This window comes from Perna viridis, chromosome 11 (genome assembly GCF_037379345.1).
Source record: "Perna viridis isolate PV_CMFRI_1.1 ecotype Kerala chromosome 11, ASM3737934v1, whole genome shotgun sequence".
NCBI lineage: Eukaryota > Metazoa > Mollusca > Bivalvia > Mytilida > Mytilidae > Perna > Perna viridis.
In genome coordinates this window covers 37,256,766-37,400,944 of record NC_142455.1, presented here as the reverse complement: position 1 = coordinate 37,400,944, position 144,179 = coordinate 37,256,766, and the positions used below count along the sequence as shown (strand labels likewise).

Below are 144,179 nucleotides of genomic sequence, written 5' to 3'. Positions count from 1 at the left end.
TTATTGGAATAATATCCCTTTAAATATCATCAGCTTCTCAACTATTTCGCACTAGTTTAGCTCATGGACGATGAAAAGTCTGTAGCTTCTATCACAACGTATTCTTGTTTATTGTTTATACATTTAACATGTTAGATAATATTGATGAGAAAATCGCCCAATATTTCGACATTTGTTATACAATGGGTTGGTTCAACATGTAATGCAATTACGAATAATTCTGTATATTCCAACATTAAGAACGCCACTGCAAATTCTAAATTTTATGCTTCTGTTAGTAAGTGATTTGAATCTGGGTAGCCCATTTAATTTGATTCTCCAATCCAATTCGATAATCGTATGAACCATGGTTTCATGAAAGAGTAAACAAGGGCATCAAAATTCTAGCGGAAATCAAGAGAATGTTATTCAGGGAATGAGACCAGGAAGGGAAAACCCACACACACACAAAAAAGAAAATGAATAAACCAAAATAATGCATACGAAGGAACAAAAGTATATGAGCAACTCCACAAAAAAATGGAAGCATGTGACCCAGGTACACCGGTAAGCGTCCTCTGCATTCTTGAAAAATCTCCATTTATTTTGCTCTATTATTACAGAATTTAATCAGAATACCATCGGATGAGAGCGCAAAAATTACACAGAGACACCTTTCATTTTTGGCATGTTTTTATTTATTACCATGACCAAATTCATGCGTTTTCATACATATCGCTTATTATACTCTACGTTTTATTGTGTATGTTTTATTATCTAAATCTAATACTTTCCTTTCATGAGCGTTTGTGGTTGTATTATCAACTTGGTTTTGTATACTTATGGCAAGACAAAGTATCAATATCCGGTTTTTGCCTTCCTTTTCAGCAGCTGAAAAACAGCATAATGGCAGCTTCATTTGCGAAGACTTATATATGTGCGATTGAGAGCCAAACAAGTCTCGGAAAATATTCCTTAGCTTCGATAATTAAACACAAATTGAATCATAGCTTTTCCAAGATAGTGTTGGTCGTAATAGTCTGCAAAATGGCGCCCAGATATTTACGAACATAAAGTGATCAATATTACCAATAATTCTCGAGTCATAAAAATTGCAAAACGAAAACGAAACAAAACGAATCGGAAATGACTGATAAAAGAAAGAATTAAATCAAAACAATTCGATAAAATAAATCAAATTGTAATAAAAACATTATAAAAACGGTACCAAGCGAAACAGAATGAAGCAAAATTAAATTGGATAAACGAAATATTTTCAGACGTTTTGCTAATTATAAGAACCATAATGTGTACCACTGCCAGATAATTCGAACCAAAGACATTTCAGACCATGACAACCAATAATTCCTTATGAATGCCGGACATTTCGGCCAATAGACATATCAGATCGTGACAATTAGCATAATGCTTTTGGACATACATATAATTACAAAATGTACCGTATATGAAGGTTACATGAATAATATATCAACTCAGAGCTGACAAAAATGATCAAAGTTATTTTAATTAATATTTCATCGAGACCGTTAAAAGGTTTCACCTTCATCGTATTATGTTAATTATGAATATCTCTCCATTCAGACATCATTTACTTTAAATCATGATGTTTTGTTAAATTGAATAATATCGCCCAAGTAAGTATTTGACTGCACCACTCTATAACTCGTGTCGGGAGCTTCATTACTGTTGTTAGGTTATTTTCTAGATTATTCTCACTTGCAATATGACGGTTGCTACCGATGGAGTAGAACAAACTTATTTAAATTGCTCCAAATTGGACGCTTCTTTTTTTGCCTATATTTGTTTTTAATCATAGACTATCTATGGCGCCAATTATAATCCATTAATGAATATATGGACTTGCTGTCGGATACTAGATAACACCCACTTTCAATATGAAAGAATCCACTGGTATGCTTACACTTTCGAAGCACTTGAGCCGACTCCCGATATTATTGCAGGAGTTCATTTGTTACCTCTTTATTTTGTGTAAGGCAGTACGGTTATACAGTAAGGTCAATCCTGAAGCTTTGGTCTCATTTTGTTGAAATAAAGCTGTTTTGAAGCAGTCCTCATAGCAATTTAAAGTGTTTTATTATAAAACAAAGCACATAGGTGAACAAATGGTAAAAACACCATTTTCGATTCATATTCTAACGTATTTTGTTCCAAAAGTTCGTGCGAAAAATGGATGTTATAAACATAAGCAACCTGATGTTTCGGAGAGAATCTAATACGACAAGGGACTGAAACCTTCTGGATACCATTCTTCCTTCAAATTACACCGGTTTACCATTAATGCAAATATGTATAAATGCTTAGCTACATTTAAACAGTACATCCACCAAATTTTAATTATAAGTGTTAGACAATCTTACCCGATCAACTTACTGTGCGAATTAGTGCGCCTAAATATAAGTTTGTAGTGCACACTAAAGGAGAAGTAGACTTTTTAAGTTGTGTATGTCTTTCATATGGAATTAACTACTACCATATTTATTAAAATTGAGGAAAGGATATGGATTCTGGAGCCGATATAATAATTGGTCTGCTTCCCCAGATTGGGAATAATTCTGCCTTGTGTTCAGCTCCATACATTCATATAATGAAAAAGGCCGTATATATGGAAAAAAATAGAAAACACATTCAGGGACAGGTTTTCTCACACTTTGGGGACTTCAAACAGTACTGATTAGATTTTTGTATCACATCATTGGCCTCCATACCAAAAACAAACTAGCATGTGAGGCTGAAATTAAAGAAAATCATGGATGTTTCCCAGAACTTATGACCAGGTATAAGAAGGTTTCTTTTGACTTTCTTTTCTGCATAACAATACTTATTTACACAGAAAGAGTTTGTTGGTTTATCCATTTTATTCATTATAAGCCAAAGAAGTAGCATTTTGTAAATAAATTGAACAAACTTGTTTGCTAAGGACTTTCAGGTTGTTATACACAAATAGGTCTTCCAAATATACAGAAGACGTTTACAAAATGCTGGAATTTTTACTCCACAATATATTTTTCCAATGTTGAGGACGCGTTTTTCAGCAAACGGTCGGCATTCAAATGGGAAGTAATTGTGCTCCTTTACTTGCTGACCTACTTCTTCACTCTTATGAGGCTGACTTTATAGCTGATCTGATCCAAAAGAAAGAAAATCGTTTAGATAGACCGTTTAATGTCAGTTTCCGCTATATAGATGAAGTATTATCTTTAAACAATCCTAATTTCGGGGATCGCATCTACCCCAAAGAACTTGAGATAAAGGACACTACAGAAACTGTGAAGTCAGCCTCATATCTTGACCTACACTTAGAAATCGATGGTAAAGAAAAACTATTGACCAAACTTTACGACAAACGTGATGACTTTTCATTCAAAATAGTCAACTTTATTTTCATTTGTCGCAACATCCCTTCAGCACCTGCATATGGAATGTTCATATTACAACTCATACGTTATGCCAGAGCTTGCCGAAACTACTTTTTGTATCGCGCTAGCACTCTAACAAATATGCTTCTTCTGGAACAGGGTTATGTTGCTACAAGATTGAAATCATCACTACAGAAGTTTTATGGTCGTCATCATGATCTAGTGGATCGTTATGGTGTAGCCATCTGCACCATGAAAACTGATTTATTCAACGGGTCATAGTTTTCCTTTCCTTTTTTCGTTTGTCTGCCCCGGATCTGACTTTTTATTAGCAACTCGGTGGGTGTTTCTAGAAAAACATAGGACGACTTTCCTATCGGTGCACCTGATCCATGTTCCCAATTTTTAGTGGAGTCCGAGTTGCTCATTTACTTTTCTTACTTTGTATGTATGATTTTATTTACTTTAAGTTCTTTGTTGTGTATGTCTGTTTTCCATGTCTGGTCTTTGTCCCTGGATTACATTCTTTTGATTACCGCTATAACCTTGGTTCCCTTGATTACTCTTTCAATAGCAGCGCTGCATGTGGCACTCCATTTACACTGTTATCTTTTTATTTTTATGGAGATGCCATCTTCTATATATCATTGATGTTGGTCAATTAAAAAAACAAGAAACATTAAACTCGGATGAATTAATTGAAAATCAAATATGCACGACAAATAAAGAAGACTAGTATTACATGTACATGTATAATGCATGTGTAAAATACATGTATCCTTGTTAAGTAATTTTTTGTTATCTTTTTTATATAATGAAGTAATTATTGACTTATAGTGCCATATTATCAGAATTTAAATAACATGGCCTATTTATCTTTTATTCTACATTCGATATCTGATAATATTTTTGATATGTTATTTAAAATAGTTTATCAGAACATATTTTTCGTAACATATAACATTTTGTTCGAAGTAATATTCAAAAACATAGATCCAAAATCATTACAGTGGTATGTTATTTAAACATTTCAAAAACATTTTAATAAACAGTTTTGAAAACCTTTGTCAAACTTAAACGGTAAAATGTTTCAAAAACGTTATCAAAACATTTTGAAAAAAAAAATCAAAATGTTTTAAAAAGATTTTAAAATGTTCTGCTAATAATGTTTTAGCAAACTACCACTCAACTCGAAATAAAATATTTCGAAAAAGATTCGTGCTACCTAGGTATCCGCAAATCTATGTTGGGTTTCCGAATCTTCCTTCGCCAGTTTGTTTATCACGAACTGGCTCTTAACTGTACATCTAGTGCTTGCGATTTCAATATCAATTTTTCTGTAATATAACTGTACATGGCACATGCATGTGCGTTGCATCTGTTGGGCGGGTAAACCATTTAAAGGTTAGATTTTACTACCAAGCAGCATCATTATAGGTGAGAACAAAGTAGTCGATGTTTGACTGAAATTTAAGAAAAAAAAACGAACAATTTATCATAAAAAATGTACACTATAATATATGACTTTTGTATGAACAACTCGACGGGTGTTTGTGGAAAAGCAGAGGACGCTCCCCATACCGGTGCACCTGGTCCATGCTCCCGTTTTTAATGGAGTCCGCGTTCCTCATGTTATTTCATTACTTCGTATTCATGATTTTAGTTACTTTATATTTTTTGTTGTGTATGTCTGTTTTCTATGTCTGGTCTTATTTGTAATATCCATTTTTTCAAGTACATTATTTCAAACAAGCTTTTGCATATTCAAACAAATCTATGCATCATCTAAGCTTTCTGAGCAAGGCAATGCATATTTTAACGTATTCCGGGCCATTAAGGCGAAATAATGGTACCCATACCCACTAAAATACCCATGGTCACTTTTCAAATGGTGCTGGATACATGTATGCCAATCATTCATTGTAGTTGATTCTTCGAAACATCATATGTAAAAATGATGCTAAATAACACAAAATCAAATCATGTTAAAAATTTAATATTTTAAACACAAAAATATGCAAATTTATTTCAAAAATGCGTGATACGCTGTTTTATTCTTAAATTTCCCTTTTTTAATATTTTGTCGTCTTCGGGACAATAAAAGCATATTTGTCAATATGGTTGATACAAAAAGATCTCAATAATAAATGCCAGATAGACATTGTGTACAGCTCGTGTATGCAATAATCGCTCATTTTCTTTCATATTTGGGCAGAGTTTAGTGGGTAGGGAGTACCATTTGCCCAAATGGTCTAGAATAAGTTCAATTGTGCATTGCGTTGACTCAATAGAATGGTAAGATGCTACACAAATGTGATTGAATATACACAAGCTTGTTTGAAGTAAGGTAGTTGACAAAAAAATGTCCTTTACAGTTTAAATGAAAGAAAATATAAAATAAAAAAAAATATCAATTTTATGAAAAACTTATTATTGTCACCTATTTGGTTTTGGAAATATTACTTGGGTTCATTAGAAAGCTAAGACACTATATAACATTTTGTTTTAATATAAAAAGCTTGTTTGAAATACGATATTTTTATTAATTGCCAATTAAAGGTGTAATTGACGAAAATATGTAACTCCGGATATTCCCCTTTTTTATGAAAAAACTTGTCACATTGAAACTGAAAAATCCGTACCTGAAATGAGAAGGTGTAATATATACATCGATAATCAAATACTAGTACCATTTTTTTTTTTTTTTTATCGATTATAAGCCAAAAAATAACATTTTAGGTCATGTTGAAGTATTTTTTTTCATTCGTAGGGGAGGCAATTTTCCATCTAACTAGGCATGGAAAAGTATATATATTACTTGGGCTCATTATGAAGCTAAGATAATATTTAAACAATTGAGCTACACAAATCTTGGCTTTCTGACCCAGTGGGGTACAAATAAAGACTTATACTTGAAAAAGAATCTGAGAGTATTCTTTGGCGACACTTTGATTCGGTAATGGGAGGTATAAATAAATGTACCTAATATCAACATGAGGTTAATGAGTAGGGGGGTGCACGTTTTACCCTCCCAGCCCATGGACTAATAGGTATGATTTTTTTTTTCTGAATAAGAAAATATTGGCTACACACCTTTTAGATTTTTCATCGGCAAATAACATTATGACGAAAATACCGATCGGAAGTCGAGAAAAAGTCAAAGTGACGACCTGGCTATAGAGCGAGGTCATCTCTTCGGAATTCCGTATCAACAGCTATTCGCATGCTGACATTTTTATAACGATCAAAGCTGCTGTTAGTCAGAGTTCCACTTGAAACGTCTTTAAAAGAAAGAACGAAAACAATACTTTGGAAAATAGCTTGACCGAGGATACTTTATTATAGATTTTTTTTTTAAATCTAAAAAACTCTCGACATTTTATCAGAAATATTGCATGTTTATCTTAAAAAATGAACCAATGAACATTACAGAACTAAGGCAATTACTAATGCGAAATTATGATAAGGATATTATTGAATCCTAAATGAAGCAACATAGAGAGATATATGAAAATATGTATCACATAAAAAAGGAAAACCAATTTGTTCTCGTTCAATGATGTTTCGTTTATATCTTCTTGGTAGAGATTCCTCATACTTTGTAAGAAATAATTCCAAATCATCGTTCAAATATACAGAGGAAGATGTTTACAAAATGCTGGAATTTTTAATCGACAACATATTTGACCAGTGTGGTGGATGTGTTTTTCAACAAACCGTCGGCATTCCAATGAGAACAAATTGTGCTCCTTTACTTGCTGACCTATTTCTTCACTCTTATGAGGCTGACTATATAGCTGATTTGATCAGAAAGAAAGAATATTGTTTGGCTAGATCCTTCAATCTCAGTTTCTGCTATATAGATGACGTATTATCTTTAAACAATTCTAATTTCGGGGATTTGATACATCGCATCTACCCAAAAGAACGTGAGATAAAAGATATTACAGACAGTGTTAAGTCAGCCTCATATTTTGACCTACACTTAGAAATCGATGGTAAAGGAAAACTATTGACCAAACTTTACGACAAACGTGATGACTTTTCAATCAGAATTGTCAACGTTCCTTCGGCACCTGCATATGGATTGTTTATATCACAACTCATACGTTATGCCAGAGCTTGCCAAAACTACGCAGACTTTTTGTATCGCGCTAGAAATCTAATAAATAGGCTTCTGGAACAGGGTTATGTTGTTAAAAGATTGAAGTCATCACTACAGAGGTTTCATGGTCGTCATCATGAACTCGTGGATCGTTATGTTGTGTCCATCAGCACCATGAAAACTGATTTATTCAACGTGTCATAGTTTGCCTTTCCTCGTTTGTCTACTCCGGACTTGACTTTTATGAGCAACTCGGCGGGTGTTTCTAGAAAAGCAGAGGACGCTTACCCTACCGGCGCACCTGGTCCATGCTCCCGGTTTTTAGTGGAGTCCGAGTTGCTCATTTACTTTTGTTACTTTGTATGTATGATTTTAGTTACTTTATGTTCTTTGTTGTGGGTATCTGTTTTCCATGTCTGGTCTTTGTCCCTGGATTACATTCTTATGATTACCGCTATAACCTTGGTTCCCTTGATTACTGTTGTTATTGGTTTCCAGTGATTTAATTAAAAAAAAACACCTGAAATTGTTTTACTGCAGTGGAACAGGAATTTCCAGGTTGTACATGTGTACGTTTTTGTACAGCAATAACTTGTAGAGTCGAATTTTTATGACTTTTGACAGAAAAATCAAAAATCCAATTTTTCGCGTTTTTTTTTTATAAAATTCTGACTAGGAAAGTTGTCAAAATCCATGAAAAGATCATAGAAATATAAGTTCTGATAATAATAAACAGAAAATATCAAATAAGCCATTTTTTATTGAAACATTAACACTCTAGGGGTTTGACATTGAAAAATATATCAATTAAAGCATTTTTTTTTTCAATTTACCGCAAAACTCGACGTGTTACCACAGCTTTATTGGTATTGTTGTAACGCTGAGATATTGGGCTACATGATGATATATACATATGTTAGTTTAGTTAGCGAAATATAAAAAGTAGCCACAAAATACAAAACTACTTTAGTTTATTTTTTGCGACAAAAAGATTCGTGAATGGAAGGCATAAGGGTACTTGAAAGATGAGATGAGGGAGGGTTGAGTGTACGGGGGTTATCTCAAACCTGTACTTTTCTTGCACCTCTTTGCATCTGCTAAATTAAGTGTCCGCAAAATTTGTGACTTGTTTTCTTTGGTTTAATATCGTTAAATGTAAAACCCCGCCAAAATATGGTATCTTTCTGGAATAAAGACTTAGCCCCAAATAAAAGGAAAAGGACATTTCAACGAGTAATCCAAACTTCCAAATTGTTGTCGCTCACATAATCGTCCTCATGTGATATTCGAAACGTTTCCGACAAAGTTGATTTGTTTAAACAGCTATACTACTTTTCCCTACCGTTACACCTGGTCCATGATCCCAGTAAACAGACAGGATTAAACAAGATAAAGCAAAATAAATGAATATGAATGAATTTTTGGTAGGGTTATCATAAGATTTCAATAGCCGTTTTACTTCAATATTTTGAGATGGTATAACATGGTGACCATTTACATACTCTGATAACACAGATAATTACAGTGACTACAGCAAATTTCTTGTGTCACCAAGAGTATTTTAATTCTTTGTTTTGATAATTTTGTACTCCGGTAATTGAAGATCATTGAACATCTCAAAAAGCTATAATAAGTTTCGGATTGCGGGAGAGAGACATAATTGGAGTGCTTGGTAAAACAATCAAAGGATTAAAACGACAATAAGAATCCGTTAAAGTGATCATTGATTAAAAGATATACCTATTTTTTATCATGTGGAAAACGATATAATCTCTTATTGCTCCTGTCACAGAGTGTATCCGTTGTTTGATTACAAAATACCCCTATAACGTTACCTCAAGTGGTATCTGTAGATCTGAACACTGACACTTTGAGTTTTATCTGATATGTTCCACCCTTAATTATTTGAAATATGATAGTTCTTCTTTGTTGTTGTCATCGTGTGTTTCTTTTATCCGTTTGTCCAAAGTCTGATTATATCATGTCCCTTTAAATTCATTTTGGTCTTCAAATATCTGGTTTAGAATTGTGAATTGAATCCGAAATATTCTTTATAAGTATTGAGGTGAATTGAAATGTATCCAATGCACTCAAGTACAACCCCGGTTGTCATGTTGGTGGCATATGTATAATAATATCATATGAAACACATTTAAAAGAACAAATTTACATCCAATTTTCTTTATACGATATATGTCACTAATGCATCCGTTGCTATTTTATTTCTGTATGGATGAATTTAAAACAAAACCTTAATTGTTTATATATTCCTGTAGAGTCAATGAAAATATCGATATAACCGCAAGTATATCGTTCCTTGTTACCATAAAGCGGGTAGTTATCGATAGGTTATTAATTTGGCGCTTTTTAGCGGTCTGCTTAAACTCGCCATATATTTACTCTTAGCTTAAGCACTTAGTGCACCACTTTGTATATGCCAAATTAAGAATCCGCAAAATTTGTGGCATACTTTTTCGGTTAAATATCGTTGAAAGTTACACCACGCCAAAATATGGTATCTTTTTACAGTAAGAACTTACCCCCCAAATAAAAAGAAAGAACAATTCAACTAGTAAAACAAACTTCCAAATTATAATAGTCACTCACATAATCGTAAGTCATCATTTGGTATTCGAAATGTTTGCCGACTGAGTTATGCCCTGATATTAGCCTAGTGGTATGATTTTTAAGTCCAAAGTTATCGTTTTAATTGTGTTATTCAAATTGTATTCTCGTTTACCGTGTTCTATAATTTGTTAATAAGAGATGATTAATTTGTATTTTAAAGTGCTTGTATTTAAGAGAATGAGAAAAAAAAACCTTTTAACCTTTTTCGGAGTGGATACAGGTCGTGAGGTCTTTAATTTTGAAATGTAGGTCAATGACTGTCAATGTTAGTTTTCAATGTGCCCGATGTAGAAAAAAATACTTTGTCCACTAAACAGGACAAACATATTATCGTACCAGCTTACAAAGCCCAATACAACATTGTCTTTGTTTGCAAAACGTATTTCATCCAATGTTTATTACTAAATGTAGACGTGGGAATTTATAGCGGTTATAAGACATATATTGCTGCTACCACACTCTTTATCATCCTTAACCCCGCAGGAATCCACCCAAACAACTGTACGTGACTGAATCTCCAAAATGTACCATCAAACCTCTTTCAAAACATCTAACTTCTATATTTACATCTGTAAAAGAAGGTATACTTCTTACCACGACACTAGTGGTATTAGAGGACGCATACCCTACCGGTGCACCTGGTGCATGCTCTCAGTTTTTAGTGGAGTCTGAGTTGCTCATTTGCTTTTATTACTTTGTATGTATGCTTTTAGTTACTTTATGTTCTTTGTGTATGTCTGTTTTCTTTTGGTATTTGTCCCTGGATTAATTCTTTTGATTACCGCTATAACCTTGGTCCACTTGGTCCACTTGATTACTCCTTGACTCAAGTTATGTTTTTTTTTACTCTGATTTTCATACCCGTGTCATCTTTTTAACATGGCATGTCCATCCGTTGGGAATAACTTTTGTTTGGATCTGTTTCACTTGATGAAGATTGATGATACAATTGTGTTTACTTGTGTGCATGTAGTTAAAATTGATTCAACAATATCAATATCGCAGAGCGTTCAATGGAACGGTTGAGAACAAAAATGTCATATTAACGGGATTTTTTATTCAAAAGTAAAATTAAAAAAAAAAAAAACAAAACAAAACAAAAAACAAAAACAAAAAAAAAAACATATGGTTAATTATAAAACTGATACAAAAATACGGAAACTGGGGTGCGTCTAGGAAACAATAACTACACCAACAAGTGAAAAGAACCAATATGTCCATGTGATATATATAAAAAAAAAGAATCATTGGGAGATACAAAAGACTGCCAGTTTAAACTCCAATTCCTTAAATAAAGTTTGGTCAATGACGATTTTATTTCGTCTGCCGAGTTCAGTAGATAGTAGCGATATCATTAATGGTGTAAGACTGTTGAACCACAACTATAAAACCTGAAACTCATCAAGGTTTTTGAAGAAAAAACAAAAACAAAAACAAAACAGACAAAAAACAAAACAAAACAAAACAAAAAACAAAAACTAAAACATAAAAAAAGCATACAGTTCTGAATGTATGTAGGGTTATCATTAGAATTCAAAAATATTTTTACTTTAATATTTGGTGATGGAAAAATATAACGATCATTTAAATACTCTAATACTATAAATAATTACAGAGTATACAGTAACTTTGTTGTGTCACCTAGAGTATTTTATTTAAACATTATTTGGTTTGTTTGATAAAGGAAATCAAGAGATTAAAGAGACAATTAGCATCCGATATAGCTAAAATCGATCAAACGATATACCAAAATAACAGCCTTTATTATGTGGAAAACGATATAATGTCTGAATCTTCCTGTTACAGAGTGTATTCGTTGTTTGATTATAAAATACCCCTATAACGTTACCTTTGGTGGTATCTGTATATTTGAACACTGACACTCTGAGTTGTATCTGATATGTTCCACCCTTTATTATTTGAAATATGCATGTTCCTCTTCGTTGTTATCATCGTATGTTTCTTTTATCCGTTTGTCCAATGTCTCATTATATCATGTCTCTTTAACTTTATTATGATATGTTAAATATCTGATTTAGAATATTACCTGACTGACTTTATATTGCGTTAAACATAAATTATCTAATGGACCACCGCGATTTTAACGTCGGTGGCATAAATCTAATACACGTAATGTCATAGAAATCATATTTAGAAGAACAAATTCACATTTCTTTATACAAGATATACTACTAATACTCTCATTACTATTGTATTTCTTTATAGATGAATTTGAAACAAACACTTAATCTTTTATACATCTCTGTAGAGTCAATGAAAATAATGATTTAACAGCAAGTATTTCTTCCCTTAAACCAGATTTTACATAATGACATATATTTTTCGCTTGGTCTTATTTTTGGCGTGTTTTAGTGGTTCTGTCTCTGAGCTGAAGCATTTTCGCACCACTAAGCATCCGCAAAATTATGTATCCGCAGAATTGATATTGCATTTGTTTCGGCTTAATATCATTAAATATTACACCCGCCAAATACTGGTTTTAACAAATAAAAGGGAAAGGACAATGAAACGAGTAACCCCAATCTTCCAAATTTCAATTGTCGGTCATATAAACGTGAGTAATCATTATGGCATGCAAAATTAACCAAACCCCGTTATCTATTGGATAACACTGTTATCTATGGGTTCACGGTCCGTTATCTGTGGGTTAAAGGACCGTAACTCATAATATCACCTATGATCGATAATTAAATTCCGCTATCTATGGGTAAGCAATCCGTTACCCCACAAATAACTTTCGCTAACCCATAGATAACGGGAAATTAATTATCATTACCGTTTACTATTGATAAATAATTCTAGTTAATTCATTAAAAAGACCGTTATATACCAATTCCTTAACGAAATTTTCGTTATCTATGGGTTAGCATGTGCTAACTATAGGATACGGAAGTTACATCATGGATAACGGAATTAATTTATTGATAACAATTTGACCAATCAAATGACGTGTTACGTACATTTAGGTAGGACTAAAAGTGCTATTAGTTTTATGTTTGCTGTACGTGTCTGTTGGCGACGCTGTATATAATTTGTTAACACAAATATCGATCTTTCTATATAATATTTTTTTGAATGATTAAACCATTAAATTTACTGTTGGGAAGGAAGGAAGTTAGAAGTATAGCCAGTGTAAATGTATAAAAAACCATCTCGTGCTTTCCATGGCAATTAGCTACAAGCCAGCACCATTCTCTCTGTCTCTATTGTAAATATTCCTTATCTAAATTTATTTTTTTAGCGACAAAAAAGTCATGATTTTTCCCCAAGCCAATTACTTAATTGTCTTTATTTCCATTGCCCCTCGGCTATCTCCATTATGTAAAATGTTCATCATTTCAGATGTGATGCATTCATATTGACCAGGCCAGTTGTAAAAAAGATGTACAGAAGTGTGTTTCGACTACTTTAAAAATTATTGTCCTTTAGTATAAATTTAGGGGGTGCAACCCATTCCACCCCCGAGTCTAGCGTACGGCATAAATTTTGGACTGAGTCCAGCGTGCAATTCTACATCTGAGAAAGTTTTTTTTGCATCTGGTGCTCTCATGTACTGTACTATGTGAGCGCTACAAAAACTGGCAGAATCCTGAAGAAGGGGTGGTACCCTTATTTAGTTAATTATGAGAGTAATAAATAGGCTTGTTGGTCGCCGCCCCCCCCCCCCGGAAAAAAAAGATAATATAGACTGAAGAATTACTGAGACCAACCGGTCTATATATTCTATATAAGTTGCCATTTAACTTGAAGTATCACAAACTAGTGTAGTTTACTAATCATCATCTGTGTGGAAAAGACAGGGAAAAAAAACATATGTTAAGAGTATTCAAGGGAACCAAGGTTATAGCGGTAGTCAAAAGAACGTAATCCAGGGACAAAGACAGCACAGGTACAACGAAATATCTGCCCTTATATACTCCAGCGACATTGTAGTAAACTGAAAGTGATAAGAGACAATTTATACAGATGCCTAGAATTCCTGACTTGTGACAGACGCAATAAATGCAACCGGTTTAAAGTAATTTAAAGTAACCACAATCTTCTCCAATTTAAATCTGGCTACTATGGAAAAAAGTTACAGAAGTAAACACAACACAAATACAGTTGAAGGGGTACTTTGTTAAAACAGAAATAGAAGAAACTGATTATACGTTACACAAATGTATAAACAAAGGACTACTAGCAGTTAACTGACATACCAGTTCTAGACCAGGTTAAACCTACAAAATGTTATGTCGTCATCGTATGAAATATAAATCCCAATTCTTCCCATGCGGATTGAAAACACGGTACATCATTAATCATACCAGAAGGACACAGATATTGTGTACTTGTTTCTATGTAAAAACCCTAAGAGGGAGTCCAGTTAAGACGAAATATGTTTTCTTTAAGAGTAATCAAGGGAACCAAGGTTATAGCGGTAATCAAAAGAATGTAATCCAGGGACAAAGACTAGACATGGAAAACAGACATACACAAAGTATATAAAGTAAATAAAATCATACCTACAAAGTAACAAATGCATATGAGCAACTCGGACACCACTAAAAACTGGGAGCATGGACCAGGTGCGCCGGTAGAGTAAGCGTCCTCTGCTTTTCTAGAACACCCGCCGAGTTGCTCATCAAAAGTCAAATCCGGGGTAGACAAAATAGTAAAGGAAAACGGTCACAATTTTATTCTTTTCGAATAAGCCTTAGTTATATTGTCTAAATTATTTTCTATTCAAAAGAAGTATGATCGTGTGTTATTTTCCGTTGATTTATTTTCTATATTTTTTTTCAAAATACATGGAATCGTTGAAATTTTTGACATAAATATATTCGGAAATCACGAGTTGATGTATCATTCTGTTAAAATTTTCATAAGAACTTTTCGAATAAACTTGTGGATACTTTGCAATCACTCTAGCATACATATACATTTTTGTTATCCGGCAAACAAATGTTCAAAAACCTGTATATTCCGACCTTAAGTGATTGTCAAATTTTTAGGAGGCTTCTTACATTTAGGCTTCTGTAACAAGGTTATATTACTACAAGTTTGAAATAATCACTATAGAAAAAAATATGGTGAACTCACGGAGCGTTACGGTGTATCCATAAGCACCATGCAAACGGGTGTGTTCAACGTGCCATTGTTTTCCTTTCGTCTTCCGTCTGTAATGGGCATGACTTTTTATGAGCAACACTGCGTTTTAAAGAAACGGCAAAAATGCTCTGAATATACACTAATTTTAATAACAAAAATATGTTCAGTGTTATCTACTGATTCAGTGCAAACTAAGTGCGTTTTACTCAAATGTTGTTCATTTTTTATCAGTAAAGCGTTAAGTATGGTCAGTTTTCCACTCTAAAGTCAATTCAGTGCGTTCAGTGGCTGTAAAGTAATTTCCAGTGATTGAAAATTACGTTTGTGCAATAGAAAAATAGAGTTTGTTCAGTATGATAGTTTACAGTTGAAAATGAAATGATTTATATGACCAAGGTATCCCCTATGGTGACCTCATGACTGAGGTAATTGTTCATTCTGTGGGTGACCAATAAGACTGTTAGACAAGTTACAATTTATCTCCATCACGTGGAAGTCTGATTTTATCACTCATGAATATTTAACAATTTTTTGTGTTGCTTATCATTTTGTTTCTATGTATGAGAATTGTATCTGATAATGTGGATCAAGAAATACTTTTTAGCGTACATGTGGCTTTATTTTTGTGCCGGATTCTTCAGACTTTAATTGTCTTTCGTTTGTCTTCATCGTGACCTTTGGACTTTGATGCCGCTGTTTGTAAGCGAAACATATATCAAATTTATATGTACTTTTTTGTGAAATTTTACGATACATGTGTGGCTTCGGTATATAGTGCCATTGTTTTCATAATTTTATTTGTATTAGTGATGTTGTAGCACGAGACATACTCTATGACTGTTATCTAATATGTGCTTTGTTTCATGTGAAGTTATATTTAGACTGCATGTGTGCGAAATACATTTCTTCCGGAAAAAACTTGTGGTCGTTTTACCACATAACATTCTAATTTAAGACTTTATCATTCTGCATTCGATATTCACTTTGGTTCCCAAGCAGGCCTTACTGTGCCACAGTTAATTCATAAGCGACCAGACCTGTACAATTATTCATCTCCACCATACACCGTGTTCATTCAACTTGGTGAACTTTTTTTCTCGAGTAGATACATCTCTCTCGGTAATATCTATTTTGATATAATTTTTGTATCATATTTATATATATATTCGCATTTCATTTATTTTGATGTCTTTTTTTTTTCTTGTGGCACATGATATCTCATATGTACATGGTACTTTATATCATATTTGACAGACATCCTGGTACATGGTACCTTTTTTTAATTGGTACATGGTGCCAATTGTGTAGTGCCTTTGTAAACATGTGCATATTCGATTTTTTTTTTATCTTTCAGCTGCATCTAGTTTTTAGTGTCGTTTTTACAATTGTTTGTAGCAATTTGTTTATATGTCAAGAACAACATGTTTAGAAGAAAAAGTTCAAATATATTGGTACATGTACATGTGTAGTTTAAATTTTACCCTGGTTTTTCAGGTACATTTTACATATAGAATTTTTTATCTTTATAGTTTAAGCAAGTTATTGACGATTATTGTAAGTTGGATATAATAAAATTTGCATACATTAAATCTGTATGCAGTTTTTTTATGAGTAACATGGGATTTTAGTTTACAGGTATTTATCATTGTTATAACATCTTGTATTTTAATGATAAACAGCAGTTTTCAAATACGGTTCATGTAATTGTATTAATGCCAAGGCTACATCAGTCTTCAAAGACCCCGATGTAGCAAAAACATTGTCTACTATACATGACAAATATGTTGTCGTACCAGCAGACAAAGCCCAAAACAACATTGTTTTTGTCTGCAAAACGTTTTATGTCCAATGTTTATTATCAGAGGTAGACGTAGAAAATACATGTAATAGCAGTGATAAGACCTATACTGCTACCACTCTCTCAAAAGAAGAGCTTGTAGAAAACCATAAATCTGTGCTATCCTCTTTTGGTCTCTCTACCAAGGACGATGATTGTGATTTACCGTCTATGTACTGGATTCCTAAACTTCACAAGAATCCATACAAACAACGTTTCATATCTGGATCTGCAATATGTACCACCAATCCTCTTTCAAATCTTTTAACTTCTATACTCACAACTGTCAAAGAGGGTCTACAGACCTATCTCAACACTTGTTACTCCCGTAGTGGTATAAATCCTGAACAATTCGAAAGATCTTTTGGAGACAATTAGTTCAAGACTATTATCTGAATATAATAGCATTCAAACCTATGATTTTTTCAACACTGTATACAGTCAAACCTGTCTTATGTGACCCTTCAAGGGAGTAGGTAAAAAAAAGTCACATAAGACAGGTGGTCACTTAATACAGGTTTGACATCTAGGATTTTTTAAAAACACTTTAAAGACAAACGTTTGTCACTTAAATTAAAAACAAATAAAAACATTTTAAATAAAAAATAAACAAAAAAAAAAAACAATTTTAGGAAGTTCTAAGTAAAAAGTCAATCTAATCTAAAAAATTTTAAAAACTAAAAAACATTATTAACATGATAAAGTTTTTTTTTAGTTTCTCTCAGCTGCAAAAAAAATATGTTATGTTAGTTTGTTTACATTGATTTGCACAAAGTATATTTAGTTCATCTTCAGCTTTACAGATGCTCTCTAAAAACATTGAAGAGCCTAAGTGTTTTCCAAAGAGCTAAAGCTTGGTTAACAAGTCACTGGCCTCGATTTTAGATATTGGGGCCGCTGCATCACTCGTATTGTCGTCGTTGTCATCACTACCACTGTCGCTGTCCTGTGATTTGAAGTGGTCTAGCAGATCATTTCCTGACATTTCCCTTTTTTTTTTTCATTTGTATCACAAGTACATACGGTCCTGTCAATACCTAAAAGTTCGTTAAATTCACGACCGAATATCTCACGTGACATCTTTAGTGCTGCTAACGGAATATTATCATCCTGTTCATCATCGCTTAAGCTTTCTTCAGTTTCAGTTTCAGAGAAAAACCAACATTTCTGAAAACACTTAAGAATGGTGTTTTTGTCTACCTCATTTCGTCGTCATTTTCGTATCTAATGTAAACTGTTTTCAACTGATTATTATTCATACGTCAGTATTTATTTCCGCGGGTTTCCGGATATTTTCGTAAATTTGACCGAATATTTTGTTTTAAAATTACTTTACTTCCGGTTTTCGAACACTTCTATTCCCCATACGGAGTTAAAATCCCGACTTAAAAGCATTATACATCGTTGTTTTTTCCAAAAAAGATGGTATACCTAGATACAATTACATAGTTCTTGGTAGAGATTCCTCATACTTTGTAAGAAATAATTCCAAATCATCTTCCAAATATACAGAGGAAGATGCTTACAAAATGCTGGAATTTTTAATTGACAACATATTTGTCCAGTGTGGTGGACGTGTTTTTCAACAAACGGTCGGCATTCCAATGGGAACAAAATGTGCTCCTTTACTTGCTGACCTATTCCTTCAATCTTATGAGGCTGACTTTATAGCTGATCTGATCAGAAAGAAAGAATATCATTTGGCTAGATCCTTCAATCTCAGTTTCCGCTATATAGATGACGTATTATCTTTAAACAATCCTAATTTCGGGGATTTGATACATCGCATCTACCCAAAAGAAATTGAGATAAAGGATACTACAGACACTGTTAAGTCAGCCTCATATCTTGACCTACACTTAGAAATCGATGGTAAAGGAAAACTATTAACCAAACTTTACGGCAAACGTGATGACTTTTCATTCAGAATTGTCAACTTTTCATTCATCAGTGGCAACATTCCTTCGGCTCCCGCGTTTGTTCATATCACAACTCATACGTTATGCCAGAGCTTGCCAAAACTACGCAGACTTTTTGCATCGCGATAGAACTCTTACAAATAGGCATCTGGAACAGATTTATGTTGCTACAAGATTGAAGTAATCACTACAGAAGTTTTATGGCCGTTATCATTAACCCGTGGATCATTATGGTGTATCCATCAGCACCATGAAAACTGATTTATTCAACTGGTCATATTTTTCCTTCCCTCGTTTGTCTACCACGGACTTGACTTTTTATGAGCAACTCGGCGGGTTATTCTAGAAAAGCAGAGGACGCTTACCCTACCAGTGCACCTGGTCCATGCTCCCAGTTTTTAGTGGAGTCCGAATTGCTCATTTACTGTTGTTACTATGTGTGTATGATTTTAGTTACTTTATGTTCTTTGTTGTGTATGTCTGTTTTCCATGTCTGATCTTTGTCCCTAAATTGCATTATTTTGATTACCGCTATAACCTTGGTTCCCTTGATTCCTCTTTAACGATGACAACCCACACACCAACAAAAAAAACTTTAGATACCGCCATATTCTTTGTTTCTGTCAGACTCCGAGGGTAAAAAAATGATTTAAAAAGTTAGTATCAAGTGAAAAATTAGATTAAACATTACACAAACGCAAAACAAAAACAAACAAAATATAATTGGTCTTTGATTACATTCCATGTGCTTTGAATTTAATACTTGAAAAAGCATCTACACTGCAATTCAAAAGTATTCAAAATAAAGGTTTGACAGATGTTTAACTATTTTAGCCATGAAGAATGGCATTTTAAGACTGTACTAACTAAAACATATGAATGATTTTGAATTCAATTCAATCAGTTAACAAATGTATCAGTCTTCAAATGAAGGTATTAGGGGAAGCAAGTATGAACTTTATCACTGTGTTAAAATTTTCTCAATGCATTTAATAGAAATTTTACCAAGCAAATAATTTAAATTTATCCTCCCTTGATGAACTTTGCATTTTTGTTTCTACTAGAGTATATTTGTATGTATTCTGAATAATTATGTCGTCTTTTGAGGCTAATTTTTATTTTGGTTATCGCCACTAGGGATACAAACGCCAGATTAAAAACGCCTCAGCGAACATCATAATTATCTAACCTAATTTGTGGGATGTATACTACACGTGTAATCTTAATTTAAAATAGGCCTATGAAAGTGCAAATTGGCTGATGTATTGATGGGAAGTGGGTTACAAAACAGAAATAGTTAAATTATTTGCATTGCTATGATCGAGCTATTTTGCTCCATGAGCTGGATGCTGACATTCAATGACAAAATGACAAAACTGATGGGAAGTTGTAAAACCTAGATTAAAGTCATCATTTCGTTTGAAATGCCTGTACCAAGTCAAGATCAATGCAGTATCAGCTTCTCTGGTTTTGTAATATCTACTAGATTTTTTTTGGGACTTGACTTGATCATGAATCGGATTGGTGTTTGGTAACTTTGTTGTTACCATTTTTTTTAATGAGTTTTCAAATTAGGAATAAAAAAATGTTCCCTCGCGGATTAAAGAGAATTTGGGCTCATTAGAAACTTTAGAATCTCATAATTTGGAATAGACACTCTTTATATGAATAACGAATTTCTGTCGCTTCGTTTATTGCCTAATAACAAAAGAAAATACAAATTTCGGGCAAGGAAATTTCGCCAGAAATTGGAAGATTATTCATATACTGCAAAGTTCATACTAACCTTATTGCAGTTCTCTGATTTCTTACGTTGTGACCTCATTCGTTGTCTCAGCAGTATCAGAATTGGAATTCGCAAAACATTGTTGAAAAAAAAAAAAAAAAAAACGCCGTCATATTGGCTTCCTCAGCAGCCACCTGTGATTAGATATGTCCTTACCCCTGCGCTTCCTGCTGTCCTACTGACTCCAAGCTGATGTGAGTAGCTGCTGAGAAAAGTGAGAAATAAATGTTACCAACACATGGACACACGGGAATAAGTACAAGTAAAACAGTATTCTCCTTTCTTTTGGAGAGGGAGTATGAATATGCCAACTTATATTTAAAATTGTACAAATGAACGGAATTACAGTTTAAAGTGATAACAAGCAGCTTATCTAAATACTCCTTTGCTAAGTATTGAATAATCGGCTATACGCGTGATGTTTTTTTTAAGTCAATGAAACATAACTTTGAACTATTCAAATAGGTCACGGCCTCAATTAAGTGGACTTTCCATGATCACTGTATATATAATTTATTAAAGATATGAAATAACAGAAGCATATGGAATATTTCATTTTTTTTTTTGTTTCATGAGCGATGAACGTGTAAACGAAAGCGTCGGTTGGACGCACATTTTGTACACGAAGCACTTGCGCGCTTCATTGAAAATGTTTTACGCTTTTACAGGCTGATGAAACATGAAACATTTGATTCTTAGCACATTTCAACCAAATTAAACGCATTTTTATATAATGGATTATTCTTGTCTTATTAGGGACTTGGTAACTCATTACATTGTATGTGATAGAAACATATTCTCATCTTATTTGACTACATTTTGTGATTTAATTAGCAGTCTGTCTTAAGTCAGATACGAAGTGATTCGTGCATGTCAAAAACTCAACGAATTTAGTATTATTCCTTGTTCAGAAACAGGTACTAATCACATAACCAGTCTTAGTTCTTCATTTTGTCGTTGCACTTTTGAGATAAAAAATGAAGTTCATTTTATTTTATTATTTTTTATTTTATATATTTATATATTTATATATGTTTTTATTGATATATTTATATATTTTTTATTTATTTATTTATTTTTTCTTTGTATTTCTTTTTATTTTGAAAGGGGAAACATGTAAGACAAACACAACACACAAACTTGTACAACAAGAAAGAAGTTCAGTTCATGAAATGACAATCATCATAATTATGAATTATACACAACAGAATTTAAAGTTCGGGTAGTGATTTGAACTGGGAATTGTGTAAAAAAGGATTTTGTTGTGACTAAAAAGGCCATGGAATTCAGAATTCAAATCATGTTCCCATTTTTTGCTGGGAATTAATTGTATCGTCCTGTTTTCTATCTGAATATATCTTATAAATATATCTACATATTTTGGCATTTGTCTTGATGAAATCTATCACTTTATCTTCAATGTTAGGTACTTTATTACAATTACCAATTAATGTTATCCATCTGCCTGGTATGGCATCGATAATTCCATAATATTCTAAAAAGCTAACATTTACATTGTATTCCCTTTTAAATTCACCATCATAATAAAAAAACTATTCGGTTTAGATATAAGATCATTTATGAAAATTATGCCATGCTGTGAGAACTTAGGTTTAATGCACAGTTTTTCCCCTATTTTCATAAATGGGTTAAGTCATAAGGATTGTTTCAGAATGGAATCAACTTCCATATCATTTCGATCTGTTGTGTCTTTCAAAATAGAATAAAAAAATGATAAATACATATCTCCAAAACAAATTATTATTTTTTTATGCCACAAGATACAGACCCTCAGAGCTGACATACAATATCTTATCACCCCCCATCTGTGTATATAATCTATCAAGAGAAATTTCCAAGGGGATTGATTTTGAGGATTTAATTGTTTATAAAGCCAACTTTACTGAAGGCTGTAACAGAATGATACAATATCTGGAATTTTAAGACTTCCTTCCTCAAAATCATTAATAATGACAGATCTCTTTATCTTGTCTCGGTTTTCATTCCAAAGAAAATTAAAGAAAATATTTTGAATCTCCCTTAGGATTGTATCAGGGGGATTTGGAAGCACTGTTAACACCTGAACTAATATAGGAAGAGCTTAGATCTTGATAACAGTTATCCTTCTGATATATGTCAGTTTTCTAAAGGTCCATGTGTTAGGTAGAGACTTGATGCTCTGAATTTTATCATAAAAATGGTTTTGTCAACCTTTGAAAATTCAAACCATATACCCAGTAATTTAAACCTTCCCGCGTTATTCCATTTTAAATCTTTGTGAGGAAAAATTTCCTCCCCACACCCCTTTCTTTAACCAATCCATATTGCTTCTGTCTTGTCAATATCAGACAAGATATTGTCAAACCAGCACACTCTGAGAATTTGTCAAAGAAATATAAAGAATTTTCTAATGAAATTTCACTGTCATCCAGAATTAACGAGGAGTTGTCCGCATTTTGACTTAGTAAGATCTCAGAGTCCTCTATCGGACACATTTTGATCATTTTAATCATTGCCCTCAGCAACTCTAAAACCATAATAAACAGGTAAGGTGACAACTGGTCACCCTGGCGCACACACTTTCTAAAGTAAAGAAATCTGACATGTGTCCATTATTCAGAAATGTACTATAAATGTCTAAATAACATGTTTTGATACACTTATTGAAAGTCTGACCAAAACCATAGCATTCCAAAGTCTTTTCAATAAAAGACCGTTCAACAGTATCAAAAACCTACTCAAAATCCACCAGCAGTAATAACCCAGGAATGTCATCCTTGTACATGAAGTTGGCATTCTGCAAAAGTTATCGTTCTTGCTTTAGTTTCATATGGCTGATTATAGAGTGGAACAAATATATAATTTTCTAAAACGTGCATATCTGAATGCAGAAATGATTACCGTTGTGTAAAACTATAGGATATGTAGACTGAAAAAAAAACATCGTTTGTTTCTTTTGGTTTTTTTTTACACCATGCATCACTTTACCATTTACAGAGTCAAAGTTGTATATGGACTGGTACTTAAATCGTAAATTGAATTGAAGAGATCATATGAGGAAGGTGAAATCTTTTAACCCCCCCCCCCCCTTAAGAAACATTACTTCAAAGAACCTTTCTGGCCTTTCTAATACTAGTTTGTTTACATTTTCAGAGCTCATATTCCTGGTTGATTTCTTGTTTGGGTCAGTGATGTTATGAGAAATGTGCAAAGAGGAAGGAGGATTCTCTATATTTCAATCTTGGTGAAAAGTATAAGGAGATATTATAGGTTCTGAAGTATATTGACCATAGTCAAATTTTGACAATGTACTTTCATTTACAACCTGGGAGATTGACACTGGGGAATTCTATATCACAATGAATGTAATCATGGTCAACTAGAAATGTATTGGCAGTAATATTTAAATTTCGACCATTTTCTTTAGGATTTCTTGAAAAAATAAGTATGATCAGCCAAATTTCTTACTATATCAGCATCAGATTTTGGCTTTAACGGGATCTCCATGTTTTTAGAGGGTGAATTAAAGCTCGACGGAACTTCTGATGACACACAAAAGCTAATTTCAAACTTAACAAATTGCTCTTACCAAAATATACAGCCACATATTTCAAACAGTTTTAGCGAGGGCAGACGACTTAAACAATTGAAAATGCGCATTGGCTTTTGTAGAGCTCGTACACATTCCCCGATGTTTAAACCATAAGCAGGTGTTTTAATTTTATTTCTTTAATGATTTTATTTGTTTGTATTATTTTTGTAGGTAACCTCGCAGTTATTCCTTAAGCACAAACACCATGTCATTAAACGAACTCAAAAACGAATATACTTTATTGCGTAAGTCACGGTTATTCGTTCGAAATGTCTTAATGTCGTTTTGGCAATAGTACGAAATTATGGGTAATGGTATTTCCGTAAACGTTGGAGCGCCTTCTGTTGACTGTTTTGACAATCCATATCTTTGAAATAATATGATATGTTTTGAACTTAATCAAAAACGCTACTGAGACTGGTTCTGTTCTCAGTCACATTTTTCGAAGTGTACGAAAATGAAGCTGCTATTCATTATACAGTTTTTAAGTTCCTGAATTTACATGCACAAACCGGATATTGATGCATTTTCTGCCCATAAGTATACATGACCCAGTTGATAATACAGTCATTTACGCTCCCTTCTGGAGCGTATTAAAATCATCATGTGCAATATTTTGTTTTTATTTTGTACTGCATTCGTTTTAAACTTAGTATTTATGTGTGGATATGGATATTTTATTTGGTAACCTAATTTCAATATTTAAGGTATAACCCTCCAGGTAATATAACGCATCATTGAAAAATATTAGCATAAAAAAATATAGACAAAAAGAATGTCAACAGTGTGATGATTCAATTACGTAAAAATTCAAAAACATAGCCTGAACGTGAACACCTAAAACAGAGAAGATCTACATTCACGATGTAGCAACCGAATAAAAAGATGACATATAAAAACCGACAAACTGAAGCACTAGCAATAAGAACTCCCATAAAAGGGGGCATCCAGAATGATTTGCATGTCCTGCACCGCCAGCGGCAACCACTAATTGCTAGTGAGTATAATCCGGTACTAATCAAGCAACAATAATGCAGTTCCGCGACACATGGCAAATGCTTAAAGGAATAAACATATTAGTTTGTCGAGCATAAGTTATTATAATAAGAATCACGTCGAAATAAAGTATATGTCATAAATGCTGCTCCCATCATTTAAAAAACACATAATTTCACCTGAAACATCTTTTGATATACCAGCACATTAAGCATTATTTTACCCTTACTATGCAAAGGGACGACTTATCAGCTTTGGGGATTTGTTTTGTTTTTCATAAGGTGACAATGCTAACTGCGCGATGAGCCAAAGACGAGGGAATCGAGCGGGGGATTCTTGTAAAATGAAGAAACGCTCTATATTAATTAGCATGCACTATATATCCACTATATATCCAGTAGTTGTTTGATCATTATCCACAACTTGATTCGTACTTGTTACATCATGCACAAATAGGTGGGTTTTGTATTATTACTGACATAGCACACTAGTGTACAATTAAGTGCCTCTTCAATTGAAAGAGTAATCAAGTGAACCAAGGTCATATCGGTATAATATCCTATAATATAATGAACAGCATAATCGCATGTATAACTAAGGGTTTATACCTCAATGCTGGGTCATTGGATCTGTTATTTGTTTTCGGTGCTGCATTATTGTTTTCATCATGTAATCAGTTTCTTGGCACGTCTATAAATACATGTATACGAGAATGTTATATTGAATATTTTACCAGCGGTTGTGCGTTATATGTTTAGAAACTTTAATCTGCATGGATATATATATTCATAATTTTATTTTAGACTTAAATACTAGTATTCTAACGGAAATTAGCGTGCTAAAATTACGCGCATTTTGTTTATTTAGTTACTTGTATGCAGACCCTTAGCATCAAGAAATATAGAGGTGTGAAAACAAATATTTTATCTTGTATTATTTACGAACAAACATGTGATATAGGCAGCTGGGAATTTAGACTAATAAACGTGTGCATGTGGTATGTATATGTGGTATGTATAGGAAAGAATTTTGCGTTATCATGCAAAATCATTCATCTACAACATTAACGCAGAACATCCGCTACAGACTTTGAATACATATCTCTCAATACTTATACAAGTTACATCTTAACAACAGACACATTGTTTTCGGTGAAAAAGAGAGTGGAATTTCTTTTATTTGGCAGTACGACTAGTTTAAAGGAGGGTCTATACGACTGGTAAAGTCGTTCCCGTCCTTTCTGCAAAAAGACGAAAAACCATATAATTAAATGGTCAGGCATCTGGATATCGTTATACCTAAACTTGCAAAATGAGGATATGTAAAGGTGTAGGGTGTCCTTACTTCCGTCAGTCCACACAAACTTCCTTTCTTATGCTATATACGGGATGCATCTCGCATCTCTCATATATTCAATTATTTTTAAAATGCTAAAAACATATCTGTGTTTCTCTTCCGACTATATATAGATATACTTAAGATATAGATTGCAAATTAATCTAAAAAGATAATACTATTATTGACTGGCATGATTTAAACTCATTTTCTTCTCTATATACATAAACTCTTTTTATAAACTATAATTTTTATTTCATAAAAAAAACCGCACACACAACATACAAAAAACAAAAAAAAAAGAAAAGAAAAGAAAAGTTCTTTTATTATTTTTTTTTTCTATTTTTTTTTTTTTTTTTTTTAATTTTTTTTAATTAATCTATCACACGAATATTATATAACAACATAAGTCCGTAAAATAATGATACAAGATTATCATTTTATACGGTACCATGTTTATCGTTTATGTAATTCAAGTAGTTCATGTAGGTATTGTGATTTCGAGGATCGTAATGAATGCCACGTGCCGGCCGATTGTACGGTATATTGTATATTATCTGAATAGCGTAAATACTCGTATACAATTTTCTCTGGTATAATGATGAACGTCCCATATATGTATCTAGTGTTTTCATCTGGTCCTGTGTGTACCAAGGACTCCTGAGCGGTGTTAAGATGCACCGAATAGTGATTGAGATTCTTTTTAAAAATATCTTCGGGCTGAACAGGAGTGTTTAAAATAGGCTGGCTTCAGAGGTCACTACGAACATGTTTTCAAGCTATAATCTGCACATTTTATTCAAAATTTATGAAAGTAATATGTGTATTGTGATTTCGAGGATCGTAATAAATGCCACTCGCCAGGACCGGTTGCATGGTATATTGTATATTTGCTGAATAGCATAAATACTAGTATACAATTTTCTCTAGTATAATGATGAACGTCACATACAGGTATTTAGAATTTCTATCTGGTACTGTGTGTACCCAGGACACCTGAGCGGTGTTAATATACACCCAAAAGTGATTCATATTCTTTTTAAAAATAACTTCGGAGCTGAACAGGAGTATTTAAAAAAAGACGTGCTTCAGAGGTTACCACGAACGGGTTTTCCAATTATAATCTGCACAAATTTTGCATAAAAGAGATACAGTGATTTTATCTTTGAATTTTTATATTAGGACTGTTTTCAGTCCTAAATTGTTAAATGTATGTTATCGACACAGTTTGAGATTCATTTAAGACAGTTCAAGATTTCTTTCAGACTATTCAAGTCTTGTAAGACTGTTCAAGACTCTTCTAGACAGGTTGAGATTTGTGAAAACTTGGTCGAGACTGGCCAAGACAAGATAAGACAAGTCGAGACTGAGTCAAAACAAGTCGAGACAAAGTCAAGACTTTTTGAGATTTGATTGGATATGGTGAGATTCAGTCGAGAAAATCCAAGTATTTTTCAGACATATTTAGAAAAATTAAGATGGAGTTAGAACAATTTAGAACAAAAATGTACCCTGTTCAAACTTATATAACTTAGTAGTGTATCTGTTCAACCTAGACCAGTTCCTGACAGGAGGGTGTTAGGACCCATTAAGATTATGACAAGCTTGTCCAAAGCCCTGACAGAGAAGGTGTGTCGCGGTTCAGAACAGTTTCAGGCAGTTTAGAACTGTTTTATGGCAGCGAATCCTGACAGGATCGCAGGGAAGTTAGAACTGATCGCAACTGTGGAGGAGCGTAATATTATCCCATTGAAATTCCACCATTATGAAAACATCTTCGGTTTATACGGAAGATGATTTGATTTTTTTTCTACAAACTATGAGGAATCTCTGACAAGAACATGTACCTAGGTGTACTGCATACCGATAACAATCTTGTATTGGGGGTTCCCACATTGAATTAATACCACTACGGGAGCAACACGTGGCTGGATAGGAATGTATACCTTCTTTTACAGATGTGAATATAAAGTTAGAACTTTTGAAAGAGGTTTGGTGGTACATTTTGCAGATCCAGCCATGTAGCGTTGTTTGTGTGGATTCCTGTGGAGTTAAGGAATACGGAGAATGTGGTAGCAGCAGTATATGTCTTATAGCCGCTATTGATTTCCACGTCTATCTCTAATAATAAACATTGGATGAAATACGTTTTCCAAACAAAGACAATGTTGTATTGGACTTTGTATGCTGGTACGGTAATATGTTTGTCCTGTTTAGTGGACAAAGTTTTTTTCTACATCGAGCACATTGAAAACTGACATTGACAGTCATTGACCTACATTTCAAAACTAAAGCTCTCAAGGCCTGTATCCACTCACTTAAAAGGTTAAAATGTTTTTTTTTTTTTTTTTGTCCCCATTCTCTTGAAGACAAACACTTTGATGTACAAATTATTCATACCTTATTGACAAATAAAGAATAAGGTATACGGTAATACAATAATGTGAATCGATAACTTTGTTCCTAAAATTCATACCACTAGGCTAATATCAGTGTATAACTCAATCGGAAACGTTTCGAATACCAATTGGTGACTTACGATTATAAGAGCGATTATTAAATTAATTATTAAAATTTATTTCTTTATATTTGGGGCTAAGTTCTTATTGCAAAAAATATATCATATTTTGGCGTGGTGTAAATTTCAACGATATTAAACCGAAAAAAGTATGCAACAAATTTTGCGGATATTTAATTTTGCAGATGTAAAGTGGTGCACTCAGTGTTTAGGCTCTGAGTAAATATAGTTTAAACAGTCTGCTAAAAAGCGCCAAATTAAGAACCCATCGAAAACTACCCGTTTATGGTAACAAGGAAATACATACTTGCGGTTATATCAATATTTTCATTGACTGTAGAAAGATATATAAACACTTTTGTTGTAAATTCAGCCATTAAGAAATAAAATAACAATGGATTCATTAGTGACGTATATTGTATACAGAAAATTGGATGTAAATTTGTTCTTTTAAATATGTTTCATATAATATTTATATGTATATGCCACCAACATGACAAACGAGGTGGTACTTAAGTGCATTGGATACATTTCAATTCACCCCATCAACTTATAAAGAATACTTCAAATAAAATCCACAATTCTAAACCAGATATTTAACAGATCGTAATAAAGTTAAAGGAACATGATATAATCAGACTTTGGACAAACGAATAAAAGAAACACACGATGACAACAACAAAGAAGAACTATCATATTTTAAAGGGTGGAACATATCAGATAAAATTCAGTGTCAGTGTTCAGAACTACAGATATCTCCTGAGGTAGCGTTATAGGGGTATTTTATAATCAAACAACGGATACACTCTGTGACAGGAGCTTTTAGAGATTATATCGTTTTCCACATGATATAAACTTGGTATATCTTTTAATCAATGTTCACTTTTACGGATCAGTATTGTCTTTTTTATCTTTTGATTTCTTTAACCAAGCAATCAAATTATGTCTCTCTCCTGGAGGTTATCAAAGCAATCTGAAACTTATTACAGCTTTTTTAAGATGTTTAAGGATCTTCAATTACCTGAGTTCCAAATTATTAATACAAAGAATTAAAATACTCTTGGTGACAGAAGACATTTCCTATAGCCTCTGTAATTATCTGTGTTATTTGACTATGTAAATAGTCATCATATTATACCATCTTCAAATAATGAAAGAAAAATATTGAAATCCTATGATAATCCTACTAAAACCGTTTTGAACATTTTTTTTCAAACACCTTGATGAACTTCAATTATTATAGTTTTGATTCATTTGGTTTGAGTCTTAAGGCAGTAATTATGAAATCCTTATGCTATCAAACAATTTCACCCGTTAGTTCAATTATATTTATTTATTTTGCTTTCTTTTGTTTATTCCTGTCTGTCTGGGAAAAGTAGTATAGCATTTTAAGCACATCGATCTCGAAATACTTTGAAACAATTGATTAAATAGACCTCGAACGACAAGTATAAGGATTAGCCTTACAAATGACGTTACTTCAGCATTTTTAGGAAAATAAAGAAAATAATGCGAATACGTATCATGAAGTATGCATGTACTTAAGGTGAGCTAGAGAAAATAGTCTATTGAATATAATGAACTTTGATTTGTGTCAGACAACATACAAAAAAGTAGTACTGGCCACACACTAAATTCGTGCAAATATATCTGTTAAATTAATTTCTCAGAGTGAAGTGCATTAGAGACTTCAAAATCCTTGAAATGGTTGACATAAAGATGAATAAAATAAAACATTCTCATTTACCCAAAATAATTATTTTAGGTTCAAAACAAGTGCCAGTTTCAAGCATTATTTTGGTGTTCCGAAGGACATTTAGGCATTACCTCCACAAGTACTTTGGTTAAAGTCTTAAAAGGCCATTTCGGTCTGGGCAAAATTTGTTTTATGTTTTATATTAATTCAGTCGTTCAGTATCTACATGTAAGATACATGCTGTGCGTGACCATTTAAGCTTTGTTCAGTCTAATTTAGGCGGTTCAGTCTTTCATGTAGTACGTTGGCTTTAATAACCCACCTTGCGACCTCGACCTATCCCCAACCCTCACTCATCGACTAAAATATGATTTTTTGCTGTCCTTATGTCACCCATTTACGAAACTTTTTGTTGCCAAAAAATAAATAAAGCATTCTTTTTTTTTTCAAATCGTAAGCGTTACTGCATCTTTCTGGATACAATTGTAAAGATGAGACTTCGAGTTGCATAATGTTATTTATGTTAATTATGGTTCTTCACATATGCTGTACCAGGAAAACTTAGACCGTCGAGCAATTGAGTCAAAAACACGAAAAAAAAACATGTGATTGACATAAAAGCCTTTCATATAGGCTATCATAATATAAGAGGACGATTACTTCATCTTTTTAGACACAAATATACATATTCTACAAATGTTAGAAAGATTACACATGAATTGAAAATATGTGTATGCCTTTACACTTTATAGTTTTACGTTATGAAATCATTTCGTACGGTATAATTTTGTATAATACCGATATCTTTGTAATAAGTTTCAGTATATTGTTAGTAAACGTACATTCATTTGTGGGGGGCCTTTAATGAACTGTCTTAAATAAGCAAATGAGATCGTAACTATACTTAGGGCAATATTCTGAATAGCATGATATAGTAATAAGCATTGATAAAAGCAAAATTAATATTTTTAGTGGACTCCGAACGGTTCTCAATGTTTTCCATGTCCGGTCTTTGCCCCTATATTTTATTCTTTTGATTTCCTCTAGAATCTTGGTTCCCCTGACTACTCTTCTAGTAAACACGTGTAACTTGTGATGTACCTTTTTTTTCAGTTTGGATTAATACATGGTTTTAATAGGACTAGTGATTGAATGTTCAATAATTTATATTCTGCATAGAAAATAGGCATGAATAAAAATTTATTCAATGGAGAGGACTAAATGAAACCCTTTGCAACAACATATGGATCATCCTGTCCTACTAAAAGATAAAAAAAAACAAATTTATTAAAGTAAGCGAGTGGTTTCTTAGGCGACTGGTTAGACGTGAGCGAAGTATTGAGATTGGTTGGCATACCGACGGATAGAACATTCTTAATGAAGAAAAAATCAAAATACCTATCAAATGATTGTACAGTTATTTGATGCCAGAACTGCACAGATTTTGCCAATGCTCCAAAAAAAATCTCATAGGCGTTAGAATGGAATGGATGTAAGATCAAATTCAAGCCAAGACAAAATTAAGGTTTGAAAGTAAAGGGAAAATATTGAGCCAAAAATTGAGACAGTAAGATCAAAGAATAAACTGAAACGTGACGCAAGCACACTACAAGTAAAGGATCGACCCGGCTCAAATTCAAAACATATAAGTATGGACCAGGAGCAAAGGAAGTGCATCTTCCCTATTTCAGGTTTTCTTTACAATCACAAAAATGTTTCTATGACAAAAAAAAAAATACGAATTAGAATGATGTCTGACAAAACATTTTGTCAGCAGAAAATATTTGGAGTGATTAACTGGCTGTCTATCCATATATAAAGAAACATTTAATTAAGTGAGTTTTTCTGTTAGATTATTTTTTTGAATAATGATGAGTGACGGGAGTAACCGTTTACCTTATTCCTGTTGACTCCTTTTACGACATCCCATAGATAAATAAAGATAGAATAATGATACAGAATCTTTATACACTTTTTAAAGTTGAACCAGGAACGAATTTTCCCATATCCAGGTGTCAACAGGCTAAGATGTTGGTTTTACGAATCTTAACAAATCTCATCTGAATTTGTGGTGATCACAAAAACTGTGTTCTGTACACAACCTATTACCGATCGATTTCATAGCATTTTTTTTTTTTTTTTTTTTTTTTTTTTTGATTGATCATGTTTCTGTAATATACTTGTGTGTACAATGAATTAAAAAAAGTTCTTACTTTGAAAGAATACTCAAGGAAACCAATGTTATAGCGGTAATCAAAAGAATGTAATCCAGAGACATGGAAAACAGACATACACAACAAAGAACATGAAGTGACTAAAATTATACATACAAAGTAACAAAAGCAAATGAGCAACTCAGACGCCAATAAAAATTAGCAGCATGGACCAGGTCCACCAAAAGGGTAAGCGTCCTCTACTTTTCTAGAAACACCCGCGGAGTTGCTCGAAAGAGGAGAGGAAAACTATGACACGTTGAGTAAATCAGTTTCATGGCGCAGATGGATACGAAAAAAAACAAATGATGAAGCAAAATGCCAGTAGGACTTGAGAAATTTTTGAAACCTAGTTCTTTTATTTCTTTTTCTTTGATTTTTCTATCTGGGCAAAAGAATGGTAACCACACTTAACCACTAAAATCTGCCCCATTATGAAAGAAAATATTTGTTTATTACATATACTAACATCACACAATGTCTATCTGGAATGTCCTATTCAGAAACTTTAAATCGGTTATCAAAATTTCATGGCGACTGTAAAACTTCGGCCATAATGATATTTACTAATTACTAATTAGGAGTTATGTCAGTAGGTTTGTAATGAAGTGATTTCTCGTTTGCCACTCAGAGTTTTTGTTGTTGTTGTTGTTGTTCGTCCGTCTGTTTGAAATCATACGCAATATGGACAATTTATATATATTTAAATGATTGTATTTGTATTATTGTATAAGGGATGTTTTTTGGAATGTCTTTATAACGGTTAAGACACATTTTGTTTTCATTGTTTTTAACTTGTAATGATTAGTCCAAAGCATTTCTCAAATTTACAGATTTATTTACTCGTACTCAACATTTTTCTTTATTGTCGGAAGTAATTATTAAGGAAAATATAGACTTCCGTGCAAATGCAAAGATTTCTTAAGCAATCACCGTTAGGAGGCCCTCAACTTCGATACAGTAATGTTTACAGATTACAGGACATACCTAAAAAGGGATATAAAATTCTAACAAGTTGGGCAGTTACATGTTAACCGAAAGCTTCTGTCTTCAAATTGATCTTTTTTTGTTTTAATTGTTCCAGTTGTTGTCATTAGACCACTGTGCGCCACCAGCTCCAAGGTAGACAGAAACACCTGTGGCCCTCACTTGTATTTTCAGAGGTAAAAATTCTACTACTGTCTAGCGTGGCGTAACCAATATGAAGTAAGACCCCAATTTTATGTTGAAAGACCTTCTTTATACTTTTGCACGTAGTGGTATTTTTTGTTTACATTATCAACATTTAATGTTGTATATTATATAGTGGCTGCTTGAAACCTTCCGGTTAACGGGGGAAAAAGTCGCTAAATATACAGGTCTGATGTGAAAACCGATAATTTTGGAGCTCTGTGGATCGATATCCGAGTATTGATCTGTAATCTTTTAGATTTTTTTTTTATTTTGAATATAAAAATACAAATTATATCTAAATTGGAAATTGATGAAAATGAAATTAATGTCAATCGAATGTGAAATAAAAATCAAATGAATATCAAACGAATGCAAATTGAATATCAAACGAATGTCGAATAAGTAACCAACTTCACACTGCTGAAAATAAGCACTTTGATATACAAATCAATCGTCTCTATCTATGTGATAACACTGTTATCTATGGGTCCACGGGCCGTTTTCTATGTGTTAACTGTGATGGATAATTATATTCTGCTATCTATGGGTTAGCAATGTTTGGCCGACTTGTCTCATAGCCGATTCATCTTTTTCCTATATGGATGCTGTAGCCGATCTAATAATTGGTCTACTTCTCCAGATTGGGGATAATTCTGCCTTGTGTTCAGCTCCATACATTCATATAATGAAAAAATGATGTATAAATGGAAAAAAAAAATGAGAAAACACATTCAGAGACAGTTTTTCTCACACTCTGGGGACTTAAAACAGTATTTATTGGATTTTTTACGGTAGGACGCTTACCCTACTGGTGCACCTGGTCCATGCTTCCAGTTTTAGTGGAATCCGAGTTGCTTATTTACTTTTGTTACATTGTATGTATGATTTTAATTACTTACTTTATGTTCTTTGTTGTGTATGTCTGTTTTCCATGTCGGGTCTTTGTCCCTGTATTACATTCTTTTGATTACCGCTATAACCTTGGTTCCCTTGATTACTCTTTCCTAAACCGGCTGATCAATGGAAGTGTTTTGACACACGCTTATAAGTTCTAGATTGGCATAGATCATGTATGTTTGAGATGACGAGTTCAGAATCGAAAAATATAGGTTTAACATTCTTTTCTTTATATTTTATCTTTAAATGAAATTTTCTGATATAGACAAATTTAACATACATTCGATTCTATGAATAAACCCGATATGCATTCTTTAAAGGGCAACTAGTTATTTTTATAGTTGTAACGAATGGTATCGATAGTTTTGGTGATTGGACGAAACCTAACTATTGTGAAAAAGGTCAATATGCACTGGAGTATAATATTTTGGTAAGATTTAACTAATAGTTGAAAAACAGCAGGACGTTTTCGGTTTAATAATATTAAATTTATAGCAAATATGTTCATACTAATATATCGTTATCTGGTTATTTATTGTGATTGTATAACAATTTAAAAAAAAGTACATCATTGAAGAGCATCATTCAAGTACTAATCACATTGATACTACCGGGTGTTCAGCAATATGACTTTTTAATCATAAAACAGTACATTACATGTACGAAAACTTATATTTTATGCATAATTGATATTCAATAGTCAATTATTTAACAATTACGTTTTTTTCTTTTTTTTTTTTTTTTTTTTTTTTGGTAAATAGACCTCTTCGTTCATTGAAGACCCATAAGTGGCCTTGAACTGACATTTTTCATCTCAGTTGGGTAGTTTTGATATATTTTTTCTACGTATTCAGTGCACGGGTGGGTTTTGCTGACACACTATGATCTTATCAACTGTAGATATGATATATACTGATTTGTTTTTAACATTGATGTAGATATTTTTAAGAGTTTTTTTTTTTGAAAAGTTTGAAACATTTTTACCCCAAATATCATTTAGAAAACTCCCGTAATTAATTAATTACACTAAGTATTGAAGAATTAACCACACATGTAGCAATATAGGTTGTTAATTAAGTAATATCAATAATACAGTCCCGTTAAACTATCTTCTTGTAGTACATTTTTTTGTTTTCGGATTAGCTCTAATTAAAGAAGAAATATCAACATTGAACAACAGCAAAACAGTAAGACCTGCAATTTTCTTTAATTTGTTCACTTATTCATAAAAAAGTAATAAATTCATATATTATTTAGTAAGATTCGTTGTGTATTCGCTATGAAATCGTTCAATTTGTTTCCTATCAGTTGTCAATACGGCTAGATCGTTAGCGGTTCGTATACATAACGTTTTGGTTCGGCCTGCAAACACCTTTGTACTTGTTCTTCGTGCGTTAAAATATTTTTCTGAATGCGATTTACTCTTAGCACATTCTTTTTAATTCGTTCAAACCATCAACTTTATATCTGACAGGTGATTGACATATATCTTGTCTGTTTTTTGTTTATTCATTTGCAGACCGTTATAGAGTAAGGGACACTTTATCAAAATCGATACGAAAAATACACGTAACTTCTATGATGATTTGACCTATTCCTTCAGTCTAATGGAGCTGACTTTATAGCTGATCTGATTTGAAGAAACAATATAGTTTAACTAGATCCTTGAACATGAGTTTGCGTTATATAGGTGAAGTATTATCGTTAAACAATCCTAAATTCGGGGATTTAATATATTGCATCTACCCCAAAGAGCTTGATATATAAGATACTACAGCCTTATATCTTGACGTACACTTTACGACAATCGTGACTTTCAATTCAGAATTGTCAACTTTCCTTTCATATGTGGCAACATCCCGTCAGCACCTGCGTATGGAGCATATCAAAACTTTTAGGTTATCTCAGAGCTTGCCGTAACCATGCAGATTTTTTTAATCGCGTTAAAATTCTAATACATAGGCTTCATGACAGGGCTTTATTGCTACAAGATTGAACTCATTACAACGGACGTTTTATGGTCGTCATCGTGAACTCGTTGACCGTTAGGTGTATTTATCTGCGCCTTGAAAACTGATTTGTTCAACGTGTCATGGTTTCCCTTTTCTCTTTCGACTACCCAGGACTTGACTTTTTATGAGCAACTGGGTAGGTGTTTCTAGAAAATCAGAAGACGCTTACCCACACCGTTGCACCTGATCCATGCTCTCAGGTTTGAGTCCGAGTTGCTCATTTGCTTTTGTTACTTTGTATATATGATTTTAGTTACTTTGTGTATGTCTGTTTCCCATGTCTGGTCTTTGTCCCTGGGTTGCATTCTTTTGATTACCGGATTACCGCTATAACCTTGGTTCCCTATATTATTCTTTGATACCGAGTTTGACCAATATGTCTAGTAGACAACTACAAATAAAAACATTGGTTGTGGTTTTCCGTGAAAGAAAATGCAATCAAAAGCATTGATTCCCCATTCACCGATAGTTATTTTCAATCTGATCCCGAGCATGGAGATTCCATTTTGTTAATATCACACTAATGTTTGTGCTGCATTTAACTTAATTGGGAGAATATCAATACTTTACAAATTCTTTACAAACAATGACATTTGAACAAATGCATGTGATTTGTCATGGCCTTCTTTGACATTAATAACTCCTAAAGATAAATAAGGTTTATATCCTACAAAGCTTTAGGCCCAAATGCATATTCATTAATGGAATAGAGGTTACTCATTCATTTTACTTTCCAGTTTGTTGTTAGTTATGTATTTCGCCATGTTTTTTATTTCATTTTAGTATCTTGACTTTCAAATTGATCCCGTTTTGATTAAAGTTACATTTGATCCTTTATCCGTAGCATTTCATTGCTTACATTTCGGATATTCTTCATTGTATTTCAACTGAAGATTTGGAAATACGTGAGTCTCTAACCAAGCGTGTTTAAGGAGACAGTGTTTTTTTTTTTATCTTAATATAATAACAATTCAGAAGGAATAATTTTTCATCAATGCAAATATTTAAATTTATTGAAAAGATAATATTTCGTTGGTCAAAGTGCAAATAACACTTTATAGATTATCCACGTCTTTTCAATTCAATTCAATTGTTTCAGTTCAACTTATATATGAAAACGTTCGGTCTGCACATTGTATTTGTTAATGGTTCATAATGCCCTTAACATTGATTGAATGTTCATTTATTCATCTTTTTTTTTATGTGTAATGTAAGTCATTTAAGTACTAATCACATTGATACACCCGGACGTTCATCTATATGACATTTTAACCAACACAAAAACGGTACATTACATGTACAATAACTCTCGCACTAAACGCTTTAGATCAGAGCCTCAAAGATTTTTAAATCGTCAGTTTATCGCCATAAATGTAGGTAAACGATTGGTAAGCATAAAAGGTCTATCTTAACAGTCCAAAGCAGAACAAATGATTTAAAAGTCAAGAGACAAATAATGAAAAATAAATATAGGAAGTAATATACTGCAACGTGCAGACATCACTCTAAATTGAATGAGGATTTTCTGTCCCGTTTACAATAATATTGGAACACAATGGGAGCGTTTTTAAAGAGTAGTTCATGTTCAGGGCGACCTTGACACATTACTTTAATTTGTTCCTGTAGTGGAAAAAGCCACACTTCAAATGTCGTAAAATTATTGGGTCGGCTATAAATGTTGTAAAGAAGTGATATTCACGAGATTCGGTAAGCCTGATTTTTAGATGTTTAGTGTAGCCCATCACATTCGTGTACCATCAGACAGATGAAAATTCCTGGCAAAAGGAAAAACTGGATGTAATCATTAGAGAATGGCAAATCGATTGTATCAACCGTCTTTCTACATATACACAATAACCTATGGCGATACTCCTTCAATTTCAGTATTTGTTTGTGAAACTTGATACAATAAATACATTGAAGGACACACAAAACTTCATTGTGATCAAACTCTTTATATAAAATTATTATGGAACTATTGTGTCGGTTTTAAAGACTGTTCCATACCTCCGTATAACTGACCAAATCTGAGGATTGCCCCCACTTTTTTATACGGTCTAGGTTGTTTTATGTTGTTTGGTTTTGCCGGTTTTATTTTTTGTTATTGATAATTTGTTTGTTATTTCTGTGTTTTTTTATTTGTTAGTTTAAGGTTTATTTTTTGTTCTGTAATGGTTTTGTTGAGTTTGTTTAACTTAAGATATTCTGTGTATATTATTTTCAGTTTTTAGTCTGAAAACGCAGGATGCAGTGAATGCATAACAGAGAGAACAACTCTAAGGGGAGGGATACATATCAGTTCAAAGCCACCTATTCGTCTTTAGTGAATGAGGAGCAAACTTTCAAACCATGGGTTATATTGCAGCTAGCCCAAAACAACAATATACATGGGTAGAGCAAACGGTTGCCCCTATCGACTCCAGCAACATAAAAGTAAACTGACAGTGAAAACGAAGCAATATGTACAGTGGCCCTGAAATTCCTGACTTGGGGCAGGGTCAATAAATGCGGCGGGGTTAAAGTACTTTAGCATGATCACAATCCTCCCTATTTCACGCATTAATGACTTTAACGTGATATTCTACAATTACATTTAGCTCTTTGCAACTGGAAAAATAAATATCCAGAAAAAAATAAGTATTAACTAAAATAAGCCTAACTGAGAGGAAGAACCAATAGTAAAACCATGGGAACAATGAAGTTAGTAATCGTGGTTTCCCCGATTTCTGCTTAGAAAAAAAAACATTGTTTGACTTTATTCATAAAAAGATGCATTATTCCGATGACTGCTAAACATCTAGAAATGTCGTCTTTATATCTGCAAATAAAAAAAAAACACTTAAGATATGAAATCCATTTAATAATTGGTTCAAACATATACAGGTAATTGCAATTAGTAAAAATATGCATGCATTTAAAAATTGCTTGTATTATCAGTACTTTTATTTAAACAAATAAGGTGGAAAATAATCAAAGTTACAATACCAACTTCTTAACACTTGTATCTTCTACGCAATGTACTCATATCGTAATATATTTGAGACAACTTTCAAGACGGTTGTGGGAATATTTAGATTTTTTTTTTGGTATGATACATATAAACTCGATAAAAAATATACAACAAAATTTCGTTTCAACGTTTATTATATCTTAAAGAAATATTTAGACGATTTACTGGAAAGAATAACGCAAAGTTTACAAATAACGAACAACGACAATGAACAAACAAAAAAATTCAAAGGAAATATGGCGATGTAATGTATGTATACCATCTAAACAGACATCAAACATGATGTTCGTGTTGTCTTGGTCTTAAAATACTACGAATGATAAAATATAATTATCTTATTATTTAAAAAGAATTAAGTCTCTTCTTAAATGTAAAAATGTCCATGAGATATTAATCAAGAGTCTGGCGTAAATAAAATGAATGTAATCTAGGGACAAAGACCAGACATGGAAAACAGAGAGACACAACGAAAACATTATATAACGAAAATAATACATACAAAGTAACAAAAATAAATGGGCAACTCGGACTTCATACATTAAAACTGGAAGCATGCACCAGGTCCACCGGTATTGTAAGCGTCCTCTGCTTTTTAGTAACACCCACCGAATTGCTCATAAAAAGTCAAGTCTACAGTAGACAAAAGAAGAAGGAAAACTGTAACAAGTTGAATAATTCATTGTTCGTGGTGTAGATGGATACACTTATTAAATGTCAACATATTTACAAAATGATGATCATGGTGTCATCCAGATCTAAAATTATATTTTAAGATATGAAATTCATAAAAAAAAGTGCAAATTAGACAAAGCCCATGTGGTTGATATATCCGCAAAAAGTTGAAAAGGTAAAAGGTCAAACTTAAACCGAGTTGTTATACAGAAAGTTACCATGTAATTACATCCAGGTCCTAAATTTTACGCCATACAAAGTTTTAAACGTAAATTAGATAGTGATAGGGTTTTCTGTGCTTTTTTTACAATCTTACAATCCAATATAAAGCAAATTGCTTAATATTACATCAAATCAAATAAATATCTCCCGAAACAAAACAAGTTGATATCGACAAAGGATAAGTTAAAGAAAAGGCTTATGAAATTGCGAACTTTTAACTGTAAGCTCTTAGTTTAAATAGAAATTTGTCTCCAACCTTGTCTTAAATTGTTGCCAAGAATTAAATAAATATTCAGAAATATATGTTGCAATAATAGCCGCATGATGTTAGTACAAAAATAAAGAACAAATATGATTATTTTTTGTAAGGCTTACCTTAGCATTGTTAAGATGGTAAACATTTATATTTCTCTATCATCTTCATTGTGATATTGATCGAGTAACAACACTTGACACATGCAAAACAAAAATGCAATATACGATAGTTTCTGCTGGACAGCTTCGAGGCACGCACATTAAATCTTTCCCAATTGATGAATTACTAAATTAAATTTCTTGTCCAGACATTCATTATTGCGATTTCTGCCTTCACCTCCGTAAGGAATTTCATGAATGCGTATTCATTTAGGCCGATCACGATGTAGAAGGAATTACTAAACCCGATTTGAACACAATAACATTTTTTTTTTCATTTTTGTGGATTTTGTTTTAATCTACACTTTTACTATTAACAGCGCTGTCGTTATTTTTGGTCGCGTGTCTTCTTGTCATCTTTTTTTCCCTAATAAATGACAAATCTGCAATAAAGATAAATTTATGACATATTCGAAATCGAATAAGAGCAAAGAACTCCATAACATAGACTAATTTCGTACATACTATATACAGTTGGCACATTTCTCACCACTCTTCGATTCTGTGAGAGTTTGCTCTCATTGAAGAGTTCTAAACAGTCAGAAACTGTTCTAAATCGCGACACACCTTGCCAGAATCTGTCGGGGGTTTAAATAAACTATGTCGTAATCTATCATGGGTCTTGAAACTCTCTTATTAGAAACTGTTATGTTTGACATCAATCTGTCAATCTGTATAACATCACCTAGCCAGAAATATTCAACTTCTAAATTGTGTTGATTAGAATAGTTTCTGACAAATTTTCAAAGGGTATGGTGAGAAGGAAGCTTTGTTATATTTTAACTTATTCTATCAAGCTGATACCCTATTTTTCAATTAATGTACAACATCCAGTACCAACAGACAATATTGGTACGACCCTTGCCATATCTACCGTACCAGGCGCTACGTCACTTGAAAGTGTTCGCACTCATATATTTGCAAAAACATGTCAAATTAAAATAATTCTGACTGAAATATATTTGTCACAGTCATCCAAATGATAGTAAGATTTAAAACAAATACATTGTATACAACAATTTAAGATCCTTATCGAAATCATAAGTGCTCGCACTCAAAGATTCTGCAAACACATATCCAATGAGCTTCGACTTATCGAAATTACAAATGCTTTGCATGAAAATGTCGAATGTATAGCAATTTGGACTGAAGTAAATGTGTCACACGCAACCTAATGAAAATTAGATTGACATTTCATACAATAATTGTATACTCTTATTAAAATTTAAAGTGGTTAGCCTCATATATTTTATATATGTAAGAGCTTTATCGGGAATAAAAGTGTTCATACTCGTACAATTTGCAAGAAACAAACTGTAATTTGTAAAGAATTATGACTGAAATGTATGTGTCGCAGTCATGAGCACCCACATGATAGTGAAATAAAAAAAAATAAACCATTATATTCAATTCTTTTAGACGTAATGGAAATTATAAGTGCTTGCATTCATGCATTTTACAAGAAATATCATTCTTATAGAGTTGTGACTGAAATATGTGTGTTGTAGTCACCCACATATTAGTTAAACTTAAAACAAAGTAACACTTTATTAAATAATTGTAGACCCTTATGAAAATTAAAAGTGCTCATACACATACATTTTGCAAACATATGTATTTTTAGAATTTTGACTGTCACAAATATGTCCCAATTACCAGCATGATACTTACATTGAACACTTTTACAATGAGATAATAACCTTTTGGAAATTGAAAAGTGCTCACACCCATACATTTTGCAAGAAAATGTCATATCTAAAGTATTTTGACTAGAATATATATGTCATAGTCACCCACATGATAGCTATATCAAACCATCAGACAACAGGTCGAATTAATTCAATATCAATTTTAATGATTTATTGCTTTTAAGTATTAAAATAGTCCAAATTACATCAGACAGAAAAATTCAACCATTTAGTACTGTGTCCACTATTTTTTAACCAGACTTCCTGTTCTAACATAGACTGAACTAGTATCAATACCTGTCCAGTGGTATGACAGTTTAGAACAGCTTTTTGTTTTTCTTTGTCGTGAGCCAGGACAGTTTCTGTCAGGATAAGTCAGACTCTGTAAGGAATTTTGTTCTATTTTCTGTCATGGACCTCTTTTTTTGTCTGACAGATTCTGACGGATTTCAAGAGTAGGTAGAAGGGATCGCTACTGTATATTTGTCAATCACGGTTTACCTTTAACAGCCGAATAAGCTTATAATTATTAATAATATGTTTATATATGACTCTGAACTTATCAGCGAAACAATTTCTCTTGTTAATGGATGATATTGACTGATCTGTGATAGATCAAAAACTAGTGCCAGATTTCGTTTGCAGAATGCCGCCGCTATTTATTTACAGAAACTGTTTGACAGTTGAACAAATGATCTGAAACTATTAACTTATTAATAAATGATCGTAAACTTAGTTGCATAGATCGGTCTTGGTACTATATATGACGATTGGGTATGAGTGCATTAACAACTGTAATAAAACTGTTTAATAAGCAATAACTTAGCTTTAATAAGTTCCAAATTTCCTGTTCCTCAACCAACCAATCTAAAAATAAAAGTTATTCATAGTGTAAATACGTTTTTTATTTCTTGTTATTAAATTTACATTGCAAACAATCCAAAAATATTTCACTCCACATCGGTATTGATTAAGTACATTAACTACTTCGATAGATAACCGATCATTTATATATTTTTCCTTTAAAAGGCACCTAATTGAACAGTGTTCACACGATTTGCTTCATATGTTTTCAATATGAAACATGTAAAACAAAATATTTGGAAGTCTATACTTCAGCATTCACATTTACATTTCTAAATTAACTATCAAATATACTGCATTCTCTTAATAATAATTATAAAAAAAAACAAAACAAAAAAAAACACAGGACGAAAAAGATTAATAGTTATTTTAAATACTTCTATTTTCTTAACAATATGCAATATCTTCATTTTCTTTTGAAACATACTGTTTACAATCGATACCGTTTACAGTTTACAGTATTGGTACATTAAATATACTTCAAATGACTAATTCTTTAATGTTTTTGATAGGATTATCTTTGATCTCCTTGCAAGAATTTAATTATTAACAGCTCTACACTTTTCAAAAAGTATTGCAACAGTTTTGTTTAAAATATTTTTGATTCTTTAATAACCACAATATGATCAGGAATGCCGAAGAACGCCTAGATGTAACGGATGTGTGGAAATTTTTCTGTGCACTAGTTAAATCTTAATTCGTTGTTGGCACGAATGATCATATTCTGGTCATTAACGATAACCAATTATTATCATATTAATCGTTGCTATTTTCAACAGGAATTTAAAATTGTGTGAGCGGCGGATTGATATTTGTGACATGTTGACGTGAGAAAGTGCGAGTGTAAAATTAACGAATTAATTACACAGTGTGAATTTTAGATTTTGTTTTTCACTGGGAACATTCTGCAAATCACTGCAACCTATATAATAAAACAGATAATTTCAACATCCAGTCGTGTAATAAAATATGTTAATCAAATAGTATACTTACTACATCAGTGTGGAAGTTATGATGGTAAGTGTAGGTCTAGTAATATTTTCTAGTTATCCGCATAATTGAATATGGTCCTTTTAAGATTGAACCTCTGTTAGTTAGGTGTATTGGATTTTTCCTTGACCAATCATACTGTTGCCACGCCTACATAACCTCTACCAAGTAACGACCGATTAAAGTTCATTTCTTTGATCTAAAAGTAAAAAAAAATGAAATGAGCATTTTGTCGTTAAATGGTCCTGTATTTTGTTTCAAACACAGGACCTAACTATACTACACATTTAAATATGTTTGTAATGTGTATTATCAGCCATGCATGTAATACAAATCACACTGATATTATAAAGTTTCCCGTAAAAAGTTAATAATTGTTTCCTCAGACAAAGCTTACAAAGTGCTACTTTACGTCTGCGTTTTATTTTCTGTTTGCATGGAATTCCATTGTTCATCTATTGATTATTCAACAGTTAATCTAAATAACGTGTTGTTTGAAATGTTAATAATACAGACTAAATTGCAATACTGTGAACATGATTTTGTTTATACATGTTTTTTTGTCGATTTATAGCTAGACTTTATATCACAATAGTTGTGTAAAACGTTCATGATGATAAATATACTTATAGATTATATTTGATAAATAAATTACTATTCTTTTCAATAAAAAGTGTTTTTCATTGGAAATAACCACTAATCATCTCTTGATAACTAATTATTACATACAAGGTAAGAAATTTAAACATATCGCAAGATATTGGTTGTTTTTAAACCATGACTCAAAGCCAAGGTGCAGTGCAGTCTAAAACCTTTCAAAAACAATGTAAAAACTTACCATATTGAAGGCAGTATTCTTAAAGTTGAACTTTGTTGTGTCACGTAATTCGTTTTAAGAAGAATTACATTACATACTGTAGTTGTTAATTACATTATTGATAGTTAATATATATGTAAACAAGTTATAGTTTGTGACACTCATTTGAAATAATATAACCAGAACATTACTAATAACATATTTTATACCAAATAGACATAAATATGTTGAGTACGTTTTAAATGAAATGATGAAATTTGTGCCACCCACGTTACAATTCGGTATATGTTGTGTGCATTAGATATATTTCAGACTGTTAGATTAAATAATACAGAAACAAGCTTAAGACACGCTAGAGAGATAATGTATAAGCAGACGCTAAACGACAGTTTAGAACACATCCACCATCAGATAGACTCAAAAGTAATGATAAAGAGATACGTTATAAAAAACGTTTTATAGCCAATGTTTATTATCAGAGGTAGACGTAGAAAATAATAGCAGTGATAAGACCTATACTGCTACCACTCTCTCCAAAGAAGAGATTGTGGAAAACCATAAATATGTGCTATCCTCTTTTGGTGTCTCTACCAAGGACGATGATTGTGATTTACCGTCTATGTACTGGATTCCTAAACTTCACAAGAATCCATACACACAACGTTTCATAGCTGGATCTGCAAAATGTACCACCAAAGCTCTTTCAAAACTTTTAACTTCTATACTCACAACTGTCTAAGAGGGTCTACAGTCCTACCACAACACTTGTTACTCCCGTAGTGGTATTAATTCAATGTGGATCCTGAAAAATTCAAAAGATCTTTTGGAGACAATCAGTTTAAGACTATTATCTGAATAAAATAGCATTAAAACCTATGATTTTTCAAAACTGTATACTTCTATTTCCAATACTCAGTTAAAATCTCGACTTAAAACATTATACACTGTTGATTTTTTTCGAAAAAAATGGTACACGTAGATACAAACATATAGTTCTTGGTAGAGATTCGTCATACTTTGTAAGAAATAATTCAAAATCATCTTCCAAATATAAAGAGGAAGATGTTTCCATATGTTGGAAGTGTTAATCGACAATGTGGTTGACATGCTTTTCAACAAACGGTCGGCATTCCAATGGGAACAAATTGTGCTCCTTTACTTGCTGACCTATTCCTTTACTTTTATGAGGCTGACTTTATAGCTGATTTGATCTGAAAGAAAGAATATCGTTTGGCTAGATCCTTTAATCTCAGTTTCCGCTACAAAGATGAAGTATTATCTTTAAAAGAGTAATCAAGGGATCCAAGGTTATAGCGGTAATCAAAAGAATGTAATCCAGGGACAAAGACCAGACATGGAAAACAGACATACACAACAAAGAACATAAAGTAACTAAAATCATACGTACAAAGTATCAAAAGTAAATGAGCATCTCGGACTCCACTAAAAACTGGGAGCATGGACCAGGTGCACCGGTAGGGTAAGCGTCCTCTGCTTTTCTAGAAACATCCGCCGAGCGGCTTATAAAAAGTCAAGTCCGGGGTAGACAAACGAGGAAAGGAAAACTAAGACCCGTTTAATAAATCAGTTTTCATGGTGCTGATGGATACACCATGACGATCCACGAGTTCATGATGACGACCATAAAACGTATGTAGTGATGACTTCAATATTGTAGCAACATAACCCTGTTGTAAGAGTTCTAGCGCGAGACAAAAAGTCTGCGTAGTTTGGCAAGCTCTAGCATAACCTATGAGTTGTGATATGAACACTTCATACGCAGGAGCCGAAGGGATGTTGCCACAGATGAAAGGAAAGTTGACCATTCTGAATTAAAAGTCATCACGATTTTGGTAAAGTTTGGTCAATGGTTTTCCTTTACCATCGATTTCGATGTGTAGGTCAAGATATGAGGCTGACTTCGTAGTGTCTGTAGTATCCGGTTTCTGGTTTGTCTACCCAGACTTGATTTTTTGTGAACAACTCGGCGGGTGTTTCTAGAAAAGAAAAGGACCTTGCCCTACCGGTGCACCTGGTCCATGCTCCCAGTTTTTAGTGGAGGCCGATTTGGTCATTTGCTTATGTTACTTTGTATGTACGATTTTAGTTACTTTATTGTATTTGTTGTGTATGTCTGTTTTCCATGCCTGGTCTTTGTCCCTGGATTGCATTCTTTTGATTACCGCCATAACCTTGGTTCCCCTTACTACTCTTTCAGAATATTGACTGAAAACAGAAAAAAAAAAACAAGAACCTTAATAAATAAAGTTATTGTTCACCTTACAGGGCATTAACTATAATAAGAAGTCATCGGTCAGCTTTGATCCAATGTAGAGATCTTCAAATTGAAAAACGAAAGCCCAAATAATTTTCCAATAGTTTTTTGAGATTTAAGTAGAAATTGGTGACTCTACCATAGTGGTATAGAAAGAATATTAATTTAACAAAACAAGGTAAGCAAAGACAGCACCAACTATCGAGTGCATTGAAATATATAAATAGAGATTAATGTCTTCTACATGTATATCTTGAGTCCATCAGTATTAGTTTATCATTTTGGAAAATGTAGTATATGAAATTAAAGAGGGGTAATTTTCCCTAAAATGTATCATCGTACCTTATGTCATAAAGTTTGTCTTAAAACATTCATAGATAGTGAAAAAAAATCTTGTAATACCATCTTAAACCAAATTGTATTATGCCAATATTTGTGAGACATTCATATGGTAATTTCTAAATAAATAACTTACTTAGAATGTAAAAAAGTTCAAATTACTTGGTTTCAAATTAATCATAATAAATATAAATTCATATTTTATAATTTCTATGAAAATAATGGCAGGATTTCTTTTTCATAATTTTATCATTGTCCAAGTTGAAGACTGTCCTCTCTTTTTGAAGATTGATTGCATGGCCGTTACTAAGGGCTTAAGTTAGAGGAGGCGCCAATTTCGGCCCCTAGAAATTGGAGGGGGGGGCAAAACCCTCATCCGATGTTTTATTATTGCTATGGCATAAAATTCTTGAATTGATGTAAGAGTAATCAAGGGATCCAAGGTTACAGCGGTAATCAAACAATGTAATCCAAGAATGTAAATATCTTGAAAGATAAATTACAAAACTGTATTAGTTTTTTTTTAAATGTAATATATGTATGACACTATTCCACATTTTCTTTCTCTATTCTAAATTTTTGCATTATTGACCAGAGTTTCCTTCACAAAATACACGCAATTTTAATAATCTGATATATTTGAAAAATAACAAAAATATTCACACTTTACTTTAATTGTTATATTTTGCTCCGAATGAAAGGTGGTTGTCCTACTACCACCCTTATGGCTATTGAGCTTTATTGATTCCACAGGGTTCCACACATGTTTGCACTGATGTGGTTGGCTGTAGCTTGGACCACATCATACATTTGGATATAAAAGACCACTCAATTCGACCAGTACAGACCTAGAAACTCCAATTGAAATATCGGGGGATGATATTTTTCCACTTATCCCCAAAGCCCGATGTAATGCCTAAATGTCCTCCGGAACACCAATATAAGCCTTAAAACTGGCCCTTGGTTTGCATCTAAAAAATTTTTTGTCTATATTTTTTATTTTATCCAATGTATTGTCAAGCAATCCAAAGATTTTAAAGTCTCTACGGCACTTTCCAGTGAGTAATTAATGTAACCGATGTTCTTGCACGAAATCCAACCATCGATTGGAATTTAGTGTTATCCAGTACTACTCAGGTCTAAGAGGTATTTACAATGGAATATACATTACATATAAACAAAACTCATGACCATGGTGACAATCTTGTCAAAATATATTAATCTATAGTTTAAACTTTGAAGTTATAGACCCTTCTATACTTATATGATCTTTCCTGTATCACTGTATCACTTTGATTGGCGAACAGAGAGACGTTGTATAATATTGATTTGCTGTGTCAAATTTCATCCTCTATCCTACATAATAACACCTGAATAGACTGTCCCGTACTACCATATATCGGTACAAAGTTACAACCCTAGATTAATCATACGAGGAGGAATGACCCGGTCCGCGAAAGCTGTATTTTTATATAGCCTGGCTGGCCGAGTGGTCTAGGGTGCTGGACTTAGTGCAGACGGTGTTGCCAAAGATGTCACAGCGGTTCAAGTTCGAGTCTCGCGGAGGGAACGACCAACAATTTGCTTCGCAAATTTGACAGTTCTAAGATCGTTGGAAATTTTACAGACCATTATATAAGTTTCTATTATCTTTTTCTGTATCAATGTGATCATTCCTTCCGCGGGACTTGAACTCGTACCACTGTGACATCTATGGCAACACCGCCTCGAAAACCAGCTCATGTACCTTACTGTACAGTCCTTGAACCGATCCGCCCAAAAATTTAACGGATCGATGACCGTTGACTGATTGATCGTTGACGGATCAATGACCTGTGACCGATCTGATCGCAGTTTTGTTGAAATTAATGTAAAATAAAAATATAAATTGATGTTTAAATCTATTACATTATGTAAATATGCGTAAAATTGACGAAGAAAACAATACAAACCGTAAAATACAGTGACTGCTCCATGGTCACGTGATGAGATCAGCGGTTTAATGGATCGGTTTGACGGATCGATGACTAACCGTAAACTAATCCATGACCGATTGAAATTTTTCTTGCACGGATCGGTTCAGGTACTGTAATTCCTTTGATTATTATTATTATTTCTTTCGTAACTTCTTAAAGTGGATTTGGCAGAAAGAGTATGCGACACATTATTACGACACTTTAGACTAGAACTATGCGTAACGGAGTTGCTGGGAAATATAAATTTAGGTCTCACTGAACACTTCTAGCGTTTACATTACTTTACATGTTGAGAAAGTAATTTTCATTGTTGATTCCCAGGACAAATTACATCTAAATTTGCATACCATTGCGAAGCTTGGAAAATAAGGTTTCCAAAATTAGTATGCTAATGGTACAATGACTGTACAAATTCTTCACAAAATGTATTTGAATAAATAAAACTGAAAATACACAATGTTACCTTTTCTGCTAGCTGACAGCATGGAGGCAAATTACTCACACACGTAAACAATATTCATACAATATTGTAGTTAATTAAATATATATATATGATTTTAAAGTACTTATTCTAAGCTTCATTTTGACTACTTTTAACCATAATACACACAGTGAGTTTTTGGTACTATATAGTGGGGGGGGGGGGTGGCCGTTCAACCCGGAAGTGGTTAGTGGGACCTTAACGCGCCTTGAGTTATCTCCCTTAACACCGATTTATTTTTTGTTCGTTTTTTTTTTTTTTTTTTTTTTTTTTTTTTTTTTTTTGTTTATAGGAAAAAAACGATATAGATAAAGAAAAACTGAAAAATGCCTAATGTTTGTGTGGTACTTGGCCAACAAAATTGTCCTGTTGGACAAAGCTTTTCAAACTATTCCTTGTATGAGTTATTTAATTCTAACCGAAATCATTTTCCGTCATTTTTGTTTTATTTTGAAAACCGTAAGGCTTAGAAACATAAGACTTCCACCATTCATCCTAGTTCACATATGGAGTTTCCAAAAATGTATCACTCGATGACATACGGCGACCTTGAGTCTAGTTATGGATTCTCCTTAAAAACCGTAATAGATAGAAGCAAACATGATATGGGAAAAATACTCGTCTTGTCAAGTTCTACATAAATTCTATGATCACAAAACCCTCCGACCAACTATAAGTGATTTATCGCCCATAAATTGATTTTTGAGTAAAACTTTTAAAAATACAGAGCCAAAACCATAAGAGATAGAGGGGTAATGTAAAGTTGTTTAGGACAAGGAACTCTACAAGAAAAGTAAGGGCTTCATTCAGTATGCTCAACGCTGTATGAGTTATTGGCCAAAATGTTTAACATTTCATTACTCATTAATAATAAGAAATGCTCCTTTATTTATTTAATTATCAGTTTCTTTATTTTTTTTCTCTTAATATAAAGGCAAGAAAAATAATTGTTTAAGCCCACACAACTGGACTGGCCGTACGATACATGAAAGTGATAGTCAAGCTTGTTAAAAAATCTTAGTAACTACACTTTAAATTTGCACTTAAAAATAAATCTAATTGACAGGAGGTAACTTGTTTACCTAACAATACTAGATATGCACGTGTTTTCCCTTGACAGGAAATACTGAACACTCTTAGCGTACTCTTAACACTACTAAATTGATTTGATTGACGCTAATGGATTTACTGAAATTACTCTTGAAAACTCTTAACGACAGATATTTAATGTGCACTGAATCGCTACTGAAAATATAGAAACTTTTAAATTAAATTTGTTAAGAGTTTTCAGTAGATGTTAAGTAGGACATGACCGATTCAGTAAACAAATATGCTACTAGTGATGAAATGTGACACTCCAGCAGCATAATATTTTGTCTCCACAGCCAACTGTTACGCACATGAATAATATTAATATTTTGGCAGTTACTTTTTGCCCCATTGGCAAGCATTTATTGAAATTATTCCAAGTAAATGATAATTGGCTGGGATTATGCGAAAAACATCTTCTATATCACATTTTGCGAGTTTACTCAAAGCGGCCATGATGTTGTACAAGATTGACAACTATATCAACACTGTCATATTGAACTGTACAGTTCTCTCTGGGAATTAAGACGTATACTGAACTATCTCTGGGAAAGGAAAGATCACGAATAAGCTGAAATTGTCCAGGAACACTACATGTGTGTGGGAAGGGGTTTAAGAAAGGGCCCACAATACTCTGTTTTAAAGATTTTTAGCTATTTTTCATAAACAATGTCTGAGTTGGTTATGGCTGGGTATTTTTTTTTTTTTTTTTGCTTTTCTTGATCATCCACAATTCCTAATCTTGTTATCAATACAGCATATTCTTGCAAATCAATACTTGAGAAGGGTTGTCAATCTTTGTCCTTGATCTCTGATCCAGCAACTCTGCTGCATTTTGAGGCAAGACGTGGTCCTCTATGGGCGTAATTTCAGTTTTTTTGGAGGTTTTTTTTGACACAAATCCCATATGTGTTGTAAACATGGCATGTCCCATGTCTTGAGATATCAAGGAAGGGCTGATTTTTCTGGGATATGGATGGGTTTCCCTGTTTTGAAGGGGCTTCGGAAGACTTCATATACATAGCCTTCTTGTATATTTCATTTACCACTTTTTGCCATGGTTGTTGATGCTCATTTCGCAAGTCTCGGAAGGACTCATCATAATAATGGAAAGCGTCGTTTTAGCGTGACTCAACTATTTTCCGAATGATACTTGAGTTAATTTTAGGCTTCCATTGGAAATGTTTTTTTTTTAAATATATGCCATAAAGATAAAAAAAATAAATGTAAAAGGCCTCAGTCCAATCCAAGAAGGACAGTGATTCTTTTGACTTAAATTAATTCAAACGATTTTGTACAGAAAATTGACCTAGTGTCACTGTTACTGCCCAAGGGTCATAGATAAATAATTAAAATCATCACACCACATTCTATAGGTCTAGGTTCTCGGTAACAATGATAGCTTTAAGGCAAATATTTGTTTACAGACGCGGATCCAAGGACTGGCGAGTCGGGCGTACGCCTCCTACATTTGTAGAAAAGTTTCACCCTTTAATATTGTTTGTCTTGCTTTGCACGGCATTTGATTCAATTAACGCCTCCATCCCCCCACCCCCGCCACAAGCTTGAATCCTGGATCCGATCCTGGCTTATATTATACTCTGGTTATAATAAACTACAACACGAGGTCCATCAACTCGAGGGAAAAGTTCACCAATAATTACTATGTTAAACCCAATCAGAAGTGTGAATAGTTAGAAAAAGCAAAAGCAATGAAACTGTTGACCACCTCATTTACTGGATTAAACCAGAGATCGTTGTCACCAATTTGAATGAACAGTCGCTTGTGAATTAACAAGTAAGGCCTCCTTGGCAATCAAAGTGAATATCGATGCAGTATGATAAAGTCTTAAATTAGAATGATAAGTGGAGTAACGACCAAAATTTCCCAATCTACGTATGTTGTTATGTCCTATAATTGCAACTTGATAAACCAAGTTCCTAATGCATATTTCCGGAAGAGATATATTTCGCACACATGCAGTCTAAATATAACTTCTTCACATGAAGCGACAGCAACTATTACATAACAGGCATAACGTATTTCTCGTGCTACAACATCACTAATACAAATAAAATCATGAAAAAATGGCACTGTATACCGAACCCATGCATCTATCGTCAAATTTTACAACATAGTACATGTAATTTGACATATGTTTACAAACAGCGTCATCCAAAGACAATTAAAGTTTGAAGAATCTGGCACAAAAATGAAGCCACACGTACGCTCAAATATGTTCCTTGAGTCACATTGTCAGATACAATTTTCATACATAGAAATAAAATGATAAGCAACACAAAACATGTTAAAAATTCACCTGTAATTAAATCTTGATGGAGATCAATTGTAACTGTTCGTATTGGTCAACCAACAAAATGACCAACTATCTCAGTCATGGGGTCACCATAGGGGAAACCTTGGCCATATAAATCATTTCATTTTCAACTGTAAACTGTATCATACTGAACAAACTCTATTTTTTCTACTTAACACACGTAATTGTCAATCACTGAAAATTACTTTACAGCTACTGAACGCACTGTATTGACTTTCAAGTGGAAATCTGAACATACTAAACGCTTTACTGATAACAATGAACAACATTTGAATAAAACGCACTGAATTTGCACTGAATCACTAGATAACACGGAACATATTTGTGTTCATAAAATTAGTATATATTCAGAGCATTTTTGCCGTTTCTGTAAAATGTTGGCAGTTGTTGCAAGTCATTCCCATTACAGACAAAAGACGAAAGGAAAACAATGACAAGATGAACAAATCAGTTTGCATGGTGCTTATGGATACATCGTAACGCTCCTCGAGTTCACGATGACAACCATAAATTTACTATAGTGATTATTCAATCTTGTAGAAACATAACCCTCTTACAGAGCCCTAAATGTAAGACGCCTCTTCAAAATTTGACAATCACTTAAGGTCGGAATATACAGAATTCTTGAACATTTGTTTGCCTGATAACAAAAATGTAACTGTATGCTAGAGTGATTGCAAATTATCCAGAAGTTTATTCGAAAAGTTCGTATGAAAAGTTCGACAGAATGATACATCAACTCGTGATATCACAATATATTTATGTCAACAGTTTCAACGATTCCCTGTATTTTGAAAAAAAAAATCAATATCAAAATATAAATAAACGAACAATAGCACACGATCATACTGCATTTGAATAGGAAAACAAGTAATAGAAAATAATTTAGGCAGTAACTAAGGCTTATTCGAAAAGGATAAAATTATGGCCGTTTTCCTTTCCTCTTTTGTCTACCCCGGATTTGACTTTTTATGAGTAAATCGGCGGGTATTCCTAGGAAAGCAGAGGACGCTTACCCTACCGGTGCACCTAGTCCATGCTCTCAGTTTTTAGTGGAGTCCGATTTGCTCATTTGCTTTTGTACTTTGTGTTTGATTTTAGTTACTTTATGTTCTTTATTGTGTATTTCTGTTTTCCATGTCTGGTCCATGGATTACATTATTTTGATTACTGCTATAACCTTGGTTCCCATGATTACTCTTTCGAGCGAAACGATGATATTTTTTATTCATTGTAAATTAAAAAAAAAAACTGCTCAGAAAACGTCTTAACTCTCTGTCTCCCGTTTCCGGTGTTTGAAATCCAACTGTTGAAGTCAAAATGGGAAAGCAAGAAATTTACGACTTCTTGTACATTTATATGTATACATTTTCCATAAAACTTCTCGAATTCCTGTTGATGATAGAACAATCGACCGACCAGAATTAATACCGTGTACCATAAGACTTTCATATGGAAAGGACACAATTCACTCATTTACACATAGGAAGCTATCTATCGTTCGATAGATGATTTAATTTTCAACCTTTTACATTGAAAACTATTTTTCAAGAACGAAAAATGTGAAAAATGTTACCCCAATTCCTAGAAAACTAGTCTCAGTATCAAACATAATTCTCATTCACAGAATACCGACACCATAAAACTCACATTTCCTTTATTAATAATAAAGAAATTGACGTACTATATTCAATAAATTAAGACGCTAAGATTTTTCAAAATGAGCCCAGAGAAAAGATACTTTTCCTAATCAAGTTAGGTGACAAATTGCCACCTCTACCCATGGAAAAAAAATACCTCAACATGAACTAAAATGTTAATTTTCGGCATATTAACTGTGTAGAATAGACATGTTGGGTACTTCTATTTTAACTCTCGTTATATCCAACATACCCTCTGATTTCAAGCGCTTATTCTTTTTTAGTTTCAATATGACAATAATAAGTTTATTATAAAAAGGGGAATTTCCGGTATTTCTTATTTTCGCCCATTTCACTTATAGTTGGCAATTTTTTTTTCCGAAAACGGTACTTAAAACAAGGTTTCGTATATATGGATACAATTACATAGTGTTTCAGCTTTCTAATGAGCCCAAGTAATAAATATTTGAACTTTTCATATTCCAAATAGGTGAAAAATTGCCACCCCGAACCGTGAAAAAAAAACATCAACATGAACACAAATGTTAATTTTAGCATATAATCGATGTACAAAAAACAAGTTTTTTGATTATCGATATATTCAACACACCTGCTCATTTCAGGTATTTCCTATTCTCTTCCATATGACTTGTAATATCCATTTTTTTTCAAGTACATTATTTCAAAAAAGCTTTTGCATATTCAGACAAATCTGTGTAGCATCTAGGTTACAGACCACCAATTCAACCAATGAGCATTTGGAACGTACGCAAAAATAGCCCTACGCAGAAATTACCCCTGTTCCTCATAGTGCTGTGAAAAAAGTTCTCATCTCATTTGAAACATTTATACAGTTTCTGAAAGGAAAAACATTTCTGTACATTTTATAGGTGCATTTTGCTTCTTGTGATGTGAAGTCTAATCTCCATAATGATTTCTAAATATACCCCTATCTTGTGAAAACACTGGGATTTCCCATGCTATTTATAGACACTTCACTTCCGGTGACCAGTACTGCACTGCAAGTCTGCTAACCCCACATGCCATTCTGAGGATTGTGAGCTGACATATGTAGAATCATGCTGATATATAGTTCTCTGCAGGTTAAAGTTAAGGTAAAGTCCAGAGAATCCATTGAATATTGTGAAATTAGCATAAAAGCCTATGGGAAGTGGAATTAGTGGTTTTTAGCCTCTAAGCTTTCTGAGCAAGGCAATGCATATGTTGGCGTATTCCAGGTTATTGAGGCGCAATAATGGCACCCATACCCACTAAAATGTCCATGATCACTTTTCAAATGGTGCTGGTTACATGTATGCCAATCATTCATTGTAGTTAATTCTTCAAAACCTCATATGTAAAAATGATGCTAAAAATCACAAAATCAAATCATGTTGAAAATTTAATATTTTAAACAACAAAAACATACAAATTTCTTTCTAAAATGCGTGATACGCTGTTTTATTCTTAAATTTCTCTTTTTTAATATTTTGTCGTCTTCGGGACAATAAAAGCATATTTGTCAATATGGTTGATACAAAAACATCTGAATAATAAATGCCAGATAGACACTGTGTACAGCTCGTGTATGCAATAAACGCTCATTTTTTTTCACATTTGGGCAGAGTTTAGTGGGTAGGGAGTACCATTCGCCCAAATGGTCTAGAATACGTTCAATTGTGCATTGCGTTGATTCAATAGAATGGTAAGATGCTACATAAATGTGATTGAATATACAAAAGCTTGTTTGAAGTAAGGTACTTGACAAAAAATGTCCTTTACAGGTTAAAATGAAAGAAAATATAAAATTTTAATAAAACTTATTATTGTCACCTATTTGGTTTTGGAAAAGTTCAAACATTACTTGGGTTCATTAAAAAGCTAAGACACTATATAACAGTTTTTTTAAATATAAAAAGCTTGTTTGAACTACGATATTTTTCTTAAATTGCCGATTATAGGTGAAATTGACTAAAATATGTAATTCCGGAAATTCCCCCTTTTTATGAAAAAAACTTGTCACATTGAAACTGCAAAATACGTACCTGAAATAAGAAGGTGTGATATATACATCGATAATCGAAACATCAGTACCCAATTTGTTTTTTTTTTTTTACATCGATTATAAGTCAAAAATTAATATTTTAGGTCATGTTGAAGTATTATTTCATTGGTAGGGGAGGCAATTTTCCATCTAACTAGGCATGGAAAAGTTCAAAAATTTAGTACTTGGGCTCATTATGAAGCTAAGATACTATTTAAACAACTGATTACACAAATCTTGGCTTTCTGACCAAATGGGGTACAAATAAAGACTTATACTTGAAAAAGAATACGAGAGTATTCTTTGGCGACAATATGATTCGGTAATGGGGGTGTAAATGTACCTAATATCACCAAGAGGTTAATGAGTGTGTGTGTGTGGGGGGGGGGGTTGCACGGTGGACCCTCCCAGCCCATGGACTAATAGGTATGAATATTTTTTTTCTAAATAAGAAACAATTTGCTACACACCTTTTAGATTTTTCATCGGCAAATAGCATTATGACGAAAATACCGATCGGAAGTCGAGAAAAAGTCAAATTGACGACCTGGCTATAGAGCGAGGTCATCTCTTCGGAATTCCGTATCATCAGCTATTCGCATGCTGACATTTTGATACGATCAAAGCTGCTGTGAGTCAGAGTTCCACTTGAAACGTTTTTAAAAGAAAGAACGAAAACAATACTTTGGAAAATATATAAATCCAACATTTACCCTCAGTGAAAAACCCAGTTACACAAAAGACCTAATTGGAAGTCAAGAGAGATTAATTCGGGAACGTAAAAACAATAGTTTAAGTAACAGAAACAATGAAATGCTATTGACTCGTAAAAAGAAATCACCCGCCCTTCATGCAATCTCGTGGTTTCTTTTCTACGAATCAACGGCATTGTATTTTTATTACAGAATAGCTCGACCGAGGATACTTTATTCTAGATTTTTTTTTAAATCTAAAAAAAACTGTCGGCATTTTATCAGATATATGTCTATCTTAAAAAATGAACCAATTAATATTACAGAACTAAGGCACTTCAATTACTAACGTGAAATTATGATAAGGATATTATTGAGTCCTAAATGAAGCAACATAGAGAGATATATGAAAATTTGTATCACATAAAAAAGGGAAACCAATTTGTTCTCGTTAAATGATGTTTTGTTTATATCTTCTTGGTAGAGATTCCTCATACTTCCTAAGAAATAATTCCAAATCATCTTTGAAATATACAGAGGAAGATGTTTACAAAATGCTGGAATTTTTAATCGACAACATATTTGAACAGTGTGGTGGACGTGTTTTTCAACAAATTGTCGGCATTCCAATGGAATAAATTTGTGCTCCTTTATTTGCTGACGTATTTCTTCACTCTATGAGGCTGATTTTATAGCTGAATTGATCAGAAAGAAAGAATACCGTTTGGCTAGATCATTCAATCTCAGTTTCCGCTATATAGAGGACGTATTATCTTTAAACAATCCTAATTCGGGGCATTTGATACATCGCATCTACCCAAAAGAACTTGAGATAAAGGACACTACAGACACTGTGAAGTCAGCCTCATATCTTGACCTACACTAAGAAATCGATGGTAGAGGAACACTATTGACCAAACTTTACGACAAACGTGATGACTTTTCATTCAGAATTGTCAACTTTCCTTTCGTCTGTGGCAACATTCCTTCGGCTCCTGCGTATGGAGTGTTCATGTCACAACTCATACGTTATGCCAGAGCTTGCCGAAACTACGCAGACTTTTTTGTATCACGCTAGAAGTCTAACAAATAGGCTTCAGGAACAGTGTTATGTTGTTGCAATATTGAAGTCATCACTACAGAAGTTTTATGGTCGTCATCATGAACTCGTGGATCGTTATGATGTATGACTTTTTATGAGCAACTCGGCGGGTGTTTATAGAAAAGCAGAGGACGCTTACCCTACCGGTGCACCTGGTCCATGCTCCCAGTTTTTAGTGGAGTCCTAGTTGCTCATTTACTTTTGTTACTTTGTATGTATGATTTTAGTTACTTTATGTTCTTTTTTGTGTGTGTCTGTTTTCCATGTCTGGTCTTTGTCCCTGGATTACATTCTTTTGATTACCGATATAACCTTAGTTCCCTTGATTACTCTTGTTATCGGTTTTCAGTGCTTTATATAATTGTTTTACTGCAGTGCAACAGGAATTCCCAGATTGTACATGTGTACGTTTTTGTAGAGCAATAACTTGTAGAGTCGAATTGATATGACTTTTGACCAAAAAATCGAAAATCCAATTTTTTACGTTTTTTTTATGAATTTTGACTAGGAAAAGTGACAAAATCCATCAAAAGACAAAAGAAATATCAGTTCCGATAATACTAAACAGAAAATTTCAAATAAGCCATTTTTTTTACTGAAACATTGACACTCTAGGGGTTTGACATTGGAAAATATGTTGATTAAAGCTATTTTTCGGTGGAGTAGGGATGTATTTTTTTTTCATTTTACCGCAAAATTCTTAGTGTTACCACAGCTTTCTTGGTATTGTTGTAAAGCTGAGACATTGGGCTATATGATGATACATACCTCAGCGATATATAAAAAAGTAGCCACAAATTACAAAACTGCTTTAGTTTTTTTTTTTTGCGACAAAAAAATTCGTGAATGGAAGGCATAAGGGTACTTGAAAGATGAACTGGGGGAGGGTTGAGTGTTCGGGGGGCTTTCTCAACGATGTACTCTTAGTGCATCTCTTTGCCTCTGCTAAATTAAGTGTCCGCAAAATATGTGGCTTACTTTCTTTGGTTTAATATCGTTAAATGTTTAACCCTGCCAAAATATGGTATCTTTCTGAAACTTAGCCCCCAAATAAAAGGAAGAGGACATTTCAACGAGTAATCCAAACTTCCAAATTGTTGTTGTCGCTCACATAATCGTCCTCATGTGATATTTGAAACGTTTCCGACAAAGTTGATGTGTTTAAGCAGCTATACCACCTTTCCGTACCGGTACATCTGGTCCATGCTCCCAGTTTGAACAGACAGGATTAAACAAGATAAAGCAAAATAAATGAATATAAATGAATTTTTAGTAGGGTTATTATAAGATTTCAATAACAGTTTTACTTCAATATTTTGAGATGGTATAACATGGTGACCATTTACATACTCTGATAACAGATAATTACAGTGAATACAGCAAATTTCTTGTGTCACCAAGAGTATTTTAATTCTTTGTTTTGATAATTTCGTACTCAGGTAATTGAAGATCCTTGAACATCTCAAAAAGCTATAATAAGTTTCAGATTGCTTTGTTAACCTCCGGAGAGACATAATTTGACTGCTTGGTAAAAAAATCAAAGGATTAAAACGACAATAAGAATCCGTTAAAGTGAACATTGATCAAAAGATATACCTAGCTTTTATCATGTGGAAAACGATATAATCTCTTAATGCTCCTGTCACAGAGTGTATCCGTTGTTTGATCATAAAACACCCCTATAACGTTACCTCAAGTGGTATCTGTAGATCTGAACACTGACACTTTGAGTTTTATCTGATATGTTCCACCCTTTATTATTTGAAATATGATAGTTCTTCTTTGTTGTTGTCATCGTGTGTTTCTTTTATTCATTTGTCCAAAGTCTGATTATATCATATCCCTTTAAATTTATTTTGTTTTTTTTTAAATATCTGGTTTAGAATTGTGAATTGAATCTGAAATATTTTTCATTATTGAGGTGAATTGAAATGTATCCAATGCACTTAAGTACAACCCCGGTTGTCATGTCGGTGGCATATGTATAATAATATCATATAAAACACATTTAAAAGAACAAATTTACATCCAATTTACTGTATACAATATATGTCACTAAAGCATCCATTGCTATTTTATTTCTGTATGGATGAATTGAAAGCAAAAGCTTAATTGTTTATATATCTCTTTAGAGTCAATGAAAATATCGATATAACCGCAAATATTTATTTCCTTATTACCATAAAGCGGGAAGTTTTCGATAGGTTATTAACTTGGAGCTTTTTAGCGGTCTGCTTAAACTCGCCATATATTTACTCTTAGCTTAAGCACTTAGTGCACCACTTTGTATATGCCAAATTAAGAATCCGCAAAATTTGTGGCATACTTTTTCGGTTTAATATCGTTGAAAGTTACACCACGCCAAAATATGGTATCTTTTTGCAGTAAGAACTTAGCCTCCAAATAAAAAGAAAGAGCAATTCAACTAGTAAATCAAACTTCCAAATTGTAATAGTCACTCACATAATCGTAAGTCATCATTTGGTATTCAAAACGTTTGCCGACTGAGTCATGCACTAATATTAGCCTAGTGGTTTGATTTTTAAGTCCAAAGTTATCGTTCTAATTGTGTGATTCAAATTCTATTCACGTTTACCGTGTTCTATACCTTGTTATTAAGAGGTGATTAATTTGTATTGCAAAGTGCTTGTATTTAAGAGAATGAGAAAAAAAAAACCTTTTAACCTTTTTCGGAGTGGATACAGGCCGTGAGGTCTTTAGTTTTGAAATATAGGTCAAAGACTGTCAACGTTAGTTTTCAATGTGCCCAATGTAGAAAAAAAATACTTTGTCCACTAACCAGGACAAACATATTATCGTACCAGCTTATACGGCCCAATACAATATTGTCTTTGTTTGCATAACGTATTTCATCCAATGTTTATTATTAAATGTAGACGTGCAAATTTATAGCAGTTATAAGATATATACTGCTGCTACCACACTCTTTGTATTCCTTAACACCGAAGGAATCTACACAAACAACTCTACATAGCTTAATCTCCAAAATGTACCATCAAACCTCTTTCAAATATCTAACTTCTATATTCACATCTGTAAAAGAATGCATACATTTCTACCATGACACTAGTGGTATTAGAGGACGCTTACTCTACCGATGCACCTGGTCCATGCTCCCAGTTTTGAGTGGTGTCCGAGTTGCTCATTTGCATTTGTTACTTCGTAGGTATGATTTGATTTACTTTATGTTCTTTGTTGGGTATGTCTGTTTTCCATGTCTGGTCTTTGTTTTTTTTATTACTTTTAAGAAGTTCATATGTTTTTTTTCTCTGTCTTTTCCACACAGATGATGAACTACATTAGTTTGTGATACTTCAGGTTAAATGGCAACATATATAGACCGGTTGAGGGGGGTGGGAGTGGGGGTAGGGGGGGTTGACCAACAAGTCCATTTATTACTCTCATAATTAACTAAATAAGGGTACAACCCCCTCTTCCGGATTCCGCCATTTTTTGTAGCGCTCACATAGTACAGTACTTTCGCATGAGAGTATCAGATTCAAAAAAACTTTCTCAGACTCAGTCCAAAATTTATGCCGTACGCTAGACTCGGGGGGGGGGGGTTGCACCCCCTAAATTTATACCAAAGGACAAGAATCTTTTAAAGTAGTCGAACAACATTTCTGTACATCTTTTTTTTATAACAGGCCTGATCAATATGAATGCATCACATCTGAGATGATGAACATTTTACATAATGGAGATAGCCATGGGGCAATGGAAATAAGGGCAATTTTGTAATTGGCTGGGGGAAAATCATGACTTTTTTGTCTCAGGTAGGGGATATTAACAATAAAGACAAAGATAATGGTGCTGGCTTGTAGCTAATTGCCATGGAAAGCACGAATATTTTTTTTTTTTTTTACATTTACACTGGCTATACTTCTAACTTCCTTCCTTCCCTACAGTAAATTTAATGGTTTAATCTTTCAAAAAAAATAATAGAAAGATCGATATTTGTGTTAACAAATTATATACACCCTCGCCAACGGACACGTACAGCGAACATAAAACTAATAGCACTTTTAGTCCTACCCAAATGTAAGTAACACGTCAAAGTGTTATCGATAAATTAATTCCGTTATCTATGATTTTACTTCGGTATCCTATAGTTAGCACATGCTAACCCATAGATAACGAAAATTTCTTTAAGGAATTGGTATACAACGGTGTTTTTAATGAATTAACTAGAATTATTTATCAATAGTAAACAGTAATGATAATTAATTCCCCGTTATCTATGGGTTAGCAAACGTTATTTGTGGGGTAACGGATTGCTTACCCATAAACAGCGGAATTTAATTATCGATCACAGGTGATATTGTGAGTTACGGTCTTTCAACCTAGAGATAACGGACCGTAAAACCATAGATAACAGTGTTATCTAATAGATGACAGGGTTTGATTAATTTTGCGTGCCATAATGATTACTAATGTTTATTTGACCAACAATTAAAATTTGGAAGCTTGGGTTACTCGTTTCATTGTCCTTTCCCCTTTTATTTCTGAAAAAAAATGGCGGGTGTAATATTCAATGATATTAAGCCGAAAAAAATGCAATATAAATTCTGCGGATACTTAATTTGGCGGATGCTTAGTGGTGCGAAAATACTTCAGCTCAGAGACAGAGTCCAAAAATAGGACCAAGCGAAAAATTAAGTATGATCGTGTGTTATTTTCCGTTTATTTATTTTTTATTTTTTTTTCAAAATACAGGGAATCGTTGAAACTTTTAACATAAATATATTGTCAAATCACGAGTTGATGTATCATTCTGTCGAACTTTTCATAGAACTTTTCGAATAGACTTGCGGATATTTTGGAATCACTCTAGCATACCATTACATTTTTGTTATCCGGCAAACAAATGTTAAAAAAAAACCGGTATATTCCGACCTTAAGTGATTGTCAATTTTTTAGGAAGCTTCTTACATTTAGGCTGCTGTAACAAGGTTATGTTACTACAAGTGTGAAATAATCACTATAGAAAAAATTATGGTGAACTCGCGGAGCGTTACGGTGTATCCATAAGCACCATGCAAACGGGTGTGTTCAACGTGTCATTGTTTTCTTACGCCTTCCGTCTGTAATGGGCATGACTTTTTTGAGCAACACTGCGTAAGCCAAAATTTTAAAGAAACGGCAAAAATGCTCTGAATATACACTAATTTTAATAAACAAAAATATGTTCTGAGTTATCTAGTGATTCAGTGCACATTCAGCGCGTTTTACTCAAATGTTGTTCATTGTTATCAGTAAAGCATTAAGTGTGTTCAGTTTTCCACTCTAAAGTCAATTCAGTGCTTTCAACGGCTGTAAAGTAATTTTCAGTGATTGAAAATTACGTGTGTTCAATATAAAAATAGAGTTTGTTCAGTATGGCAATTTACAGTTGAAAATGAAATGATTTATATGACCACGGTTTCCCCTATGGTGACCTCATGACTGAGGTAATTGTTCATTCTGTGGGTGACCAGTAAGACTGTTAGACAAGTTACAATTTATCTCCATCACGTGGAAGTCTGATTTTATCACTCATGAATTTTTAACAATGTTTGTGGTCTTATCATTTTGTTTCTATGTATGAGAATTGTATCTGATAATGTGGATCAAGAAATACTTTTTAATCAAGCACTGTCATGGAACCAAACTGTTCAGAAAATCATCATTTCGTATATCATTCTCTAGAATAATGTTATTAAATAAAATTCGCATTGGTACTATTATAAAGGATATTAAGTCCATCACACGAGCACTGTGATCTTTTCCTTAGTAACCATTTTAGTTCCTTTTCATGTATTTCCTTGTTTTGTCTATTCATAGTCACATTTTCTGATTGATAATACAAACTCATTGTAAATAATAACAATGACTTGTATTATGTCAATAGTTGTGCTTAATTCTCTACAAGTATACCTAATTTTCACCTTCTATATCAGTTCTAAGCACTTTCCACACTGCAGGTTTGAAGAGTCTGAAAAAGAAATGTTTCAGATTTCTGTACATAAATGATATCTGTAATGTTATCAATATTACCTCCGTTGTCATACACATCTTGTTCAGGAAGTCCTGATTCAGGCTTAACACGAGTGGTACTTTTAACAGATAAATAATTTAATGTCTGTCCTACAAAAATATTGAATTCACTTTAGTCAATTAACTCAGATAACAATGTCCCAATGTGATACCAATTATAAAAAGAGACACCATGTAATTCATTAAAAAAAAGGTGAAATAAAATCAAGTTCTGGCTGCAAACATGTTGATGGACAAGCCACCGTTATTAAGAGCAGTCACGGTATTTCTCATGTCCTGATCAGTGACGGAACAAGAAGGATTTTATTTGTTTGTTTGTTGGGGTTTATCTTCCGAGCAGCAATATTTCAGCTATATTCAGACGATGAACATAAAATGGATGATCAAATGAACATGAAATGAATAAAGAAAAGGATGGGACACAAGAATAATATGGTCGACAAATTTTGATTGCCACTAGAAAAAGAGGGGATGGGTAAGGTCGGGCAATTTAGCCTCATGTGGCGGAGCGGAAAGGCTCCTACTCCTATCGAATAAAGCATCAGGGTTCGTTAACGTGCGAGGAACGTGACATCTTTCCTAACACGGTGCACCACTATGGTTTGCGGTCAGGTTTTCCGTATTATAGCCTGACAACCCCAGCATGTGTCATGCTAAGGGTACCCCATTCCACCACCTGGGGCACACTTCCCAGTTGCTCTGTGGGCAAAGCGCCTAGCCTCCGGCTAGGTTTCCGAGCACTATTTAGTCGCCTCCTACGACAAGCTTAGCGCTGCTGCAGGCCTATTCTTTTAACACCCGGACCTGCACGGGGCCGGAACAAGAGAAATAATTTTTGGGTTTTGTTCAAGACAAAAATGAACAAATATTAGTATTAGACATGAACCCCCTTTCTTCTTATGCTCCTCTAGAAATCCCCTTTGGATCCGCCACTCTTGATATGGTTCAAATTTTATTTCATATGAAAAATACATGTAATCTACTTGTTGGGAACTTTAAAAAATGGCTATCGGCTCACTTGACGCCCAATGACCGACATCATATTTTGCTTAGAAACTTTTAATTCAGAGAGCTATAGTTTCTGTTGGATTTTCAGTGCTATGTTTATCATTTGTAACTAAAAAGTAGTTTTCAGACTGAACAGCTTCACTCTCAGTTATGTTGTCAGTTTGGGACATCTCCCTCATTCGTTTGAACATCTGACACAGTGTACTCACTTTGATTTAGTCATGACATCAGTCAGGTCGAAATGACAGGATGATATTTCTTTTAACTAACCATGAGATGTATTAACTTTCTTATTTTAAATTGTGTTTCTGTTGAATCTTTGTTCCCTTGATTACTATTTCCTTCCAAACTCAAATATTCGTTAATGATGGTAAAAAGTATGATTGAAACCATATATCTCAGATGTAGAAATAAGGTAATTACCATCTTTATATTGAAGAAGTGGGTTGAGGGATGGGGGTAATATGGATGCCTGAGACTATTTCTTTTAAAAATCAAGATGTGGGATTTTTTTTTTTTTTTTTTTTTTTTTAGCCATGGACAGAAACAAATAATATTCAGTATTTACCCCAATACATGACAATGTAAGTTGTCAAAATAAAAAAAAGTGAACTCCAGCTATTGTTGAAAAAAATATTTACACGCTTACACAAAAAATTATTTCTAACTCAATATAAAATCCCAGCCCCCCCCCTTTTTTTACATAAAGAAATGACCACTGAATTAGTAAAAAGGAACATGATTTCTCACAAATTCTCTATAATATTATAAAAGACTTATTGACAGAAATTCATGATGTCTAAGTCCACACCAATTGAAAGTTCCAACGTCATCTAGGAAAGGTTGGCAAAGCCAGTTTGATTAAATGGAAACGAGTATCACAGCGTTTCCAAACAAAAAACAAAAAAAAACTTGTGACACTTGCAAATTGGAAAATCCCCAAATACTAAGGAGGTTCCGTGGGTTTACCCTACCGGTGCACCTGGTCCATGCTGCAAGTTTTTAATCGGAGTCCGAGTTGCTCATTTGCTTTTGTTACTTTGTATGTATGATTTAAGTTACTTTATGTTCTTTGTTGTGTATGTCTGTTTTCAATGTCTGGTCTTTGTGCCTGGATCACATTATTTTGATTACCGCTATAACCTTGGTTCTCTTGATTACTCTTTGACCACCGTTGTAACTCACCTGTGCTGAAATATCATCTATACATTTGAATCGTACATCAATTACTAGTGCTGATCAAAACGAACTGTCTTTTATACAATCGAACTGATAGAATAAATATGTGTGGATAGAGAATCGAACAAACATGTTTTTCAAACGTCTTGAAAGAAAAGAACATTTAAATGAAGAACTACATGAAATAGGGCAATAGCAAGAAGGCGTCTGTTGATCCTCTTTATATAAAAACGGATACTCTTGTAAACAATATTGTATTAGTAAAACACAAAACGATATACTTTTGTTTATGAGGAAAAATCACTTCTGCAAGAACCTTTAAATTCTTGGAACATGTGCGAGTCGTATTCACCTCCTAAATTCATTAACCTTTTGCCCTATTTTCTACGGAACTGAATGCTACCGATCTGGTCCTATTTTCGTCACCCCCCTCCACCCCCGAAAAGCTACAGGCGTTTTTTTTTTTTTTTTTGCATATATTATGTTATAATTTGACTTGCTGTTGTTATGCTTAACCACAGGGTCGGTGGCATTAGTTACTGTGCTTCTTGTGGATATATGCACATGCGAATTTCATTCATTTTCAAGTATGTTAAACTCACCTAACTTCACATTAAAATGATGTTCACACTAATCAACAACTTTACTAAACTTATTGTGTGTGAGATACAAACGTGGACGGACATACAGGAAACATTCTCGCACACCATGAGCCTTCCTTATCTAAACCAAACTTTTGACTTACCTGACTCCAAGACACGATCCGATTTAAAGAACTCTGTTGTTTTATTTTGTTTTATTAGTCAGGGAAAGACAGAATGCTACAGTTCTGATAAGGGCAATTTACCACTTCAAGTAATAAAACAGTCGTTCCGATCGACGATTAAGATGTAATGTACATTAAGCAACAAAGTGTCGTGAACAGGGTTGTTTTAGGGTAACACAAATATCTGCTATGTATGTAATTCACAGATAAATGGGGATGATAAAAAATAGGCACGTTTAAAAAGGAAAACTACAAAATAAAAACAAACAAAATACCAAATAATAGGGCAACATTTTTGCATCGCGGCCATCGTCTGAATTGATAAAAACATAAAAGAATTGGCCTTCAAACCCGAATAAAGAAGTAAGTCTTCTTGCGGTTGTTGAACAATAATAAAATAAAATAGTAGTTCATAAAATTGTAAGAAGGACACTAAATCTTGGAATTAAACTGAAAACAGGTAAATGCAACTCTCCTCATGTAGTGAATCATAACAGCAGGACATATAATTTGGATGTGTATATGCCTTATAAATGATAAATATGACATGGGATCATATTAGTTTAATCATGTCCGTTCGTTTGCCAGTTTGAGGAGAAAGTTAGTACATGGTCTTAATTTCTACCTAAAATTACAATTCTGGGGCTTAATATTTGGTTGACAACCAATTTCACCATTTGGAATGCTCATATAAAAACTACAGATATTTACAAGAGAAAATGAATAGATTTAAAAGTGGGTGTAATTCGTGTTATAAAGACATAATTTTTTTATCTTTATTTTCATGCATTTTGTTTTGTTTTGTTTTGTTTTTTTGTTTTTTTTCCAAAAATTAGGTCGGTTTTCGTCTTTTATGAGTAGTTTTACTTCATTAAGTTTGGGGCTTTAGATTTACAGCTCGCTTTATTTGTCAATATACTAGCCAATCACATCAATTATTAACAAAACAAGTGAAATGTATAAAGCAATTGCTCGGTATGGAGGTGACTTTATTCCTTACTCGACACGCGTGTTTCCCGTTTATTTCAAGGTTTACCAATGAATAGCCTCCAGATATTTATACTTCGTAAAGAGCTTGGTAATGTCACAGCACAGCTTTCATCCTTCTTCTCCAATTATATTCGAGTACTTACGGAACATGCAGAACTAGCTCGGGTTGTAGAGAGCTATATCAGTGATGTGCGTATTGCAATTAAGGATTTATCAAAAAATCAGCCAATTTTACAGGCTACACACTCTTAACAACGGACCCGGTTTACTACTACAAATATGGTAAATTGGTAGCTTTCAGAAATGCAATAACACTTCACCTATCGTAACAATACCCTGTTAAAACTATTAAGATGAAATTCAATGTTTTCCACATTTCGTCATTTCATGTCCCAGTCCATAATACCACTACACAGTCAACTATTCCTAAAGATCTTCCGGACTATTTAGTAATCACAGAAGATATATGCCAATCTCTTGAGTTATGCTATTGATAAATGCACCGATACCATCCTTAGACACTGTCTTTCTAAACCTACTTTCCAACGGATTAATAATACCACAAATGATTGTGTCCTGGATTTCGATTTCGATAACCGTGACCCAATCAAACTGAATTGTGATTTTAGGTTTATTAAAGAGGACATTAAACCCAATATCTTACAATTGTCAGGCAATGAACTTGTGATTTACCACATACCAAATATTACTTTCCTTTGCATTGGCGTGAACGATACTATTCCTGGATGCGAATGTTGTGTTATAACATTGCCATGTATTTGCGAAGTGTACACTGAAGTTGCACATTTTCCCTGTTTTGTTTCTGCATGCCATAACGACACAACCATTAAGAAGGCCCATCCAGTAAATCTAGCAGTTTTACAGGAGTTATTTTTTTCCTCTCAGTTGAAAGACATTCTTGTAAACACTACCTTTGATGACCCTATTTCTGTAGACGTCCCTGACTTCCAAGTTTATAAACATAAATTTGCCGATTTAATAGCTAATGATAAGAGAGACGATTTGATCCTCAAGAAAATAATCGCAACAGTGAAAAACAAGAATACTGTGTATTCCAACCTAACAGATTCCGTCTTAGCAGGTGAAATTGATATTAACAAAGGTTGTTCGACTCTTAATGATTTGTTGTCATTTGTAGCTTTTGTCTTGGGCTCTCTAAACACACTTGCTACGTTTACCTCATTTACACATTCCGTATTATCGCTGCGGCATTAACATTTTATAAACCGTTATGCGCAGAGGATTTTTTTATCTTCACTTCCCCTACCACCGAGGTACCACGAATAAATCAATGGGCTCAAATAATTCGTGATAGCATTGAATGGGATCACGTACTGTTCGCAAGTTCCTTTTTAATACTATTGGGAATCGGCATTTTAAGTGCATATAATATCAAAATGACTGCCTCCCAGACCATGATTTGCTTCGAAATTATAGATGGAAAACAGTGTGTTTTAGTGTCATTCCTATAATGCCCGCTTTGTACTACTTCTTATCATTTTAATCTACCTGATTCAATCGACAATTTTCAGTTAATAGGATCATTTCGCCCGAGACTTAGTATAGAATGGCCAAATGTTATAGTTATTGACAGAACATCCAGTCGTTTGATACGTGTTCCATCAATAAAAAAACATTTCATGTTTTAATTCTATAAAGGTCGGAACCATACTATCCTATCCATTTTTCGCCTATATAGTAGCAACTCACAAATAGTATAAGGTATCCGATTCAATGGAACGAGCCAGAGAAAAACTCGACCGATATTTCCAGTGATAATATTAATGTTAAAGGAAATGATGGTGACACAATATCCTTAAAGATAAGTCCGCCAATGTACTCAATCTATCCGTCTTTACATTCTGTTTACATTCTGACATAAATTAGCTTTAAAATTAGTTTTTTCGTTTGATTTTAAATTTAATAATAACAGTGAACTTGCAGACATTGTCAGATTTTGTGGTTTCTTAAACACTTCTGGTGAGGATTTACAGTTTGTTTTGGGGTGATTTAAAAAGAAATATTTATCCTACAAAGATGGAAAGGAATACTTACTTTTCATTCATTTCCTACTAACAAATGCTTCCATTGCCAAAGATTTCGGTCGACATATGGAAATGCCGCCCTACTTCTTTGTTGATGAGTATATTCCGTACATAAAATTTAAAAAAAATATCTCGAGACAAGTTGATTTATTTAATTACAGACTGACAGTGTTTCCGAGTTGCAATTGTCCGTCTTGTTTCATATCACATCAGCGTGAATGAATTATATTTTAAAGAAGATGATATACGATTTCCAAAAAAAAACAAAACTTAAATATTTGATTTTTATCCCAGGATGATAATTACTTTCTACACGTTCTTTCCTTACTACATCATGGATGGCTAGCCTTTGACTACATATAATTCATAGACGTTATACTTTTCATATACCCCTATTCATAATACAAAATATACTTGTAATTGATTGTACATGCACAAGCAACGAATTTCGTTCTTGCGCATACTTGTCATCGCTGATTTTATTTGTGGTCTTCTACAAGCAGTCTGTTCATTCCTGAACACGCTCCGAGTAGGTGGTATGGTACGCAATTGCATCGACACTCGTTCAATTGTTGTAATTTCATTGACGACATCCAATGTATGTTATTATTTATATATTTTTGTTTGCCTATGTGACATTATTACAAATATTGTTTATTCTATGTATATATCTTGTTAACTTGTACTTCTTCACACTAAAAAAATAATAATTGTTCTTAACATTTATCATATATATGTATACATACCTTAAGCTGTCATTTATGTTGTTATTATAGATTTATTACATGTACGTTGATGATTTTATGGATTCTTGTGTTTTTAAACAACTGAGGACAGCTGTTAACTAAAAAAGGGGGTGTTTTGTGATACAGAATTTAGGTTTCGTGTACTTAACAAAATATATTAACTAGGTCAGAAAAAACAAGAACGAGCAATTTCATTACTTGATTAATCCCACTAGTCATTCTTTCGAAATAGATTCAGATACAAGTTATTTCAGAATTGACATGATGGCATTAATAATATGTCCAGCTAAATTAATTTCTTATTTTAAGTCATCACTACAGATGTTTTATGATCGTCATCATGAACTCGTTGATCGTTATGGTGTATCCATCAGCACCATGAAAACTGATGTATTCAACGGGTCATAGTTTTCCTTTCCTCGTTTGTCTACTTGACTTGACTTGACTTTTTATGAGGAACTCGGCGGGTGTTTCTAGAAAAGCAGAGGACGCTTACCCTACCGGTGCACCTGTTCCATACTCCAAGTTTTTAATGGAGTCTCTTTTGTTTTTGTTACTTTGTATGTATGCTTTTAGTTACTCTATGTTCTTTGTTGTGTATGTCTGTTTCCATGTCTGGTCTTTGTCCCTGGATTACATTCTTTTGATTACCGCTATTACCTTGGGTCCCTTGATTACTCTTTCGCCCCGTGCAGGTCCGGGTGGTAAAAGAATAGGCCTGCAGCAGCGCTAAGCTTGTCGTATAAGGCGACTAAATAGTGCTCAGAAACCTAACCGGGGGCTAGGCGCTCTGCCCACAGAGCAACTGGGATGTGTGCCCCAGGTGGTGGAATGGGGTACCTCTGGCGTGTTACATGCTGGGGTTGTCAGGCTATAATACGGAAAATCTGACCGGAAACCATAGTGGTGCACCGTGTCGGGAAAGATACCACGTTCCTCGCACGTTAAAGAACCCTGATGTGGTATTCGATAGGAGTAGGAATCTCTGCGCTCTTTCACAGGAGGCTAAATTGCCCGACCTTACCCATCCCCCCTTCTTCCAGTGGCAATCAAAATTTGTCGACCCTATTATTTTTTGACCCATCCTTTTTCTTATTCATTTCATGTTCATTTTATCATCCATTTCATGTTCATCGTCTGTATATAGCTGAAATATTGCTGCTCGGACGTTAAAGCCCAACAAACAAACAATTGATTACTCTTTAAAAGAATTATTCTGAATAATTCGAGTGGAAGCATAGGAATTTCTATGATATTGTTCCATTATATTTTCTACCATTATAGTCAAGACTTGGACTGATTGTGGTGATAAAACATGAACGTTCCAGAAATTAGAATTAGAGGCTAAAAAGGGGGACTAAAAGCATGCATTTTCCATGTAGGGGCTTGTGGATTGATTTTGCAGGTTTAACTAGAACCATGTTGCAGTAAGGGCCAAAAAGCGACTGGTTCTGGTCAAATGTGTCCATGCTTGCTCCAACATTTCAGGGTTTGACCTCTACGTACGTATCAAGCTGTTCCCTGAGAAGTACTTTATTTCTCTAGAGGCATTATTTATATCCGAGTAATTAATTTGATTAGATTAATATTTTTGCTATTTCATTTAATTACATTTAACTTCATCACAAGCTATGCTTTTTGCCATATGCATATTTGCATATCAGCATACTCATATATTCATCAGGTATAGTGACTTTCAATTTGCAGATTCACTTGTCTATACCAGGTTGAGCAAAAGTTTCATAAGTTAGATACATTTTTTTTCAGCTCCACATGTCTTTAAAGCACAACTCCTTCTAAACGCTTAAGGCATTTTGATGAAATTTTATAGGATTCGTTGCATATTATATGTAGATGTACATGACGGAGTAGAATTGCTGTCGGAGGACTCCAAAGGGATATTATCCAAATTAAGTAAGCACAGCTCCTCCTAAACCCCTCTTGGGATTTTATGGGAAATGTTTATGAAATTTTATGGGAAGGTGCGGCATCATGTGTAGATGTGCATGAAGGAATATAATAAGTCAGAGGACGCCAAAAGGAGATAGTCCAAACTAAGGGTCTGGCATTTTAAAACCTTGTAAACACAACACCTCTGACACCAAGTGCATGACGAAATTTGAATCTAAAGGGAGATAATTCAAATTAAGGTCTAGGTTCAGGAAGGCGTATGTCCATGAAATAAAATTGTTAGATGCAGTTAAAGAAATTAGAAATAGTAAGGCAGTGGACATTGGTCCAGTTAAAAAAAAATGACTGGATCGAAAACTTTCAAGTGGACCGACAAATGTGGACGGCCAGGGGTCTGGAGGCCTCTTAAGTCAGTAAATGAAGCCAAATCATGCATTCTAGCACTCTCCTGACACTTTTTTGTTTCACTTTTAAAGACTTTGAAAAACACCATTTTTTTGTGAGATTTGAATTAAAAAAAAGATTTTTTGTTGATTTTTTTATTTTCTTTATTCTCTAGAATAAAAAACAAAAGTTTGTCAAGTTCGTCTTCATTCATTTTATTATCCGCATCATCCTCCACATCACTACATTCTGATTCATTCTCATCTTTTTCATCATCAACTCCTTTAGAGGGTTGGATAATCAGTCCATCTACTACAGCATAAAATAATAAAAAATATATTGAGGTTAAGTAGTTTTCCAAATTATTCAGAATACATACAAATATACTCTAATAGAAAATGAAAAATGCAAAGTTCATCAAGGAAGGATAGATTTAAATTATTTTCTGGGTAAAATTTCTATCAAATGCATTTTAATACAATGATAAAGTTCATACTTGCTTCCCCTTATACCTAAATTTGCAGACTTATACACAATTTATACCATTCATTCACTAATATTGAGAAATATGTCATTTGATAATTCAGAGGTACATGTGGCATTTAGACTTAGGAGATTAGAAGAGATACTTAGAGGTTTTTAAGATAATATAGGCTGATATTTCTAAACTTTTAGTATCAATATTGATAGAAGACCTATAGATCATAAGATATAAATTTGTTGTTTTCACATATTCCCTTTGTCCATTCATTTTGTTTTCTGAATATTCACAAAATGTACTGATTTGTAGCTATTGAATATTAAGATACATGGCAAGTTTAAGTTCATTTGCTTTCTTAAAATAAATACAACCTCCTTTACAGGGTCTGCCTCTGCACTGTCTGTGGTATTGGAGGTGGCAAAGTCATCTATATTGTTTTTTTTTTGTGAGATTTGAATTAAAAAAAAGATTTTTTGTTGATTTTTTTATTTTCTTTATTCTCTAGAATAAAAAACAAAAGTTTGTCAAGTTCGTCTTCATTCATTTTATTATCCGCATCATCCTCCACATCACTACATTCTGATTCATTCTCATCTTTTTCATCATCAACTCCTTTAGAGGGTTGGATAATCAGTCCATCTACTACAGCATAAAATAATAAAAAATATATTGAGGTTAAGTAGTTTTCCAAATTATTCAGAATACATACAAATATACTCTAATAGAAAATGAAAAATGCAAAGTTCATCAAGGAAGGATAGATTTAAATTATTTTCTGGGTAAAATTTCTATCAAATGCATTTTAATACAATGATAAAGTTCATACTTGCTTCCCCTTATACCTAAATTTGCAGACTTATACACAATTTATACCATTCATTCACTAATATTGAGAAATATGTCATTTGATAATCCAGAGGTACATGTGGCATTTAGACTTAGGAGATTAGAAGAGATACTTAGAGGTTTTTAAGATAATATAGGCTGATATTTCTAAACTTTTAGTATCAATATTGATAGAAGACCTATAGATCATAAGATATAAATTTGTTGTTTTCACATATTCCCTTTGTCCATTCATTTTGTTTTCTGAATATTCACAAAATGTACTGATTTGTAGCTATTGAATATTAAGATACATGGCAAGTTTAAGTTCATTTGCTTTCTTAAAATAAATACAACCTCCTTTACAGGGTCTGCCTCTGCACTGTCTGTGGTATTGGAGGTGGCAAAGTCATCTATATTGTTTTTTTTTTTGTGAGATTTGAATTAAAAAAAAGATTTTTTGTTGATTTTTTTATTTTCTTTATTCTCTAGAATAAAAAACAAAAGTTTGTCAAGTTCGTCTTCATTCATTTTATTATCCGCATCATCCTCCACATCACTACATTCTGATTCATTCTCATCTTTTTCATCATCAACTCCTTTAGAGGGTTGGATAATCAGTCCATCTACTACAGCATAAAATAATAAAAAATATATTGAGGTTAAGTAGTTTTCCAAATTATTCAGAATACATACAAATATACTCTAGTAGAAAATGAAAAATGCAAAGTTCATCAAGGAAGGATAGATTTAAATTATTTTCTGGGTAAAATTTCTATCAAATGCATTTTAATACAATGATAAAGTTCATACTTGCTTCCCCTTATACCTAAATTTGCAGACTTATACACAATTTATACCATTCATTCACTAATATTGAGAAATATGTCATTTGATAATCCAGAGGTACATGTGGCATTTAGACTTAGGAGATTAGAAGAGATACTTAGAGGTTTTTAAGATAATATAGGCTGATATTTCTAAACTTTTAGTATCAATATTGATAGAAGACCTATAGATCATAAGATATAAATTTGTTGTTTTCACATATACCCTTTGTCCATTCATTTTTTTTTTCTGAATATTCACAAAATGTACTGATTTGTAGCTATTGAATATTAAGATACATGGCAAGTTTAAGTTCATTTGCTTTCTTAAAATAAATACAACCTCCTTTACAGGGTCTGCCTCTGCACTGTCTGTGGTATTGGAGGTGGCAAAGTCATCTATATTGTTTTTTTTTGTGAGATTTGAATTAAAAAAAAGATTTTTTGTTGATTTTTTTATTTTCTTTATTCTCTAGAATAAAAAACAAAAGTTTGTCAAGTTCGTCTTCATTCATTTTATTATCCGCATCATCCTCCACATCACTACATTCTGATTCATTCTCATCTTTTTCATCATCAACTCCTTTAGAGGGTTGGATAATCAGTCCATCTACTACAGCATAAAATAATAAAAAATATATTGAGGTTAAGTAGTTTTCCAAATTATTCAGAATACATACAAATATACTCTAATAGAAAATGAAAAATGCAAAGTTCATCAAGGAAGGATAGATTTAAATTATTTTCTGGGTAAAATTTCTATCAAATGCATTTTAATACAATGATAAAGTTCATACTTGCTTCCCCTTATACCTAAATTTGCAGACTTATACACAATTTATACCATTCATTCACTAATATTGAGAAATATGTCATTTGATAATCCAGAGGTACATGTGGCATTTAGACTTAGGAGATTAGAAGAGATACTTAGAGGTTTTTAAGATAATATAGGCTGATATTTCTAAACTTTTAGTATCAATATTGATAGAAGACCTATAGATCATAAGATATAAATTTGTTGTTTTCACATATTCCCTTTGTCCATTCATTTTGTTTTCTGAATATTCACAAAATGTACTGATTTGTAGCTATTGAATATTAAGATACATGGCAAGTTTAAGTTCATTTGCTTTCTTAAAATAAATACAACCTCCTTTACAGGGTCTGCCTCTGCACTGTCTGTGGTATTGGAGGTGGCAAAGTCATCTATATTGTTTTTTTTTGTGAGATTTGAATTAAAAAAAAGATTTTTTGTTGATTTTTTTATTTTCTTTATTCTCTAGAATAAAAAACAAAAGTTTGTCAAGTTCGTCTTCATTCATTTTATTATCCGCATCATCCTCCACATCACTACATTCTGATTCATTCTCATCTTTTTCATCATCAACTCCTTTAGAGGGTTGGATAATCAGTCCATCTACTACAGCATAAAATAATAAAAAATATATTGAGGTTAAGTAGTTTTCCAAATTATTCAGAATACATACAAATATACTCTAGTAGAAAATGAAAAATGCAAAGTTCATCAAGGAAGGATAGATTTAAATTATTTTCTGGGTAAAATTTCTATCAAATGCATTTTAATACAATGATAAAGTTCATACTTGCTTCCCCTTATACCTAAATTTGCAGACTTATACACAATTTATACCATTCATTCACTAATATTGAGAAATATGTCATTTGATAATCCAGAGGTACATGTGGCATTTAGACTTAGGAGATTAGAAGAGATACTTAGAGGTTTTTAAGATAATATAGGCTGATATTTCTAAACTTTTAGTATCAATATTGATAGAAGACCTATAGATCATAAGATATAAATTTGTTGTTTTCACATATACCCTTTGTCCATTCATTTTTTTTTTCTGAATATTCACAAAATGTACTGATTTGTAGCTATTGAATATTAAGATACATGGCAAGTTTAAGTTCATTTGCTTTCTTAAAATAAATACAACCTCCTTTACAGGGTCTGCCTCTGCACTGTCTGTGGTATTGGAGGTGGCAAAGTCATCTATATTGTTTTTTTTGTGAGATTTGAATTAAAAAAAAGATTTTTTGTTGATTTTTTTATTTTCTTTATTCTCTAGAATAAAAAACAAAAGTTTGTCAAGTTCGTCTTCATTCATTTTATTATCCGCATCATCCTCCACATCACTACATTCTGATTCATTCTCATCTTTTTCATCATCAACTCCTTTAGAGGGTTGGATAATCAGTCCATCTACTACAGCATAAAATAATAAAAAATATATTGAGGTTAAGTAGTTTTCCAAATTATTCAGAATACATACAAATATACTCTAATAGAAAATGAAAAATGCAAAGTTCATCAAGGAAGGATAGATTTAAATTATTTTCTGGGTAAAATTTCTATCAAATGCATTTTAATACAATGATAAAGTTCATACTTGCTTCCCCTTATATCTAAATTTGCAGACTTATACACAATTTATACCATTCATTCACTAATATTGAGAAATATGTCATTTGATAATCCAGAGGTACATGTGGCATTTAGACTTAGGAGATTAGAAGAGATACTTAGAGGTTTTTAAGATAATATAGGCTGATATTTCTAAACTTTTAGTATCAATATTGATAGAAGACCTATAGATCATAAGATATAAATTTGTTGTTTTCACATATTCCCTTTGTCCATTCATTTTTTTTCTGAATATTCACAAAATGTACTGATTTGTAGCTATTGAATATTAAGATACATGGCAAGTTTAAGTTCATTTGCTTTCTTAAAATAAATACAACCTCCTTTACAGGGTCTGCCTCTGCACTGTCTGTGGTATTGAAGGTGGCAAAGTCATCTATATTGTTTTTTTTTTTTTTTGTGAGATTTGAATTAAAAAAAAGATTTTTTGTTGATTTTTTTATTTTCTTTATTCTCTAGAATAAAAAACAAAAGTTTGTCAAGTTCGTCTTCATTCATTTTATTATCCGCATCATCCTCCACATCACTACATTCTGATTCATTCTCATCTTTTTCATCATCAACTCCTTTAGAGGGTTGGATAATCAGTCCATCTACTACAGCATAAAATAATAAGAAATATATTGAGGTTAAGTAGTTTTCCAAATTATTCAGAATACATACAAATATACTCTAGTAGAAAATGAAAAATGCAAAGTTCATCAAGGAAGGATAGATTTAAATTATTTTCTGGGTAAAATTTCTATCAAATGCATTTTAATACAATGATAAAGTTCATACTTGCTTCCCCTTATACCTAAATTTGCAGACTTATACACAATTTATACCATTCATTCACTAATATTGAGAAATATGTCATTTGATAATCCAGAGGTACATGTGGCATTTAGACTTAGGAGATTAGAAGAGATACTTAGAGGTTTTTAAGATAATATAGGCTGATATTTCTAAACTTTTAGTATCAATATTGATAGAAGACCTATAGATCATAAGATATAAATTTGTTGTTTTCATATATTCCCTTTGTCCATTCATTTTTTTTTTTTCTGAATATTCACAAAATGTACTGATTTGTAGCTATTGAATATTAAGATACATGGCAAGTTTAAGTTCATTTGCTTTCTTAAAATAAATACAACCTCCTTTACAGGGTCTGCCTCTGCACTGTCTGTGGTATTGGAGGTGGCAAAGTCATCTATATTGTTTTTTTTTTTTTTTTTTTTTTGTGAGATTTGAATTAAAAAAAGATTTTTTGTTGATTTTTTTATTTTCTTTATTCTCTAGAATAAAAAAACAAAAGTTTGTCAAGTTCGTCTTCATTCATTTTATTATCCGCATCATCCTCCACATCACTACATTCTGATTCATTCTCATCTTTTTCATCATCAACTCCTTTAGAGGGTTGGATAATCAGTCCATCTACTACAGCATAAAATAATAAAAAATATATTGAGGTTAAGTAGTTTTCCAAATTATTCAGAATACATACAAATATACTCTAGTAGAAAATGAAAAATGCAAAGTTCATCAAGGAAGGATAGATTTAAATTATTTTCTGGGTAAAATTTCTATCAAATGCATTTTAATACAATGATAAAGTTCATACTTGCTTCCCCTTATACCTAAATTTGCAGACTTATACACAATTTATACCATTCATTCACTAATATTGAGAAATATGTCATTTGATAATCCAGAGGTACATGTGGCATTTAGACTTAGGAGATTAGAAGAGATACTTAGAGGTTTTTAAGATAATATAGGCTGATATTTCTAAACTTTTAGTATCAATATTGATAGAAGACCTATAGATCATAAGATATAAATTTGTTGTTTTCACATATTCCCTTTGTCCATTCATTTTTTTTTCTGAATATTCACAAAATGTACTGATTTGTAGCTATTGAATATTAAGATACATGGCAAGTTTAAGTTCATTTGCTTTCTTAAAATAAATACAACCTCCTTTACAGGGTCTGCCTCTGCACTGTCTGTGGTATTGGAGGTGGCAAAGTCATCTATATTGTTTTTTTTTTGTGAGATTTGAATTAAAAAAAAAATTTTTTGTTGATTTTTTTATTTTCTTTATTCTCTAGAATAAAAAACAAAAGTTTGTCAAGTTCGTCTTCATTCATTTTATTATCCGCATCATCCTCCACATCACTACATTCTGATTCATTCTCATCTTTTTCATCATCAACTCCTTTAGAGGGTTGGATAATCAGTCCATCTACTACAGCATAAAATAATAAAAAATATATTGAGGTTAAGTAGTTTTCCAAATTATTCAGAATACATACAAATATACTCTAATAGAAAATGAAAAATGCAAAGTTCATCAAGGAAGGATAGATTTAAATTATTTTCTGGGTAAAATTTCTATCAAATGCATTTTAATACAATGATAAAGTTCATACTTGCTTCCCCTTATACCTAAATTTGCAGACTTATACACAATTTATACCATTCATTCACTAATATTGAGAAATATGTCATTTGATAATCCAGAGGTACATGTGGCATTTAGACTTAGGAGATTAGAAGAGATACTTAGAGGTTTTTAAGATAATATAGGCTGATATTTCTAAACTTTTAGTATCAATATTGATAGAAGACCTATAGATCATAAGATATAAATTTGTTGTTTTCACATATTCCCTTTGTCCATTCATTTTTTTTCTGAATATTCACAAAATGTACTGATTTGTAGCTATTGAATATTAAGATACATGGCAAGTTTAAGTTCATTTGCTTTCTTAAAATAAATACAACCTCCTTTACAGGGTCTGCCTCTGCACTGTCTGTGGTATTGAAGGTGGCAAAGTCATCTATATTGTTTTTTTTTTTTTTTGTGAGATTTGAATTAAAAAAAAGATTTTTTGTTGATTTTTTTATTTTCTTTATTCTCTAGAATAAAAAACAAAAGTTTGTCAAGTTCGTCTTCATTCATTTTATTATCCGCATCATCCTCCACATCACTACATTCTGATTCATTCTCATCTTTTTCATCATCAACTCCTTTAGAGGGTTGGATAATCAGTCCATCTACTACAGCATAAAATAATAAAAAATATATTGAGGTTAAGTAGTTTTCCAAATTATTCAGAATACATACAAATATACTCTAGTAGAAAATGAAAAATGCAAAGTTCATCAAGGAAGGATAGATTTAAATTATTTTCTGGGTAAAATTTCTATCAAATGCATTTTAATACAATGATAAAGTTCATACTTGCTTCCCCTTATACCTAAATTTGCAGACTTATACACAATTTATACCATTCATTCACTAATATTGAGAAATATGTCATTTGATAATCCAGAGGTACATGTGGCATTTAGACTTAGGAGATTAGAAGAGATACTTAGAGGTTTTTAAGATAATATAGGCTGATATTTCTAAACTTTTAGTATCAATATTGATAGAAGACCTATAGATCATAAGATATAAATTTGTTGTTTTCACATATTCCCTTTGTCCATTCATTTTTTTTTCTGAATATTCACAAAATGTACTGATTTGTAGCTATTGAATATTAAGATACATGGCAAGTTTAAGTTCATTTGCTTTCTTAAAATAAATACAACCTCCTTTACAGGGTCTGCCTCTGCACTGTCTGTGGTATTGGAGGTGGCAAAGTCATCTATATTGTTTTTTTTGTGAGATTTGAATTAAAAAAAAGATTTTTTGTTGATTTTTTTATTTTCTTTATTCTCTAGAATAAAAAACAAAAGTTTGTCAAGTTCGTCTTCATTCATTTTATTATCCGCATCATCCTCCACATCACTACATTCTGATTCATTCTCATCTTTTTCATCATCAACTCCTTTAGAGGGTTGGATAATCAGTCCATCTACTACAGCATAAAATAATAAAAAATATATTGAGGTTAAGTAGTTTTCCAAATTATTCAGAATACATACAAATATACTCTAATAGAAAATGAAAAATGCAAAGTTCATCAAGGAAGGATAGATTTAAATTATTTTCTGGGTAAAATTTCTATCAAATGCATTTTAATACAATGATAAAGTTCATACTTGCTTCCCCTTATACCTAAATTTGCAGACTTATACACAATTTATACCATTCATTCACTAATATTGAGAAATATGTCATTTGATAATCCAGAGGTACATGTGGCATTTAGACTTAGGAGATTAGAAGAGATACTTAGAGGTTTTTAAGATAATATAGGCTGATATTTCTAAACTTTTAGTATCAATATTGATAGAAGACCTATAGATCATAAGATATAAATTTGTTGTTTTCACATATTCCCTTTGTCCATTCATTTGTTTTCTGAATATTCACAAAATGTACTGATTTGTAGCTATTGAATATTAAGATACATGGCAAGTTTAAGTTCATTTGCTTTCTTAAAATAAATACAACCTCCTTTACAGGGTCTGCCTCTGCACTGTCTGTGGTATTGGAGGTGGCAAAGTCATCTATATTGTTTTTTTTTTTTTTTTTTTTTGTGAGATTTGAATTAAAAAAAAGATTTTTTGTTGATTTTTTTATTTTCTTTATTCTCTAGAATAAAAAAACAAAAGTTTGTCAAGTTCGTCTTCATTCATTTTATTATCCGCATCATCCTCCACATCACTACATTCTGATTCATTCTCATCTTTTTCATCATCAACTCCTTTAGAGGGTTGGATAATCAGTCCATCTACTACAGCATAAAATAATAAAAAATATATTGAGGTTAAGTAGTTTTCCAAATTATTCAGAATACATACAAATATACTCTAGTAGAAAATGAAAAATGCAAAGTTCATCAAGGAAGGATAGATTTAAATTATTTTCTGGGTAAAATTTCTATCAAATGCATTTTAATACAATGATAAAGTTCATACTTGCTTCCCCTTATACCTAAATTTGCAGACTTATACACAATTTATACCATTCATTCACTAATATTGAGAAATATGTCATTTGATAATCCAGAGGTACATGTGGCATTTAGACTTAGGAGATTAGAAGAGATACTTAGAGGTTTTTAAGATAATATAGGCTGATATTTCTAAACTTTTAGTATCAATATTGATAGAAGACCTATAGATCATAAGATATAAATTTGTTGTTTTCACATATTCCCTTTGTCCATTCATTTTTTTTTCTGAATATTCACAAAATGTACTGATTTGTAGCTATTGAATATTAAGATACATGGCAAGTTTAAGTTCATTTGCTTTCTTAAAATAAATACAACCTCCTTTACAGGGTCTGCCCCTGCACTGTCTGTGGTATTGGAGGTGGCAAAGTCATCTATATTGTTTTTTTTTTGTGAGATTTGAATTAAAAAAAAGATTTTTTGTTGATTTTTTTATTTTCTTTATTCTCTAGAATAAAAAACAAAAGTTTGTCAAGTTCGTCTTCATTCATTTTATTATCCGCATCATCCTCCACATCACTACATTCTGATTCATTCTCATCTTTTTCATCATCAACTCCTTTAGAGGGTTGGATAATCAGTCCATCTACTACAGCATAAAATAATAAAAAATATATTGAGGTTAAGTAGTTTTCCAAATTATTCAGAATACATACAAATATACTCTAGTAGAAAATGAAAAATGCAAAGTTCATCAAGGAAGGATAGATTTAAATTATTTTCTGGGTAAAATTTCTATCAAATGCATTTTAATACAATGATAAAGTTCATACTTGCTTCCCCTTATACCTAAATTTGCAGACTTATACACAATTTATACCATTCATTCACTAATATTGAGAAATATGTCATTTGATAATCCAGAGGTACATGTGGCATTTAGACTTAGGAGATTAGAAGAGATACTTAGAGGTTTTTAAGATAATATAGGCTGATATTTCTAAACTTTTAGTATCAATATTGATAGAAGACCTATAGATCATAAGATATAAATTTGTTGTTTTCACATATTCCCTTTGTCCATTCATTTTTTTTTCTGAATATTCACAAAATGTACTGATTTGTAGCTATTGAATATTAAGATACATGGCAAGTTTAAGTTCATTTGCTTTCTTAAAATAAATACAACCTCCTTTACAGGGTCTGCCCCTGCACTGTCTGTGGTATTGGAGGTGGCAAAGTCATCTATATTGTTTTTTTTTTGTGAGATTTGAATTAAAAAAAAGATTTTTTGTTGATTTTTTTATTTTCTTTATTCTCTAGAATAAAAAACAAAAGTTTGTCAAGTTCGTCTTCATTCATTTTATTATCCGCATCATCCTCCACATCACTACATTCTGATTCATTCTCATCTTTTTCATCATCAACTCCTTTAGAGGGTTGGATAATCAGTCCATCTACTACAGCATAAAATAATAAAAAATATATTGAGGTTAAGTAGTTTTCCAAATTATTCAGAATACATACAAATATACTCTAATAGAAAATGAAAAATGCAAAGTTCATCAAGGAAGGATAGATTTAAATTATTTTCTGGGTAAAATTTCTATCAAATGCATTTTAATACAATGATAAAGTTCATACTTGCTTCCCCTTATACCTAAATTTGCAGACTTATACACAATTTATACCATTCATTCACTAATATTGAGAAATATGTCATTTGATAATCCAGAGGTACATGTGGCATTTAGACTTAGGAGATTAGAAGAGATACTTAGAGGTTTTTAAGATAATATAGGCTGATATTTCTAAACTTTTAGTATCAATATTGATAGAAGACCTATAGATCATAAGATATAAATTTGTTGTTTTCACATATTCCCTTTGTCCATTCATTTTTTTTTTCTGAATATTCACAAAATGTACTGATTTGTAGCTATTGAATATTAAGATACATGGCAAGTTTAAGTTCATTTGCTTTCTTAAAATAAATACAACCTCCTTTACAGGGTCTGCCCCTGCACTGTCTGTGGTATTGGAGGTGGCAAAGTCATCTATATTGTTTTTTTTTTGTGAGATTTGAATTAAAAAAAAGATTTTTTGTTGATTTTTTTATTTTCTTTATTCTCTAGAATAAAAAACAAAAGTTTGTCAAGTTCGTCTTCATTCATTTTATTATCCGCATCATCCTCCACATCACTACATTCTGATTCATTCTCATCTTTTTCATCATCAACTCCTTTAGAGGGTTGGATAATCAGTCCATCTACTACAGCATAAAATAATAAAAAATATATTGAGGTTAAGTAGTTTTCCAAATTATTCAGAATACATACAAATATACTCTAGTAGAAAATGAAAAATGCAAAGTTCATCAAGGAAGGATAGATTTAAATTATTTTCTGGGTAAAATTTCTATCAAATGCATTTTAATACAATGATAAAGTTCATACTTGCTTCCCCTTATACCTAAATTTGCAGACTTATACACAATTTATACCATTCATTCACTAATATTGAGAAATATGTCATTTGATAATCCAGAGGTACATGTGGCATTTAGACTTAGGAGATTAGAAGAGATACTTAGAGGTTTTTAAGATAATATAGGCTGATATTTCTAAACTTTTAGTATCAATATTGATAGAAGACCTATAGATCATAAGATATAAATTTGTTGTTTTCACATATTCCCTTTGTCCATTCATTTTTTTTTCTGAATATTCACAAAATGTACTGATTTGTAGCTATTGAATATTAAGATACATGGCAAGTTTAAGTTCATTTGCTTTCTTAAAATAAATACAACCTCCTTTACAGGGTCTGCCCCTGCACTGTCTGTGGTATTGGAGGTGGCAAAGTCATCTATATTGTTTTTTTTTTGTGAGATTTGAATTAAAAAAAAGATTTTTTGTTGATTTTTTTATTTTCTTTATTCTCTAGAATAAAAAACAAAAGTTTGTCAAGTTCGTCTTCATTCATTTTATTATCCGCATCATCCTCCACATCACTACATTCTGATTCATTCTCATCTTTTTCATCATCAACTCCTTTAGAGGGTTGGATAATCAGTCCATCTACTACAGCATAAAATAATAAAAAATATATTGAGGTTAAGTAGTTTTCCAAATTATTCAGAATACATACAAATATACTCTAATAGAAAATGAAAAATGCAAAGTTCATCAAGGAAGGATAGATTTAAATTATTTTCTGGGTAAAATTTCTATCAAATGCATTTTAATACAATGATAAAGTTCATACTTGCTTCCCCTTATACCTAAATTTGCAGACTTATACACAATTTATACCATTCATTCACTAATATTGAGAAATATGTCATTTGATAATCCAGAGGTACATGTGGCATTTAGACTTAGGAGATTAGAAGAGATACTTAGAGGTTTTTAAGATAATATAGGCTGATATTTCTAAACTTTTAGTATCAATATTGATAGAAGACCTATAGATCATAAGATATAAATTTGTTGTTTTCACATATTCCCTTTGTCCATTCATTTTTTTTTCTGAATATTCACAAAATGTACTGATTTGTAGCTATTGAATATTAAGATACATGGCAAGTTTAAGTTCATTTGCTTTCTTAAAATAAATACAACCTCCTTTACACGGTCTGCCTCTGCACTGTCTGTGGTATTGGAGGTGGCAAAGTCATCTATATTGTTTTTTTTTTTTTTTTTTTTTTTTTTTTTTGAGATTTGAATTAAAAAAAAGATTTTTTGTTGATTTTTTTATTTTCTTTATTCTCTAGAATAAAAAACAAAAGTTTGTCAAGTTCGTCTTCATTCATTTTATTATCCGCATCATCCTCCACATCACTACATTCTGATTCATTCTCATCTTTTTCATCATCAACTCCTTTAGAGGGTTGGATAATCAGTCCATCTACTACAGCATAAAATAATAAAAAATATATTGAGGTTAAGTAGTTTTCCAAATTATTCAGAATACATACAAATATACTCTAGTAGAAAATGAAAAATGCAAAGTTCATCAAGGAAGGATAGATTTAAATTATTTTCTGGGTAAAATTTCTATCAAATGCATTTTAATACAATGATAAAGTTCATACTTGCTTCCCCTTATACCTAAATTTGCAGACTTATACACAATTTATACCATTCATTCACTAATATTGAGAAATATATCATTTGATAATCCAGAGGTACATGTGGCATTTAGACTTAGGAGATTAGAAGAGATACTTAGAGGTTTTTAAGATAATATAGGCTGATATTTCTAAACTTTTAGTATCAATATTGATAGAAGACCTATAGATCATAAGATATAAATTTGTTGTTTTCACATATTCCCTTTGTCCATTCATTTTTTTTCTGAATATTCACAAAATGTACTGATTTGTAGCTATTGAATATTAAGATACATGGCAAGTTTAAGTTCATTTGCTTTCTTAAAATAAATACAACCTCCTTTACAGGGTCTGCCTCTGCACTGTCTGTGGTATTGGAGGTGGCAAAGTCATCTATATTGTTTGGGCTTTAGGTAGCAGGGTCATCAGCAACACCATCCTCTACATCGTCTATTTCAGCGAAAGCTGGGACATGTGTACGTTTTCAAGTCCTATATATTATTCTTTATGCTACGTCATCTACTGCACCTGAAAGCATACAGTTCCTTGCTAGGTGCAATAATTTGGCTATATGAGATTAAGTTGTTTGATTGTGTTTTCAAGAAATCAAGGGGATCAAACTTTTTACTAGGATTATACAATAGAAAATGCCATAATGGTCCATACTTTACTACCTGTAAGGCATGAAACAAGTAAAACAGTGTAGTAATAAATAACACAATATAATGAAACACACCAGATTTTAACATTTCAAGAGCTCATGATGTCTGTCATAATTAGCAATTTGGTTTAAAACGGAGTTTCATTATTTTTATTAAGCATCAACAGAAAAAGAAGTATTGCCAGAGTTCAAGGAAAAATGAATTTGCTAAACTGATCCGGTTTAATGGTATGTTACAAAATGAACATAATGGTTACTTAAGAAAGCCAGACATAGGGTCGTCTCGTCTCACTTTTTTAGATGGTTTTAACTAAATTTATTATCAGATTTTGAGAAAATAATGCACTGAAAACGAAAGAGTTCATATCAGGTGGATACAGAAATAAAGTTTGGCATGTCAATTTTTTTTACACTTAGTTTTTTATTGTTTTGTTTTCAAACGGAGGGTGATATATATACATGTCTGGTGCTTCAAATCTTTATTGGATAAGACTCTTTTCTGTGGCCATAAATAATGGAACATACTCTTTCGGTTTAAAGGTCTTATGCACAGAATAATTAAGGGAACCAAGGTTATAGCGGTAATCAAAATAATGTAATCCAGGGGCAACGACAAGACATGAAAAACAGACATACACAACAGAAAACATGAAGTAACTAAAATCATGCATACAAAGTAACAAAGGCAAATGAGTAACTCGAACTCACCAAAAAAACTAGAAGCATGGACCAGGTGTGCCAGTAGTGTAAGCGTCCTCTGCTTTTCTAGAAACACCCACCAAGTTCCTCATAAAAAGTCCGGGGTAGACAAACTAGGAAAGGAAAACTATGACACGTTGAATAAATCAGTTTTCATGGTGCTGATGGATACACCATAACGTTCCACAAGTTCATGATGACGACCATAAAACTTCTGTAGTAATGACGTCAATCTTGTAGCAACATAACCCTGTTCCAAAAGCCTATTTGTTAGAGTTCCAGCGCGATACAAAAAGTCTGATATAGATCTATTAATTTTTATGCAAGACATTTGAAACACCAGGAAAATGCTCTCTGCATGCCCATTTTTGTTTTCTTTTTTCAAATGGTTCAAGTCATGACCCTAGCTTCACCCATAGCCATCATTTTATGGTATACATCTTTTTGTACAACTATTCACTTATACCCAAGTTAACTATCTCACCACAGAATGCAAATAGATGTTAGAAATAAAACATGTATAGAAAGTTGAAAAAAAAATCTTAGACCCTTTACTGAGAAGTGGACATATTTAGCTAACCTGTCCTAAAAGACCTTAATAGCTATTGCTATCACTTGGTGTCCATCGTCGTTTGTGTCGTAAACAATTTTTCAAAGTTTTTATTTTTCAACTTTAGACACTGCACTTCCAAATAATATCATAAATGTATTTGTTCCAATACTTTTAGATCTTGTTTATTAACGAAATGCATGAAAAGTACTACTTTTGAAATGCTTACAGCACTCGCATTCCTGTAAGACATTGTTTTCATACGCTATGGCGAAACTGTTTACTGTCAAGTTATTGGAATTATCTTGGGGACCATTTGTGCACTACTTATTCGGCAAAGGTCCATCCCATCATGCAGAAATATTTTACTCCCTGCCAGACTTGAGCTTAACCCAGCTATTGTTTTAGTTATTTGCAAAAATCTTATGGGGCATGGTCCCTTGACCCCTTAAAATTCATAGAAATTTAAGTAATATCTCCATATCTGAATTTTTAAGAGGAAAATAATATTAAATTTTCTTTTAAATTTGACCAACATTTTTTAAATGATTGTCTTTTTGTGGCATGGTCCCCTTTGGCCCTTATTTGAACAATTTAAGAGATATCTGAAATCTGATTGAAAATGAAAGAACAATCAAAATCTGAACAAAGTAAAACAGTTGATTTCTTTGGGTCGGGGAGCAGCCCTTATAGTTAAAAAAACTAAGAGATATATCCAAAATTAAAAAACCCAGGCGGAACTTTTCATCTGGAATCCAATTAAAGTCAATTATTAAAAATTTAAAAACTTTTTTTTTGGTGTGGCACATTGACCCTCTATAACTTGAAAATGGCCTGAGATATCTGAACACAGCCAGGGATTTTCATAAAGAATGAAAGAAAAATATATTTCAAAATATACATGAGGCTCCCAAGAGCCTTAATCGCTCACCTAGTTGAGTTTTGACTTTCAAAGGCAATACATTTAACAGGAAATTGTCCAACCATTTTGACTCAAGAAGTCGTTGGTAGGACTTATTATCAGGATCATTTCAACAATAGAATTTCTTTTTAATCTCTCACAGTTTTCACGATATTGAACGAAAACAGTTTTAAAAAGTCATTTTCTCCTTTTAAGGGCAATAACTCTTACAAGGAATCTTCTTACAACTTTATCCTTGAAGACTTGTAGTCCTAATAATAAGGTTCATTTCAGCTTTTGAAAGAATTTGACTAAACCTGACGGTTTTGGAGATATATACGAAGAACTACTGTCTGCCTCCTATATTCTATTTTTAGTAACGGCGCCATGTTTCTCGACGAATCAAAAATCCCAACATCAGTTCTATGCAAGATACCCCAAGGAACATTCATACAAGGTTTGGTTTCAATTGTCAAGTAGTGTCAAAGAAAAAGATTTTTGAAAGAAATAACATTTAAAAATGCAAAATTCGTTGCACAAGGGCAATAAATCTAACAAGGCCTAAAGGATTACAACACAAATTTGACCATAGATAGATCTCATCATGCTGAACACTCTTACCCAAGTCCGAATTTATCTAAACCTAATGGTTTTGGAGATACATGCTAAAAACTACTGTCTGACTCTTATGTTTTATTTTTGTAACGACTGTCATGTTTTTTTTTTTCAACAAATAAAAAATCCACTCATTAGTTCTATGCAAGATATCCCAAAGGAACATTCATACCAAGTTTGGTTTTAATTAGACAAGTAGTTTTCAGAGGAGAATAGTTTTGTATAATTGTTAACGTCGACGATGAACGACGACAACGGACCCCAAGTGATGGCAATAGCTTACTTGGCCTTTGGCGAGGTAATCTAAAACAGTTGATTTTTTGGGGGTGTGTGGCCCTATTTTGTATCCCTTTGATTCCGAATCGGTTAATGATAAGCCTATCCTGTAAAAAAAAATTAACAGAATTTCAAAAGTAACTGACTGACATTTGAATCATAAAAATCAATCAACAATAAACTTTCCTATCAATTCTAATGATAACACAATTTTCTCCCTTTTTAGCCCTTTATTTCCAAAATTGGTGGGGCAAGGACCTACCAAAACTATCTTGCCCTCTACCATCTATTTAGGAACAGTGTGTAAAAACTTCAAATATGTTGTCTTAATCTTTTTTTAAATCAGTTCCTACATGTTGAAGCTTGTTAAAAACAAATTTTGTGCCCACACTAGCCCTAAGTGCAAAATGTTGCAGTTCTATAATGCTGCACTTAGCAAAGCTATGTATTTGCATTTGAAATAATCTGTAACATCTAAGAAAAACAGAAAATGCATTGTAATATTGGTGTATTATAATATTGAGTCAGTTATATCAACAGAAAATGAAGGTCATTAAAAAAAAAACAAAACAAAACAGTCATATATTTTAACCTCCCTACCGCGATAAATTAACCCCCTGCTGCGATAAATTAATCCCCTGCTATGATATTTTAGCGCCCCCACTGCGATATTTTAACCCTCATGCTACTATGAATTAACCCCCCTGCTGCGTTAAATTAACCCCCTGTTATGATATTTTAACCCCCTTTTGCTATATTTTAACCTCTCCTGCGATAAATGACCATCCCCCTCCCCTTTGTAATGACATTTTAATCCGCTACTGCGATAAATTAACCCCCCTGTTCTGGTAATTTAGGCCCATGCTGCGATATTTAACCTCCTTGCTTCGATAAATTACCCTTACTTTTATGACATTTAAACCCCCTCCTGCGTAAAATTTACCCCCTGCTGCGATACTTTACCTTCCCCCCCTGTTGCAATAAATTAACCCCCCTGTCATATTTTAACCTCCTGTTGTGCTGTACTAACTGCTGGTCTGTGATAAATTTACCCCCTACAGGGGGGTCAAAATTATCCTGGGGATCAATAATGCATACGATATATTGATCCCGCAGTTAAGATATCATATGATATATTAACCCCGGGGTCAATATTTCGCGGGGGTCAAAATATCATATGACACCGGTATAAGAATTAGAACATTCAGTATCATACAATAGATCGTTAACAAAGACAAATACAACAAGACTGACAAAAAGCACCCCCTGTCTCCTTCCCCGTGCAGGTCCGGGTGTTAAACGAATAGGCCTGCAGCAGCGCTAAGCTCGTCGTAAAAGGCGACTAAATAGTGCTCCGAACCCTAGACCCTGTTCACAGAGCAACTGGGATGTGTGCCCCAGGTGGTGGAATGGGGTACCCCTGGCGTGTTACATGCTGGGGTTGTCAGGCTTTAATACGGATAACCTGACCGCAAACCATAGTGGTGCACCGTGTTGGAAAAAGATGCCACGTTCCTCGCACGTTAAAGAACCCTACTGTGGTATTCTCCCCGGGTAGGAACCATAGGGCTCCACCACAGGAGGCTTAACTGCCCGAACCTACCCACCTCTCCCTATTTTCAGTGGCAATCAAAATTTGTCGACCCCATTGTCCTTGTGTCCCATCCTTTTTTCATTTCATCATCATCAGTTCATGTTCATTTTATCATCAATTTCATGTTCATCGTCTGAATATAGCTGAAATATTGCTGCTCGGACGTTAAACCCCAACAAACAAACAATGTCGCACTCCTTCAAGAATTGTGAAAAAAAGTGACTAGTGTTCATTTACTCACAATAATACTATGAGTATGAATGTGACAGTCGTCAATGATTTGCCTTAATTTGCCTTTAACCGTAACTGAGTTAACCTTTATCCCATACTGTAACTGATGCTTTCCTGCAAACTAGGAATGCAACATGAAAACATTTCTAAATTATAATGCTAGCTGTGCTCTGGGAAATATTTTATTATTATACTATGCACCAATCTACTTATAGACAGACCTGAATTAACTTTATATCGGAATTCTGATTTTCCAATGCAATTTTTAACGTTATGATTCGATTTTTACTGTATATTTACTTCTGATTTTGCTATTTTCTGCTTTGTTTCTTGACCTTGGACAATTAGGTCTGTTAATAATTGAGAATTTTGTCTGAATTCTTGGACTTTGTCATAAACCCAGGAATATATTACACTTTACAGATCGATGTCATTGAGGTGCACAAAGGTAAACACAGTCTTATTTAGTAAAATTTTAAAATAATAGGTGAAACTAAATTATGTTGATTGTGGGTAGTAAAGAGCTCACATGTAAATATGTGCAATACTTGAAAAAATGCATGTAAAATGCATGCTTTAAGATGTCCAGAAAGCTTTAGATCCTCACTTGATTTCATTTCTCTACACAAGCCGAGTTGTTCTTAAAATGCTTATTTTCGCACAAACTTTAAAGTTAAAATTATGAAAAAAATTAGCAAAAACAGGTACATATTTTGTATACATCACCACAAGTAATGGCAAGGTATTATTTGATACCCTCAGAATAAAATTTGCGGTTGCGTGTCTGTCTATGCATAAGTTGAATTTTCAGATTAATCCAAAGTACACATTTCAAGTAATGCAATTTTTCTCTCTTTGCCATCCCCCCATTTTGTCGCTTGTATCCGGGTGAAAAATTGAGTGAGTATCTTAATGAATTCTTTTGAAATGTTGCACAGTTGTTTAGGACAGCATTGTTCATGCTTCATTATATATATATATATATATATATATATATATATATATATATATATATATATATATATATGAACTGACTACATGTATGTACGAACTGACTACATGAATGATGTTCATGTTTAAAATTGGAACAACCAGCAATATAAATATGGTCACTCACGGAAAGAACATTTATAGGAAAATAAAAGAATTTTTGTCCGTAAAATTACATGTCATAATAGATTGGTCAATCTATAAATGATTGTATTGGATTTCTATGGGTCATGATTGTAAGATCGATTTATCTCTGATGTGCATGCATGATACATGCGTGATCATGTACATGCATTCATCTGATTGGTAAATTGGTACATGATCCTGGGGTATTGGTTAAAGCAACAGTTGACCCTCGCGGTCAGTAGCCGTACAAATTCCCAAGGATCAAGTCTGTATTTAACAAATGGTGGCACTTTTTAACTGGTAGCGGAAAACTCACAGTGTAGGCTTAGAATGGGAGATAAACAGAATCCATAATAACAATAATATTAATTGGCACAAACATATTTACAATAATTTACAAATGCCATGGTTTTAATAACATGCTAACAGTATGAACAGAATGCTGTTCTCAAAGAAGTTCATTTTTTTATATGATTACAAAACACTTCCGATAAAGTTGACAAACTACTGCATAAATATCAATGGAGACAATCACTACTTAATGAACTGTAATCTCTTGTGACAGTATTTTAGACCTTTTTATAACCCTTATGTAAAGCAAATCTATTCATCAAAGGTTTAACTGTCTGGTTATTTATATGATATCACTGCTTTATGATATTTTTTCTTCAACATTTTGTATACAGGTATTTACAAGCATTCCTTACAGCTTACTTAACACGTTGTTTACATCCAAAGTCTTTATTGCTGTAATTTCAAATCTGTTTAAAAATCATGATGTCATTAAATTAACTAACTACATGTTTTAATTTAACATTTAACCTTGGAACTAATTCTTACTACAATCAATAAAAACTAAAGCCTATCCTCCAAATACATACCTTGACTTTTAAACCACAGTTTGTGCTAAAAACTAAGGTTTACTCCCAGGATTCATAACTTGTACGAACCACAGTTCTAATCTAAGTTTTTATTACACAGAATATATATTTTAAGGTCTGAAAAAGAAATGAAATACTATTTAGAATACATACTCCAGTATAAAAGATACAAATGAAATATGATATCATTAATGTTATCAGTATTACCTCCCTTGACATATACTTGTGACTTCAGATCAAATTTTCTTATATCAAATAATTATTTTCTGTTGTTCTGACATTTACTTAATAAATCCAAAAAGACTATGGTGTAAAGACAGAAAGATAGTATAACCAAATCATGGTTCCAAGAAAACTTTGGTCAAAGTTGACAAAAAAGAATTATTCATCAAACTGTAAGAACAAGCCTTTTCTATCATTGCTTTTGACATTCAAGTATTTATAACTGTTGACATCTTATCCAATATAACTTTATGTATTTTCTTCAACTTAGATATGTTTACATTTATTCCATATAGCGTGTTTATGATGTTATCATCAACTGTCATTCACATTACAGTTCATAGCTAATGAAACATCTTTCAAACATCGAAAACTTGATTAGTTTTATGGAAGTTATTTGACCTTGAAACAACTTTTCTATTGTTAGGTGATTCTGAATAATTTTACCAGTCTTTCAATGTTCCATACCATTTACAGTAATAACATGTACCGCTGCCCTCTAATGCCACATTATGCAAATAACTTCCGTGATTTGTCTCTGCCTTTCCCTTTACTTGTACTTGTAAAATTACTCATCCTTCCTTGGTTACAGTTTGATTTCAGCAATTCTTTTTACTGAAAATTGTACAATATAAAGTCTGAGATCCTTTGATGTGAAGAAATTAAAGGCTATTGTTAGAAAGTAAGGTAAAGTGAAGACAAAGTATGATTTTGGGTGAGACAAACTTAAAAAAAAAACAAATATAATAAAAATAATAGACACAAATATTTGTTAGCTATATACCAATAGGAAATAGTGTGCATGTATAAATCCAAACCAGTAATCCATTCTACATGTATTTGGTGTGACTTTTGAATCAAGTACTGTCATGGAACCAAACTGTTCAGAAAATCATCATTTCGTATATCATTCTCTAGAATAATGTTATTAAATAAAATTAGCATTGGTACTACTATAAAGGATATTAAGTCCATCACATGAGCACTGTGACCTTTTCCTTAGTAATCATTATAGTTCCTTTTCATGTATTTCCTTGTTTTGTCTATTCATAGTCACATTTTCTGATTGATAATACAAACTCATTGTAAATAATAACAATGACTTGTATCATGTCAATAGTTGTGCTAAATTCTCTAAAAGTATACCTAATCTTCACCTTCTATATCAGTTCTAAGTACTTTCCACACTGCAGGTTTTAAGAGTCTGAAAGAGAATTGTTTCAGATTTCTGTACCTAAATGATATCTGTAAAGTTATCGATATTACCTCCGTTGTCACACATCTTGTTCAGGAAGTCCTGATTCAGGCTTAACACGAGTGGTACTTTTAACATATACATAATTTAATGTATGTCCTACAAAAATATTGAATTCACTTTAGTCAATTAACTCAGATGACAATGTCAAAATTACGAGAAATAAATACCCGTCTGGTACAAAATAAAGGACATCTTGGACAGGTTTTCTTTCATTAAATGTTCGAACAACTCTCTTCTAACAATGCCTTAGATAACTTATATATGTATATATATGTATGTACTGACTACATGTATGTACGAACTGACTACATGTATGATGTTCATGTTTAAAATTGGAACAACCAGCAATATAAATATGGTCTTTCACAGAAAGAACATTTATAGGAAAATAAAAGATTTTTTGTCCGTAAAATTACATGTCATAATAGATTGGTCAATCTATAAATGATTGTATTGGATTTCTATGGGTCATGAGGGTAAGATCGATTTATCTCTGAAGTGCATGCAAGATACATGCGTGATCATGTACATGCATTCATCTGATTGGTAAATTGGTACATGATCCTAGGGTTATTGGGTTAAAGCAACAGATGACCCTCGCGGTCAGTCGCCGTACAAATTCCCAAGGATCAAGTCTGTATTTAACAAATGGTGACCTTTTTTTAATTGGTAGCGGAAAACTCACAGTGTAGGCTTAGAATGGGAGATAAACAAAATCCATAATAACAATTATATTAATTGACACAAACATATTTACAATAATTTACAAATGCCATGGTTTTAGTAACATGCTAACAGTATGAACAGAATGCTGTTCTCATAGAAGGTCAATTGTTTACATGATTACAAAACACTTCCGATAAAGTTGACAAACTACTGCAAAAATAACAATGGAGAAAATCACTACTTAATGAACTGTAATCTCTTGTGACAGTATTTTAGACCTTTTTATAACCCTTATGTAACGCAAATCTATTCATCAAAGGTTTAACTGTCTTGGTATTTATATGATATCACTGATTTATGATATTTTTTCTTCAACATTTTGTAAACAGGTATTTACAAGCATTCCTTACAGCTTACTTAACATGTTGTTTACATCCAACGTCTTTATTGCTGTAATTTCAAATCTGTTTGAAAATCATGATGTCATTAAATTAACTAACTACATGTTTTAATTTAACATTTAACCTTGGAACTAATTCTTACTACAATCAATAAAAACTAAAGCCTATCCTCCAAATACATACCTTGACTTTTAAACCACAGTTTGTGCTAAAAACTAAGGTTTACTCCCAGGATTTATAACTTGTACGAACCACAGTTCTAATCTAAGTTTTTATTACACAGAATATATATTTTAAAGTCTGAAAAAGAAATGAAATACTATTTAGAATACATACTCCAGTATAAAAGATACAAATGAAATATGATATCATTAATGTTATCAGTATTACCTCCCTTGACATATACTTGTGACTTCAGATCAAATTTTCTTGTATCAAATAATTATTTTCTGTTGTTCTGACATTTACGTAACAAATCCAAAAAGTCTATGGTGTAAAGACAGAAAGATATTATAACCAAATCATGGTTCCAAGAAATTTTTGGTCAAAGTTGACAAAAAAGAAATATTCATCAAACTGTAAGAACAAGCCTTTTCTATCATTGCTTTTATGGAAGTTATTTGACCTTGAAACAACTTTTCTATTGTTAGGTGATTCTGAATAATTTTACCAGTCTTTCAATGTTCCATACCATTTACAGTAATAACATGTATCGCTGCGCTTTAATGCCACTTTATGCAAATAACTTCCGTGGTTTGTCTCTGCCTTTCCCTTTACTTGTACTTGTAAAATTCCTCATCCTTCCTTGGTTACAGTTTGATTTCAGCAATTCTTTTTTTTACTGAAAATTGTACAATATACAGTCTGAGATCCTTTGATGTGAAACAATTAAAGGATATTGTTAGAAAGTAAGATAAAGTGAAGACAAAGTATGATTTTGGGTAAGACAAAATTTAAAAAAAAACAAAAATAATAAAAAAATAGACATAAATATATGTTAGCTATATACCAATAGGAAATAGTGTACATGTATAAATCCAAACCAGTAATCCATTCTACATGTATTTGGTGTGACTTTTGAATCAAGTACTGTCATGGAACCAAACTGTTCAGAAAATCATCATTTCGTATATCATTCTCTAGAATAATGTTATTAAATAAAATTAGCATTGGTACTACTATAAAGGATATTAATGTCATCACACGAGCACTGTGACCTTTTCCTTAGTAATCATTTTAGTTCCTTTTCATGTATTTCCTTGTTTTGTCTATTCATAGTCACATTTTCTGATTGATAATACAAACTCATTGTAAATAAAAACAATGACTTGTATTATGTCAATAGTTGTGCTTAATTCTCTAAAAGTATACCTAATCTTCACCTTCTATATCAGTTCTAAGTACTTTTCACTCTGCAGGTTTTAAGAGCCTGAAAGAGAAATGTTTCAGATTTCTGTACCTAAATGATATCTGTAAAGTTATCGATATTACCTCCGTTGTCACACACATATTGTTCAGGAAGTCCTGATTCAGGCTTAACACGAGTGGTACTTTTAACATATACATAATTTAATGTATGTCCTACAAAAATATTGAATTCACTTTAGTCAATTAACTCAGATGACAATGTCAAAATTACGAGAAATAAATACCTGTCTGGTACAAAATAAAGGACATCTTGGACAGATTTTCTTTCGTTAAATGTTAGAACAAATCTCTTCTAACAATGTCTTAGATAACTTTTATATGTATATATATGTATGAACTGACTACATGTATGTACGAATTGACTACATGTATGATATTCATGTTTAAATTTGGGACAACCAGCAATATAAATATGGTCTCTCACGGAAAGAACATTTATAGGAAAATAAAATAATTTTTTGTCCGTAAAATTACATGTCATAATAGATTGGTCAATCTATAAATAACTGTATTGGATTTCTATGGGTCATGAGTGTAAGATCGATTTATCTCTGATGTGCATGCATGATACATGCGTGATCATGTACATGCATTCATCTGATTGGTAAATTGGTACATGATCCTAGGGTTATTGGGTTAAAGCAACAGATGACCCTCGCGGTCAGTCGCCGTACAAATTCCCAAGGATCAAGTCTGTATTTAACAAATGGTGACCTTTTTTTAATTGGTAGCGGAAAACTCACAGTGTAGGCTTAGAATGGGAGATAAACAGAATCCATAATAACAATTATATTAATTGGCACGAACATATTTACAATAATTTACAAATGCCATGGTTTTAATAACATGCTAACAGTATGAACAGAATGCTGTTCTCATAGAAGGTCAATTGTTTACATGATTACAAAACACTTCCGATAAAGTTGACAAATTACTGCAAAAATAACAATGGAGAAAATCACTACTTAATGAACTGTAATCTCTTGTGACAGTATTTTAGACCTTTTTATAACCCTTATGTAAAGCAAATCTATTCATCAAAGGTTTAACTGTCTTGTTATTTATATGATATCACTGCTTTATGATATTTTGTCTTCAACATTTTGTATACAGGTATTTACAAGCATTCCTTACAGCTTACTTAACACGTTGTTTACATCCAAAGTCTTTATTGCTGTAATTTCAAATCTGTTTGAAAATCATGATGTCATTAAATTAACTAACTACATGTTTTAATTTAACATTTAACCTTGGAACTAATTCTTACTACAATCAATAAAAACTAAAGCCTATCCTCCAAATACATACCTTGACTTTTAAACCACAGTTTGTGCTAAAAACTAAGGTTTACTCCCAGGATTCATAACTTGTACGAACCACAGTTCTAATCTGAGTTTTTATTACACATAATATGTATTATAAAGTCTGAAAAAGAAATGAAATACTATTTAGAATACATACTCCAGTATAAAAGATACAAATGAAATATGATATCATTAATGTTATCAGTATTACCTCCCTTGACATATACTTGTGACTTCAGATCAAATTTTCTTATATCAAATAATTATTTTCTGTTGTTCTGATATTTACTTAACAGAACCAAAAAACTCATGGTGTAAAGATAGAAAGATATTATAACCAAATCATGGTTCCAAGAAAACTTTGGTCAAAGTTGACAAAAAAGAATTATTCATCAAACTGTAAGAACAAGCCTTTTCTATCATTGCTTTTGACAGTCAAGTATTTATAACTGTTGACATCTTATCCAATATAACTTTATGTATTTTCTTCAACTGAGATATATTTACATTTATTCCATATAGCGTGTTTATGATGTTATCATCAACTGTCATTCACATTACAGTTCATAGCTAATGAACATCTTTCAAACATCAAAAACTTGATTAGTTTTATGGAAGTTATTTGACCTTGAAACAACTTTTCTATTGTTAAGTGATTCTGAATAATTTTACCAGTCTTTCAATGTGCCATACCACTTACAGTAATAACATGTACCGCTGCCCTCTAATGCCACATTATGCAAATAACTTCCGTGATTTGTCTCTGCCTTTCCCTTTACTTGTACTTGTAAAATTCCTCATCCTTCCTAGGTTACAGTTTGACTTCAGCAATTCTTTATACTGAAAATTACAATATGCAGTCTGATATCCTTTGATGTGAAGACATTAAAGGATATTGTTAGAAAGTAAGGTAAAGTGAAGACAAAGTATGATTTTGGGTGAAACAAACTTACTAAAAACAAATATAATAAAAAGTAGACACAAATCTATGTTAGCAATATACCAACAGAAACTAGTGGCCACCTTTACCAGGTTGATTTACCTGAATTGCCGTATATTGAAATTCCTTTATCACCTGTACTTTTCCCTCCAATTTCCTGTCACTGCACTATTACACGTCAAGCAGTACAGAAGCCATTTTGAACAAGATGGGTATTACCTAGACTTTCTGCAAATTTATTATGATTATGTGCATCTTATTTTTGGAATGAAGGTATTATGATGTAACCAGTCAGTATTAAATGAGCTGCTGTGTGCCTGTATTATTTATTATCATCATGTATTATGTACAACCAGACCCCTACACCCTCATGTGAGGGTCTCATCTCAACTTTAGATTTTCCTTAATATCTGAGACCTCTAATAAAGAATCCATTTAACTACTAAGGAGGTCATTGTGTTTTACGTCCAATTACTCCCGATTGCACTGAGTAACACCTTTATTTCTAATAATGCTTTATATAACTGATAAAAAATTATGTATTCTTTATATTTCATATTGACCTCAAATCTGTAAAAGAGAAGAATTTCGTGATATTAATCATGGAAACTTTTCTATATACAGAAAAATAATTTTGCTTAGTTTATCAGTATTATCACCTTTAATGAGACGTAATAATAGATCAGATCAATATTTCATCCCTTTATACACAATTCTTTTATAATAAATATTCCACCAAATTATAGTCAATGATAACATGTCAGTTAATGTAGCAGATGAGTACTTACTTGGCAAATTTGGTAATTCAGTGAACAGTAACAGCCTATTTCGTCTATCCCGGAGTTGATTTTTTATGAGAAACTCGGCAGGTCTTCTACAAAATCAGAGGATGATGACCGGTGCACCTGGTCCATGCTTCCAGTTTTTTTAAGGAGTGAGTTGCTCATTTACTTTTGTAACTTTGTATGTATTATTTTGGTTATTTATATTCTTTGTTATGTTTGTCTGTTTTCCATGTCTGATATTTGTCCTTGGATTACATTCTTTTGATTGTCACTAGAATCTCGAATCCTTGAATATACTTAAAAGAAATATAAGAACAGGAGATGTGGTATGATTGCCAATGAGACAGTCCTCCTCCAGAAGACATGCAACAAATCACCACACGGTCGTCAATGATACAATGTTAGGTAAAACTCATGCCATTAAACAAGTTTTAAATGCCCCGAAATAAATAAAGTGAAACTATTTTAAAAAGAAGAAAATCGATCTTATCTATAAAAAAAGAGAAATAACAATGAACATAAAAAACAACCACTGGACTACAGGTTCCTGACTTGGAACAAGCCCAATAAGTATGTTGCAGGGTATGAGGATACAAAGACTAAGGTCCCAACAAGAATCCAAACAATCATGATAAACAATGTTTACGAAATAGATATTTCTATGGATTTATGAGCTGTTGAATCATATCGTAGCCACTGGAGAAAAAAAAAAACTTTGTAGAGATTTAAAATATGTGTCCTGATGTTGATTATTACATGTATACTTTCCTGGATACTTGGAACGTGTTGTAATATGCATAAACAACAATTTTGTATCCAAAAACTTATTTACATGTATATTTAAATAACGTAGGAATCAACAATATCACAAAAACGTATGTTATTGAGGTTGTCAAATATATACACTTGGTTTTCGGGAAATAGACAGGTTTTCGGTAATACGGGGTTTCACATCACATGGCGCATCTTATTTACGTGTCTGATTGCACTTACCCGTCGAAAACACATCCAAGGACCATTCAACAAATAAAAAAATAGTACATTCGTAGATTATGAATCTGGGAACTTACTTGCTAAGCATATACATCTTTTGTTTACAGTTTCGTGAGTTCTTGCAGGGGAGTTCATGGATGGTTCTTGTCAAATCAAAATGAAATCTACCATTTCTGTATCATGTGATTTAACACGTGTTCATTTAATATCTCAAAACCACAAAAAAACATTATCCTAAAAACGCACTTAAACGGCCTAAATATAACTTAAAGCCTAAATAAATGTACAATAAACGAAGCACCATAAAGTTCTAGATCCTTCAATCTCAGTTCCCGTTTATGACGTATTATCTATAAACAATCCTAATTTCGGGGATTTGATACATCGCATCTACCCAAAAGACTTTGAGATAAAGAATACTACAGACGCTGTGAAGTCAGACTCATATCTTGACCTACACTTAGAAATCGATGGTAAAGGAAAACTATTGACCAAACTTTACGACAAACGTAATGACTTTTCATTCAGAATTGTCTATTTTCCATTCATCTGTGGCAACATCCCTACGGCGCTTGCGTATTTAGTGTTCATATCACAACTCATCCGTTATGCCAGAGCTTTCTGAAACTACGCAGATTGTTTGTATTGTGTTAGAACTCTAACAAATAGGCTTCTGGAACAGGGTTATTTCTACAAAAGCAGGGGACGCTTACCCTACCGGTGCACCTTGTCCATGCTCCCAGTTTTTAGTGGAGTCCGAGCTGCTCATTTGCTTCTGTTACTTTGTATGTATGATTTTAGTTGCTTTGGTTTCTTTCTTGTGTATATCTGCTTTCCATATCTGGTCTTTGACCGTGGGTTGCGTTCTTTTAATTGCCGCTGTGGCGTTGGTGCATTTGATTACGTTTTTATATTAGAAATTCAATCATTTTTTTATGTATATAATTTTTTAATCGTAATTGAATACAACAAACCCATTTTCTAATATTAGAAAACCAATTTCTAGTATTATAAAATCGTTTTTAAATATTAGAAATTCAATTGATTTTTTTTATATTAAAAAGGGAATTTTTAATATTAAAAAGTGTTTTGGGATATTAGAAATTTAATTTGTAATATTCGAAAATGAATTTGTAATATTCGAAAATGAATTTGTAATATACGAAAATGAATTTGTAATATTAAAAAATCATTTTTAAATATTTGCAAATACTCATTTTTGTTCACTTTGGCTTGCTATAATGGTCCGCTTTTCATACGGAGCGATGCCAGCCAGGATTCATCAGAAAATGTGGGGTGATGAGGCATTTTTTTGCCATTTCTTTTCAATTTTTCAAATGAAAATAATTTTCCATTAAAATGGGGTTGCAAACACTTTGCACACCCTGGATCCACCACTTAGTCTTTGATGCAAGTGAAAATAAATTTTAGCCATTAAAGAATTACAAACATATAATCATTTGACATTACTTGAACTTTTAAGCTCACGATCAAATTCACATCTTTCTATAGGTATATATACTCAGTTTTAATTGAAGATGGAATCTAGGTTCCCTCAGTCATGGTATAGTGTTACTATATCCCGCTTGTAAAGCACGCTTCCCTCTCTGGGAGTGTCTTAAAGTATTATTTACAATTTGCGCCAGGATGGCTTGCGGATTTTTTTTCCTTTCTTCTTATTACAATTTTCTTTATTATAAAATCCTTCATTTCATACATGTACGTTCATTATGACATGAATTCGTTTGGAGGTCAGTGTCAAATTCTCTGCTGATACATGCTAAATGCTATATATATATGATTATTGAAGATGTGTTTTGATTAAATGTGCACCTCCTGCTCCAAACACTGGTTTCTCCTTCAATTACATCTAATATGCACCTCCTGCTCCAAACACTGGTTTCTCCTTCAATTACCTCTAATATGCACCTCTTGCTCCAAACACTGGTTTCTTCTACAATTACCTTTAATGTGCACCTCCTGATCCAAACACTGATTTTCTCATTCAATTATCTCTAATGTGCACCTCCTGCACCAAACAGTGGTTTCTCCATCAATTACCTCTAATGTTTACCTCGTGTTCCAAACACTGGTTTCTCCTTCAATTACCTCTAATGTGCACCTCCTGCTCCAAACACTGGTTTCTCCTTCAATTACCTCTAATGTGCACCTCTTGCTCTAAACACAGGTTTCTCCTTGAATTACCTCTAATGTGAAACCCCTGCTCAAAACACTGGTTCCTCCTTCAATTACCTCTAATTTGTGTCTGTATACATATATAAGAATACATTTGTAAACAACCATTCAAATATAATTTAATGACACATCATTTTTTTTGTAATTAACTTTAAAACACTGTGGCTAATATAATATGATTATGTGTTCACAGTGGGATCAATGATTGTAGTGGAACAAAGTAGATATCATCAGTACACATTCTCTCATTTTCTTTGAACAAGCCAGAAAACTGCACTAAATAAAAATACTCAACACTATGCACTAGCCGAACAAAAAGAAAGCTACTGTCGATTTTGCTTGGTTTGATAATAAGATTGTGGTCAAAGTGGAAAAAGAAAATGTTATGTACATGTATTTCCCTACATGCATAAGGTGTATTCTAATGACAACCTAGTTTTCAGTTAGGGTAATTCACATTTTATTTTGTTGATTAGATGTTGTCATCAAACCCTGGTTTACTTGACTGCAATCATTTTCAATGATTTAAAGTTATGACGTCATTGTTGATAAAAGTATTGTGACTCCATATCTAAAGACCATTTTATACTTAAGATTTTTTTTTGTGAAAAAAACTGCTGAAACTTGTTTCTTATTTACATTTATAGCAAGCTATGACTTTTAAACTGTCAGTCCCTGTAAGAATCAGGCAGTAAGTGAAACATGTTATGAAAAATCCTATCATTTGATAGTGTAATTTGAATATTTGCACCATCAGAATCAAGAAAAACAGACAAGATTTTTCATATCATGCTGCATCATTGAGTTTAAAGTTTATTGAAATGCTCTGAAAATGAGTATTGCAAGAGTAAATACATTTTAATTCTGTCAAAAACCTATTTTTTTCTTAGATTCTATTGAAAAATTTCTGAGCAAATCCAATGATGCAGAGATCACATAATGGTCTTTTTAAATAGAGAAAGCATATTTGAGTGTATTTAATTGTCAGATTGGTGGAGTTTTGACATGTATGTCTATAATTTTTTCCACCTTGCCCGATTCTTACAAACAATTACACTTTAAAATTCACACCAATTACATGCATTGTTTGCTATGAATAATTTAAAAAAAATCCTTTTCTATTTCAACTTTTTATATGTATCAACAGACAGGTTTAGTTATTGGTCAGCAAAAAAAAAAAGGAAAGATGGGAAGTCCGAATTCTTTAGAGATATAATCAACCTTTGGATGGCTAAAAATAGTGAAATGACTGCCAGAGTCCTTAGAGACAAGATAAAATTCATGGTCGGTGTCAGTGTATCTACATGTTCCTTAAGCAAGATCAGGCGTTAACTTGGTCAGTATACTTCAATGCTACATGTATTTACATTTATAATAGGTACAAGTTTTAGTCTTAATAAAAATCAGAAAAGAGGTGATTCATGCATGTCAGTTACATGTACATATACAATAGAACAAGTCCCAAGTTTTTTTTTTTCATTTAGACTAGTTGTTCCAATTTAGATAAAAGATACACGTATAGTATATGCGAATTAATATGAATTGGTGCATGTACATAATGACAAGTAAACAAACTGATGGAATGTTGTTGTTTTGTTAGCTTCCTTACACCACTAGTTATGACAGCATTACATAAATATTGTATGTAAAGTAAATAATAAATATACATTGGTGTACATTAGAATAAGGGGCCAAATTTGAAAATAAAGTAGTTTACATGACATTTTTTGCTTTAAACACTTGTGTGCTTGTACAACCGCAGTTTGATATAAATATACCGTTATGTGTGTTTGTACATCTGCAGTTTGATTATTACGGTGATATAAATATACCTGTATGTGTGCTTGTACAACTGCATTTTGATTATTAGGGAAGAATGGTACATTGTGGTTAATATTTAATTCCCTTGTACAGAAAATTTCATTTCATATTGAGAATGCTACATGTAGTTACTTTTTCTTACAATTCCAAATACTTATGTGCATTTTTAAGTACACACTTTTGGGTGGAATATCCTACAGAGGCAGAACCGACTGCTGTGTATGCAGATGAATCATGGACTCTGTAAGCTAACCAAGATATTGGACATGAATTTTCTACCATCTGTAGGAAACAAATTCCCTGATGGTTATAGATTATATCATGTAAGTATGTTGTAATTGTTGTACTTCAAGTTACTTGATTGATCATTATAATAATAGACTTTTACAATAAATTGGTGTCATATCATCATTCTGATCACAATATATATATATTTTTTGATGAATTTCCAGTTCATGTGTTTTAGATGGAGTCTCCGCTTTGTGATGTATCCACCATTTTTTAGTGTTTATTGTAGTTCGTTTGCTCTCTTTCAAATTCCCACATTATGATTTGCATACAATGTATAATGGTATTATTATTTATATTGTTAATCAAAAGGACTATACGAAAAAGGAGGATTCTCTCATTATCCTAATTATTTAGCATGACATAATCTATTATCAGCTTTATACAATGATATTGAGCAGTTTATAAGTTTTGCCTAGCTTTTGTTGTATACAACAATGAACAAGTCAACTATTTCTTAGATGGAAGAGAAGGAAATGGTTGACAATGTAATGAAGTGCCCTCTTTCATCGCCGGACATAAATGTGAATGTTTGGGCTTCCATGAAACGTTTGTGGGCGGGAACTGTAGATCCACAGACTAAGGACAAATTTGTGTTTGGAATAAGGACCTTTTGGGAGTTATTGACACTTAAAAGCTATCGGCGTTACATTACCCATATTTCCAATGTGTTTCCAGTTGTGGTGCTGAATGACGGGGCATGTATAAATGTGCTCGCTAGTTACAAAAGAAGAAATATTATCTCACAGACACAGGTAGATAGTTTGCAATACCTGTACATAACATACACAGAAAACATCAAAGTTTCTACAAACTTCAGAGAGTATTAACAAAAATTCACATTTTATACGTCATACTACCATTTTTGTATAAGCCGCATTAGATTTTGAGTGGAAGTGCCAAAAGAAATGGTCGTTTATGACAAGAAAAATGCTTTATTGGTCAGTTATTACTTTTGATCAATCAAATGACTGTAGTACAGCAGTTCTTGTGCAGTTAATGTAGATTGAAAGTGACAATGCAAAAACAAAATATCTCAGTTTTTATATGTTATGTGTAGCAAGTGCAATTCTACCATGTTCAAGTCTCTATTCCAAGTATTGAAAAGTTTACAAAATCTAAACAATTTATAATTCAGCAATTTGAGTCACTTAATTTATTTCTTCGTTAGTTGTTTTGAGAAAACTTTTAATACATATAATTGCAATTCATTGGTCATCTTTAAAGTTGTTCCATTTAGTAACAAATATGATATTTTTTTTTTTTTTTTTTTTTTTTTTTTTTTTTTTTTGAGAGAGAGAGAGATTTTAAGATAATTGAAGCTCAGTTTCCAATGAAATTGTGGTTATCAGGTTTCACTCTTGTATTATGTGCCCCATAGGCTTCTATAGTAAACCTCAAATGTGCATGATTGTTTAACAAAAATATACAAGAAGTTTCAACCTAACTTTTGACCATGTTTTTCCATTAAGGAAATGTCAGCAATAGTTTCTAGGTCCATTCTATAAAAACAGAACCCAGAACAGGTCGAACTAAAAATATACTTCTTCTTCTTTCACTTTTATTTTGAGTTCAGCAAATACACCCCTTTGTGAAGCATTATTTTTCATGACAATACAGGTTTTCCAAAAAAAAAAAAACAAGTTCTTATGTCATAGCTTGATATTTATCCTGTACTTTTGATGAAAATTGATAATCATTTGTAAAAAAAAAACAAAAACAGGAAAAGGCAAAAACAAGGCGCAGTCTATACATTTTATAACTGTATGGTGTGATGCAAGTAATCATACCCATAAATATTGAACATATTGTATATATCTGTAGTATGTAAGGGTCATCATGAATTTTGGAAATACATGTATGTTCCAGTGTATGTACTGAATGACAATCCATATGACGAAGATATGTGTAATGGAACTATGTCATTAAGTTCATGAATAATCATATAAAATTTACAAGATGTATATGTATCAAATATTACAGTTTTAAAAGAGTTTGAACGTGTATTTTACTGATGGAAAATAAATTTTGTTTTCATGTGCATTTGTCGGTAATAGTTAATAGGAGGGCAAAAGTGGATTTAGAAATAACATAGGTCAGTCAAATACTGTTCACAGAAAAAAAAACAAACATGTAAAGACAAGGGTAGTCATATATTGGGCTAAGGAGGTGCTGAACTAGTGATTCTTTATAATCGAACTAACTGTTGGAGCATTGGTGGGTGTTGGCCACCAACAAGGATTAGTAGGCAAAGAAATGTACATATGAAGCAAATCCACTGTACAAATACATTTGAAAAAATGATCAAGGGAACCAAGGTTGTAGCGGTAATCAACAGAATGCAATTCAGGGGCAAAGACCAGACATGGAAAACAGACACACAACAAAGAACATAAAGTAACTGTAACCATACATACAAAGTAACAAACGCAAATGAGCAACTCGGATTCCACTAAAAACTGGGAGCATGGACCAGGTGCACTGGTAAGCGTAAGCGTCCCCTGCTTTCTAGAAACAGCCGCCGAGTTGCTCATAAAAAGTCAAGTCCGGGGTAGACAAACGAGGGAAGGAAAACAATGATCCGTTAAATAAATCAGTTTTTATGGCGCAGATGGATACACCATAACGATCCACGAGTTCATGATGACGACTATAACACTTCTGTAGTGATGATTTTAATCTTGTAGCAATATAATCCTGTTCCAGAAGCCTATCTGTTAGAGGTCTAGCGCGATACAAAAAGTCTGCGTAGTTTCCGCAAGCTCTGGCAAAACGGATGAGTTGTGATATGAACCCTCCATACGCAAGCACTGAAGGCATGTTGCTACAGATGAAAAGAAAGTTCACAATTCTGAATAAAAAGTCATCACGTTTTTCGTAAAGTTTGGTCAATAGTTTTCCTTTACCATCGAATTCTAAGTGTAGGTCAAGATTTGAAGCCGACTTCACAGTGTCTGTATTATCCTTTATCTTAAGTTCTTTGGGTTTAGTTGCGATGTAATTAGGATTGTTTAAAGATAATACGTCATCTATATAGCGGAAACTGAGATTGAAGGATCTAGCCTAACGATTTTATTTCTTTAGGACAAATCAGCTATAATGTCAGCCTCATAAGCATGAAGGAATATGTCAGCTTATTAAGGAGCACAAATAGTTGCCATTGGAATGCCGATCGTTTGTTGAAAAAACACGTCCACCATACTGGACAAATATGTTGTCGATTAAAAATTCCAGCATTTTGTAAATATTTTCCTCTGTATATTTGGAAGAGGATTTAAAATTATTTATTATAAAGTGTGAAGAACCTCTACCAAGAACTATATATTTGTATATAGGCGTATAATCTTTTTTGGAAAAAAAAACATCGATGTATAATGTTTTGAAATCGGAATTTTAAATGAGTATGTGGGATAGAAGTATACTGTGTTGAAAAATCATAGGTTTTAATTATATTTTAACTGATTGTCACCACACGATCGGGAGTAACAAGAGTTGTGGTAGGACTGCAGACCCTCTTTGACAGTTGTGAGTATAGAAGTTAAATGTTTTGAAAGAGGTTTGAGGGTACATTATGCAGATCCAGCTATGTAACGTTGTTTGTGTGGATTCTTGTGGAGTTTATGAATCCAGTACATAGACGGTAAATCACAATCATCGTCCTTGGTAGAGAGACCAAAAGAAGACAGCACAAATTTATGGTTTTCCACAATCTCTTCTGTGGTTTTGGAGAGTGTGGTAGCAGTATAAGTCTTATCACTGCTATTAAAAGTTAGTTTTATTTTAAAACAAAACTGCATTATCTTGAGTACCAGCAATCGCAAAGGTAATAAAACATTACACTAAAATTGTGAAATTATAAAATATTAGGTCATAAATAGGAAGTGGACAAGAAGCCATATTTTGTTTATAATATTTGAAATAATTTGTTTACTTTCTTATATATATCTGCCAGTCGTCATATTATTATAGGGACCAGTACGAAATTATATAGACAGCCTTACTTTCAAGTAAAGAACGTGACATCATGATTCATGTTCATATGTTTTCTCTGTCTTTTCCACACAGTTGATTAATAGCAAACTACATTAGGTTAAATGTAACATATATGAGCCGGTTTGTCTCAGTAATTATCATGTCTAAATGAATTTTGGGGGCAACCAACAAGTCCATTTATTACTCTTATAATTACCCAAATAAGGGTACAACCAACTTTTCAGTATTCTGCCAGTTTACTAGCGTTCACATATTACTATACTTTTGCATGTGAGTACCAAATGCAAAAACCTTTCTCAGATGTAGAGTTGTGAATTGTACGCCAGACTCATTCCACAATTTATGCCGTACGCTAGACTCGAGGGGGGGGGGGGGTACACCCTCTAAATTTATACTAAAGAACAAGAATTGTTAAAAAAGTCGAACAACCCTTCTGAACAACTTGTAAACTACTGGCTTGATCAAAATGAATGCATCACATCTGAAATGATGAACATTTTACATAATGGAGCTAGCCGAGGGGCAATGGAAATTAAGGCAATTTAGTAATTGGCTGGGGAAAATGACATTTTTGTCTCTAAAAAATAAATTTAGTTAGGAAATATTAACAATAGAGACATGGAGAAAAGTGCTGGCTCTTAGCTTCTTGCCATGGAAAGCACGAGGTCGTTCTTTATACATTTAAGCTGGCTATACTTTGAACTTCTTTCCCAACAGTAAATTTAATGGTTTAATCATTCAAAAAATAGTTATATATGAAGATCGTTATTTGTGTTAACAAATTATATTCACCCTCGCCAACGGACACGTACAGCGAACATAAAACTAATAGCACTTCTAGTCTTACCCAAATGTACGTAACACGTCATTTGATTGGTCGAACTGTTATCAATTAATTAATTGCGTTATCTAAGAATTGGCTGTGGTATTTTATAGTTAGCCCATGCTAACCCATAGATAAGAAAGATTTCATTAATGAATGGAAACATAACGGTGTTTTTAATGCATTGACTAGAATTAATCATCAATAATAAACGGTAATGATAATTAGTTTCCCGTTATCTATGGGTTCCCTAACGTTATCTATGGGTTACCGGTTGCTTACCCATAGATAGCGGAGTTTAATTATTGATCACATGTGATATTGTGAGTTACGGTCTGTTAACCCATAGGTAAAGGATCGTGAACCCATAGATAACAGTATTGTGACATAGATAACGGGGTTTTGGTTAATTCTGCGTGCCATAATGTTTACTAACGTTTATGTGAGCGACAATTGAAATTTGGAAGCTTGGGTTACTTGTTGAATTGTCATTTCCCTTTTATTTCTGACAAAAATATTTGGCGGATGTAATATTTAATGATATTAAGCCAAAAAAATATAATATAAATTTTGTGGATACTTAATATGGCGGATGCTTAGTGGTGCGAAAATGCTTCAGCTCAGAGACAGAACCGCCAAAACACGCCAAAATTAGCACCAAGCCAAAAATATACGTCATTATGTAACATCTGTTTTACTTGCTGTTAAATCAATATTTGCATTGACTCTACAGAGATGCATACAAGAGTAAGTGTTTGTTTCAAATTCATCTATATAGAAAAAAAATAGCAATAAAAGTTCATTAGATACATTTATGTTTAACTCAATATGAAGTCAGTGAGGTACTATTCTAAATCAGATATTTAACATATCATAATAAAGTTAAAGAGACATGATATAATCAGACGTTGGACAAACGGATGAAAGAAACACACAGTGACAACAACAAAGACGAACTATCATATTTCAAATAATAAAGGATGGAACAATCAGATAAAATTTCAGTGTTCAGGTCTACAGATGCTATTTGAAGTAACGTTATAGGGGTATTTTATAATCAAACAACGGATACACTCTGTGACAGGAACATTCAGAGATTATATCGTTTTCCACATAATAAAGGCTAAGTTATTTTGGTATATCGTTTGATCAATTTTCGCTTTATCGGATGTTAATTGTCTTTTTAATCTATTGATTTCCTTTACCAAACATTAAAGAAAAAATATTTTTGAATTCTAATGATAACCCTACATAAACGTTTTAGAACTGTATGTGTTTTCTTTGTTTTTATTTTTGTTTTTGTTTTGTTATTGAAAATGAATTTAAACTGGCAGCCTTTTTCATCTCTCAATGATTTCTTTTATTTCACATGGACATATTGCGTTTTTTCAGACATACACAACAAAGAACATATAGTAACTAAAATCAGACATAGAAAGTAAAAACTGAGAGCATGGACCAGGTGCATCGGTAGGGTAAGTGTCCTGTGCTTTTCTAAAGACACCCGCGAGCTGGTCATAAAAAAGTCAAATCCGGGGTAGACTAAAGAGGAAAGGAAAGCTATGACACGTTGAACAAATCAGTTTCCATGGCGCAGATGGATACACCGTAATGATCCACGAGTTCATATTGAAGAGCATAAACATTTGTAGTGATGATTTCAATCTTGTAGCAACATAACCATGTTCCAGAAGCCTATTTGTTAGAATTCTAGTGCGATACAAAAAAGTCTGCGTAGTCTTGGCAAGGTCTGGTATAACGAATGAGTTGTGATATGAACACTCCATACGCAGGTGCTAAGGGGATGTTGCCACAGATGAAAGTAAACTTGACAATTGTGACTTGCAAAATCATCACGTTTGTCGTATAGTCAATAGTTTTCCTTTACCATCGATTTCTACGTGTAGGTCAAGATATGAGGCTGACTTCATAGTATCTGTATTATCCTTCTTCTCAAATTCTTTGGGGTAGATGCGATGTATCAAATCCCCAAAATTAGGATTGTTTAAAGATAATACGTCATCTATATAGCGGAAACTGAGATTAAAGGATCTAGCTATACGATATTCCTTCTTTCGGATTAGATTAGCTATAAAGTCAGCCTCATAAGAGTGAAGAAATAGGTCAGCAGGTGAAGGAACGCAATTTGTTCCCATTAAAATGTCGATGTATATTTGGAAGACTTATTTGCCTATAATAATTTATAAGATCTTAGCAACCAAATGTGTTAAAATTAAGTACAAATTGCCACTTGTTTTGCTTATAACAAATAAGATGGATAACTCAACTCTTTCTGTGCAAATAAGTATTGCTGTGCAGAAAATTAAGAAAGTCAAAACAAATCTTCTTATACCCGACTTCAAGTTTTTCTTAGGTTTTGGGAAGCATCCATGATTTTCTTTAATTTCAGCCTCACATGCTGTACAGAGCTGAACACAAGGCAGAATTATCCCCAATTTGGGGTAGCAGACCAATTATTAGATCGGCTTCAGAATCCATACCCTTTGCCCAATTTTAATAAGAGTGATAGTAGTAAATTCCATACGAATGACGCTTTCCAACAAGCACAAGACATAGATAACTTAAAAAAAGTCTACTTCTTCTTAAGTGTGCACTATACACTTACATTTAGGCGCACTATCTCGCACACTAAGTTGATCGGGTCAAATTGTCTAAAAATTATAATTAAAAGATGAAATTTGGTGGATATACTGTTTAAATGCAGTTAAGCATATATACATACTCGAATTAATGGTAAACCGGTGTAATATAAATGAAGAATGGTATCCGGAAGGTTTCAGTCCCCTACCGTATTAGATTCTCTCTGAAATATCAGGTTCCTGATTTTCAAATCATTCATTTTTGTGCGAATTTTTGGAACAAAAAATGTTAGAATATGAAATGAAAATGGTGCTATTATTTTTACCCCTTTTTCACCTATGTTTCTTTTTTATAATAAAACACTTGAAATTGCTGTAAAGACTGCTTCAAAACAGCTTTATCTAAAAAAAAATGAGACAAAGGCTTCAGGATTTACCTTACTGTATAACAGAACTGCCTTACACAAAATAAGGAAGTAACAAATGAACTCCTGCAATAAAATCGGGAGTCGGCTCAAGTGCTTCGCAAGTGTAAGCATACCAGTGGATTTTTTCATATTGAAAGTGGGTGTTATCTAGTATCCGATATCAAGTCCATATATTCATTAATGAACCATAATTGGGCGTCGTAGATAGTGTATGATTCCAAAATTATCGGCGAAAGTAAAAAAGCGTCCGATTTGCAGCAATTCAAATAAGTTTGTTCTACACCATCGGTGGCTACCGTCATATTGCAAGTGATAATAATCTGGAAAATAATCCAAAAAAAACAAAAATGAAGCTCCCGACACGAGTTACCGAGAGGTACAATTTAACAACACATCATGATTTAAAATAAATGATGTGTGAATGGTCGAAGATTTTCATAATAAACATAATATGATGAAGGTGAAACCTTTTAACGGTCCCGATGAAACAGTAATTAAAAACAATTTTGATAAATATTGTCAGCTCTGATTTGATATATTATACCTGTAACCTTCAAATACGGTAAATTTTGTAATGATATATGTCCTGAAGCATTATACTAATTGCCATGGTCTGATATGTCAATTGACCGAAATGTCCGGCATTCATAAGGAATTATTGGTTGTCATGGTCTGAAATGTCTTTGGTTCGAATTTCCGGCAGTGGTTTCTTATGTTTTACAAAAGTCTGAAAAAAACTCGTTTATTCAATTTAATTTCGCTTCATTCTGTTTCGCTTGGTACCGTTTTAATTTTGTTTTATTATGATTTCATTTTTTAACGAATTTGATTCTTTCTTTTATCACTTATTTTCGTTTTGTTTTGTTTCATTTTCGTTTCGCAATTTGTATTACCCGGGAATTATGGGTAATATTGATTAATTTATTTTCATAAACATCTGGGCGCCATATCGCAAATTATTATGACTAACACTATCTTGGAAAAGCTATGATCAATTTAATCATTGAAACTAGCGAATATTTTCCGAGACTGGTTTGATTCTCAATCGCACATATACAAGTATACGCAAATGGAGCTGCCATTATGCTGTTTTTCAGCTCCTGAAAATGAAGGTACAAACCGGATATTGATGTTTTGCTTGCCATATGTATACAAAACCAAGTTGGTAATACAACCATAAACGCTTACATAGGGAGTGTATTAGAATAAGATAAGAAAACAAACACAATAAAACGTAGAATATGATAAGCGATATATATGAAAACGCAAACATTTGATCATGGTAATAAATAAAAGCGTGCCAAAAAAATGAAACGTGTCTCTGTGTAATTTTTACGCTCTCATCCGACGGTATTCTGATTAAGTTCTGTAATAGTATAGCAAATGTAATAGACATTTGTCTACAAAAGCAGAGGACGCTTACCCTACCGGTGCACCTGGGTCATATGCTTCCACTTTTTTTTTGGAGTCCGAGTTCCGTATACACTTTTGTTACCTCGTACGCATTATTTCGGTTAATGTATGTTCTTTTTTGTGTGTGTCTGTTTTCACTGTTTTCACTTTTTGGTCTCATTCCCTGAATAACATTCATTTCGTTTTGATTTTCGCTAAAATTTTGGTCGCTCAAAACCATGGTTCAAACGATAATCCAATTAGATATAATCCAAGAATAAAAACTAGACATAAAGGAGAAAAGACTCACGGAAACATATAATTTAGAATTTGCAGTGGCGTTTTTTAATGTTGGAATCTACAGAATAATTGCTGATTTGAAAAAAGCTGCATTGCAAATTGCAGCAACCCATTATACAACAAATGTCGACATATTGGACGTTTCTCTCATCCATATTATCTAAAATATTGAATGTATAAACAATAAACAAAAATACTTTGTTTACAGACTTTTCCTCATCCACGAGTTGAACTAGTGCCAAATTGTCGAGAAGCTGATGATATTTCAAGGGATAAAACTCCAGAAAGTTTTGATTACAAACAACATGTTGATATAACGAGAATGGAAATGATGAACATTCACCTGTATGAAAAATGTCCGCTAAGGGCCCCTTTTGTTCTTCAATGAACGCAGAAAAAACTATTCATATCACAGAACAGGCTATAACTTGGTCCCCAAAAACATACATTATACGCAGATATAACGAAATAACTGCCCTTATATACTCCAGCAACATTGAAGTAAACTGAAAGTGAATAGAGACAATTTATAGAGATGCCTGAAATTCCTGACTTGTGACAGGCGCAATAAATGCGACCGGGTTAAGGTAATTTACAGTAACCATAATCTTCTCCAATTTAAATCTGGCTACTATGGAAAAACAAGTTACAGAATAAAACACAACATAAATACAGTTAAAGGTGTACTTTGTTAGAACAGAAATAGAAGAAACTGATTATACGTTACATAAATGTATAAACAAAGGACTACTAGCAGTTCTAGACCAGGTTTAACCTACAAAATGTTATGTTATGAGACGAAATATGTTTTCTTTAAGAGTAAGCAAGGGAACAAGGTTATAGCGGTAATCAAACGAATGTAATCCAGGGACAAATACCAGACATGGAAAACAGACATACACAACAAAGAACATAAAGTCACTAAAATCATACATACAAAGTAACAAAAGTAAATGAGCCACTCGGACTCCACTAAAAACTGGGAGCATGGACGAGGGGCACCGATAGGGTAAGCGTCCTTTGCTTTTCTAGAAACACCCGCCGAATTGCACATAAAAAGTCAAGTCCGGGGTAGACAAACGAGGAAAAGAAAACTATGACTTTACATTCTAATGTACCTACATATTCATACAATTTGTTCCCATTGGAATGCCGACGGTTTGTTGAAAAACAGGTCCACCACACTGAACAAATATGTTGTCGATTAAAAATTCCAGCATTTTGTAAACATCTTCCTCTGTATATTTGGAAGATGATTTGGACTTATTTCTTACAAAGTATGAGGAACTTCAACCAAGAACTATATATTTGTATCTAGGTGTACCATCTTTTTTGGAAAAACAACGATGTATAATGTTTTTAAGTCGGGATTTTAACTGAGTATGAGGAATAGAAGTATACAGTGTTGAAAAATCATAGGTTTTAATGCTATTATATTCAGATAATAGTCTTGAACTGATTGTCTCCAAAAATTCTTTCGAATTTTTCAGGATCCACATTGAATTAATACCATTACGGGAGTAACAAGTGTTGTGGTAGGAATGCAGACCATCTTTGACAGTTGTGAGTATAGAAGTTAACATTTTTGAAAGAGGTTTGGTGGTACATTGTGCAGATCCAGCTATGAACCGTTGTTTGTATGGATTCTTGTGAAGTTTAGGAATCCAGTACATAGGCGGTAAATCACAATCATCGTCCGTGGTAGAGAGACCAAAAGAAGATAGCGCAGATTTATGGTTTTCCAAAATCTCTTCTTTGGAGAGAGTGGTAGCAGTATAGGTCTTATCACTGCTATTATTTTCTACGTCAACCTCTGATAATAAACATTGGATATAAAACGTTTTGCAGACAAAAACAATGTTGTTTTGGGCTTTGCCTGCTGGTACGACAACATATTTGTCATTTATAGTAGACAATGTTTTTCCTATATCGGGGTCTTTGAAAACTGATGTCGCCAATGGCACTCATTGACCTACTTAAAACTTTCATTCGTTTCCAAAATTGAAGTCCTCACGGCCTTTTACCACTCTGACAGAGAATCAATGTCTTCTTGTTCTTGTTTTATCCATTTTCTTGCATAGTCCTCGACGGCATCCATAAGAACTTTAAAGTTATAATTCCAATTTATGGAGCGTGGTTCACGGTACTTTGGACCTTTAGAAAGGGTATTACGTAGAGATTCGTTTTCGATAATAGTTAAATCTCTCGTAACGACGTGCCCAGAAGGACCATATTTGAATGGAGAGCTTTGGCAAGAACAGTCAGGTGGTTTAGCCTTGAAGTCCTCAATCTCGAGGTTCTGCAATAGCCTTTTATAATTGAAAATTTTGGATGCAATGGGTAAAGTAAAGGAATATGAAATAATTGGTATGGATTTGTCTTTGAAATATGGAGGAATTTTGTTGGTAACTTTTTTGTGATTGAGGATGTTAGCCAAAATAATTGCATCTATACCTTTGTTGACAAACGGTAGTGAAAGAAATGATCGTTTTTCTTCATCCTGACTTTTCACACAAACTGGTTCAAAGAGTCTATGGAAACCAATATCCAAAATGATGGCAACAAGTCTTTATAATGATGAGGTGGGGTCAGAAATAGGAGTGTCAAGACTTGTTTTGTAAATTGAGTGTAGTAGAGTTAGAGGTATAGAATAAAGTTTGGTTCTAATGTGATAAAGTCCAAGAGGTTTTTGTATGAAAGGAAGGAGACCATCTACGGAGACATCATGTAACTTAGGTGACGTATAGTGGCGATGGCCATGACTCCTTTCCCGTCTTGGATTTTTGTCAAACAAATTCATCATATTCATGCTATTGTTATATTGGCTTGAAAGGTTTCCTATACTTTTGATGTTGTCATTGCATTCGTAAGGTATTGCAGTACCTAGTCTGCGAATCCAGTACTCCTCTCTTTCCCTACAATTAGAGATAGAATGTGGTGTGGTGATTTTATTGATCTTCACTTGAGAATGACTCTTTGGCAGTAACAATGACACAAGGTTAATTTTGTAAGCAATTCATTCAAGCCAAAAGAATCACTGTCTTTCTAGGATTGAACTGAGGCTTTTTACATTTATTTTTTATGGCAATATATTTTAAAAACATTTCCAATGGAAGCCTCAAATTAACTCATGTATCATTCGGAAAATAGTTGGGTTACGGGGAAATGATGTTTTTCATTATTATAATAAGTTCTTCAGAGTCTTGCGGAAGGAAAATCAACAACCATGACAAAAAGTGGTAGATGTAATATACAAGAAGGCTCTGTATACAAAGTCTTCCAAAGACCCTTCAAAACAGGGTAACCCATCCATATCCAAGAAAAATCAGCCCTTCCTTGGTACCTCAAGACATGGCAATGCTTTGTCTACAACACATATGGAAGTTGTGTAAAAAAACAAACCAAACAAACAAACAAAGAAACTACAATTACGTCCATGCATGCAGGCTGTATAGAGGACTACGTCATGCATCAAAAGGCAGCAGAGTTCCTGGATTAGAGAACAAGGACAAAGATTGACAACTCCTTCGCAAGTATTGATTTGCAAGAATATGCTGTATTGAAAACAAGATTAGGAATTGGGAATTGTGGGTGATCAAGAATAGCAAACAAACATCACTCAGCCATAACTAACTCAGACATTGTTTATGGAAAATAGCTAAAGAATCTTTGAAACAGAGAATTATTAAACCCCGTTACCCAATTTAGTGTTCCTGGACAATTTCGGCTTATTCGTGACCTCTCCTTTTCAAAACACATTTCAGTACACTCCTGAATTCTCAGAGAGAATTTACAGTTAAATATGACAGTGTTTATGTAGTTTATTGTAAAACATCATGGCCTCCTTGTTAAACTCGAATAATGTTATATAAAAGATGTTTTTCGCATTATCCCAGTAAATCCCTCTATAAATCATTTACTTTGTCTCACATAGAAGAGTAATAAAGGGAACCAAGATTGTAGTAACTAAAATCATACATACAAAGTAACAAAAGTAAATGAGCAACTCGGACTCCACTAAAAACTGGGAGCATGGACCAGTTGCACCGGTAGGGTAAGCGTCCTCTGGTTTTCTAAAAACACCCGCCGAGTTGCTCATAAAAAGTCAAGTCCAGGTTAGATAAACGAGGAAATGAAAACTATCATCCGTTGAAAAAATCAGTTTTCATGGTGCAGATGGATACACCATCACGATGCGCGAGTTCGTGATGACGACCATAAAACTTCTGTAGTGATGACGTCAATCTTGTAGCAACATAACAGTGTTCCCGAGGCCTACTTATTTAAGTTCTAGCGCGATACAAAAAGTCTGCGTAGTTTAGGCAAGCTCTGGCATAACGTATGAGTTGTGATATGAACACTCCATACGCAAGTGCAGGTGAAATATAGAATAATTAGAAAAAAAAAAAATTAAGATAAAAGACAAATAGGAAAATGACAACTGTTTCGTAGGATGGTTGAAGCCTATATTGATAAAATCTATATCTGAACAATAGATAGGATTTAGAATTTGCTTTAACATGTTATGGAGGAGTAATCAAGGGAACCAAGGAAAATGCATTAATGTAAACACACCGTGCTTAAATCAATATCACGAATCTGGTAATTAGTCTGACAATGACATTAAATATATCGAAGCACCTCCCTACATCAAAGCAAAACAAAAGGAAAAAGAAGAAAACACCATGGCAAATGTCTAGACATGTTGTTTTCAATTTTGTTTGTATACGTCCTTAAATAGATCCATTTACAATGTAGTTGTAAAACGTTGAGCTACTAGCAAATATTTCATCTACAAAAAAATGCAGGTGTGAGAGCATCGATTTAGTTAACCTAATACATTTTTCCTCAGTCAAGTTGAAGAGTAATCAAGGGAACCAAGATTTTCGCGGAAATCAAACTAATGTAATCCAGGGACAAAGACCAGACATGGAGGACAGACAAACACAACAAAAAATATAAAGGAACTAAAATAACACATACAAAGTAACAAAAGTAACTGAGCAACTGAAAAAGTTGACCGATATATCTGTTTTTTCTTCTGTTGCCCGAACAATGCTGCACATAAAGGTTAGAGTGCGTATAAAAAACAAGTCCGGGGTAGACGTAATAAGAAAGAAAATATATTACACGTTGAACAAATCATTTCTCTTGGTGCAGATGGGTTCCACGAGTTAATGAAGACGACTATAAGACTTGTGCAAATTAGAAACCGTTGAAAGCTGCAAGACGTTTTGGCGTTTTGGAAAAAAATAAAGTAAGCAAGATATGCAATTATGATAATGTTCTAGAGTTGTATGATATCCATCAACATATGATAGGTCTACAAAATACCGTATTATTTAATTCAAATTATCATTCAGTAAAAATAAAATGTGTGACGTTTGACCTTCAAATAAAACTTTTGCGGAATCTAATTTGCCTGTTCAACGGACAAATGAAGTAAATTGTATGAATATTGTGTTTTAGATGATACACTGAGCACATACGAAATATCGTATACGGTAAATATGATATGCTTTATGACAATACATGTACATGTATATGTACAAGCAAAAACATGATTCGACTGGGAGTCGTCCGTTATTTCCTGCACGAGAAATTAGTTTGATTAATCCGATATCTTCCTGTAGATATGCCATATGATGGGATCCGTTTTCTGAAAAGTTCGACAAAAATGTCCTAATTACCAAGGACTTTGTTTATATTTTTAACTTAACTTTTTTGAAAGTTGAAATTTTTGTCGAGATATGTTCATTACAGCGGCTAGAAATTGTAACACATTTCCCCTGTACACTCATGCTATAGACATGACATATGTTAGGATATGTTTCCTGGTTATCTTGGACTTTTTTCTCTTATGTCTAGATTGAAAGAGTGTATATTACCAGTGATAATCCTGTTTAAACTTAACCATGTCTGGACGCAGACTGGTATTGTCCGAAGAGCAAATTCGTTGTGTCTGCATTGGCTAGAAAACCAAATGTTGTGGTTCTTCTTTTATAGGGGTTATGCAGTGATTTTACAGCTGAAATATTATATGAAAGTTTACTTAATTTCTATTAAGTGGTGTAGGAGGAGTAAAATTAAGATATTAGAACTCTTTTGCGTAACAGAAGGATGGACACCTCTATCATCACAAACCCCCACTAAAATTAGGGTTAGAATGATTGAGTTTATTTGTTTCTGCTATACATACATGTAGAAGAAATGGAGGGTACTTGTTCTTTTTTCAGAGTTGAAATCCTCAGCGTTACTAATATCGTTCGTTTGATTAGTTAACACTGCATTTCGAAGGATTGTTGAGGATTTTTGTGGTTTATATAAATAAAGTCAAATTATATCCTCGAAGCTACGTTGTCTTAGCTTTATGATAAACGAAATGGTGCAACGGATATAAGAGAAGTGTTATGTTTTAAACTTTATTGTTATAGTGATATTTAATTAGACAGAAGGTTTTGTTGGAAATTTAGATTTATAAAATATGTAAACTTATATATGAATTATCACTACCTCTATCAGTTTATGAACGAGAGGAACCGATGGCGATATTCTCGAAAGTTCGAGGCATATTTGTGCTAGCAACAGTATGTGACTGTAAATGGCTGTGTTTAGATTTTCAAGTGTATACATGAAATGACTTAACAATGACAACCCACACGCCAACTAAAAAAGACTTTAGATACCGCCATATTCTTTGTTTCTGTCACGCCCTTGATTAAAGACTCCGAGAAAAAAAAATGATTTTAAAAAGTTTGTATCAAGTGAAAAATCAAACATTAAACAAACGAATAAAACAAACAAAATACAAATGGTCTTTGATAACATTCCCTGTGCTTTGAATTTCATACTCGAAACAGCATCTACACTGCAATTCAAAAGAGTTCAAAATAAAGGTTTGATAGATGTTTAACTATTTTTAGCCATGACGACCTCCTTGAAGTTTGCATTTTTCATTTTCTACTAGAGTATATTTGTATGTATTCTGAATATTTATATCGTCTTGGGAGGCTAATTTTTATTTTGCTTGTCGCCACTAGGGCCACAAACGCCAGATTAGAAACGCCTCGGCGAAAATTATGATTATCTAAACTAATTTGTGGGATGTATACTACACGTGTAGTTTATCTAAACTAATTTATGGGATGTATACTACACGTGTAGTATTAATTTAAAATAGGCCTATGTAAGTGCAGGGTGGGTGATGCATTGATGGAAAGTGGGTTACAAAACAGAAAATAGTAAAAATACTTATTTGCCTTGATATGATCGAGCTATTTTCTCCATGAGCGGGATGCTGACATTCAATGACAAAATGACAAAACTGATGGGAAGTTATCCGTAAGTAATGAAAAGTGGTCATAAATATTACTTAACAAAAGAAAATACTAATTTTGGGCAAGGAATTTTAGCCAGAAATTGGAAGATTATTCATATACTGTAAAGTTCATGCTAACCTTATTTCAGTTCTCTGATTTCTTACGTTGTGACCTCACTGGTTGTCTGAGCAGTATCAAAATTGGAATTCGAAAAAAAATCCTGAAAAAAACGCCGCCATATTGGCTTCCTCAGCAGCCACCTGTGATTAGATATGTCCTTACCTATGCGCTTCCTGCTATCCTACTGACTCCAAGCTGATGTGAGTAGCTGCTGAGAAAAGTGAGAAATAAATGTTACCGACACATGGACACAAGAAAATGATACAATAACAAAGCAGTATTCTCCTGTCTTTCGAAGAGGGAGTATGAATATGCCAACTTATATTTAAAATTGTACAAATGAACGGATTTTCAATTTAAAGTAATAACAAGCAGCTTATTGAAATACTCCTTTGCTAATTATAAAGTAATGTACTACATTTATTACACAATCATAAAATACGCTAATCTCATTGTATAATCGGCTATACGTGTGATGTTTTTGTTTAAGTCAATGAAACACAACTTCGAACTATTTAAATAGGTCATGGCTTCAATTAAGTGGACTTTCCTTGATCAGTGTATATATAAATTATTAAAGATATAAAATAACAGAAGCATATGGTATGTTTCATTTTTTTTATGTTTCATGAGCGATGAGCGTGTAAATAAAAGCATCGATTGGAGGCACATTTTGTACACGAAGCACTTGCACGCTTCATTGAAAATGTTTTACGCTTTTACACGCCGATGAACCATGAAACGTTTGATTCTTAGCACATTTTAACCAAATTAAACGCATTTTTATATAATGAATTGTTCGTGTCTTATTGGGTTCTTGGTAACTCATTACATTGTATGTGATAGAAACATATTATCATTTTATATGACTAAATTTTGTGATTTAATTGGCAGTCTTTCTAAAGCAAGACATGAAGTGATTCGTGCATGTCAAAAACTCAACAAATTTAGTATTATTTCTTGTTCAGGAACAGGTACCGATCACATAACCAGCCTTAGTTCTTCATTTTGTCGTTGCGCTTTTGAGATAAAAAAATGTTTTATTTCATTTTATTATTGTTTTTTTTTTATTTCATTTATTTATTTATTTATTTATTTATTTATTTATTGTAATTCATTTTTATTTTGAAAAGGGAAACATGTAAGACAAACGCAATACACAAACTTGTACAGCAAGAAAGAAATTCAGTTGATGAAATGAAAATCATCATAATTATGAATTATATACAACAGAATTTAAACGTCGTGTATTCAACGTTATATCGACTTAGTCTATTACCGCATCCAAAGGCATCCGTTTTGTAATAATTTTCTCTTTTTGTGTAGGGGATAGGTAACAAGTAGAATATTTATCAATGTTTTAAGTATTCTATTCCACCATTAACACACGGATTAACATTTTTACATCTGCACTTAAATATGTAATACTTCAAAAACAGTAGCACATGGTTAACCACATTTTTTTAAAGGATGTTCCTCATCTACCCAAAAAATATATTTTTTTTGCATTGAAAAGTATTTAAATACCTAGCTCATCAAACCAATTATTTAAAGAAAGCTAACAGTTTTGAACCACATTACACTCCCAAAAAAATATGAACAAGTTTCTCTTTTTTCTGTGAATAAAAAGTACAGAGCTCAGTCACTTTAAAGTTACATTTATATAAATGGAAGAATGCCATGAAGTGATTTGAACTGGAAATGGTGTAAAAAGGACTTTTTTGTGGCTAAAAAGGCCATAGAATAAAATTATGACAATCGTCTAATTCAGAATGCAATTCATTTTCCATTTTTTTGTTGGGAATCAATTTTATCTCTCTTAATATATCTTATAAATATATCTACATATTTTGGAAATTTGTCTTGATGAAATCTATCACTTTATCTGCAATGTTTGGTAATTTATTAAATTACCAATTGATGTTACCCATCTGTCTGGTATGGCACCGATAATTCCATAATATTCTCAAAAGTTAACATTTACATTGTATTCCCTTTTAAATTCACCATAAGAATAAAAACTATCAAACTATTCAGATTAGATATCATATCATTTATGAAAAATATACCATTCTCTGAGAACTTAAGTTTAATGTACAGTTTTTCCCCCATATACAAAAATAGGTTAAGCCAAAGGATTTTTTTAGAATGGAATCAACATCCATATCATTTCGATCTTTTGTGCCTTTCAAAATAGAAAAAAAATTGATAATTACATCTCTCAAAAAAGAATTTGTTTTTTTTTTTGTGCCACAAGATACAGACCCTCAGAGCTGACATACAATATCTTATCACCACCCCATCTGTGTTTATAATCTATCAAGATAATTTTCCAAGGGGAGGATTTTTTTAGGATTTAATTGTTAATAAATCCAACTTAACTGAAGGCTGTAACAAAATGATACAATATCTGGAATTTTAAGACTCCCTTCCTAAAAATCATTAATAATGACAGATCACTTTATCTTGTCTCAGTTTTCATTCATAAGAAAATTAAAGAAAATATTTTGAATCTCCCTTAGGTTGGTACTGGGGGATTTTTAAGCACTGTTAACACCTGAACTAATATAAGAAGAGCTAAGGTCTTAATAACAGTTATCGTTCCGATATATGTCAGTTTTCTGTAGGTCCATGTGTTAGGTAGATACTTGATGCTCTGAATTTATCATAAAAATTGCAAATGGTTTTGTCAACCTTTGCTAATTCAAACCATATGCCCAGTAATTTCAACCTTCCCGCGTGATTCCATTTTAAATCTTTGTGAGGAAGAATTTCCTCTCCACATCCCTTTCTTGAACCAATCCATATTGCTTCTCTCTTGTCAATATTAACTCCCAAACCAGCACACTCTGAGAATTTGTCAAAGAGATATAAGGAATTTTCTAATGACATTTCACTGTGATCCAGAATTAAAGAAGAGTCTTCCGCATTTTGACTTAGTAAGAACTCAGAGTCCTCTACCATGACACGGGACACATTTTGGTCATTTTAATCGCTGCACTCAGCAACTCTAAATAATAAACAGGTAAGGTGACAGCTGGTCACCCTGGCGCACACGCCTTTTAAAGTAAACAATGCTGACAGGTGTCCATTATTCAGAAATGTACTAGAAATGTCTAAATAGCATGTGTTGATCCACTTAATGAAGGTCGGACCAAAACCATAGAAGTCCAAAGTCTCTTCCATAAAGGACCGTTCAACAGTATCAAAGGCCGTCTCAAAATCCATCAGCAGCAATAACCCAGGAATGTCATCCTCGTACATGAAGTTGGCATTCTACAAAAGTTATCGTTCTTGCTTTGGTTTCGTATGACTGATTATAGAGTGAGCCAAATGTATAATGTTTTGTAAAACGTGCATATCTGAATGCAGAAATGATTACGTTGTGTAAAAGTATAGCATATGTAGACTGAAAAAAAAACATGGTTTGTTTTTGTATGTTTTTTTTTTTTTTTTTTTTTTTTGTTTGTTTTTTTTTTTTTTACACCATGCATCACTTTACCATTACGAGTGTTTAAATTGTATGTGAACTGGTACTTACATCGTAAATTGAACTAAAGCGATATTAAAATTATCATGTGAAATACTTTTTTTTACTGCATTCGTTTTAAACTTAGCATTTATGTGTGGATATGGATATTTATGTAGTAAACTTATTTGAATATTTAAGGTATAGCCCTCCGGATAATATAACGCATCATTGAAAAATATTAGCATAAAAAAATATCGACGAAAGGAATGTCGAAGCGTCAGCAGTGCGATACGTAAAAATCCAAAAATATAGCCTGAACGTGAACACATAAAACAGAGAAGATCTACATTCACAATGTAGCAACCGAATAAAAAAGATTACATCTAACAACTGACAATAATGGAAACAAGACGTAATACAAAACAAAAAAAAAACTGAAGCACTAGCAATAAGAACTCCCATAAAAAGGGGTATCCAGAATGATGTGTATGTCCTGCACCGCCAACAGCAACCACAAAGTTGCTGGTGAGAATAATCCGGTACTAATCAAGCAACAATAATGCAGTTCCGCGACACATGACAAATGCTTAATTGAATAAACATATTAGTTTGTCAAGCATAAGTTATTATATTAAGGATCACGCCAAAATAACGTATATGTCAGAAATGCTGCTCCCATCATTTAAAAAAAAATAATTTCACCTGAAACATCTTCTATATACCAGCTCATGAAGTATAATTTAACCCTTACTATGCAAAGGGACGATTTATCGGCTTTGGGGATTTGTTTTGTTTTTCATAAGGTGACAATGCTAACTGCACCTATGACATTACGTCGGCAATGGGCAAAATTAGAGGGAATCGAGCGGGGGATTCTTGTAAACTGAAGAAATGCTCTATATTAAATGGCATGCACTATATATCCAGTAGTTTCTTGATCATTATACAAAACCTGATTCAAAACTTGTGACATCATGCATAAATAGGTGGGTATTGTATTATTACTGACATAGCACACTAAAGTACAAACAAGTGCCTTTTCAATTTAAAAGAGTAATCAAGGGAACCAATGTTACAGCGGTAATCAAAGGAATGTTATCCAGAAACAAAGACCAGATTTTGAAAACAGACATACACAACAAAGAACATAAAATAGCTTAACTCATACAAACAAATTTACAAACGCAAATGAGCAATTCGGACTCCACTAAAAACTGGGAGCATGGACCAGGAACACCGGTAAGGTAAACGTCCTCTGCTTTTTTCTAGAAACACTCGGTGGGTTGCTCATAAGAGAGTCAACTTCGTGGTAGACGAAAGAGGAAAGGAAAACTATGACACGTTTGAAGTTATGAGATGGCGTATAATATCTGTTGGACAGCATTATCGCATACATAACTAAGGGTGTATACCTCAATGCTGGGTCATTGGATCTATTATTTACTTTCGGTGCTGCATTATTATTTTCATCATGTAATCAAATTTCTTGGCACATCTATAAATGCATGTATACGAGAATGTTATATTGAATATTTTACCAGCAGTTGTGTTTTGATCCGCGCCTGAATACATTACTTAACGCGTTACATGTTTAGGAAATTTAATCTGCATGGATATGTAAATTCGTAATTTTATTTTACAATAAAGTATTAGTATTCAAAAGGAAATTAGTGTGTTAAAATTAAGCGTATTTTTTTTTTATTTAGATACTCGTATGCAGACCCTTAGCATCCAGAAATATCGCGGTTTGAAAACAAGAATTTTATTTTGAATTATTTTAGGACAAACATGGTAAAATATACAGCTGGGAATTTAGACTTACAAACGTGTACATGTCGTACAGGAAAGTGGCTACAGTAAACTCTGTAGAGAAAATAGTGTAACAAAAAGCGTTGTCAAATCAAATAACAAAATATATAATAGTTTTTATTTTGAACACGTCATTGAAGATTCATTTGATTTTAGGGAGAGCTGGCTAGTTGCGCGTTAACTTTGTCGTACTTCAAATTATAAGTTTGTGTTTTTTGTACATGCAGGAACAGATAAAATACCATAATTAAATTCCAGTCTTATTGTTGAAATTTGCATGTATTATGAATAATACTCAAGACACACTTTTATATTCAATACTTTATTTCAAATCTCAAGATATGATGTGGGGCGATTGCCTTACCATTGGACGTTTAAAAAAGTGATATAACAAGTAAACGGACTGTAAGCGGCATATTAGAATTTGCATAAGGTTATTGAAATGGACAAAATATCCCGTGTTTCATTAAAATATGCTTTATTCTATACACCATAACCAATTAACTACAATGTACTTTTAAATATGACACAAAACTTTGAAGTTTAAATAAATTATGTGTGTATAGAACACACTCAACTCTGTACGCATTCAGGGAACCAAGGTTATAGCGGTAATCAAAAAAATGTAATCCACGGACAAAGAAAAGACACGGAAAACAGACACACACAACAAAGAACATACAGTAACTAAAGTCATACATACAAAGTAACAAAAGTAAATGAGCAACTCGGTCTCCACTAAAAAGTGGGAGCATGAACCAGGTGCACCGGTAGGGTAAGCGTCCTCTGCTTTTCTAGAAACACTCGCCGAGTTGCTCATAAAAAAGTCAAGTTCGGGGTAGACAAACGAGGAAAGGTAAACTATAACCCATTGAATAAAACAGTTGTCATGGTGCTGATGGATACATCATAACAATCCACGAGTTCATGATGACGACAATAAAACTTCTGTGGTGATGACTTCAATCTTGTAGCAACATACTCCTCTTCCAGAAGCCTATTTGTTAGAGTTCTAGCGCGATACAAAAAGTCTGCTTGGTTTAGGCAAGTTCTGGCATAACGTATGAGTTGTGATATGAACACTCGATAAGGAGGAGCCAAAGGGATGTTGCCACAGATGAAAGGAAAGTTGACAATTCTCAATGAAAAGTCATCACGTTTGTCGTAAGGTTTGGTCAATAGTTTTCCTTTACCATCGATTTCTACGAGTAGGTCAAGATATGAGGCTGACTTAAAAGTGTCTGAAAAATACGTCTTGAATATTAGTTATCATGAACATCGAAACTGAATATTGTATACTTTGTATCCACCTTAGTATCCAGAATGTTTATATCAAACTGAAATTCTTATCTTACAACTTAATTAAAGTACTTACCATCTTAATAAAGGTGTTGCTTTAACTGTCCTGTCTCTCCTGGATACAGCTACTACTATAAAGAATGTCATAACCCCTTTCATATTTCAAAATAATGACAATGCATATTCTCCTTGAAAACCATTATTTTTTACCTTTCTGTACGTGTAATTGTAAAAGGAAATAGTGAAGTAATTGAATGTACATATAGCTCTCAAATGCATAATTATCAAATGACACGATATATGCGAACAAAAAATATTGGTTTCCAGTTTTAGCGAAAGAAAATGTATTTATTTACCACTATCATCAAGTTCTGTTGTTAGTTAGATCATAAGAGTCGTCTATCATGTTCACATCTGAGTTGTTACCTACAATAAAATTTTCTATGGACAAGGCAGAGCATTAAATGATTAGACAATCTGCAACAGAAAGACAAAAATAATCATTTGAACAATGTAATAGAAAGTCATATATATCTAGAACATATGAGATTATAGAATCATATTGAAGTGGGACAAACTAATTTGAGGGTGTTTAGACACACCGTCTGGTCATTATATAGTATGTTCTTGTATTAGGTGCATACTTGGCGCAAACCGATAAAACAGATATATGATTTATATATATGTTTTTTTTTTAAATATATACACATATTTCCACATAACATGCAATTACAATTTAAGACTAATTTAAAAAAAAAAACTCTTCACTAAGTGAAATGTATTAGATAAAAATGTGATTTACCAGTTATCGAAATCTAAAAATGATGAAAACTGTATTTACTATTGTAGAGGATTGCCTTTAAACGTCATCGGATAGACGTCCTTTCATGTCCCAGTCCATAATACCACTACACAGTCAAGTATTATTAAACATCTTCCGGACTATTTAGTAATCACAGAAGATAAACAATTGTATGCCAACCTCTCGAGTTTTACTATTGGTAAATGCACCGATACCATCCCTAGACACTGTCTTTCTAAACCTACTTTCCATCGGATTAATAATACCACTAATGATTGTGTCCTAGATATCTATTTCGATAACCATGGCTCAATCAAACAGAATTGTGATTTTAGATTCATTCAAGAGAAAATTAAACCCAATATCTTACAAATTGATAATAACAAAAGTTGGCCGACTCTTAATGATTTGTTGTCACTTGTAGCTTTTGTCTTGGGCTTTCTAAACACAACGCTACGGTTTACCTCATTTACAAATTCCATATTATCGCTGCGGCATTAACATTTCATAAACCGTTACGCGCAGAGGATTCTTTTATCTTCACTTTCCCTACCACCGATGCACCATGAATAAATCAATGGGCTCAAACAATCCGCTATAATATTAAATGGGATTACATACTGTTCGCAGGTTCCTTTTTGATACTATTAGGAATCTGCATTTTAAGTGAATATAATATCAAAATGACTGCCTCCCAGACCATGATTTGTTTCGAAATTATAGATGGAAATGTGCACCTCCTGCTCCAAACACTGGTTTCTCCTTCAATTACCTCTAATGTGCACCTCCTGCTCCAAACACTGGTTTCTCCTTCAATTACCTCTAATGTGCACCTCATGCTCTAAACAAAGGTTTCTCCTTGAATTACATCTAATGTGAACCCCTTGCTCAAAACACTGGTTCCTCCTTCAATTACCTCTAATGTGTGTCTATATACATATATAAGAATACATTTGTAAACAACCATTCAAATATAATTTAATGACACATCATTTTTTTTGTAATTAACTTTAAAACACTGTGGTCCATAGAGTAATTGTTCCCGATTTCTTCAATGCATTCAGGCAAAATTAAAATGACGTTTTCTCTGTCTTTGTAGCTTCTTTTTTTAAGTTCAAGCATGGTAAAAAATTCGTTTATTTCATCTCTGTACTCTGTTTTAAGTTCTTCCCAGGTTTCTGAACTCAAAACACTTCTCCAAAATTCCTCATGGCCGCTTCTTGCTTTTATTCACCAATAAATGTGACACAAGAAAAGTTTTGACTGACCAAATGTTTGTTTTACCAAACATGATATGTTTGCATAGCTTCAACACAAACACACACACACACACACACACATCCACAGACCAGCAACTCATCAATCATATACGAAATAATACAAATTCTCTGTATGGACATAGGGGGTCAGACATACATAGTCTCAGAATTGGATGATTTTTGTAGACATTGACTATTATCACCATGCAGCAACTTAGAAGACTTTGTATATAAAAAAAGTCATGACGGTTGCCATCGCAACCGACCGTGGTGATTTTGGACCAAAATGCAAGAATTTTCCATCAATTGTTATGAATTATACATTATTGATATAATAGTCGCATTACAAACACGATCAAAGCAATATTTTATCATTACAAATCGATATATAGAAATACTTTTTGACAACTCATTTATTTATACCATGACGGTAATGTAACCCCCCACCCCCTTTTTCAAATTTTCAAGAAGGAAGAAGTCCTATTTTTAGTGTTTTTTTTTTTTTTTTAAAGCTAACAAATGCACCGATATTAGTAAATGTTTTAATCATTATCCCTACCAAAATCAATAAAAATTCAGTTAGGTAAAAAGTTTTTTTTTTCTATTCTTACCAAACCCTAAGAAAACCCCAAAGAGGTAATTATTTTTCAAAAATTGGTCATGTATAAGGATTACTTTTGTCAACAGTTTACACATTTGAACTGTTATAACATGTCACCCTCTCCCAGAAAAAATGGCTTCACGCACAGCAGCCATGATGTATTGCAAGGAGTTAGTAGCACATCTGAGTTCTTTTGGATGAGTCTCGATGAGAAAAAGATTTTTCATTTACTGTGGCTAGAAGTGAGTTCAGGCTTCCCAATTCTCCTCTAATACACTTGATCCTTGATTGGTAATAAAAGTATCGGTCTCCGTACTTGTTGTTGAATAGACTTGAGGAAAATTGCTACTTATACCCTTTAAAAAATGACAAATTAATTAATACCCCAGAACAGGCCATCAAAACTAATGGGATGTTTCTGTAGGTCACAGTTAATTTATCTAGCTTTAGAACCCTTCTACATATTTTTCTGTGACAAAATCTGGTTATATTTTGACTTTTACAAGTCTTGCAACTCAAGATAATATTGGTTTAGTTTTCAGAAATGTCAATCCTCATGTAACCAACATGATACTTCCCACTTAGCCAAAATATGTTAATGAACTAATTAAACTGTACTATAATTAAGGATATTCAAAATTTATGTATGTTTCATTACTTTTGTCAGTAAGGTCATTATGCCTTAAGCAATATTTTATTTAATGTATATATTTTATATAGCCTAGCTGGCCGAGTGGTCTAGGGCGCTGAACTTAGTGCAGGCGGTGTTGCCAAAGATGTCACAGCGGTATGAGTTCGAGTCCCGCGGAGGGAACGACAAAAATTTGCTTCGCAAATTTGACAGTTCTAACATCGTTGGGAATTTTTCAGACCCTTCTGTAAGTTTACGTTATCGGTGCACCTGGCCCATGCTCCCAGTTTTTAGTGGAGTCCGAGTTGCTAATTTGCTTTTGTTACTTTGTATGTATGATTTTAGTTACTCTATGTTCTTTGTTGTGAATGTCTGTTTTCCATGTCTGGTCTTTGTCCCTACATTCTTTTGATTACCCTATAACCTTGGTTCCCTTGATTACTCTCTCCCAGGATACATAACTTGTCTTAACCACAATTCTAACACTAGTTTTGCATTACACAAATGTTTTATTTAAAAGTCTGAAAATGAAATGAAATACCATTTACAATAAATATTCAAGTATGAAATATACAAATGAAATCTGATATCATTAATTTTATCAGTACATGTACTACCTCCCTTGACATACATTTTGTAACTTAAGCTCAGATATCATCATATCAAATAATTCTGTTCAGTTTGAGATCAGTTGATGTAAAGTGATTAAAAGATATTGTTAAAAAGTATGATTTTGTGTGAAACAAACTTTAAAAAAAAAATATGATAAACAATAGACCACAAAAAGTATATTTTTGCTATATACCTGAAGAAAACACTAGTAGTTCGCTGGTATAAATCCAAATTAGTAATCCATTCTACATGTATATGGTCTAACATTTTCATCAAGCATTAACATGGGACAAGACTGTTCAGAAAATCATCATTTCTCACATCGTTCTCCAGAACAATAATGTTATTAAATAAAATTAGCATTGTTACTACTTTAAAGGATATTACGTCCATCACACGAGCACTGTGACCTTTTCCTTAGTTTAACCATTTTAGTTCCTTTTCATGTATTTCCTTGTTCTGTCTATTCATAGTCACATTTTCTGATTGATAATACAAACTCATTGTAAATAATAACAATGACTTGTATTATGTCAATAGTTGTGCTTAATTCTCTAAAATTATACCTAATCTTCACCTTCTACATCAGTTTTTTTCACACTGCAGATTTTAAGAGTCTGAAAGTGAAATGTTTCAGATTTCTGTACCTAAATGATATCTGTAAGGTTATCAAGGTAAGCTCTGTACAGGTCTGGTTTAAATTGATCTGGAGTGACAGTTTTAGCTTTGAAACCACTTCTTATTGTTTTCAATGTACATTAGATATGTGTAGACCACTTTATGTTTGAAGTTGATCAATTTAAGTCATTGTCAGCATCATAAAATGAGTTTTTATATGTGTACCCCTATACATGGTCTAAAAGTGCATTGACCATGGCCGCATGTATAAAAACCCAATTTTTGGCCTTAAAGCAGCTGGAACTTGAGTAAACTGAACTGAATTGCATCAAATACACATAATATGATGCAACCAATGTAAAAAATCACAAAAATATTTCATTTTCAAAAAAAGATGTACATTTTAGAGGGGCCTTATTTCCTTCGACCATTGGACATGTGAGTCATGCAATGTACCACTGATACTAAATTTGCTATAACTTATAAATTTTTCAACTAATCATGATGAAACTTTGTACTTGAAGTCAAAAAAGGTTCATCTTGACATGAGTGCAGTTTTTATTCAAATTTAGCACATTTATTGATCTAATAAATTAGGTACGAGAACACAATTAATTCCCCTTGGTTTTCGTTGTATAGTTCCAACTTTGGTAGTAGGTACCTTCCACATTTTTTCATATTTTTACTGGAAACTTATTTGCTGAAGTTTTGCCTCGAATTGGTAGAAAATAGGTTAAATTTACATGGGATTTTTTTTCATTAATCAATTCTGACTAAAAGTTGTGATTTGGTTCAGTGGAAGAAGGTTAAAATTTAGGACTTTTAACTCAGTTCATTTGTCATGTTTACCCCATCTCCGAAGTATATGTATTAATTTCAGAAAATGATGGTAAAATTTTCTACAATTTATATATTAAATCCTGTTTGTACATATCTTTAGACCAGAGAAGTTTTATTCAGTTTGCGCAGATGGAATTTTTTTAATCTGCTCAAATGTGTATATTGAAATGCACTTGAAAATCAATTGCGGTCTCGTGCCTAATAAGGGGGTTGCCAGGTTATCAGAAATTATATTTGCTAGTATTTGCTGGGGGTAATTTGGTGTTTATTTTCAAGAATTCAGTAAATTTACATGAAATAATAAGATTTTGGCCCTTTATTCTCTATTTTCTGAAATTAAAATAAAAAAATATGGTTTCTCTGGGATTTTCCATTGAAATTGCACTTTTCCTACGGTGCTAGGTATGAAATATAGACCAGTGGGGAAAATATTGTACAGCTTTGAGTTTTTCTCCTCTAACTATACACTAGGAACATCAAATCAAGAAAAAACATACTTTATGAACAAGGTTTAGGCAGAAATCTGACAATTTAGTGTAATTTTTATGAACCCAGTCAATGAAATATGGCAAAATCAGGGGTTTTCACAGCCTTGTCTTAGGATCTATAAAATCACAGATATCTGTTTTATTGGTCTGAATCTTTTGTATTTGCTAGTAAATAATATAAATAATGTGAAAAAAAAACTAATATATTCATTCCATTGATATTCATGCATCTAATGTAAGTCACTACATGTATATACCTTGTGATGTCTAAAAAACACCTAATTTTAGAGTTCCGCATACACTATAAGGTTTCAAAAATGAAATTTTTTGTAGAAAAACTGGAAAAATACAGCTGACTGTCTGCTTATGTACCTGATAAACTTAGAACCCTACATTATCTTACATTTGTTTCAGATTTTTCATCATTCAAAACCCAAATAAAGGCTAACTTTTAATATCGGACACAATCGCACTTGAACAAGCTCTGTACAGGTCTGGTTTAAATTGATCTGGAGTGACAGTTTTAGCTTTGAAACCACTTCTTATTGTTTTCAATGTACATTAGATATGTGTAGACCACTTTATGTTTGAAGTTGATCAATTTAAGTCATTGTCAGCATCATAAAATGAATTTTTATATGTGTACCCCTACACATGGTCTAAAAGTGCATTGACCATGGCCGCATGTATAAAAACCCAATTTTTGGCCTTAAAGCAGCTGGAACTTGAGTAAACTGAACTTTATTGCATCAAATACACATAATATGATGCAACCAATGTAAAGAATCACAAAAATATTTCATTTAAAAAAAAGATGTACATTTTAGAGGGGCCTTATTTCCTTCGACCATTGGACATGCGAGTCATGCAATGTACCACTGATACTAAATTTGCTATAACTTATATATTTTTCAACTAATCATGATGAACCTTTGTACTTGAAGTCAAAAAAGGTTCATCTTGACATGAGTGCAGTTTTTATTCAAATTGAGCACATTTATTGATCTAATAAGGGGGTTGCCAGGGTATCAGAAATTGTATTTGCTAGTATTTGCTGGGAGTAATTTGGTGTTTATTTTCAAGAATTCAGTAAATTTACATGAAATAATAAGATTTTGGCCCTTTATTCTCTATTTTCTGAAATTAAAATAAAAAAAATATGGTTTCTATGGGATTTTCCATTGAAATTGCACTTTTGCTAAGGTGCTAGGTATGAAATATAGACCAGTGGGGAAAATATTGTACAGCTTTGAGTTTTTCTCCTCTAACTATACACTAGGAACATCAAATCAAGAAAAAACATACTTTATGAACAAGGTTTAGGCAGAAATCTGACAATTTAGTGTAATTTTTATCAACCCAGTCAATGAAATATGGCAAAATCAGGGGTTTTCACAGCCTTGTCTTAGGATCTATAAAATCACAGATATCTGTTTTATTGGTCTGAATCTTTTGTATTTGCTAGTAAATAATATAAATAATGTGAAAAAAAAAAACTAATATATTCATTCCATTGATATTCATGCATCTAATGTAAGTCACTACATGTATATACCTTTGTGATGTCTAAAAAACACCTAATTTTAGAGTTCCGCATACACTATAAGGTTTCAAAAATGAAATTTTTTGTAGAAAAACTGGAAAAATACAGCTGACTGTCTGCTTATGTACCTGATAAACTTAGAACTCTACATTATCTTACATTTGTTTCAGATTTTTCATCATTCAAAACCCAAATAAAGGCTAACTTTTAATATCGGACACAATCACACTTGAACAAGCTCTGTACAGGTCTGGTTTAAATTGATCTGGAGTGACAGTTTTAGCTTTGAAACCACTTCTTATTGTTTTCAATGTACATTAGATATGTGTAGACCACTTTATGTTTGAAGTTGATCAATTTAAGTCATTGTCAGCATCATAAAATGAATTTTTATATGTGTACCCCTATACATGGTCTAAAAGTGCATTGACCATGGCCGCATGTATAAAAACCCAATTTTTGGCCTTAAAGCAGCTGGAACTTGAGTAAACTGAACTGAATTGCATCAAATACACATAATATGATGCAGCCAATGTAAAAAATCACAAAAGTATTTCATTTTCAAAGAAAGATGTACATTTTAGAGGGGCCTTATTTCCTTCGACCATTGGACATGTGAGTCATGCAATGTACCACTGATACTAAATTTGCTATAACTTATAAATTTTTCAACTAATCATGATGAAACTTTGTACTTGAAGTCAAAAAAGGTTCATCTTGACATGAGTGCAGTTTTTATTCAAATTGAGCACATTTATTGATCTAATAAATTAGGTACGAGAACACAATTAATTCCCCTTGGTTTTCGTTGTATAGTTCCAACTTTGGTAGTAGGTACCTTCCACATTTTTTCATATTTTTACTGGAAACTTATTTGCTGAAGTTTTGCCTCTAATTGGTAGAAAATAGGTTAAATTTACATGGGATTTTTTTTCATTAATCAATTCTGACTAAAAGTTGTGATTTGGTTCAGTGGAAGAAGGTTAAAATTTAGGACTTTTAACTCAGTTCATTTGTCATGTTTACCCCATCTCCGAAGTATATGTATTAATTTCAGAAAATGATGGTAAAATTTTCTACAATTTATATATTAAATCCTGTTTGTACATATCTTTAGACCAGAGAAGTTTTATTCAGTTTGCGCAGGTGGAATTTTTTTAATCTGCTCAAATGTGTATATTGAAATGCACTTGAAAATCAATTGCGGTCTCGTGCCTAATAAGGGGGTTGCCAGGTTATCAGAAATTATATTTGCTAGTATTTGCTGGGGGTAATTTGGTGTTTATTTTCAAGAATTCAGTAAATTTACATGAAATAATAAGATTTTGGCCCTTTATTCTCTATTTTCTGAAATTAAAATAAAAAATATGGTTTCTATGGGATTTTCCATTGAAATTGCACTTTTCCTACGGTGCTAGGTATGAAATATAGACCAGTGGGGAAAATATTGTACAGCTTTGAGTTTTTCTCCTCTAACTATACACTAGGAACATCAAATCAAGAAAAAACATACTTTATGAACAAGGTTTAGGCAGAAATCTGACAATTTAGTGTAATTTTTATGAACCCAGTCAATGAAATATGGCAAAATCAGGGGTTTTCACAGCCTTGTCTTAGGATCTATAAAATCACAGATATCTGTTTTATTGGTCTGAATCTTTTGTATTTGCTAGTAAATAATATAAATAATGTGAAAAAAAACCTAATATATTCATTCCATTGATATTCATGCATCTAATGCAAGTCACTACATGTATATACCTTGTGATGTCTAAAAAACACCTAATTTTAGAGTTCCGCATACACTATAAGGTTTCAAAAATGAAATTTTTTGTAGAAAAACTGGAAAAATACAGCTGACTGTCTGCTTATGTACCTGATAAACTTAGAACCCTACATTATCTTACATTTGTTTCAGATTTTTCATCATTCAAAACCCAAATAAAGGCTAACTTTTAATATCGGACACCATCGCACTTGAACAAGCTCTGTACAGGTCTGGTTTAAATTGATCTGGAGTGACAGTTTTAGTTTGAAACCACTTCTTATTGTTTTCAATGTACATTAGATATGTGTAGACCACTTTATGTTTGAAGTTGATCAATTTAAGTCTTTGTCAGCATCATAAAATGAGTTTTTATATGTGTACCCCTATACATGGTCTAAAAGTGCATTGACCATGGCCGCATGTATAAAAACCCAATTTTTGGCCTTAAAGCAGCTGGAACTTGAGTAAACTGAACTTTATTGCATCAAATACACATAATATGATGCAACCAATGTAAAGAATCACACAAATATTTCATTTAAAGAAAAAGATGTACATTTTAGAGGGGCCTTATTTCCTTCGACCATTGGACATGCGACTGATGCAATGTACCACTGATACTAAATTTGCTATAACTTATACATTTTTCAACTAATCATGATGAACCTTTTTACTTGAAGTCAAAAAAGGTTCATCTTGACATGAGTGCAGTTTTTATTCAAATTGAGCACATTTATTGATCTAATAAGGGGGTTGCCAGGGTATCAGAAATTGTATTTGCTAGTATTTGCTGGGGGTAATTTGGTGTTTATTTTCAAGAATTCAGTAAATTTACATGAAATAATAAGATTTTGGCCCTTTATTCTCTATTTTCTGAAATTAAAATAAAAAAATATGGTTTCTGTGGGATTTTCCATTGAAATTGAACTTTTGCTAAGGTGCTAGGTATGAAATATAGACCAGTGGGGAAAATATTGTACAGCTTTGAGTTTTTCTCCTCTAACTATACACTAGGAACATCAAATCAAGAAAAAACATACTTTATGAACAAGGTTTAGGCAGAAATCTGACAATTTAGTGTAATTTTTATGAACCCAGTCAATGAAATATGGCAAAATCAGGGGTTTTCACAGCCTTGTCTTAGGATCTATAAAATCACAGATATGTGTTTTATTGGTCTGAATCTTTTGTATTTGCTAGTAAATAATATAAATAATGTGAAAAAAAAACCTAATATATTCATTCCATTGATATTCATGCATCTAATGTAAGTCACTACATGTATATACCTTGTGATGTCTAAAAAACACCTAATTTTAGAGTTCCGCATACACTATAAGGTTTCAAAAATGAAATTTTTTGTAGAAAAACTGGAAAAATACAGCTGACTGTCTGCTTATGTACCTGATAAACTTAGAACCCTACATTATCTTACATTTGTTTCAGATTTTTCATCATTCAAAACCCAAATAAAGGCTAACTTTTAATATCGGACACAATCGCACTTGAACAAGCTCTGTACAGGTCTGGTTTAAATTGATCTGGAGTGACAGTTTTAGCTTTGAAACCACTTCTTATTGTTTTCAATGTACATTAGATATGTGTAGACCACTTTATGTTTAAAGTTGATCAATTTAAGTCATTGTCAGCATCATAAAATGAGTTTTTATATGTGTACCCCTATACATGGTCTAAAAGTGCATTGACCATGGCCGCATGTATAAAAACCCAATTTTTGGCCTTAAAGCAGCTGGAACTTGAGTAAACTGAACTGTATTGCATCAAATACACATAATATGATGCAACCAATGTAAAAAATCACAAAAATATTTCATTTAAAAAAAAAGATGTACATTTTAGAGGGGCCTTATTTCCTTCGACCATTGGACATGCGAGTCATGCAATGTACTACTGATACTAAATTTGCTATAACTTATATATTTTTCAACTAATCATGATGGAACTTTGTACTTGAAGTCAAAAATGGTTCATCTTGACATGAGTGCAGTTTTTATTCATATTGAGCACATTTATTGAACTAATAAATTAGGTACGAGAACACAATTAATTCCCCTTGGTTTTCGTTGTATAGTTCCAACTTTGGTAGTAGGTACCTTCCACATTTTTTCATATTTTTACTGGAAACTTATTTGCTGAAGTTTTGCCTCTAATTAGTAGAAAATAGGTTAAAATTACAAGGGATTTTTTTTCATTAATCAATTCTGACTAAAAGTTGTGATTTGGTTCAGTGGAAGAAGGTTAAATTTTAGGACTTTTAACTCAGTTCATTTGTCATGTTTACCCCATCTCCGAATTATATGTATTAATTTCAGAAAATGACGGTAAAATTTTCTGCAATATATATATAAAATTCTGTTTGTACATATCTTTAGGCCAGAGAAGTTTTATTCAGTTTGCGCTGGTGGAATTTTTTTAATCTGCTCAAATGTGTATATTGAAATGCACTTGAAAATTAATTGCGGTCTCGTGCCTATTTAATAAGGGGGTTGCCAGGGTATGAGAAATTGTATTTGCTAGTATTTGCTGGGGGTAATTTGGTGTTTATTTTCAAGAATTCAGTAAATTTACATGAAATAATAAGATTTTGGTATCAGTTATTGTGTTTCCTGTGGATATATGCGAATTTATTCATTTACAAGTATATAAATCACACCGAACTTCACATTAAAATGATGTTCACACTTATCAACAACTTTACTAAACTTATTGTGTTTTAGATACAAACATATACGGACATACAGGACACACTCTGGCACACCATGAACCTTCCTGGCTTACTGGACTCCAAGACACGATCCGATTCAAAGAACTCGGTTGTTTTATTTTGTTTCATTTGGCAGGGAAAGACAGAATGCTACATTTCTGATAAGGGCAGTTCACCTCTTCAAGTAATAAAACAGTCGTTCCGATCGACGATTAAGATTTGATGTACTTTAAGCAACAAAATGTTAACATATTAATCGTAAGGGACGTATCATTTTTTGTCTGGGAGGGGGGCTGGTCAAGAAATAGGGCATATCACTGTTTTCTTTTGATGGAAAAGGAGAGTACAGGTTTTTATCTATCTCTATAGATGGTGATCATTTCTCAAAACTTTCCTAATTGCTGAGATGCTAAT

At 32.7% G+C, this 144,179-nt stretch overlaps 4 long non-coding RNA genes across 7 annotated transcripts; all 4 read right to left on the bottom strand.

Annotated features, from left to right (window-relative positions):
• Positions 1-39,937: 39,937 nt before the first annotated feature.
• LOC148603963 (uncharacterized) lies at positions 39,938-46,027 on the bottom strand. 2 transcript variants are annotated; one of them, XR_015916451.1, is made up of 5 exons: positions 45,895-46,027; positions 45,060-45,255; positions 41,476-44,069; positions 40,706-40,836; positions 39,938-40,014 (listed from the first exon to the last, which is right to left on the bottom strand). It is a non-coding gene; the product is annotated as an uncharacterized LOC148603963 (long non-coding RNA). The 2 variants fall into 2 exon arrangements; XR_015916450.1 differs by lacking the exon at positions 45,895-46,027 and having other exon boundaries at positions 45,060-45,345.
• Positions 46,028-88,063: 42,036 nt separating this feature from the next.
• On the bottom strand, positions 88,064-97,208 carry LOC148603962 (uncharacterized). The gene is made up of 4 exons (XR_015916944.1): positions 96,712-97,208; positions 96,022-96,138; positions 88,835-89,025; positions 88,064-88,295 (listed from the first exon to the last, which is right to left on the bottom strand). It is a non-coding gene; the product is annotated as an uncharacterized LOC148603962 (long non-coding RNA).
• Positions 97,209-98,732: 1,524 nt separating this feature from the next.
• Positions 98,733-104,223, bottom strand: LOC148603961 (uncharacterized). 3 transcript variants are annotated; one of them, XR_015916936.1, is made up of 6 exons: positions 104,096-104,223; positions 102,001-102,140; positions 101,305-101,421; positions 99,940-99,997; positions 99,260-99,409; positions 98,733-98,868 (listed from the first exon to the last, which is right to left on the bottom strand). It is a non-coding gene; the product is annotated as an uncharacterized LOC148603961 (long non-coding RNA). The 3 variants fall into 3 exon arrangements; XR_015916937.1 differs by having other exon boundaries at positions 99,951-99,997; XR_015916938.1 differs by lacking the exons at positions 99,260-99,409; positions 99,940-99,997; positions 101,305-101,421 and having other exon boundaries at positions 98,797-98,868.
• A 16,204-nt stretch (positions 104,224-120,427) lies between these two features.
• LOC148603960 (uncharacterized) lies at positions 120,428-132,367 on the bottom strand. The gene is made up of 3 exons (XR_015916663.1): positions 132,235-132,367; positions 131,955-132,009; positions 120,428-120,774 (listed from the first exon to the last, which is right to left on the bottom strand). It is a non-coding gene; the product is annotated as an uncharacterized LOC148603960 (long non-coding RNA).
• Between the last annotated feature and the right edge of the window lie 11,812 nt (positions 132,368-144,179).